The sequence below is a fragment of the Mobula birostris genome, chromosome 9 (assembly GCF_030028105.1).
Source record: "Mobula birostris isolate sMobBir1 chromosome 9, sMobBir1.hap1, whole genome shotgun sequence".
NCBI classification, from domain to species: Eukaryota; Metazoa; Chordata; class Chondrichthyes; order Myliobatiformes; family Myliobatidae; genus Mobula; species Mobula birostris.
Window position 1 is genome coordinate 43,281,189 of NC_092378.1, and position 119,462 is coordinate 43,400,650.

General features: G+C 41.3%; 2 protein-coding genes across 11 annotated transcripts; one reads left to right on the forward strand and one right to left on the reverse strand.

Annotated features, from left to right (window-relative positions):
* Positions 1-7,532: 7,532 nt before the first annotated feature.
* Positions 7,533-59,190, reverse strand: nampt1 (nicotinamide phosphoribosyltransferase 1). The gene is made up of 11 exons (XM_072267927.1): positions 58,882-59,190; positions 49,888-50,041; positions 41,826-41,929; positions 35,829-35,957; positions 35,527-35,685; positions 34,210-34,346; positions 31,226-31,451; positions 26,084-26,203; positions 17,681-17,821; positions 12,432-12,566; positions 7,533-10,724 (listed from the first exon to the last, which is right to left on the reverse strand). Exons 1-11 carry the CDS (start codon positions 58,933-58,935, stop codon positions 10,602-10,604), a joined length of 1,482 nt encoding a protein of 493 aa, XP_072124028.1. The 5' UTR covers positions 58,936-59,190; the 3' UTR covers positions 7,533-10,601.
* On the forward strand, positions 58,863-88,427 carry cdpf1 (cysteine rich DPF motif domain containing 1). 10 transcript variants are annotated; one of them, XM_072267931.1, is made up of 7 exons: positions 58,868-59,308; positions 62,239-62,385; positions 68,037-68,213; positions 76,089-76,145; positions 82,819-82,928; positions 86,751-86,862; positions 88,064-88,427. In XM_072267931.1, exons 4-7 carry the CDS (start codon positions 76,143-76,145, stop codon positions 88,190-88,192), a joined length of 354 nt encoding a protein of 117 aa, XP_072124032.1. In that variant the 5' UTR covers positions 58,868-59,308; positions 62,239-62,385; positions 68,037-68,213; positions 76,089-76,142; the 3' UTR covers positions 88,193-88,427. The 10 variants fall into 10 exon arrangements, with proteins under 10 accessions (XP_072124036.1, XP_072124038.1, XP_072124037.1 ...); XM_072267930.1 differs by lacking the exon at positions 62,239-62,385 and adding an exon at positions 65,534-65,704; XM_072267935.1 differs by lacking the exon at positions 62,239-62,385 and having other exon boundaries at positions 58,863-59,308; positions 76,089-76,171.
* Positions 88,428-119,462: the final 31,035 nt, after the last annotated feature.

Consider the following 119,462-nt stretch of genomic DNA (forward strand, 5'->3'; position numbering starts at 1 on the left):
TGGTAAAAAGAGTTGGCAAAGCCATTGAATGTTAAGAACAGGGGTTTGATTCTCTTGCTGGAGATAGTCACTATCTGGCATTACTGTGGTGAGAAAGTTAACTGTCATTTATTAGTCGATGCCTGGATATTGTCTAGATCCTGTGGATATGAGCTGATTCATTTTCTGAGGAGTTGTAAATGGAATTGAATATTGTGCAATCATTAATCAGATAGGAATTATCCTGGTATTTTTTTAAGATTATGAGGACACTCAGTCCTCGTTTATTGTCATTTAGAAATGCATGCATTAAGAAATGATACAATGTTCCTCCAGAATGATATCACAAGAAAACACAGGACAACCAAGACTAAAACTGACAAAACCACATAATTATAACATATAATTACAACAGTGCAAAGCAATACCATAATTTGATAAAGAGCAGACCATGGACATGGTAAAAAAAAGTCTGAAATTCCTGATAGACTCATCATCTCACGTAGGTGGCAGAAGGGAGAAACTCCTCTGCCATGAACCTCCAAGCGCCGCCAACTTCCCGATGCACCACCATTGGAAGCACCCGACCGCAGCCGACTCTGAGTCCGTCCGAAAACTTTGAATCTCCAACCAGCCCCTCCGATACAACCTCTCCGAGCACCATCCTTTGCCGAGCGCTTTGACCTCGCCCCGGCCGCCGGGCAACAAGCAAAGCTGAGGACTCGGGGCCTTCTCCTCCAGAGATTCTCGACCACACAGTAGCAGTAGCAGCAGCGAAGCAGGCATTTCAGAAGTTTCACCAGATGTTCCTCGGTGCTCTCACGTCCGTCTCCATCAAATCAGGATTGTGCACGGCACCCTACTTGACAGATAACAGTCATCACCACCGGAGTGGCCGCTGCAAGCAATTTGAGAGCATTTCATAACTGGACAATATTCTACATTATAAACAGGAGAAAGTCTACAGATGCTGGAAATCCAAAGCGCACACACTAAATACTGGAGGAACTCCACTAGCAGGTTGAAGCTGATATTAAAAACAATTTGCTAGATGTACAGCTAGTTTTGCAGTGCAGGTTACAAAGTTGTTTGTTCTTATATCTAATAATCTAATAATCTCAATAATTTCTTTGTGTAGCTCGGAGTGAATTACATTGATTCTTTTATTTTATTATCCATTTTCCCCCACAGTTCCAAAAGCTCCATCCAGCTAGACACCACTGCTCACTTCATACAAGTTACAACTTGCAATGATCAATTAACTTCCCAACCCACAAATTTAGGAGCTGTGGAGAAACAAGAACAGCAAAACCTACACAGCTTTACTGGCTGTTATCCTCACCATGTTGCCTCAATATAACAAACCAACTTTGGCTTCACACAAAATGCTGGAGGAACTCAGCAGGCCAAGCATCATCTACAGAAAAAAGTACCGTTGATGTCTCAGGACTGGAGCAAAAAAGATGAGGAGTCAGAATTAGAAGATGGGGGGGGTGGCGGGTGGAAGAAACAGAAGGTGATAGATGAAACTGGGGGGTGGGGAGAGAAGGTGAGTTCCTCTTTCACCAATCAACTTACCAGCTCACAACAGGAATTCTGCAGATGCTGGAAATTCAAGCAACACACATCAAAGTTGCTGGTGAACGCAGTAGGCCAGGCAGCATATCTAGGAACAGGTACAGTCGACGTTTCAGGCCGAGACCCTTCGTCAGGACTAACTGAAGGAACAGTTAGTAAGGGATTTGAAAGTGGGAGGGGGAGGGGGAGATCCAAAATGATAGGAGAAGACGGGAGGGGGAGGGATGGAGCCAAGAGCTGGACAGGTGATTAGCAAAGGGGATATGAGAGGATCATGGGACAGGAGGCCCAGGGAGAAAGACAAGGGGGAGGGACCCAGAGGATGGGCAAGGGGTATAGTCAGAGGGACAGAGGGAGAAAAAGGAGAGTGAGAGAAAGAATGTGTGTATAAAAATAAATAATGGATGGGGTACAAGGGGAAGGTGGGGCATTAGCGGAAGTTAGAGAAGTCAATGTTCATGCCATCAGGTTGGGGGCTACCCAGACGGAATATGTGTTGTTCCTCCAACCTGAGTGTGGCTTCATCTTTACAGTAGAGGAGGCCCTGGATAGACATGTCAGAATGGGAATGGGATGTAGAATTAAAATGTGTGGCCACTGGGAGATCCTGTTTTCTCTGGCGGACCGAGCGTAGGTGTTCAGCAAAGCGGTCTCCCAGTCTGCGTCAGGTCTCGCCAATATATAGAAGGCCACATCGGGAGCACCGGACGCAGTATATCACCCCAGCCGACTCACAGTTGAAGTGTCGCCTCACCTGGAAGGACTGTCTGGGGCCCTGAATGGTGGTAAGGGAGGAAGTGTAAGGGCATGTGTAGCACTTGTTCCGCTTACAAGGATAAGAGCCAGGAGGGAGATCAGTGGGGAGGGATGAGGGGGTGGTGACGAATGGACAAGGGAGTTGCGTAGGGAGCGATCCCTGCGGAATGCAGAGGGGGGGGGAGGGAAAGATGTGTTTAGTGGTGGGATCCCATTGGAGGTGGCGGAAGTTACGGAGAATAATACGTTGGACCCAGAGGCTGGTGGGGTGGTAGGTGAGGACCAGGGGAACCCTATTCCTAGTGGGGTGGCGGGAGGATGGAGTGAGAGCAGATGTGCTTGAAATGGAAGAGATGCGTTTGAGAGCAGAGTGGATCTCCCACCCACTGCTACCAACCTTATAGTTCCCACACCTCGCACTTCCCGTTTCTACCTCCTACCCAAGATCTACAAACCTGCCTGTCCTGGCAGATCTATTGTCTCAGCTTGCTCCTGTCCCATTGAACTCGTTTCTGCATACCTCGACACAGTTTTATCCCCCCCTTGTTCAATCCCTTCCAACCTATGTTCGTGACACTTCTCACGCTCTTAAACTTTTCGATGATTTTAAGTTCCCTGGCCCCCACCACTTTATTTTCACCATGGATGTCCAGTCCCTATATACTTCCATCCCCCATCAGAAAGGTCTCAAAGCTCTACGCTTCTTTTTGGATTCCAGACCTAATTAGTTCCCCTCTACCACCACTCTGCTCCGTCTACCGGAATAAGTCCTCACACTTAATAATTTCTCCTTTGGCTCCTCCCACTTCCTCCAAACTAAAGGTGTAGCTATGGGCACCCGTATGGGTCCTAGCTATGCCTGCCCTTTTGTTGGCTTTGTGGAACAATCTATGTTCCGTACCTATTCTGGTATCTGTCCCTCACTTTTCCTTCGCTACATTGACGACTGTATTGGCGCTGCTTCCTGCACGCATGCTGAGCTCGTTGACTTTATTAACTTTGCCTCCAACTTTCACCCTGCCCTCAAGTTTACCTGGTCCATTTCTGACACCTCCCTCCCCTTTCTTGATCTTTCTGTCTATCTCTGGAGACAGCTTATCTACTGATGTCTACTATAAGCCTACGGACTCTCACAGCTACCTGGACTATTTCTCTTCCCACCCTGTCTCTTGCAAAAATGCCATCCCCTTCTCGCAATTCCTCCGTCTCTGCCGCATCTGCTCTCAGGATGAGGCTTTTCATTCCAGGACGAGGGAGATAACCTTTTTTAAAGAAAGGGGCTTCCCTTCCTCCACCATCAACTCTGCTCTCAAACGCATCTCTCCCACTCCTCCCGCCACCCCACTAGGAATAGGGTTCCCCTGGTCCTCACCTACCACCCCACCAGCCTCCGGGTCCAACATATTATTCTCCGTAACTTCCGTCACCTCCAACGGGATCCCACCACTAAACACATCTTTCCCTTCCCCCCACCCTCTGCATTCCGCAGGGATCGCTCCCTACGCGACTCACTTGTCCATTCGTCCCCCCCCATCCCTCCTCACTGATCTCCCTCCTGGCTCTTATCCTTGTAAGCGGAACAAGCCCTTACACTTCCTCCCTTACCACCATTCAGGGCCCCAGACAGTCCTTCCAGGTGAGGCGACACTTCAACTGAGAGTCGGCTGGGGTGATATGCTGCGTCCGGTGCTCCCGATGTGGTCTTCTATATATTGGCGAGACCTGACGCAGACTGGGAGACCGCTTTGCTGAACACCTACGCTCTGTCTGCCAAAGAAAGCAGGATCTCCCAGTGGCCGTACATTTTAATTCCACATCCCATTCCCATTCTGACATGTCTATCCACGGCCTCCTCTACTGTAAAGATGAAGCCACACTCAGGTTGGAGGAACAACACCTTATATTCTGTCTGGGTAGCCTCCAACCTGATGCCATGAACATTGACTTTACTAACCTCCGTTAATGCCCCATCTCCCCCTCGTACCCCATCCGTTATTTATTTTTATACACACACATTCTTTCTCTCACTCTCCTTTTTCTCCCTCTGTCCCTCTGACTATACCCCTTGCCCATCCTCTGGGTCCCCCCCCCCCTTGTCTTTCTCCCTGGGCCTCCTGTCTCATGATCCTCTCATATCCCCTTTGCCAATCACCTGTCCAGCTCTTGGCTCCATCCCTCCCCCTCCCGTCTTCTCCTATCATTTTGGATCTCCCCCTCCCCCTCCCATTTTCAAATCTCTTACTAACTCTTCCTTCAGTTAGTCCTGATGAAGGGTCTCGGCCTGAAACGTCTACTGTACCTCTTCCTAGAGATGCTGCCTGGCCTGCTGCGTTCACCAGCAACTTTGACGTGTGTAACTTACCAGCTCTCTACTTCACCCTCAACACCCCACCCGCACCACTTCACCTATCACTTTGTGTTTCTTATCCCCTCCCCCACCTTCTAACTCTGACCCATCTTTTTTTCTCCAGTCCTGATGAAGGGTCTTGGCCCAAAACGTCTACGATACTCTTTCCCATAGATGCTACCTGACCTGCTGAGTTCCACCAGCATCTTCTGTCTATAGCTTCAATTTCCAGCATCTACAGATTTTCTCTTGTTTGTGATTGGACAACTTTGGCTTCTGACCAACTCTTGAGAGAAAGCGTGGGAGGGGAAGAAATGAAGTCAAAAATCAAACATTTTGACAATAAGCAAACTCAATATATTGACAAATATTACCAGATGAGTTGTACATCCTGAGAATAACAACTACCCAATTATAGGATTCCTTGTTTTTATTTTTCTTTGCCTCTGATTACATCTTCATGTAATCATTATCCACAAGTTCAAAGCAAACTGGAAGGCAGTTTAGTTTTCTACACTTCAGTGTCCAGAAATTATAGGCGTTAATGTGATACTGGACTATCTCTTAATTAAGGGCTAATTTTAAAATAGAGACACAGACATATATTTTAGATTTTTGATTCAAACAGAATCAAAGGGTAAACACTTTAGGAACTCCTTTGTTAATATTTTAATTTTACATTTGGAAATATAGCAGCATTTCCATACAGACACTATTTCCAAAGGGGGTTTCTTTTGTGACTATAAAACCTATTTGACAGCTTTATAGAGACAAGAATTTACTGTGCATATGTTCCCAATTGTTTAATGGGTGTACACACAAGAATTGTAATTGCTTTCCCAGTAAACTGGCCAGTTCTTCTATGGGGCTATTTAACATCTGAATGAAGTTGCTGTCCAATATTGTGGAGCCAGTAGCAAAATGGATATAATTCACCCATTTTAAAAAAAATTACCACTAGCATTTGAGGTTGAAGGAAATATCTAATAGTGTCTGGAGAACAATTGGCTCTTGCAATTTGATGCAAATGTAGCATCCATTTTCCCCAAGTTCCAATTATTATAAATGAAAGGGTAAACTTAACATTTTCCAAGGGAGTGTTCTTTAAGATGTTCAATTAAGAATGGCAAAACAGAATGTAACACTGCTGGCCTTTATTCAGTTAAGGACATTATCTATTGAAATGTCCTCAGGCCAAACTGCTGCAAATACTGCATGTCAGGCAGCATGTTTGGAATGAGAAATGGAATTAACATTTCAGGTTGAAGACAAGTCATTAAAACTGGAAAAGTATAAAACTAGTTGTAAATTACAGAGTGGGAAAAGGACGAATGGGACAAAATAAATACCTTAATTGGATGAGGCTGGGGATGTTAAGAGTTGAAGTCACGCAGTTGACAGGTTAATGAGGCTGGTTAAAGAGAAAGACTGTGAACAAAAGAAAATAAATCTATGGCAGCAGTGAGAGAAAACAAAACAAGACATAAAAGGTATGAACTACAATGCTGTAGGAAATACACAAAGTCAATGCTAATAATGAGAAAAACTGTACCAATATTGCAAGTGGACTACCTATAGAAGAACTGGGCATTTAAAAAAAAAGTAAGTTACCTTAAGTTGTATGATTATTGAATCCAGCAAGGTGCAAAATGAACTGCTGTTCATAAAGCAAATTGTAATAGTGCAGGAGATCATAAACAGGTGGAAGTGGAATGGACAGTTAAAGTGACAGGCAACAGGGTCACCCTGGAGACAGAACTCAGGTGTTCTGCAATAACCCAATTTCTATTTGAATTCTCCAGTGCAGAGACTATGCATATTATAAGCAATGAATGTAGTACACCAGACTGGAAGTGCAAACTACTGCTTCACCTGGGAAGAAGTAAAAGAACATGTTTTGCCTCTCCTGCAATTGCATAGGAACTTCTTTCCACAGTGATCTTTTCTCATGCAGCAAACTGCTTTCAACTTAGTCCACGTGTATGTTAAACAAGGAAAACCATTAATTACTATTTAATTTGCTGAATACCTCTACAACTTTTGCCATGAAGAAGCTTCAGTGGCAGACATGCAAAGACTTGAAATGCTATCTTGCATCATTTACTAAACCTCACCCTCCAGGTCTGCCCTCTTCTCATTACTACAATAGGGCATAAGATACAGAAGCCTTAGGCTTATCACAAGCAGGTTCAGGAAGTTACTACCTTGAACATCAGGCTCCTGAACCAGTGTGGATAATCTCATTGCTCTGAACTGATTCTATGACCTACAAACTCATTTTCAAGGACTTGTTACAACTCTTGTTCTCTGTATTATTTTTATTTAGTTTTGTCCTCCTTTGCACTTTGGTTGTTTATTAGTCTTGCTCTGTTAACTTTTTTTTGTAAAATTCCTATTGTACAGTATTTTTCCCCTGTAAATACCTGCAGAAAAAGAATCTCAAGGTAGTACTTTGATAATAAATTTACTTTGAAGTTTGAAACAAACCAGAAAGCTTAGGTGGTGCAATAAACTGTAATTGAATTATAATCATACTAATATAATGACTGCCAAGTAATTCCTTTGCTGCTGAAAAATTAACCCACCCTATATAGCCCCAAACCTGTAGAATTTGTTTGAATTTTTTACTGTTGCTTTGATATTACTTGTCCATTATCACCAATTTAGTTTGTTTTCTGTACAAGTTATCTTTGTTATTCACCACAGAATCCAGACCATTAAACCCAATCGGAGATGGGCATATTTAATTATTTTTGGAATTACTGAACAATGCAATAGTGTATAGAAACTTAAGCCAAATTCCACTTTATCAAGGTATGTTTGATATTTTATCTTTTTACAAAAACATTGCTGATAGCAACAAAAGGGATCAAAAGAAACATTTTATTAATAATATTTCAGATAGGTTTCAGGTTTATGGGAAAATATATTTTATAGGAGAAATTGAGAAACAGCAAATGGCATCAAGTTCAGCAAAAGTAAGCAATTATGCAAAATTAGAGATGCAGTAAGATTTTCCAATTGACAAAGTATACATTGTGTAAAACAAAGCCTTATTATTTAAAGTTCATTGATCAGTCAATACACAAGGAAAAAAATTCATTTAAAAAGAGGTATTTAGGATAGCTAACCACCTCAAATTTGTATACAAAATAAGAGATGGCTTTGTAGTCCAGTTTATTACATTTATAAAAGGGTAAGTGCTCAGATTTATTGACAAAACCAGTATCAATAAAATTTAGTTATTCTGAAAACAAGGCTGTCTCAGATACCCACAAAATTTCTGCAGGCATTAGGAAAGAGGAAAATAACATTACTGTTTTAAAGGTGCAAACTACATTGAAAATTGGATTAGCAGCTCTAATTCAGAAACCATCCCTGCCAAGAGATATTCCTTGAAAATAATAGTCTTAATAATTTATTTAAAAGGTGAGAAGTTATAAATTAATACATGATGATAAGGCTTGAATCAAAGGCGCTACACTCAGGCCTACTGGGCCCATTTGAGAGACCAAATTGGGGGGGGGGGGGGGTGGTTAAAGAAAAGTAAATACAAAATTGGGTGGCATTAGTGCTGATTCATCTCCCACAATCTAGGTTTGATCCTAACCTCTAGTGCCAGCTGTGAAGTTTGTCTGTTCTCCTTGACTGCACGAATTTGAGCGAGGTGCCCTGGCTTTCTCCTATCTCAAAATTGAGCTAGCACTTTAGTTACCCCTTGGTGTAGTTTATGGAAAAAGAATCAAATGACAATTGATGGGCATGGGAGACAGAGAAATTGCAGTGCTGAGGAATAATGGGATTGCTCTGCTAGGAGCTGGCATGGATTTGATGGGCCAAGCAGTTACTTTCTGCATTGTAGTAAGCTAGTTTGCTTGATGCATTACTCAATGGGTCACTGTAACAAATGACTGATTTGCAGGTAACTCTCCTTTCAGGCTTTTCAATTCTTAGATACTTGAATTTATAATTGTCACAACCATTCAACCCCAGCTTAACACTACAGTTCATTCATGAACATCTGATAGAAAATTTCTGTATACAGCACAATGGATTCTTTTTGCATCCAGACTGTGCTCTTATGCTGTAGAAGTTTATGCATTGATTGAACCCCCAACAGAAGTTCCTTGCTAGGGTTCTATGTAACATTCACATAACAAATAAATTTTGTGTCAAGTGAGATTGGCATTTTATTCAATGCAAGTTGAACAACCTTTTATTTTAAAGAATGTAAAGTAGGTTGAAAACAGAAATGTTATGAAATGAAAACACCTTGGTGTTGAGTTTAATACTACACAATCATACAGTAAATATTTTAAAATGTTCTAATCATCTGTAACTTTGTTCCCTCTACTTGCTGTTCTGTCTGATCTCAGTTTTGAATAATTGTACAACATTATTCCTGTTTCTTTCCTTGACAGACTATCATCAGTGTGGAATTAATATCAAGAGGAAGCCACACTTCACAGAAATAGCACCAGTCAGTTCAATGAATTATTTAAGGTTATACTTCTTTTAAAAATACAACTAATAACAATTGTACTTCCACTTCATGATTATATGGGTGAACGAAACAAGAAGAGAATCAATTACACCTATAAAGGTGTTTATTTTCAACTTATTCTTAAATTTCTTGTTAAACCATTACATTTTAGATGAATGCAATCAGTATGTGCATGTAAGAAATTTTTTAAAAAATCCAACTGCATAGTCCAAGGCTGTATTTAATATTTAGATTTGTTGCCGTGGTAAAAAAATATAAAATATAACAAGTATAATCTGAAACTGGAGACATCAAACAATCATACAGAAAAAAAATATTACACGCTACTGGTGCGCAAAATTATCTCCAGAAATGATAACTCTAATGGGACACGATCGAATTTACATTCACTCCTATAGATTTACAATATTTAATTACCATTTCCATTTCTTATTCCAATACAGATTGGGTTTACTCCAACTTTCTACAGGGGTGGGGTGGGGTGGGGATGTATATAATACATACCAATTTTCATCTTCCATCCCTATCTTACTTCAGAAACAACTAGTAGTGATTCAGCAAAAAATAAATTGAATTAAAAAGAAATAAAGTGTTCAAGGGAAGTCACCTTCATATCAATTTCAGAAGTTATAAGCTCAAGTGCATGAAAGTCCAATCAAAATTAATCAGTGTATTCGAGGGAGGGAGAGAGAGAGAGAGAGAGAGAGAGAAAGAGAAAGAAAAAAAACACCTTCTGCATTAATTCAGTTCTGACAGTTGCAAAGAGCAACTTTAATTAGAGTGGACACCCTCCATGTTTGCTCTTAAAAAGCCTGCATTTTCAGCACACACAGGTTTAAAAAATAAGTGGACCATTAACTATCCAACCTTTCAAAATCTAATCATGTGTGTGCAAAAAAGGCTTTGTTCAACACAATATCAAACGGTTGTACTTTGGCACAACCCTTTTTTTTTTATTCTGCAAAGTTGCCCTTATTCCAAAACAGGAACAGTGTCTGAAATCCCATTTAAGGAAAAACAAAACATGAAGATAAAAAAAGCTTGGTATATATGTACACTAAAAAAGTTCTTTAAATTATTTCCAACATCGGCCAAATTTTTTACTACTTAAGGTGGAGATCCAGTCCAAATGCATGACAAACATGGGCCAACATTTGTAATATTTTCATAATTCCTAGTAACCACTATTTACCTTACAATTTACATTTAAAAACACAAGTAGCAGCTGTTCAAAGCAATAAATTGTTCATACTGTGTACAGTGTTAAAAATACAAACCATACTGGCTGATCACTGTACACTTGATCGTCATTTGCTGTTTACATGGTACAGCATATAATTATAAATGTTTAGATTTAATAGGCAAATTAAAACCGAATATATACACACATCTGTGCACAGAATCTGCAGCAGACATAGGACATCATTCTGCAGACATTTATTTGAATTCACAGATTTGAGAGCTTCCCATTTTTTTCTTCAGTTGTGCATTTTCCCTCACTTCATCAAAGGTGTAGCTCTTAACAACTATGCCATTCTTGAAAACTGTGTGTAGTAGATCCTGTAAATTGAGAACAAAGTCATGTTCAATTCAAGCAATCTAGAAAATAACAAATCACTACGTATGGATCAACTAAAATTTAGGAACTGAGAGTTAGTTTGTGAATGACTAAATACCTGAAACCTGATGCCTTTCTCAATATCATATCAGCCATTACATGATTGTGTAGGGCAGTTACAAGAACAGTGATGCTTTGATACTGCTGACAGACAACAAATTGTGTATAACTTAAATTGAAAATTAAAATTCAGGTGTTTATAAATCTGAAAAAAGTGAAATAATGAAAATACTGAATCAGTCAGACAGTATTCTGTGTAAGGTGACCCTTAATCAAACTGAAGTGAGAAGATAGGCGTGCTTTAAGTTTGGTGGAGGGTGGTAAGTGTGGAGAGAATGCTAGGATGGACACTAAAATTGTCCAGATGGAAATTACTTTCAGTTATCTAGTTACTATATAAGCAAGGACAGTTAGAGGACAGAAAAGTCCAGAATAGAAATGCTCGTCTATTCCAGCATGTTCTTCTGGTTTTTGTTCTCTCCAATTGCCCTCACTCAAACTAGACAACTCCAAATATGCAAATGCACCTCATTTCCAAATTCAGCTTTTGAACAGAAGTTCTGGTATTTCGACATTTAAATGACAGTAACAATTAGGTAATCAGTGTCATTCAAAAACAGTTCAGGAAAATGACAGGTTCTCCAAAACTGTCAGCATGTTCCAGAGGTGGTATCTTGGCAGTACACTGCCTGAAATCTATTTGTCCTGTGGAGCAGACTTCACCAGTTCCCTCAGCTGTGGAAGATCACTTCACTTGTTCCCCTGCATCCAGAATTATAAATGCTGGCAGGCAGTTAAGAGTCTCTTTCCTCATTGCTACCATCAGGGAGGTGGTATAGAAGCCTGAAGACACACAATGTTTCAGGAACAGCTTTTCTCCCTCTGCCATCAGATTTGTGAATGGACAATTAGCCTGTAAAGACTATCCTTTTTTTGCTTTCTTTTAACTGTATGTGTTTTTATTGAAATTTAGTTTCTTTTAAAATTCTGTTTTGAAATGTATTGCTGTCACAAAACAAATTTCACGACATATGCCAGTGATATTAAACCCAAACCCGATTCTAGTCAGGCTCAGTTTCCTGTGATATATTAATGGGGCCATTAAGAACACAGAAACCGAACACAGTAACATGGGCAAAACAGAAAATGTTCATCTAAAGTAATTTATAAATATTTGCAACTTGAACACAGATTCTTTGAGAACACCATTAGTTAAGAACTGCAAGTTTGAGTTCCCATTCTTTCTCTCTGCTCAGCAAATTTATCTTAGTTTTATATGGTCCAACTTTAACAGTCTCTTGGCAAGAATTCTAATTAAATATCTATGCAAGTCATAGTAACCTCTACAGATATTCCCTACCCTTTACATTAAGAAGCTCTCAATAGCATGCCCAAATATTCAAAAATCCCAGCTGTTAGTGATCAACTAAAAACTAATATTAAAATAATATCCTTTAGTATAAACTCGTGATTTATTGAAGTTGGATACAGGGGACAGCTGATCTATAGTTTCCTGGTTTCCTACCCTCATCTTGTTGAAATAGGCAAGTGAACAGCAATTTTACTATCCAAAGGAATTATTCTTAATCAATACCAAGGCTAATAAGTTTGTTTTGTTTAGTGAAAAACAAAGATACAAAGTCACTTACAGGCCCATTTTGTTCTAGTTCACCTTTACCCTCTTCGAGTGTAACATAATCCCCTGAAACAGTGCAGTGCAAAGACAGACGCCCTTTCTTGGATCGCTTATTTGGATCCATAACTGGATCTTTGAAAACATTTACCTAAATATAAACAAAAACTACATCAATGATAAGCATTGCTTTTAAACTCAATTCATTCAGCAATTAACTATTTCATTAAAATATCCGTAGAAGTAACTTTTTTGACATTAAACCACAAAATCTTTAAGGTTCCAAGTTTATAACTGGAATGCAAGAATCAAATGAATCCAACATCATAAATCCCCATTCACACTTCAGCAAGGATGTAACTGCAAACTTCAAAGGTTTACTGTAGAAGAAAATATTTTGCTACAGACTAGAATAGATTCTATAACAGTATGAAACATCACTTAAAAGCAGCACAATTAATTAGGATTGCTGCAAATATTAAAGCCTTTGTTTAAATTAAAAAAGATTACATTTCCTCCTAACCTCTGTCTTATTATGTAACTACTCAGAGCAATCACTTTCACCTCAAATCAAGTACTCTTTAAAAAAAACTTAAAACATTTCTCCAAATTGGAAACATAACTAAACTGTTACCATTAAAATAATTTGAGTACAGGTATGGCAAGGACATTTATGCTGTTGGATCACCAATCCATAATGCTAAAACAATGATTAAATCCCCAGCACAACAATCGTGGACTTTAAAAATCTGGTTAATTAACAAAAATCATAAGAGCTAGAGTAATAAATAGTCATCATTAAAAACACTAGTCTGTCTCAAAAAAAAACATTGGGTTTACTAACATCTGAGGAAATCTGCCATCATTTTCCAGTTTGAACAGTCCCCAATATAGTAACACAGCCTTGTAAATCAGGAGCAATAAATAAAAGACAAATCAATCTTGAATTTCAAGTTCAAGTGTCATTCAACCACACATGAATACAACTAAATGAAACAGCGTCCCTCCAGTGCCAAGGTGCAAAACAGTTCCCACAGTCATATACAGCACAAGGCACACATAAAATACTGTAAACACAGTCACACAAAAATCAGTCCATGGATGTTGTCGGCAAGAACAAGCCTGCAGCAGTTCAGACAAATGCACCTTTTTTTCCAGCCCTGATGAAGTGTCTCAGTCCAAACGTCGACTGTTTACTCCCAGCACCTGCTGATTTTCTCTGGTTTGTAGTCCAGCTTGTCTTCCACCAAGTGAACACTGAAGGGCGGCACCGATGGGAGGGGCCAGCCCCCAAACCAGTATGGACACCTATGGCAGTTCCGCTCTTGGTCGGCTGCAACAGGCGACATCATGGATGAGGCCTAGTCCACACAACAGAGAACACACTGCTCCCCCGCCGCTGGTCTCTGCGAAATGGACTTGCAGTATTCTACATTACCAATGTCCAACAGGGTCTTGCAATCACAAGAAAAACCATCCCAAGATAATCACTCGCTGTAAGACTGCACACCGCCTTTAGGCACTGATTCCCGACGCCTTTCTGTAGCAACAAAGTCCACACCAAGTCCAGTCCTTCTAGCTCCACCACTAACAAGCAACTTGCTGCTGGGGTGGACCTGCAGAGCCTGAAATTCTTAATGTTCAGCTGAATTTTGTGATAGTTTAAAAAAAAAGGCATTTAAGAAAAAAAAACCTTTGGTTGGCCCTGTAGAGGCTGCTGTGTCCAAGCACGCTGCCATCTTACTGGACGTCCGGTACTTGTACTGGCAGCTTCAGTGGAAGAATAGTTAAGTGTAAACTATTTATTGAACAAGAACGACTCACTGCTTATTAAATCTCTACTATATGGTAACAGAAGATTTTGTGCAGCAGTTACCAATAAGTAATTTAACAGGAAACTGAGAAGTACAAATTAATTTGAACATTGCTTTTCTTCCAGAAAAGGATGCACTGAAGTGTAAGGGTGATAAGCTTCAAATTTCCTTTGAAATTTTGAGATACAATCTTCACAAATATCAGGATGCAGTTAAGGCTGCGAGAGCAAAATACTTTTCTGACCTAATTTCTAACAACTCTCATAATCCCAAGGTATTATTCAGTACCATAAATTCTGTCATTTGTCTCGCGCCCGGTACAGGTGTCCCCTGCTTTTTGAACGTTCGCTTTATGAAACCTCACTGTTACGAAAGGCCTACATTAGTACCATTTTCACTTTCAGAACATGTTTTCACTGTTACAAAAAAAAACGAACCGTTTCATAGGAACGCTCTACCTTCGGATGGAGGGGGAAACCTGTATTAGTTTAGATGTGTCCCCTGCTAAGTGCAAAGTAGTTTTAAAATTCTTCATTAGCAAAGTCGCCCCAACCCGTGACCTAACTGTCTCACTGGTCTGTTCATCTAAACTGGACTGTTTCCAACCCATCACGCTACCCTCCCTTACAAAGGTGGTTTCCACCATGAAACCTGCAACCTGTCCCCTTGACATCGTCCCCACTGCCCTCCTGAAGGATGTCTTTGACACATCCTATTATCAACAGCTCCCTGGCCACTGGTACTGTTCCAACCTGCTTCAAGCACGCCGTGGTCCAGCCCCTCTTGAAAAAACCCAACTTAGACCCTACCTTACCTAGTAACTACAGACCTATTTCTAAACTTCTATTCCTGTCAAAGGTTCTCAAAAAGGTTATTCTTAGTCAATTGCTGCCTACCTACACCAAAACAACATCTTGAAAAGATTTCAGTAAGGTTTTAAGGCTTATCATAGCACACAGTCTGCCCTGCCGAGTGTACAATGATCTCCTTTCAACTGACTCCGGTGACTCTGCCATCCTAATTCTTCTTGACCTCAGCGCAGCATTCGATACTGTGGATCATGCCATTTTAATAGACAGTCTCCAGTGCAGGGTTGGTGGCACTGCCTTGAATTGGTTCACATCCTACCTCAAAACTAGAAGCTTCTCCTTCAATATAGGCAAATTTCCCTCTTTTCCAGCTAGTTTCTAGTTTCTCCTGCAGGGTCCCACGAGTTCCATCCTAGGTCTTATTCTTTTCTCTATATACATGCTACCTCTTGGTCAAATCATTCAAAAACATGACATTTCCTTCCATTGTTATGCTGACGACACACAGCTTTATCTCCCCTTGAAAGGAAATGACCAGTCAAATCTAGTCAGCCTCATGAACTGCCTTGGGGACAAAGTGTTGGATGGCACAAAACGTCCTACAGCTGAATGAAAGCAAGCCTGAAGTTGTCCTGTTTGGCTCCCCCGACTCCATCAAAGTGATTACCAACAGTCATGGTAACCTGTCCACCTTTGTCAAACCCCATGTCAAAAACTTTGGTGTGATATTTGATTCCGCCTTTAAGTTTGAAAAAAGTTAATGCAGTAGTAAAAGCCAGTTTTTTTTCCAGCTTCGTTCTATTGCCAAAATCAAGTTGTTTCTCTCTTTCAAAGATCTCAAGAAAGTCATCCATGCCCTTATATCCTCCCGCTTGGACTACTCCAACTCCCTATATACTGGGATTAGTCAGTCATCCCTGTCCTGGTCCAGAACGCTGCGGCCAGGCTCCTGGAAGAGGGACCATATTTCTTCTATCCTGGCCTCTCTCCACTGGCTACCAGTACAGTTTAGAATTGATTTTAAGGTTCTCCGGTTTGTTTATAAAGCCCTAAATGGGCTGGCCTGCTCCTATATCGCAGACCTTCTAACTCCTTATTCTACATCCGGGTCCCTGAAGTCCGCTGACTTGGGGCTCCTGGCTCTCCCACGATTTAAATTTAAGTTTGGGGTGACCACGCCTTTGCTGTTGTAGTCCCTAGACTGTGGAACAGCATTCCCCTCCCAATCAGATCTGCCCCCTCCACTGACTCTTTTAAGTCCAGGCTCAAAACTTACTTTTATTCACTAGCGTTTCAATCTTCCTGACGTGGCTGATTTTTGGCTTGTGCCTAGGCTCGTGTTGTTTATTTTGTGCCTATAAGCTGTGTGCCTTGTGGCTTATATTTGTGTTTCTTGTATTTGTGATTTTAGCTACCTGTTATGGTTTGTACAACACTTTGGTCAAATGGGTTGTTTTTAAGTGTGCTTTATAAATAAATTTGATGACTTGATTATTATTTTTAATATTTTCAAATTAACTTTTGGCTATGCCTACAATTTTATTACTTGACCAAGTGAACCAGTGATATCTAGTTGCCACAGACAGCTAATTACTGGCAAAGAAAACAAGCTATATTTATCAGTCTTCTAGCTCACGACATCCCAAACAACCAACAGCCAAGTTGTTTTGAGGTCCAGTTACTTTTGCAACAAGCCAACAAATTGACTACCATATTTCACCAAGCTCAAGAGTTCTTAAATTCCTTCAAAAGATATTTAGAAGCTTTGTTTTGAAGAGGTTATTAAATGTCATACAAGAATGATTTTAACTACAATCAAGACTGCATATTTATTTACTTAGAGATACAACATGGAACAGGCCCTTGCAGCTGCACTGCCCCAGGAACCCCCGAGCGACCCTGATTTCACCCTAACCCAATCATGCGACAATTTATAATGACCAATTAATCTACCCAGCATGTTTTTGGAATGTGGGAGGAAACTAGAGCACCTGGGGAAAGCTCACTTATTCCACAGCGAGGGCGTACAGCAATTCCTCAGAGAGAAGGCCGGAACTGAACTTCAAACTCCGACACCCCGAGCTGTAATAGCTTCGTACTAACTGCTTCGCTACACTGGTGTTCATTGGATGCTTCTCAGACATCCTATGATTGCAGTTATACTGTTTTAAGATTGTGCAACATGACTGTAAACTGATTTCCAGTGTTTTATAATGCACTGTTATTAGAAATTAGCAAATGTCATGGACTGTGCAAGTACACATAATGAACATCAATCCTGCATTTAAAAGGTTGTTTATCAAATTTTTCAAAGGTGGTCGTCTAGTGATCTGAAGGTCGCCAGTTCAAGCCTTAGCTGAGGCAAAGTGTTCTGTCCTTGAGCAAGGCACTTAACCACACATTGCTCTATGTCTGTATGAGGAGTGGCGCGCCACACAGTCTTTCGTTCCGCGCCTTGGAAGGAATGAAAAATGCCTGACACTGGCCTCTTAGGCCTGAGTTGACGATCCCCCTTCCTCCCTCCCTCCCCTTATCAAATTTAATTCAGCAGCAGCTTTTTTTTTGGAATCGAGCCAAACTTATCGGATATCAAGCCCAAGTTTCTCCAGTCAAAGAAAAAAATATAACATAACACAACATACCCCGAGACCATTGGTCACCACATAACTGCATTTAAAAGAACAATTCAAAAGATCTCTTGTTATCTTCTGCAGCAAAGCTCCACCCGATCCAAAGGCAATGTTTTCAATGCTCCATTTATGTTCTTTCATTCCTTGTACAATCTGAAAAACAAAACATGCCACTGTTACCCATTTACAGAGGGACAGTACAATATGTGGCTTATTGACTCAGACATACAGGGTAAAAGCTACATCAATTTGGTTTCTTAAAAATTTCTTATATTCTGCTTCCTGATGTAGTATCTCACAAGAAATCCATTCATTAAAATTTCCTCTGAACATAAACATCTCTACAGACATTAAACCCAAGTCTTTCAGCCAACAGTTTCTCTGTCATTTTATAATTTCATCAGATTGTAACCTTCCAATCATCCCTATAAAAATTAGGAGTGATTTAGTCTGCTTGTTTGATGTAGTCCTCTCCTCACTTGATGCAGCACTCAATGGACATTTCCTATACCTTTCCACATGAACAAATTTAAATATCTCATCTTAATGTTTAGTCCATTTAAGATGTTTTCTATGTTTTCCAGAGAACCCTAAGAGGATAATCTTTTACTCCCCCACCCCCCCAAGTAATCTTATTGGTCTGATGCAACTTTATTCAAAAGAATGATCAACAGAATTTACTTTAATTGCATAATTACTGTACAGAGCAAGGGTTAAATAAATCTAGGAATACAGATACTATAATTTACACGTCTGTTCATATGTGATATTTTACATTCAACCTCCAAAGATAAATGCTAGAAAATGAAATAAAAACAGAAAATGCTAGTGATGATCAAGATACCTGATGTTTGAAGCTGCAGAGAAGAGTAGACAGAACAAAGAGAACCTTTTTCGTAAGATAAAGACCAAGGTGGTTAAGTGACAAATGCCAGTGGTGTGAATACGTGTTGCAATATTGTTTATAGGAGATGCACTGCGGGAAAGACAAGCATGGACAAAGGAGAGGAAAACAAGGTGTTGTAATACAGCAGCTGCTGGAGGGTGTGTGTGGGTGGGTGTAGGTAGAGGGAATCCTGCAGATCAGATAGTCTGAGCATTACAGCACAGAAACAGGCCTTTCAGCCCATCTAATCCATACCAAATTATTCTGCCTAGTTGACCTGCACCCAGACCATTGCCCTCCATTCTCCTCCCAGCCATGTATTTATCCAAACTTCTCTTAAAAATGTTGAAATTGAACCCCATCCACCATTCCTACTGGCAGCTCATTCCACACTTGCACCACCCTAAGTGAAGTTACCCCTCAAGTATTTCACCTTTCAAACTTGACTTACGACCTCTAGTTATAGTCTCGCCCAGCCTAAGTTTTGATTGCATCAACTGCACCTATAGGTTCAATTTTGTATAGCTCTATCAAATCTCCCCACTTCATTTTCCTGAACTAACACCAGTTGCCTAATTCCTAAATATTTGAAAATACCCAGCCACTGAATCTCCATAATTCTCCCAAGATAGAGAATTCATTTCTCACTGTGAGAAAATTTTTCTTAACTCCTTCCTGAATAATAAACACCTTACTGGGTGACCTGATTGCAGAACACCTCTGTTCACTCCAGAAGAGTAAACTTGTTGCCATTCACTCTAATAATCTAGCCCTTTAAGAAGAATCTTGTATATTTCAATGAGGTTACCTTTCATCAAGCTTCAAAAAGCTTAGGTCCTGTCTGCTTAATCTCTCTGCTTATAACAAACTCAACATGCCAAGGGCCAATCTTGTAAATATTGTAGATTCCAGTTAATTGGGACAAATCAGGACCAGTACATTGTCTCAATTAAGCAACTGCTCCAATTAGCTGAAGTTTCATGGAAACAGTTTAAAAGGTATAGATACAGAACAAATTAAAACATTTTAATACTAATAACAGTACCATAAAACTGTATTGGTTCCTAATAGTTATTAACAGAGAAATTAATTCAGTGTACACTGCCATTCTTTTGATTAACCGTAAATGAAAACATTCAGCGCAGACATCTAGCACAAATAACGGACCCACCTTTATACAATTGTGACAAAAATACACATAAATTAAGATGTTTGCTGGCCTGGGATAGCACCAGTGGCATCAGCAGTTGGTCTGCCACCTGTCCTCAGGGGAGGGAGAGATAAGGAACAATGAAACAGCATTTGGAGATGTTAATGAAGGAGCCATCAGTCTGGGTATTGTCAAGAGCGGCTCCCCCTTTGAACCCTGAACTGTTTGAAGTGATGGACAGGCGATCTGGAGATGTGTAATGAAGGGACAGGAGAGAGAGCTGTCTAGAGCAGCTCCCCCTTTGAACCTTGAACTGTTTGAAGTGATGGACAGGCGATACCCAGGCAGGGGGATAAAAAGGGACAGGTTCGCTAAGGGAGGACACACACGACACCCGAGGTAACGAGACCCTGGAAGCGGTGCGCATCTCACGAGTCGGTGGGAAGCTCTTGGACGGCTGATTGGGGGGATCAGCCTTAAACGCACAGGGTGGAAAGGTACGATCAGCGGGAACCCGGTGTGTGTCCACCCTCGCTTGGGTGCCGGGTTCACTGCAGAAGGTCGACAGCATCTGGAGGAGGGGTCACAGTCGGTGACCTCAGGTGACATCACAAAGGACCCGCCCGAAAGCTGCTGGTGAGCAATATCACCGGTCTGTGAGTGGAAGCCGTTCTGAATGATCAGTCGTTCTCGTTCTCTCTCTCCCTCCCCCCCACATTGTCCATCGCCACGGCAATGATTACTGCGAACTGAACTAAATTGGACTGAACTTTGTGTCACTTTGAAATTGGTCATTTACCCCTAGACAACGATAGAGCTTGATTGATGCTGTTATCTTAATTCTGTGCACGTGTGTTTATCATTGCTGAACTGTTGCATTTATTATCCTTTCGATTACTGTGTTGCTTGTTTCTTTAATAAAACTTTCTTGGTTCTAGTAATCCAGACTCCAACTGAGTGATCCATTTCTGCTGGTTTGGCAACCCAGTTACAGGGTACGTAACATAAGTGGGGTTCTCGTCCGCGATTTTGAACGCTAAATTTGGGATGGAGTAAATTGACTGGGTTAAAATTCCCGAAAGAAAGAAAAGACAAACAGCAGAAATGGAGGCTGAGGAATTTATAAAGGCGCCGACCTTGGAGGCATTAGAGGATGCCAGGAAATCGGAATTGGTAGCTGTGGCCAAACGGTTGAATCTTGCTAAGGGGAAGTCGACAATGAGGAGAGAGGAGATACACAGAGCTATCGTAGAGCACTATATATCTAAAGGTGTGTTTCCCCAAGGCGAGCTGGGGGTGGTGTCTATTGAAAAAACTGCCGGAGACGCGGTACAGGTGCAGCTTGAAAAACTGAGACTCAAGCACGAGTTCCGGGTACCGCAGTTGGAGCAGGAAGAGAAAGAGAGGAACAGACAGTTGGAGAGAGAGGAGAAACAGAGGGAAAGGGAATTCAAATTGGAGAAGTTAAGGATAAGGGCAGAGCAGGGGCTCGTACCGAACCAAGGTGAAGGGTCTCGGGCGACCCAGGAGGTTAGGCTGGTTCCCCCATTTGACGATACCGACGTGGATCGGTACTTTCTCCACTTCGAAAAAGTGGCTATAAGTCAGGACTGGCCGAGGGATAAGTTGGTTGTTTTGCTTCAGAGTGTACTGAAAGGGAAAGCCCAAGAAGCTTACTCAGCTTTGTCCGCGGAAGATGCCCAGAGGTATGAGGTGGTGAAAGAGGCCATCCTCAGGATTTATGAGTTGGTCCCGGCGGCATACCGGCAGAGGTTCCGGAATGCAAGGAAGCAGTGGGACCGCACGTATTTAGAGTTTGCCCATGAGATGCAGACATATTGTGAGCGTTGGTGCGCCTCGAAGGGGGTAGAGGGGGATTATGACAGACTGCTACAGCTGATCCTGATTGAGCAGTTTAAAGGTTGTGTCCCTGAGGGTATGAGACCCTACCTAGATGAGAAGGAGGTAGCCACGTTAGCCGCAGCTGCTAAGTTAGCGGATGAGTATGCGTTGACGCATAAAATGAAGTTTGCTCCGAGTAAAGGCTACCAGAAGGGTAGTCAGGACGGCGGGGAGAGTCTGCCGGAAAAGTCAGAAAGTAAACCGGGGACTAGTGAGAAGGACAAGGTAGACCGGGAGCAGTCTGGCAGGAAGTCTCCTGGGGTCGTCTGTTATAATTGCGGAAAAGTCGGACACTTTGCGTCCAGGTGCTTTGCCCCAAAGAAGGAGACGGGAAAAGGAAAAACGGTGACTTTGAATGGCTGTATCGAGCTGTTAAGCGAACCGCTAGGGAAGGACAGGTCTGCCAAAGTTCAGGAAGGGCGCGAGAGGTTTACCTCGGCCGGATTGGTGTCAGTGAAGGAGGTTAAAACCAGTTCCAGTGCGGATCTGGAGAGACACGGGAGCGTGTCAGTCACTAATACTGAAGAGTGTATTAGAGTTTGGCTCAGAGACCCAGACTGGGGAGGTAGAGGTCAAAGGTGTTGGGGAAGGGACAGAGTCAGTCCCTTTGCACCAGATACACTTACAAAGCAACCTGGTCTCTGGACTAGTCACGATCGGGGTGAGGTCCGAATTACCGATGAAGGGCGTGGAAATCTTGCTCGGTAATGATGTCACCGGGGGAATCGTGTTCCCAATCATGAGATTGACAGGTCCGCCTGCCAGCAGTGAGGCCCCGCCCATGGACTCACAGGTTCATCATGGGGCTGTGGTAGTGAATTTAGCTGCGGTGGTAAATTTAGCTGAAACGTTTCTGCCAACCTTGTACGAGAAGGGGGTAGAAAATGAAAAGAAGGAGTGTGGTGAGACAAGAGGTAGTGAGGGAGCTGGGACAGACGTAGCAGTAGCCAGGAAAGAATTTGTGCAGACGCGGGAGCGAGACGAGGGGCTGATGGTTTCGGCAGAGACAGCTCTCTCTGACACAGACTTCACAAGGGAACTAGTAGGCTATTGTGCGGAGGAGGAAGTGCTAAGGAAGAAAGGGAAATCAAGTACAGTACCCGCAGATGAGGAATGGGGGGGGGTGGTGCAAAAGAGTTATGAGGATGAGATTTTTAACCTGGCCCACGAGGTACCCCCCGGTGGACATTTTGCGGTGCTGTAGGAAACAGTTGCCCAGGGGGAAGAATGTTATTGATCATGACCGACGCGAACTGAGACAGTCACCGGCTTTTGATATGCTAACAAACCTAGTCGGTGTTAGCGTGGAAATCAATGAAGCTAGGGGCCCCCTGATAAGAGAAAGAAACCATTTTTAAAAGATTAGTATGGGATCGCTCAGATGGGGGACGGCTATTGTTTTGGCCAGGTCTACTGATAAAGTCTCTCCCTTAATCCCCGAACAAAGTGGCTCTTTAGCAGAAGTAATTAAACGACTCGCACCCGTGTGTTTGATTGTCCCAAGGCGATGCAAAGAACTGGGACGTTGGGTGGTGTCTGTTACAATAGACCAGCCTAGTAAACAACATCCATATATAATGAGTAATTCAGTGACTAAAGGGCTGATGAACACAGAGGTGTGTACTGGCAATTTAATACGGCTGTCTGAAGCCAGCTTGATAGTGAACCTTGAAAAAAAATGAATTCGGCCACACAAGGGTCACTTACCTGGGAATTGTGGTGACACAGGGGCAGCTGGCAGCGATGCAAGCTACAGTGCAGGCTATTGCTGACCTCCCAACCCCGACAGACAAGAGGGCCCTCAGAAGGCTCTGGGAGATGGTGGGGTACTGTAGGAAGTTTTGCAATAACTCTGCAGTCACTACCCCTCCCTCTCCTACTAAGCCCTTGCGAGAGAAAACTGAGTCGGAATGGGACGACCCTTGTTATTGTGGTCCAGGACAAAAACCAAATGAGAGGTTACATTGATCGCAATTCATCAGCGTTTTTGGCCACTGTGAAGTTTGCTAAATTGGATCCTGGTCTAAGGGATTATTAATAACACATATAAAAGGAACAGAAAATGTGATGACTGTCTGTCAAGGTGTTGACAACTTCAAACTTGCTGTGTTAGCCAAATAGCTGATAAAGATGTATATTTGTGTGTGTATCAAATAATGTATTCATGTTTGTAATTTTTACCTCCCGGTAAAAATCCTTAAAGGGGGGGGGAAGTGTGACAAGAATACACATAAATTAAGATGTTTGCTGGCCTGGGCTAGCACCAGTGGCATCAGCAGTTGGTCTGCCACCTGTCCACAGGGGAGGGAGAGATAAGGAACAATGAAGCAGCATCTGGAGGTGTTAATGAAGGAGCCATCAGTCTGGGTATTGTCAAGAGCGGCTCCCCCTTTGAACCCTGAACTGTTTGAAGTGATGGACAGGCGATACCCCAGCAGGGGGATAAAAAGGGACAGGTTCGCTAAGGCAGGACACACACGACACTCAAGGTAACGAGACCCTGGAAGTGGTGCGCCTCTCACGAGTCAGTGGGAAGCTCTTGGACGGCTGATCAGCCTTAAATGCACAGGGTGGAAAGGTACGATCAGCGGGAACCCGGTGTGTGTCCACCCTCGCTTGGGTGCCGAGTTCACTGCAGAGGATCGACCGCATCTGGAGGAGGGGTCACAGTCGGTGACCTCAGGTGACATCACAAAGGACCCGCCCAAAACCTGCTTGTGAGCAATATCACCGGTCTGTGACTGGAAGCCGTTCTGAATGATCAGTCGTTCTCGTTCTCTCTCTCCCTCCCCCCCACGTTGTCCATCGCCATGGCAACGATTATTGCGAACTGAACTAAATTGGACTGAACTTTGTGTCACTTTGAAATTGATCATTTACCCCTAGACAACGATAGAGTTTGATTGATCCTGTTATCTTAATTCTGTGCACATGTGTTTATCATTGCTGAACTGTTGCATTTATTATCCTTTCGATTACTGTGTTGCTTTGTTTCTTTAATAAAACTTTCTTAGTTCTAGTAATCCAGACTCCAACTGAGTGATCCATTTCTGCTGGTTTGGCAACCCAGTTACGGGGTACGTAACACAATGCTTTCAACAACTGCATCTACCAAATCTGGCAGTTCTGAAATTGTCTTACTGCTTATTTCTTACCAACTATTAATGACAAATATAACTGCTTTCTGAATACAAAAACATGGAACTGATGCTATTTAAAAACTGTTCATTCTAACCATGGTAAAGTGTCTAACAGCCACAGAAGTGCACATGACTGACAATAGTTAGAAACTGTTCTGCAGAATTCTTCTGTCCCAATTAACCAGAATCTACTGTATAACCTTTCATCATTAGGGAGACTAGACTTTGCTCAAGATTCTTATGTAGTTTCTCCAGGGTTCTGAATAAACGGAGCAACAAGTCTTTACACTTGTACTCACATGCTCTTGCAATGAAGAATAACAAACTTTGTATAATGAACAATTAAAATGGCAATGATACAATGCCATCACATCTGTATCAAAGAAAACAAGTGCAGAATGTTGTCATTAATCTTCAAATATGACCACAGGCTTCCAGTTCTCCGTCACTTCAATTCTCCATCCCAGTCCACCTTGACCTCTGTGCTTTTAGTTTCTACATTACTCCATTAATACCTAATTCAAGCCCGAGGAACAGCACCCTATCTTCTATCTAAGCACATGCATGATTTGGAATAAAATTTTGAATTCAACGATTTCAGACAGAGCCTTTCTTGAATAGGAAAGTGAAAAATGCTTCACTTGTAAAGGATATTAAATAATTTGAGTTGGCAATCGCTATCAGGTCAATTAATTTCTAAATCTGACTTGATTTTTATTTTGCGCAATTCTGGCATTGTGTGCCATTTTGGTCACCCCATTACAGGAAGAATGTGAAAGCTTTGGAAAGGGGGCAGAAGTTGTTTTCTCTAGCGTATTGGAGGTCTAGGGCAGTTCTGATAAAGGTTTATAACATTTTGAAATGCACAGGGTAAAAGAAGTACTAGAAGACAAGCATTAAAGGTGAGAGGAGGAAGTTTGAGAGCAAGTGTCTTTTCTTTAAAAAAAAGAGGGTAGTATATACCTGGAACAGGCTGCCAGAGGTGGTAATGGAAGAAGTTACGACAGTGCGATTTAAAAGGCTGTTAGATGTTGGGGGCTGTTTGCACTTTGGTAGGGGTGGAGGAGAATGGGGTACTTCCGAGTGTCCCACCATCACCAAGTTCAATAATTAGGGGCTAATATTGAACCCAGCAGAGCAGCCAGCACTGAGCAAACTTGCTCATGGAGTCCGTAAAGCTGGTTGGCAGCTGCTCTTCTGTCAGAACTAATTCTGTGATCCTCTCCCACATACTATTTTTGTTCATTTCTGACTTACAAACAGTTCTAGTTACAAACAGCTCTCAGGAAAGAAGAAATAGGTACAAGTGACTACTTTTCTGGACTGACCACTATTACCTCTTGTAAAGTGTTGATATCCACACCATCTCCCTGAATGACCCTCAAGAATGGTGGAAATACTTTATAGCCTTTAGAGTTTTCGATTGGTGGAAATTTCCTCCCAAGAATTTCAAGAACCTGTTGATCAAACAATTAAGATTTTGATAATTCTATAAAAGACAACTATTTAAACAATTTACTTTAAGGGAATTGAGAACATGCATGTGAAAAGCAGATACCAGTATTGAATTACACAAATGCAAACTTCAGGAACAAATCCAGAAGATTCAAACAATTTTCTATTGAGTTCAGAAAGCTCTTGTGGGTTTACAACAAGGCAAAACTATCCCTAATTGCCTCTTACTTCAAGAGTGCATATGACAGTTGATTCTGGAGATTGGAATCCAATTCTCTAGCTCATCAGTTGCTTTCCTAAATTTTAAATAATCTCCTAATACCTGCAAATTTACTTTGATGTAACTCAAAGGAATCCTTGCTGCAGATTTCTGAGTATCATGTTGAATGCAGTCCCCCAGCCAACGTTCTCTTTCTAATCCCTTTCAGTTAATTCTTTAACACCATGATAACTGAGGCTTTAAGCTTGCAAAGAAACTTCTAGTACAAAACTTAATTAGGACTTTATGCACAGAGCACCCAATATCGAATTGTTAAGCCATATCCATTGAATTAATATGCAAAAAAGCAATATAGTACAGCAGAATCTGCTATGCCCATCTGATAAAAATATTAATTTTAATCCTTAATTTTGTTCCCAATAATCAATTCCATTATGCTGCTCATTACAAGTAATTCTGCAGTTTATTCAGTTTGTTTTGTCATCTTTTCTGAAAAAGAATTTTGTTTATTTTAAAAATCAGGAATGAGTAATTGCAATCAGCACTTAATCTTACTCATCTCTGGTCTCGTGTCAATGGAAGGATATAGCTCAAATATCAGTTCAGTTTCCTCTTTAAATAAGTTGGCTATTTCAATATCCGAGTTCTTATAAATCTTAAGTCTCATTCTTACAGTCATACAAGAGGTTGTTATAGCCACACCTGGAGTATTAAATGCAGTTCTGGGCACCCTGCTATAGGAAGCACATCAATAAGTCAGTGCAAAAAAATACACAAGGAGGTTACTAGGTCTAGAGGGCTTAGGATCTTAGCAGAAGCTGGAATGGCTAGAATTTCTCCCTTGAGGCTGGGGAGGGATTAATTTGTAGAAGCTTATAAAACCACAAGACGCAAGAATTGAAGTGGGGGCAGAAATTCACATTTCTGGACCATTGAGACCTCTTCTGGGGCAGGTGTGACCTGTATAAAATTAACAGGTTACACTTGAATCCGATGGGTACCAATATCATTGTGGGCAGGTTTACTAGAGTTATAGCCAAACAGTAGCCAAGCTGTGGGATTGAAATTGCACAGGGAGCTGGAATGGGCATGTACTAAGTGTTACATCACATTTGTAATGGGGCACTTCAATATGCAATGGGATTGGGAAAATCGGTTGGTGTCAGATCGCAACAGGGGGAATTTGTTGAATGCCTACGAGATGGCTTTTTAGAGCAGCTTGTGCTTGAGTCTACTTGGGGAAAAGCCACCTTAGTCTGGATGTTGTGTAATAACCCAGATTTTATTAGGGAGCTTAAGGTAAAAGAACCCTTAGGAGGCAGTGATCATAATATGATTGAATTCATACTGAAATTTGTATCAGTATCGCAATAGAATAAAGGGAATTACAGAGGAGCTCGCCCAGGAGGATTGGAGGGGGATACTAGCAGGGATGATGGCAAAGTGGATGGTGAGTGAAGTTTCTGGGAATAGCTCACAAGGTGCAGGATAGATATGTCCCACAAAAAAAGTTGTTCTCAAATGGCAGGGGAAGGCAATCGTGGCTGACAAGGGAAATTAAGGACTGCATAAAAGCCAAGGAAGGAGCATCTAATGTAGCAAAAGTGGCTGGGAAGTTGGATGATTAGGAAGTTTTTAAAAATCCAACAAAAGATAACTAAAAAAGCCAGAAGAAAGGAAACAATGAAATATGAGGGCAAACTAGCCAATAATATGAAGCAGCATACCAAAAGTTATTTTCAGTTATATGAAGGAGTAAAAGGGAGGCGAGAACTGATATTGGACCACTGGAAAATGATGCTGATGACGTAGTAATGGGGGACAAAGAAACAGTGGTTGAACTTAATAGTACTTTGCATCAGTCTTCACTGTGGAAGACACTAGCAGTGTGCCAAAAGTCTGACAGCGTCAGAGAGCAGTTGTGAATGTCATTGCTATTACAAAGGGGAAAAGTGCAAGGCAAACTGAAAGGTCTTAAGGTGGACAAGTAAGGGGGACCAGATGGACTACATCCCAAAGTTCTGAAAGAGGCTGCTGAGGAGACAGCAGATGCATTGGTTATGATCTTTCAAGAATCACTTGATTCTGGCATGGTCCCAGATGGCTGGAAATTGCAAATGTCACTCCACTCTTAAGATGAAAGGAAGGCAAAGGAAAGGGAAGTATTGGCCTGTTAGCCTAACCTCAGTAGTTGGGAAAGTGTTGGGATCTATTATTAAGGATGAGGTTTCAGAGTACTTGGAGACTAATGACAAAATAAGTCAAAGTCAGCATGGTTTCAGTAAAGGGAAATCTTGCCTGACAAATCTGTTAAGAATTCTTCGAGGAAGTGACAAGCAGGGCGGACAAAGGAGAGGTGGTGGATGTCACTTACCTCGATTTTCAGAAGGTGTTTGATAAGATGCCACATGAGGCTGCTTAACAAGATAAAATCCCATGCCAGTACAGGAAAGATACAGGCATGGGTAGAGGAATGGCTGACAGGCAGGAAACAGTGAGTGGGAATAAAGGGGGCCTTTTCTGATTGGCTGTCAGTGACTAGTGGTGTTCCTCAGGGGTCAGTATTGGGACCACTACTATTCAAATTGTTTGCCAGTGAATTAGATTATGGAAATGATGGCTTTGTGGTAAAGTCTGCAGATGATATGAAGATAGGTGGAGGTAATGCTGAGGAAGAAATGTGATTGCAGAAGGACTTAGATCAGTTGAAAGAATGGGCAAAAAGTGTGGTAAATGTATGATAATTCAGTGTTGGGAAATGTATTATAATGCATTTTAGGTAAAAGGGAAAAAAAAGTGTAATTATTTAAATAGGGAGAAAATTCAAACATCAGAGGTACAGAGGGACTTGGAAGTCCTCGTGCAAGACTCCCAGAAGGTTAATTTAGAGGTGGAGTTTGTGGTAAAGATGACAAATGCAATGTTGACATTTATTTCAAGGGGAATAGAATAAAAACAAGGAAATCATGCTGAACCTTTATAAGACACTAGTCAGGCTGCACTTGGAGAATCGTCAACAGTTTCGGCCACCCATATCTCAGAGAAAGGATGTGTTGGCATTGGAGAGAGTCCAGAGGAGGTTCATGAGGATGGTTCCTGAAATGAAGGTGTCAACATATGAGGAGCACTTGGCAGCTTTGGCCCTGTATTCACTGGAATTTATAAGAATGTGGGGAATCTCACTGAAACCTACTGAATGTTGAAAGGACTAGATAAGGTGATGTGGAGAGGACGTTTCCTGTGGTGGAGGTGTCCAAAATTAGAGGGAACAGCCTCAAAATTGAGAAGTGACCCTTTAGAACAGAGGGAAGGAGGTTTTTTTTTAATCTAGAAAGTTATGATTCTATGGAATGCTCTGCCACAGACAGCTGTGAAGGCCAAGAATGTGGGTATATTTAAAGCAAGAATTGATAGTTTCTTGATTGGTCAGGGCATCAAAGATTATGGCGAAAAGGCAGAGGTACGGAGTTGAGTGGAATCCAGGATCAACCATGATGGAATGGCGGAGCAGGCTCGCCGGGCTGAGTGGCCTAATTCAGCTCTTATGTCTTATGGTCTTACAGAAGATGATAAGACAAAATCTTTAACTCGAGAGCAGGGGAGTCCAAAATTAGAAGCATAGGTTTAAAGCGAGGGGAATGATTTAAGAAAGAACCTGAAGGGAATTTGTTTCCACACAGACAGTAGTGGATATGGGAAATGAGCTGCCAGAGAAAGTAGCAGAGGCAGATACAATGACATTTAAGAGGCATTTGGGAATTACACGGATGCGGAAGATTTAGAGGAATACAGGCCATAAAACAGGCAAAGGGGACTAGATCATTTGTGCAACTTAGTCAGCATGGATGAGTTGATAGAAGGGCCCATTTCCATGCTGTGTAGCTCAAATGTCCCTGTAAATGCAGAATTTGACAGTACAGGAAATCCTTACACAACCAGTCATGATCTAGCTTCACTTTACTTTGAATACTCACACCTTAAACTGAAATGCTTGTGTTAAGAAGCATTTTGTTAGTCAAAAAAAACTGTTTAGTAGATTGAGTTCTGATCTGCTTTCTGTTTCATTTCTAGAGCATACCAAACAGCAGTCTGCTTACAGAAACTTATTTTTAAAAAGCAGTTTCAGGTGCAATTGGAACTAGTCAAACAGCAAGTGGAACCTTGTCAGCTAAAACAACCAAGATTAAATAAAATTCTTATAAAATCAAATATATAAAATTATATTTCTAAAAACAAACAATAAAATTCTAATAGATCTCCCAATAGTCAGAAATTCTCATGATCTGGCATTTGGTTCACTAATTAATACAGAATGTGAGGCAGAGATCTAGAGGGCAAGCAGGGCAGCCAGGATCCAGATAAGCTAGGTGTGAGCCTGAAGCACTAGGAATCATGAACATGGATAGGGTGCCAGTAGAACCACGGTTCAGAGCACTTGTATATTTTGCACTCCCTTTAAGTTACTTGGGATTCACTTTGAAAATTTGTATTACTGTACACCATGCACAAATGACGCAGAAAAAAATTGTTTGCGTATTATTGGGATTAACATCCAATAGTCCTGAAAATATGCCAGTCCAGTAACAAAATCCCAAGGTGCCAGATTATCAGAGTTTTCCATATAAAATGTTTTATTTTACCATTTCAGTTCCCACGTAGATGTATCTAATGTGCCCTTCCCAATTTTTCTTATATATTTCTGATGTATGCTTTGTAATTTTAGTACAATTTTTTTTAGGAGATATTCAAATCATTCAAACACCTCTAAACTAGAAACTATATTCTAAGAAGAGAAACAAGTTACCTGTAAAACTGTATCAAGTGGATTTCCTGAATCTGGCCGAATAATGAGTGGAGCTTCAGGACTCCTTCCTTCTATCAAACCTCTTAAGTCCTCACCCCAGATTTTTTCACAAGCATTATATATATCATAACTGTCACTGACAATTGATACAGGCACAGTAGAAAACTTCTTCATTATGTGTTCAAAGGCATCTTTTTCACAGTCTTTTCCCCATGCTGTAATTGTACTGCTCATAGAAAGGAAATATAGAAACTATTCAAGAAGCAACCCAAATGATAAACAGGTATACAACTGTAAACTGATAACCATAAAACACCTATAACTAAAATAAATTTTATTACATATAAACAAAAACAAAATAGCCTAAATGTAGCCATGGCTTCAGAATACAAATTAAGAAATAATTCCTGAGCACAGCTAATTACTTTTTTGTCAGAATTACTTGTTAGCAAATATGACTTTTACTTCACTTGTTTTTTCCCATTAGGTTAAAAAGGAAATCCTTAAAATGATGACACATGGAACATACAAGGTCTAGGCAACAGCTATTTTCAGTTATGTTTTGATTCAGTTGGTAATAGTTAGCCCGTCAGAATCTAACACATTCAAACTCTACTCCAGAGATTTAACCTCAAGTATCAATACTACCACTGTGTAATGAGGTTGCCTTTTTGATGAGGCATCACATTGATCTCATTCAATTTTATCTAAGGTTGATTATTTTATGCTCTCAAATGAACACAGGAAAAAAAATCATCGGGCACCGTTTATTCCTGTTACCTGGTATTTTTCCCTCGATTCAACGTTACTTGCAGATCATTTGGTCATTATCGCACTACTTTTGGTGGTGCTTACGAGAACTTACTGGGCATAAATTGTCTGCCAAGTTTTCTACATAACAGTTGGGCTGTGATTTAGGAATACTTCATTATTTGGCAAGTGCTTACAGATATTTTAAGTGCAACAAAGGTACCAAAAATTTAGCTCTTCACAACACATGCAGGAAGAGGATGACCCAATAATACAAACAAATTATGTGAAAGCAAGGAACTAAATTATAATCCAAAAGAACTTCATTGGATAAACTGACAAGAGTTTTTAAATAAAGAGCAAGTGATAAAAAAATGATCAAAACATCAATTTCTTAAACAGACTGTTGCTGAGATTGGTACCATAATTGAAGTTTACACAACATGGAGAATATAAAACCTATACAATAATATTCTTAGAAGCTCTCAATGTAAATCTCAAAGGGGAGTAATTACTGTTGCAAGAAAAAGTTTGAGAACCCTTTGCAATTACCTGGCTTTCTGCATTAATTACTCATAAAATATGGCCTAATCTTCACCTAAGTCACATTAATTGACAAACACAATCTGCCTAAACTAATAACATAAAAATTATACTTTTCACGTCTTAATTGAAAACATTGTTTAATCATTCACAGTCCAGGCTGGAAAAAGTATGTAAACCCTTGTATTTAATAACTGGTAGAACCTCCTTTAGCAACAATAGCCTCCACCAAATGTTTCCTGTAGCTGCTGAAAGGATTTGCACAACAGCAAGGAGGAATTTTAAAGACCATTCCTTTCGACAAAACTGTTTCAGTTTTTTCAATATTTCTAGGATACCTTGCATGAATAGCCTTCTTCAGATCATGCAACAGCATCTCAATTGGGTTAAGATCTGGACTCTGACCTGGGCATTCCAAGACACAAATTTTCTTCTTCTTAAACCATTCTGTTAATTTACTCTTGTGTTTCGGATCATTGCCTTGTTGCATCATTCAACTTCAATTAAGCTTCAGGTGATGGACAGCTACCTTCACTTTCTCCTGTAAAATGTCTTGATACAATTTTGAATTCATTGTTCCCTCAATGATGGCAAGCTGCCCAGGCCCTCAGGCAGCAAAGCAGCCCCAAACCACGATGATTCATCCAACATACTTCACAGCTGGGATGAGGTTTTAGTGTAAGTGTACAGTGCCCCTTTTACTCCAAACAAAACGGAGAGCAATTCTGCCAAAAGTTCAACTTTTGTCTCATCTGTCCATAGAACATTGTCCCAGAAGCGTTGTGAAACATCCAAGTGGTCTTTTGCAAACTTGAGATGTGCAGCAATGTTTTTTTGGAGAGCAGTGGTTTCCCCTGTGGTGCCCTTCCATGAAAACTATTCTTGTTCAATGTTTTTCTTATAGCGGACACATGAACGAGACTTTAGCAAGTTCTAGAGATTTCTGCAGGTCTTTTGCTGTTACCGTTGGATTCTTTTTCATCTCTTAAGGTCCTCTGAAAGTTGTTTTCATCAAGGCATTTTGCACATAAACATCTTTCCAAAAGCACGCTCTGTCAGTACCCTGACTTTAATGTGTCTTTTTTATAGGGCAGGGCACCCCTACAACTCACCTAATTGATCGGAACATCTGACTCCAAGCAGCTTTTTTTTTTTTTTTTAAAGAAGGCATTACCCCAGAGGTTCATATACTTTATTGAACTTAGACTGTGATTGTTTACATGGTGTACTGAGTATTGATGAGAATTACAACTGTTTGTGTGCTATTAGTTTAGGCAGATTGTGTTCATCTATTATTGTGACTTAGATGAAGATCAGAACACATTTTATGAGTAATTAATGAAGAAAACCAGGTAACTGCAAAAGGGTCACAAACTTCTTCTTACATCTGTAAGAACACATTTCTACTCTGAGGGATAGGAGTGAGATTTGAAATTTGAACATAAATGAAAATTCAAAATAAATCGAGTTTCAAAACAACTAAATATAACAACTTGGCTAGAGTACAAGTATTGTTTCAAGATTCAAATGATAAAGCGATGTCCACAAATATGAATATTCACTTAGATCAGTAATATATAGATTAATAAGTAATCTTTCCCCACAGAAGTAGTTTCAAAGTCAAATTTCCTTCACAACACATTATAAAACATTTATTGTACAAAAGTAAGTTTAATTATCCAGGTATCTACCTGTGTTCTGCTGCTGGCACTGAAAAGCCTGGCATGGAGTCCTTTGTTCCATAATACTTCTTGATCACTGTGATTCCTGCAACCGTATCAGTTCCTTTGAAGTTTACTAGATGAGCAGATGCCCCTATTCCTGCCGTCTAAAAGGAGAACTTATATTATGAAACCTGGGCGAACATACCGAGGCATACAAAATATAACACTTGCTTTAAACAGTGAGTTGGGAATTTTGATGTTTAAAGAATTCTGTATGTCCTTGTGCAATAATCACATGTGCAACAAATAAAATGGTTATGTTAACCTTTATTGCAAGAAGATTTGAATATAATATCAAAAATGTCTTAATACTCTTATGTTGGTCCTCAGTGTAACAAGCAATTTTGAGCTCCTTATCTAAGGGGATAGTTGTCATTGAGATATTGTAGCATAAGATTCAGAAGACCGGCTCCTGAGATAGTGGGCCTGTCATATGAGGACAGGTAGAATACACTCGGCCTCTACTTTCTAGTATACAGAATCTGCAGCAGCCTCATTGAAATGTCCAGAAATTCTTGGAAGCTCAGAATGGCAGATCCAAGGAGGACATGACCTTTGCCCAGTTATCTTGACTACGGGCCATTGCTTCCAAATAAAGAGTGCATTTAGGTCTGAATCAAGGAAAAATTTCTTCATACAAAGACTCTGAATATTTGTAATTCTTCACCTCAGAGTGAAGAGGTAGTTTAGCATTTAATTGCACTCAATTTTCACCTGATTTAATGATCAAGACATTCCTGGATGTTTTGCGAATCAAGAAATACGGGGACAAGATGTTGGCATGAAGTTCATCATCAGCAATGATCTTTACTGTATGGCAGAGCAGGATCAAATAGTTCTGCTACATAAATTCGTATTTAAAAAGCAATAATATCAGCATAGTTTAACTTTAAATAAATAAATTTAAATTCAATTAATTGAAAGTAATCTGGAGTCTCATGTACCCTGTGTTAACAATCAGCATGAGCAAGGAAGTTAATTTGCCATGAGTCTTATCCTAACTATGTTTCTCCTTAAAATCTTGTGCCCTACTGATATCTTGACCCTTAGAACAAGAATGTGATTCAGTAAAAATGTTTAACCACACTATTCTATCATTCTTGCTTCACACCTACGTAACAATTCCTAAATCCATGGCACCACAATTCACCCTTTGGTAATGAATGCAAAATGGAAATAACTTTAATGAATTTAAAACTTCAAGCAATTTGTTCATCTGGCTGATCTCTTAGCTAGGTCTCTAGTTATTCAGTTCCAATTCTTTTAGAAAAATAAATGTCTTACCTCTTGAGAGGAAACACCTCGATAGCCAAAGTCATGAAGCTTATATTCTAGTCTATCCAAATTACCAGCAGTCTGCATTAAATACTTGGCTAAAATTTTCTTCTGCTCTCTGGAATTAGTAGCTACAGAAATTGGATACCAAGTTTGAACAAGGCAAGTCTAGAAACCAAAAAGAAAATACAAGTTCACTTCACAAAAGAATATTTGGTGTGCAAACTATTAAGGGAATTAAGGGAACATCTACAAAAATCTGGAAGCTGCAAATGTTTTTCAGCCCAAAACAACAAAAACTGCATACATACCTCAACCCAATTAGTTAACCAATAACACTCAGGATCTGTATTTTCAACCGTAAAGAGAACATTTCCCCGTGGAATGACACTTCCTTCAGGTACAGCCTTGATCTCTATTGGAAGGTGACCATCATGTTTCTGTAATGGAAAATCGTAATCAAAAAACAAGATAACAGCATTTTTAATTAAAATCCAAATCTAGTACATTTTAATACACTATGGGAAAAACGATGAAAAATGCTGGCTATATACATTCAAAAGCGAAATACAAACCCCCCACCCCCATCAGCAACATCATTCATTCCATTTACTGACCAAAAAAAGCAACAACCAAAATTAAAACAAAATAGTTTGGAAATTTGCCTGGACACGAGAGGAAAAAGAAAGTTGTGGTTTAAAAACTTTCTCAGCTTCTTCTACTCTAAGTTACCAGATTTGTTAACTGCAGTAAATCCCCAATGATCAAACTTTCTTTCCCATTGCAGACACCAATATTCTCTTTGGACACCAGTGCAATTCAGCTTCCTCAAATACGCATTTTTGCCAAACTTTGCAACACCCCAACCTCCCTCTTCAATGTTATTAAAACATGGTTTCCCCTTTTAAAAATATTTTCCCCAATATCATTGATGATTTAGCAAGTCTCTTATGCAACACAAAATCATCATCTACCAACCACCCTCGAAAGCACTTCTCTATATTGCAAGAATTGTGTTCACTAAAGATTTCAAAAAAAAATCTATTTTGGGAAGCAAAATGATCCAAAGGTGATGGTGCAGCGACACCTAGGTATCAAGCACACAAATCCCTGCAAGTTATAATGCACATACCACAGGCAATTAAAGACAGCAAAACAGTATGTTGCCTTCAGACCAGAGGATGCAAGTACACTGTTTGAGGAAGGAAACACTTGAAACAAGAGTACAGCAATGGTTCACCAGATTGATGATGAGGTTACCACAAACAAGGGATTAGGTAAATTCAGCCTATTTTCTCCAGACTTGCAGGCATAGGTTGGAAAGGTTTATATCAGGGGTTCCAAACCCCTGATCCATGGACCTCTCAGTTAATGGCAGGGATTCATGGCATAAAAAAAGGTTGGGAACTCCCCAGTTTAGAGGGACATGGGCCAACTGCAGGCAAATGGGACAAGGTTAGATGGGCGCCTTGATCAGCATGAATGAGTTGGGCTAAAAGTCTTTTTTCTTTGTAGAATTAAATTACAAAATTTTTATGGAGTTCAAAGTGGCATATGTGAAATGCTATTTCCCCAAGCTGGGGTATCAAGAACCAGTGACCAGTCTCACAATATGGGGACCGGCCATTTAAAACAAAGATGAGAAAAACCCTTCTAACTCAGAAGACAATGAATATTTGGAATTCTCTATCCAAGAAGACATACCATCTGATTGTTGATGTTTTGATATTAAAAGGCAATCAAAGAATTATGGTATTTCAGCAGGAAAGTTGTGATAAACTCATGATTCTGAATGGTGGAGTGCAGAGAAATAGCAGACTACATCTGCTTCTATTACTCATACTCCTTGACGTTAATACATTGTTTACATTCTATGCCTGTGCTAGAAATTCTGTGAAAACAACAATGACGACGGACACTGCATGTAACATCCTAAACGCGTCCATAGCTTTAATGCTATACTGTGTACTTACTTTTAGATTAGATATTGAACTGATGTCCCATCGAATCCCCAAGTTGAACCTAGCAGATGTCAGTACCTGAGGGCTAGGTGTCCTGGCTAATATATATATATCCCTCAAAGAACATCAATAAGATTTTGCAAGCCGCCAAAAGAATAAACAGCTCAAAACTATAATGCACAAGAACGAGTAATTTTAAACCACTTCAGTAAGTTCTTTTCAGCTATCAGTAGTGGCTCAATTCGTAGCACTCTTCCCTAAAGTCAGAAAGGTTGTGTTTCAGAGCTGAGCATAAGATCTAGACTGACAAAATGTTTTTAAATTTATGATTCCATTTGTCCTCACCTGAATAAAAGATCCACATCACCAGCTTAGTAATGCCAGAATCCCGCTGAAAGATGCAAATTGTCTCCAGTTTGTCAGGAGAGAAGAAATTGAAATTTAATCTTGATTATGGGATAACATATTTTAGGAGATGCAACAAAGCTAAAGAATATTCTGCCATTTCTTATATACTGAATGGTGTGAAAGAACCAAGGAACCTTTAACTGTATAGCTGACAATCCTTATAAAAACATAAGAAATAGGAACAGCAGTAGGCCATCTGGCCCATTGAACCTGTTCCATCATTCAATAAGATAATGGCTGATCTGGCCATGGACTCATCTCCACCTACCTGCCTTTTCCCCATAACCCTCAATTCCCCTACTATGCAAAAAGCTAGCCAACCTTGTCTTAAATATATTTACTGAGGTAGCCTCCACTGCTTCATTGGGCAGAGAATTCCACAGATTCACCACTCTCTGGGAAAAGCAGTTCCTCCTCACCTTTGTACTAAATCTACTCTCCTGACTCTTGAGGCTATGTCCTCTAGTTCTAGTTATGGCAGAACAAACAGAATAAAGAAATTAAAGTGACAAATTAATTGCTTATCAGCTGAGAAATTAACACAAGTCAGTTAAGCTAACTAACAGCTTGCGTACCATGCAATTCCAGACTCATTACAGAAGGAATGCAACTACATTGGATGGTGCAGAAGAGAATTAGAAGTTAAAAACAGAAAAGTATATGCTTGAGCTAAAACGGAGACTGAGGAATTTTGGTGAAGATGTATAAATTATGCAAAGGTCAAAACCAGAGGAAATAGGTTTAAAGTATCTAGTAACACTAAGAAGAAATCAAGAATTTTGTTTTTTCACCCAGAAAGAGCATGGCAGAACTGTAACGTTTCTCCCCTCCTCAACCTACATTTAAAAATAATTGGATGTGTACTTGAAGAGCACAGATTTGTAAGACTACAGTGCTTGTGCTGGAAGATAGCATAAGATGGGAAAGTTGTTAGTTGACTGGCACAAACTGTCCACTTTTGTAATATCCCAGTGTCATAAGTTGAAAAATTAGTTAATGAGCATATCTGTTTTTATGACCCAAATACATTTGGAACATTCCAGATCACGAAGCGCAAGTCTTCCTTTTATTGACAAGTAAATCAGTCTTACGTAACTGACAGAGTACATTCTAAGAATCTAATTGCTTCCCCTTTCACCAATTATAACCTAATTCACTTCCCCTTGAACACATTTGTTTCGACAAATTAAGAAATTTCCATGTTAAAGTCCATTCCTTGACACTTGTCTCGGAACAAGAGTAATTTTTTTTTTACCCCTAGCAGGGCAAATTCCAAACATTGGTTGTTGAAGAGATGGTAGAGGTATTAATAGTGATCATTCAAGAATTGCTAGACTCTGAAATGGTTCCAGAGGACTGGAAATTTGCAAATGTCATTGCACTGTATAAGGGCAATAGACCAGTTAGCCCGACTTCATTTCAAAGTACATATATGTCACCATATAAAGCCCTGGGATTCATTTTCTTGCAGGCATTTGCAGTGAATACAAAGAAATACCATGGAATCAATGAATATCTGCACACAAGATAAACAATCAATATGCAAAAGACAGGAGACTGTGCAAATACAAAAAGAAAATACAACATACATACATACATACATAAATAAATAATCAAATCAAATCAAATCAAATCCAGAACACAAGATAAGAGTCCTTGGAAGTGAGTTCATAGGTTGTAGAATCAGTTCAGTGATGGGGTGAGTGGAGCTGAGTGAAGCTATCCCCTGTGGCTCAAGAGCTTGATGGTTGAGGGATAATAACTGTTCCTAAAACCTGGTGGTACTGGTCCTAAGGATCCTGCATCTCTTTCCTGACGGCAGAAGAGCGAAGAGAGCATGAGCCGGATGATGAGGGTACTTGATGATTGATGTTGCCTTCCTATAATACCGATCCTTGTAGATGTGTTCAATGGTGGGGAGGGCTGTACCCATGATGGACTAGGCTATATCCACTACTTGTAGGCTTTTCTGTTCAAGGGTACTCCCTACCAGGTTATGATACAACCAGTCAGTATACTCTTCACTGCATACCTTTAAAAGTTTGTTAAAGTTTTAGATGACATGTCAAATCTTTGCAAACCTCTAAGAAAGTTGAGATGCTGCCATGCTTTCTTTGTAATGGCACTTGCGTGCTTGGCCCAGGACAGATTCTCTGAAATGATAACACCAGGAATTTAAAGTTGCTGATCCTCTCCACCTCTGATCATCTGATGAGGACTGGCTCATGGACCTTTGGTTTCCTCCTCCTGTGGTCAATAATCAGCTTTTTGGCTTTGCTGACATTGAGCGAGCTTGAGTAAGCTTCCTTTCTATATGCTGATTTGTCACCACCTTTAATTCAGCAAATGACAGAGGTGTCATCAGCAAACTTAAATATGGCATTTGTGGTAAGATATTTGAACCAATATTAAGGATGAGGTTTCCAGATACTTGAAAGCACATGATAAAGTAGGCCAAAGTCAGCATGGTTTCCTCAAGGAAAAACTTTACCTGACAAATATGTTGGAATTCTTTGAGGAAATGACATGACAGACCGAGAAGAGTCAGAGAATGATGTTTATTTGGATTTTCAGAAGGCCTTTACAAGCTGCCACACACGAGGCTGCTTAACGAGAAACCATAGTATTACAGGAAAGATACTAGCATGGATAGAAGATTGGCTGACTGGCAGAAAGCAAAGAGTGGGAATAAAGAGGGGGCTTTTTAGATTTTATTGCTGGTGACCATCAGTATTCTGCTGGGATCACTTCTTTTCACTTTTTATGTTAATGACCTGGATGACAAATTGATGGCTTTGTGGCCAAATTTGTGGATGGTATAAAGGTAAGTGGAACAAGCAGTATTGAAAAAGCAGGGAGTCTGCAGAAGGACTTGGGCAGTTTGGGAGAAGGGGCAAAGAAGTGGCATACAGTGCAGGGATGTTTATGGTCACATTCTTTGGTAGAAGGAATAAAGGCAAAGTCTATTTTCTAATTGGGGAGCAAATTCAGAGATCAGAGGTACAAGGGACTTGGGAGCCCAAGTGCAGGATTTCCAAAAAGTTAACTTGAAGGTTGAGTCAGAAGTAAGGAAGGGAAATGTAATGTTAGCATTCATTTTGAGAAGATTAGAATACAAAAACAAGGATGTAAAACTGAGATTTTATAAAGCACTGGTCAGATTACATTTGGGGTACTATTGGGTCACTTATCTAAGAAAGGATGTGCTGGCACTTAATGTACGAGGAGCATTTGATGGTTCTGGGGCCTGTGTTTGCTGGAGTTTAGAAGAATGAGAGTGATCTCATTGAGACCTACCAAATATTGAAATGCCTAAAGATAATGGACACTGAGAGGATGTTTCCACTATAGGGAAAGTATAGGACCAGAGTGCTGTCTAGTCTCAAAATTCAAGGACTGAGAATGGGGTTCATAATAAATTAGCCATGATGGAATGGCACAGCGGACTCAATTGGCCAAATGGCCAAATTCTGCTCCTCTGCCTTATGGTCTCAAAAACAACATCAAGTGCCTATATAAAAGCTGCTGAAAAACAACATGCACAAATATAGTATTTTTATCCATGGAAATCAGCAAAGGCACCAATTCTGGGCACATAACCCATAACTAAATAAAGACAGTAACTGTGACTTCAGCAGCCAATTTAAAAATGTACACAGTATGATGAGCCAAAATATTTAAATACCTTTGAGCCCAACAGCTTTTCAAGAAAGATTATCCAGGAATGGAAGGTAAATGTTTTTAAGTTTAATTTCACCAAAGAGTCCAGGATGTTTACTAAGGCTCGTGTGTAAAATAATGCAACAGCAGAATCCTAGCAATAATTAAATGATTTGAAGTAAAGGTGTGTGTGGTGGGGAAGGTGAAAGTGGAACAGTGAATTAACAGTTGAAAGGTTGCTGAAGCAAAATAGTTTCTTGACATTCTTGAATCACCCACCTCAAGGATATAATTCCAGCCACTCTCATTAAAAACATCATGTTGAAAATGTTCTCTGTAGAGCTCTTTCGCCTCTTGAATTTTTTCCTTAGTTACAACTTTGCCTGTTAAAAATTAGACAACAGCATTTTCATGTACAGATTGATCCAAGTGTGAGATTTCCATTGTACTTATGGTAAAGCTGCTTAGATCAAGCATTCAAAACTACAGCTGTACAAAAACAAACATTCACACCCAGAAGAGATCATTTGCAGTGATTGATTATAGTTATTAGGCCATTTTGTTCCTAGTGCTAAATACTAATTCTTCTGTAATCAACAAGAAATCAAGTAAACAAGATATTAATCATACTTTATCAGAACTATTAATATACAGTTCATCACACTATTCAAAATCAAAATTACATGTGAAATTTGAATCTATTTTCCATCGATCTTTAAGATGCAAGTCATTAAATTCTTTCCAGGAAAATAATCAGAAGGCATAATAAAAGAATCTTAAAACAAGTACTTGGGAAAAATTATAAAGCAATCTGATGGGACTAGAGGCAGAATTAAACAGGGGCAATTTTGAGGGCATGAAAGCAAAGTAAACTAACAGGTAAGTTCAGGACCTGCAAAGAGAGTCAAGATGCAATGACACACTTTTAAGGAGAGTATTTCAAGTAAAAGGGATTTTTGCTGAAGGTAACTATTATAATCAATGCACCATCCTGATTAAAAAAAGTATTAAGTATACTTTTGTACAAGTGTGTACAGGCCAAAAAATTTGTACTGAATAAAAATGGTGATGGCAGAAGACATATTGCAGTTTCCATAATAGAGAATCAAGTAATATTTCAGAAGTTACTTAGAACTGAAAGTGGGATTGGGAAGGAATCAAAAATTTTGCACCATCAGGGAAGTGAACCCAGTGAAGTGTCAATGCAGGACACTGACAATATGTACTTTATCCTTGATTCTTACAAGATGATTGATGTGATGACTTCACACTCTCAATATTATCTTGCTACAGATGGGGCTCCATTAGATTTGGAAATAGCAAATATAACTCCCACCTCCTCCCTCCTTCGAGGAAATAAGGTAGGAAACTACAGGCCAGTTGGTTTCACAGCTGTTGTTAGGAAAATGTTAGAAACTATAATTAAAAACTTGATATCAGGTCACAGAAAGGGAGGAAGCCAGATTAAGGTGTGGGGGGGTGGGCACAAGCTGGCATGTCATAGGTGGAAGAGATAAATGGCAGGAGAAATCTAATAGACAAGGACAAAGGGAAGGAAAACAATCGGAGGGATGTGATGGGCAGATGAAAATATGAGAAAGATTGAAGAGGAACCAAAAAGGGATTAAAAAAAGAGAGAAGGGGGAGGGGAAGTATTTACCAGAAGTTAGAGAAAATGATGTTCATGCCATAAGGTTGGAGGCTACCCAGAGAGAATATGAGGTAATGCTCCTCCAACCTTCTTACTGTGACAGTGGAGATGGCTATGGAGAGACATGTCAGAAGGAGAATGGGAAGTTAAATTGAAACATGTAGCTATGCCTGACGATGTCCCCATTCTGCAGTTTTTTCTTCAGTCCTTTACATCTTCCACCTGTCCACCCTCAGCTTCTTATGACTTACCCTCCCCCCACTCATGCATCTTTCCCTCTCAGCTTCTTATTCTGGCTCCTGTTCCCTTTCAGATGAAGGGACTCAGCCCGAATCACTGATTGTTTATTTCCCTCCATAGATGCTGCCTGACTCGCTGAATCCCTCCAACATTTTGTACGTGTTGCTCAAAATTTCCAGCATCAACAGAATTTCTAGTTTGGAAGTAGTGGAGTCTTTAGTGTATTAAGACAGAGGTAAATTGATACAAGTGGCAAGAGATTTCTGTGGCAGAGAGAAAAAGGGAGATACATAATTAAGTTACAAGCAGGTCAGTAATGGTCAACTTAAGAGAAGGAACAGGCTTTGAGGCAGAATGGGTTACTTCTAATTTGCAAGTCCTCGGAGTATGATGACTTGCTGACTTACGATGCACTGGATAACAGATCTTCCAAAACCACTTGGAGATTCTGTAACCATCTTGGAAAACAATGCAACACCCTGTTCAAGATTGGACCAAGATAAGTAGCAATAAATTATAAACTATTTAGCCAAGCAACTCATTTGTGGAATAGCTGGAGTTCATCATAAAACAAGTCATAACAGTACATTTATAAAATCCAAATAATGAAGCAGGGTCTAAGTGTTTTTTTAATCAAAGGGAAGGAGTTCATGACAAATTAATAAAAACCTTTAAAGATGTTAACAACAAGGTGGGTAAAGATAAAACTACAGATGTGTGCTCAGATTTCCAAAAAGTATTCACTAAAGGACCACAAAAGATTACAGTAGGAAACAAGAGCTTACAACATGGAGCATTGTGTTAACGTGGGCAGAGAATTGGACAAGAAAAATAATGGGCTGCTTTCAGGTTGGCATGATGCAACTAAATTTGCTGAGAAGGTCTGATGGAAAAATAATGGGATATAAATTGCATGAAATAAGTAATTAGTTAACTGAAATATAATGAGAGAAATTTTCAGGCTATCCATATTAAATAACAAGAAAACAAATAAGACTATTGTTTCAGTAAAAAGGTAAACATTGCTGTCCTCAGACACAAGACTGCATGAAAGCAGCATACAAACAAGTAGATCAGTAATTAAGGTGACAAACATAGGAAAGTCTTACAACAGTTGTGAAGACAACCCATAGGGTTGTCCCATCACTTTTACAAAACCGTATTTACACCTGGAAGCAGTTCAGGGGTTGATTCTAACACAGGGGGATGTCTTATGAGGAAGGGTTGAGCAGACGGAAATGAATATAAATTTCTTTTGAGGGCCATTATCATGGAAATTTTCCATGCAAGTCTAAGAACTCTGCATTTTTGTCTATCCACAGGAACATTTCACACCCTGCTTATTAAGAACCCAGTTCCTTCAAAGTATTATTATACCCCCAACAACTTTTCAGGAAGACAGTTTCCAGTACTCTTAATCCTCAGAAAATACAGTCTTATCTATCTTAAGTGGATAACAATTTGGGCAACTCATTTTCAAAATAATGACGCTCATTTCCGCATTCTCTCACAAGAGGAATCATCTTTCCACAGCAAACACACAGGTCAGGTAGCATCTGTGGCATCATCTCTCCACATTCACTTTATCAAGGCCCCTCATGATTCTACATCATTCCACTCTTCTAAATTGCCAACGATACAAATCTAACTGTCCAAACTCCTCTTGGAAATATACCATCCCAGGTATTAGCCTCGTAACTTTTCTTGAACTATTCCTAATACATTAGCATCTTTAACCCAGGAAACCAATTCTGTAAACTATACTCCAGATATGATATGACCAATGCCCCATATAACTGAAAAACAACTTCCCTTCATTTCTACTGCAATAAATGATCACATTGTTACCTTTCTAAATTACTTGCTATCTGCAAATTAACCACTAGCAAATCATTCTGAGGTGTCCGGTTTCTGCTCTAAACCTAAACTTCATGGAACATCCAAATTAGAGTAGCAGTGCACAACCAATCAAACAGACAGGGCTTAATAAAGGAAATATCCATATGGACTAAATGGACGTGTCTGCAGAACATGTAAAAGGTTAAAGACAGCAATTGGAAACAGCATGCACTGAGAACATGCACTGAGAAGAGCATAGATTCTGCATTCTGAAATTTAAGGCAGAAGTGGATAATAAGATGATATTACTCAAATCACCACAGTAGCATGGCATTAGCATAATGCTATTACAGCTTGGGGCGTCAAGAGTTAAATTCCAGCGCCACCTGCAAGTAGTTCATACGTTCTCCCCGTGACTGCACGAGTTTCCTCTGGGTGCTCTGGTTTCCTCCCACAAACCAAAGACCATAAGACACAGGAGCAGAATTAGGCCATTCTGCCCATCAAGTCTGCTCTAACATTCCATCATGGCAGATCTCAGATCCCACTCAACCCCATACGCCTGCCTTCTCGCCATATCCTTTGCTGCCCTGACTGATTAGGAAACTACCAACTTCCGCCTTGAATATACTCACGGACTTGGCCTCCACTGCAATCTGCGGCACAGCATTCCACAGATTCTGGCTTAAAAAATTCCACCTTACCTCTGTTCTAAAAGGGCGCCCCTCAATTTTAAGTCTGTGCCCTCTAGTTGTGGATACCCCCACCACAGGAAACATCCTCTCCACATCCACCCTATCTAGTCCTTTCAACATTCGGTAGGCTTCAATGAAGTCCCCACACATTCTTAAAAATTCCAGTGAGTATCGGCCCAAAGCTGTCAAACATTCTTTACATGTTAACCCCTCGTGAATCATCCTTGTGAACCTCCTCTGGACTCTCTCCAATGTCAACAAATCCTTTCTGAGATAAGGGGCCCAAAACTGTTGATAATACTCCAAGTACGGCCTGACTAGTGTCTTATAAAGCCTCAGCATTATCTCCTTGCTTTCACATTCTATTCCCCTTGAAATAAGTGTCAACATTGCATTTGCCTTCTTTACCACAGACTCAACCTGTAAATTAACCTTCTGGGAGTCTTGCATGAAGACTCCCAAGTTCCTCTGCACCGCTGATGTTTGAACCTTACAAAGGGTAAGGGTAAGGGTCAAGAAAGTATGGAAGGTAAAGAAGACTCCACATTAGAAATGTAGAGCAGAAGGTCATCAGCATAAAGCGACACTTTGTGAGTAATACCCCTCCTTAAAATACCAGTGATATCATCAGGTTCCTAGAAAGCAATAGCTAAAGGTTCTAAGATCAAATCAAAAAGCAAAGGACTCAAAGGACAACCTTGTCTGGTTCCACGTTTAAGTTTAAATGGTTTGGAATTCTGAGAGTTAGAAAGAACTTGAGCAGAGGGAGATAAGTAAAGTAATTTAATTCATTGAATAAAATCGGGCCCAAAGTTAAACTTGTCTAAAGTTTTAAATAAGTAATTCCATTCAACCCAATCAAAGGCTTTCTTAGTACCTAAGGATATCGCACATTCGGATATCTCTTTAGAAGCAGAATAAATAACATTAAATAAACGATGAATATTAAAGTGGGAGTATCGATTTTTGATAAATCCAGTCTGATAATCAGAAATAATAGATGGCAAAATATTTTCAATCCTACGAGCCAAAATTTTAGTATCAACATTAAGTAAGGAAATTGGTCTATAAGAAGAACATTCAGTTGGATCTTTATTCTTTTTAAGAATAAGTGAAATAGAGGCTTCATAAAAAGATTGTGCTAACCTACCTAATTTAAAAGAGTCCAAAAGGGCTGAATATAAGTGAGGAATAAGCAAAGAGGAAAGAGCCGCCTAACTCTCCAGAAAATCCATTAGGACCCGGAGCCTTCCCCGAGTGCAAAGAGTGAACAACCTCGGCAATTTCCTCATAAGAAATGGGTTGATCCAGCAATTTTCGATTATCATCAGAAAGTGTAGGAATGTTTAATCGATCTAAGAAATTATTCATTACAGTATTATCTTTAGGAGGATCAGAACTATAAAGTTTAGAATAGAATTCTCTAAAAGTATCATTTATTTCTAAATGATCAGATGTTTTATCACCATTAGCTTTACAAACCTTTAATTTGGAGTTTAACTATAGAGGTCTTTAATTGGTTAGCCAACAGTTTACCCATTTTATCTCCATGAACATAAAACTGACTTTTATCTTTTTATTCAATTGGGTAAGTTAAAAGCAGATCTAATTTACTGGTTATTGTAAATTGTCCTGTGATTTGGCTAGGGTTAAATAGGTGGGTTACTCGGGGGGGGGGGGGGGGCTCATAGGGCTGCAAGGACCTGTTCCATGTTGTATCTCTAGATAAAGAAATAAAACATACAGGGACTAATGGCAGTGCAAGGAGGACTTATACCAAGCAAATCAGGCAGCAGCTTCCAGTATTTCATACTTCTGTTATGCCTTCAGATCTACAAGTTTAAGTCAAAGATACAGGCTGCAATACAGCCTCACCAACATCAATACTTAAGAGATGGGATTTCTTTCTACAAAAGGAGGTTGAGGGGAGACCTGGTTGAAGTCTAAAAAAATGAAAATAGCTTGGTTAGAGCAGATAGACTGACAATGTTGTTGTTTATAAGAAGACGTACAATACAAGACCATCAAATAGATCAAGAAAATCAGAGGGCCAAGCAGCATTTGTGGAGAAAAGTATTCAATCACCTTTTTGGGTCCAGACTCACAATCTAGACTAGATGACCACAAAATAAATATTGATTGTCCATTTCCCTCTATACACACTTGCCTGCCTGATCTGCTGAATGCCTCCTGCATTTTACTTGTTACTTCAGCATCTGCAGTCTCCTGTGCCTCCACATCAAGAAACAAAACTACAAAAGCTGGAAAACTTAGATAAATAAAACAACAGATTTAAATAAGAACAGAGGAGATTGTTGAGAAGCTAGTAAGTACCATAGCTTAGATAAAACTAAAGAATTGGTGAAATCATAGTTAAGTAAATATGTTCATTGATGTTTCCCACCAAAAATAAAATGTTCTGTTTCTGATAATTTAACTTGCACATGGAATCTTGATTCTTGAAGTAGATGTTGGACAACTGACATGCATCACCCTTAAATATTGTCCTTCTCTCAACTCCCACACATTCTTCTAAATATTACTTTTAATATACTTTCAAATTTGAGCTTCTACATCCAACTTCATACTTGCTGTCATCAAATGAGGCTAACAAGTGGGGTCTGTACTCTGTAAAATGAGGAGGGATCTTACAAGATCTGAAGTGGGTGTGACATGATTGACATCATAATGTTTTCTTGATGAGGGTTAAGTTACTTAAATCCAAACTATGTCAAAATGTCCTCTTCTAAAGGGCGAGGGGAGGGGGTCTCTTGAATTCTCTACTTGTGGAAGTGAGATCAGAGGTATTAAAACTCTGTGAAATACTGGGGAATTGAGAGTAATGGAATCTAGTATAGAGGAGGTGAAGCCTGGAGTTACATCAGTCATGATTATATAGAACTGGGATGAGGAGAGGATGGGGTATAAGAGCAGGCTTGAGTGTACCAGGTGACCTACTCTTGTTCCCATTTTCCCCGGTATTGTGTTCTTGACAATACTTTAATTTAAAATACAAGTCTGATGAGCAGATTTCCCTTATAAATTTTATCTCACAGGATCAGAGGCAAAGGGACAGCAAGCTGCTGCTCCAAAAACTGGAATAGTTTTGATGCTGACTGCAAAAGGCAGGATAAGGCTTGCAAATGACCAACATTAAACAGTACCAATGCACAGAGTTGCATGCACTCCTGCTCAACTGGAAAAAGCCTCAAATGGATTTTTATACAGTACTTGAATACAAATTTAGTGACCGTAAGATCTAGGAACCTTTGACCATATACACAAACAAATTAAACTATCTTTTGGTGTGTGATTTTTGTATTCAATTTACAGAATTAAAGAATCCCAATAATTAATGTTAATAATTTCTGTACAGAATCATACACAGCAACAATAGTACAAATGATTTGAATTAGAGATCTAGTTAGGCCTTATTTGAGTCAGAGACAGAGGCCCATTGACCCATCAAGTCCACACCAACTATCAACCATCCATTTACATTAATTCTTTTTTATTATTATTCTTACATTATCAGTTTCTCATGGATTCCATCATTCACCCACAAACTAGGGGCACTTTACAGTGCTCAATCAACCTACCAACATACACGTCTTAGGGACATAGGAAGAAACCAGAGCATCCAGAGGAAAACCGCAGCATCACAGGGAGAGCATGCAAACTCCACACAGATGGTACTGGAGATCAGGATTAAACCAAGGTTTCTGGTACCATGAAGCATTGGCTCTAACAGCTGTGCTACTGTGCAATCAATTGAAACCTGAAGATTGCTAATCTGACCTAAACAGGAAAATATCAGGCCAAGTAGAATCAGAGCTAGTAGTGGAGGTTCAATATAAATAATATTGTAAATATTTTAAGTACTGATTTATCAAGACCATACTTTAAAAAATCATACCTGCTAGATATTTCTTCAGAATGTACTGCAAACCATAGAACACAGTTTCATCATATTGCACCTTGTTGGATTTATTTTCCGTCCGCTTTTCGCGACATTCAAAGTAAGAATAGACCTTGGTTGTATTGGGTGGATATTGCTGATAATGAGTCACCTTGAAATAGATAAAATGGAAGACAATAAATACAGCTCATCTCCACATGAAACTGATTACTTTTACTGGATTAAAACAAAGTGTGTACAGGCACCTCTGTCTGGTTCAGAACATCTTTGGAAACACAACAGATGCCAAAAAAAAGCAAAGTTCACAATCACCAGCTGCTCCTTCAACTCCGGCCAGGATTTGATTAGAATAATATAACAAGGTAAACCGGTGCCAATTCTATGTACAAACCCATAATGTAGATAATGCTTAATTTGGAGTAAACAAGGAGAATAATGACCAGTTACAGAACTGGTGGTATCAGCAGGTATGAGGCATCAGTGGACAATAGTGGGAGAGTAGAAATGTGGTATTGAGATAGATAATCAACCATGATTATACAGAATGGTGGCAAAGGCTCAAAAAGTTCAAATGGCTAAATCCTGCTTATGTTGAATGAACAATTTGATTAAAATCAGTAGCAGCAATATTCACAATTGTATAAATTTGATTTTAGACACTTAATATTCAGCAAGTCAAACAATGCAACCCTCTCTTTTGTATTGCCATTTTCTTGAATAAATGGTAAATTCTGGGTCTGTTGTCAAGCAGAAGGGATCCATTTGAGCTAATGTGCAATATCAGTACAACATAATTTGCACTGTCACAATTCTGAGAAATATTGTCATTTGACCTAATGAGAATGCTTCGCAAACTATTTCATGTTGAACAGATCCCTTGATTAAAAGACCAGTTTGGTGCAATCATCCAGCAAGTAGCAGGTGACAGATGGAGGATATTCAGCAAATTGCAAAGGCAACACAGAAGCTAAAGTTTCAGAAGGACAATAGTTATAATTTTAGAGAAACCAATGAATGCACATTAGCTCAAATGGTTTCCTTTTGCTTGACAACATAAACTCAGAATTTACCATTTGAAGACTTGTTCTGTTCCTCAACCAGCTATATTTCCTTTCAAAGGAAATAGATCCTTAAAAAAATGAAGTCAGCAGCTTGGATGTAGTGTTAGAAACTTTGAAAGTATAAAGTTAAAAAAGGCTATACTTCGTTCACAACAAACTTGCAGACTTTGCCCGATTTTATAGAAAATTGCAGAGTATTGATGGCTTTTCCTAATGTTGCCTCTTGAAGTTAGGTAGAGGAATCAGAGCCAAAGGTGTAGGTCAGAACTTGCTGCCAGCTCATCAATGACCTACACAGCATGCAAGATGTTACTTTTTCAGGGATCCACCACGTCTGAACTTGCCAACTCCTTAATAGCAAAGTTCTATGCAGTGGCTGGGTCTTGTATGATGCAATTCAGCACATGGAGGGGGCAGGGAGGCAAGAACAAGCCTCATCACCACTGGATTAACCAGCTTTCAAAAGTATCAAATTTGTCAATGCCTATTAAACAATTAAAGAGTGGTAAAATTAACAGAAACACAGATAATTCAAAACATAACTATAATGTCATTAATACTCTTGTTTTGCTTCAGTCAAATTAATGGTCCTAGTCTCGCTAGATCCACTTAAGTACCAGAGACTTAAGTGTGTACTCTGCTGTTGGAATCTTGAACTCACAGAAAAAATGCCCACAATTCCATGTGTAACTACCAGCACTTCTTTTAATTTCAGAATCAACCCATGATCCTTCACTGATGCCCAGTCGAATGTGTGCCCCTCTTGATCTTCATGGGTAGAGACTAAGGAGAGATGGTCATGCCGCTTTACAGCATTCGACTGGGCAATGAGTCATAGCGCAAGCAAGCACGTGTCATGCAAGGGAAATCCTAGAAGCATGGCGTTCCATCAGCAATTCTGTACACAAACATGTAGATCTTGATCCTATTTATGAGTCCATACGAGAAAAATTCCAGACCACGAAGTTCAGCACATAGCCAATCAGCCATGGTACTTCCTCCCCACATCACAATTGAATTTCCAAAATGTAGAATCAGCTGATTGAAAAGTATATAAATGCCAAAAATTCAAAGGACACACCACAATAAACAACGCCACTGATGATAGACATTTCTTATCGACATTAAGAGGATGTGCTGAAGCTTTTAAAAAGCATTAAGTTAGATAAGTCACCGGGACCAGATGAAATAATACCCCAGGCTACTGTGGGAAGCGAGCGAGGAGATTGCTGAGCCTCTTGTGATGATCTTTGCATCATCGATAGGGACGGGAGAAGTACCGGAGAATTGGAGGGTTGCAAATGTTGTTCCCTTGTTCAAGAAAGGGAGTAGAGATAACCCAGGAAACTATAAGACCAGTGAATCTGACTGCAGTGGTGGGCAAGTTGTTGGAGAAGATCCTGACAGGCAGGATTTATGAGCATTTGGAGAGACATAATCTGATCAGGGATAGTCAGCATGGCTTTGTCAAGGGCAGATCGTGCCTTATGAGCCTGATTGAATTTACACTAGATTTCGTGTTGTGCAATGAACCGGATTTGATCAGGGACCTCGAGGCAAAAGAGCCATTAGGAGGTACTGACCATAATATGATAAGTTTTAATCTACAATTTGAGAGGGAGAAGGGAAACTCGGAAGTGTCAGTATTACAGTTGAACAAAGGGAACCATGGTTCTATGAGGGAGGAGCTGGCCAAAGTTCAATGGAACAGTACCCTAGCAGGGATAACAGTGGAACAGCAATGGCAAGTGTTTCAGGGAATAATGTGGAAGGTGCAGGATCAGTTCATTCCAAAGAGGAAGACAGATCCTAAGGGGAGGCCGTGGCTGACAAATGAAGTAATGGACAGTATAAAAATAAAAGAGAAGAAGTATAACATAGCAAAGATGAGTGGGAAGCCAGAGGATTGGGAAATTTTTAAAGAGCAACAGAAGGTAACTAAAAAGGCAATGCGCGGAGAAAAAATGAGGTACGAAGGTAAACTAGCCATGAATATAAAGGAGGATAGTAAAAGCTTCTTTAGGTATGTGAAAAGGAAAAAGATAGTTAAGACCAAACTTGGGCCCTTGAAGACAGAAGAGGGTGAATTTATTATGGGGAACAAGGAAATGGCAGACTTTGGATCTGTCTTCACTAGGGAAGACACAAACAATCTCCCAGATGTAATAGTGGCCAAAGGACCTAGGGTAATGGATGAATTGAAGGAAATTTATATTAGGCAGGAAATGGTGTTGGATAGGCTATTGGGTCTGAAGGCTGATAAGTCCCCGGGACCTGATGGTCTGCATCCCAGGGTACTTAAGGAGGTGGCTTTAGAAATCATGGACGCATTGGTAATCATTTTCCAATGTTCTATAGATTCAGGATCAGTTTCTGTGGATTGGAGGGTGGCTAATGTTGTCCCTCTCTTCAAGAAGGGAGGAAGAGAGAAAACAGGGAATTATAGACCGGTTAGCCTTATGTTGGTGGTGGGAAAGATGCTGGAGTCAATTATAAAAGATGAAATTACAAAACATCTGGATAGCAGAAACAGGATTGGTCCGAGTTAGCATGGATTTACGAAGGGGAAATCAAGCTTGACTAATCTTCTGGAATTTTTTGAGGATGTAACTATGAAAATGAACAAGGGAGAGCGAGTGGATGTAGTGTACCTGGACTTTCAGAAAGCCTTTGATAAAGTCCCACATAGGAGATTAGTGGGCAAAATTAGGGCACATGGTATTGGTGGCAGAGTACTGACATGGACTGAAAATTGGCTGGCCGACAGAAAACAAACAGTAGCGATTAACGGGTTCCTTTCGGAATGGCAGGCGGTGACCAGTGGGGTACCGCAGGGTTTAGTGCTGGGACCGCAGCTGCTTACAATATATATATTAATGATTTAGATGACGGAATTAAAAGTAACATTAGCAAATTTGCTGATGCCACAAAGCTGGGTGGCAGTGTGAAATGTGAGGAGGATGTTATGAGAATGACTTGGACAGGCTGGGTGAGTGGGCAGATGCAGCTTAATGTGGATAAATGTGAGGTTATCCACTTTGGTAGTAAGAACTGGAAGGCAGATTAAATGGAGTCAAGTTAGGAAAGGGGGAAGCATGATGAGATCTAGGTGTTCTTGTACATCAGTCACTGAAAGCAAGCATGCAAGTACAGCAGGCAGTGAAGAAAGCTAATGGCATGCTGGCCTTCATAACAAGGGGAATTGAGTACAAGAGCAAAGAGGTCCTTCTGCAGCTGTACAGGGCCTTGGTGAGAGCACACCTGGAGTACTGTGCACAGTTTTGGTCTCCAAATTTGAGGAAGGACATTCTTGCTATTGAGGGAGTGCAGCATAGGTTCACAAGGTTAATTCCCGGGATGGTGGGACTGTCATGTCGAAAGATTGGAGCGACTGGGCTTGTATACTCTGGAATTTAGAAGGCTGAGAGAGGATCTTACTGAAACATATAAGATTAAGGGATTGGACACGCTGGAGACAGGAAGCATGTTCCCGCTGATGGGTGAGTCCAGAACCAGAGGCCACAGTTTAAGAATAAGGGGTAGGCCATTTAGAACGGAGTTGAGGAAAAACTTTTTCACCCAGAGAGTGGTGGATATATGGAATGCTCTGCCCCAGACAGCTGTGGAGGCCAAGTCTCTGGATGCTTTCAAGAAAGAGATGGATAGAGCTCTTAAAGATAGCGGAATCAAAGGTTACGGGGATAAGGCAGGAACTGGATACTGATTACGGATGATCAGCCATGATCACCGTGAATGGCGGTGCTGGCTTGAAGGGCCGAATGGCCTGCTCCTGCACCTATTGTCTATTGAATTCTTTGAGGATGTAACAAAACACATTTGTGAAGGTAGAACAGTGGATGTAGTGTATATAGATTTCAGTAAGGCATTTGATAAGGTTCCCCATGCAAGGCTCCTTCAGAAGTAAGGAGGAATGCGATCCAAGGAGACCTTGCTTTGCGGATCCAGAATTGACTTGCCCACAAAAGGCAAAGGGTGGTTGTAGATGGTTCGTATTCTGTATGGAGATCGATGACCAGTGGTGTTCCGCAGGGATCTGTTCTGGGACCCTTCCTCTTTGTGATTTTTATAAATGACCTGGATGAAGTAGTACAAGGGTGGGTTAGGAAGTTTGCTGATGACACAAAGTTGGGGGGTGGTGTGGAGGGTTGTCAGAGGTTACAGCAGGACATCGATAGGATGCAGAACTGGGCTGAGACGTGGCAGATGGACTTCAACCCAAATAAATATGGAGTGGTTCATTTTGGTAGATCAAATCTGAAGACAGAATATACAATTAATGGTAAGACTTTTGGCAGTGTGGAGGATCTAAGTGATCTTGGGGTTAGTGCCCATAGAGCACTCAAAGCTGCTGTGCAGGTTGACAGTGTTGTCAAGATAGCATATGGTGTGTTGGCATTCAAGAACTGTGTGATTGAGTTCAAGAGCAGTAGGGTAATGTTACAGCTATACAAGGTCTTGGTCAGACCCCACTTGGAGTAATAGTTCTGGTCACCCCATTGCAGCAAGGATGTGGACACTATAGAGGAAGTGCAGAGGAGATTTACAAGGATGTTGCCTAGATTGGAGGGCATACCTTATGAGAACAGGTTGAATGAACTTTACCTTTTCTCCTTGGAGCGGCGGACGATGAGAGGTGACCTGATAGAGGGTGTGTAAGATGATGAGAGGCATCGATTGGGTTGATAGTCAGAGGCTTTTCTCCCAGGGCTGAAATGGCTAACACGAGGGGAGCACAGTTCTAAGGTGCTTGGAAATAGGTACCGAGGGGATGTTAGGGGCAAGTTTTTCCATACAGAGTGCGTGGAATGCACTGCCGGCGGCGGTGGTGGAAGCAGGTACAATAGAGCCTTTTAGATAGGTACACGGAGCTTAGAAAAATAGAGGGTTATGTGCTAGGGAAATTCTAGGCAGTCTCTAGAGTAGGTTACATGGTTGGCACAACATTGTGGGCCGAAGTGCCTGCATTGTGTTGTAGATTTCTATGTTCTATTATGTCTCCTTGCATGGAGACAAACTATTAGCACGAAATTCCCAAGATCGGAGAACAACTCAACCTAGTATGTTCTTTATATGCCACCAAAATTAACTATCCAGTGAAGAAACAACTTGGGAAACTGCTGGTAACAGTTTAAACCTGTTTTTTGAGCTGTCCTCCTCAGAGTTGAAAATCAAGCAATTATTTTATGTATAAATGCACACCCAGACACTGAACCAAGCTATGAAAATTTAACAATTAACCCTTATGATTAGCTCATATGTACTAGAAGAGTTAGACACTGTTATAGTCAAAGGTGAATCACTCACTGAACCAGTAAGACTAATTCTGAAAATTACTACACTTGTTAGCAATAAGCCTCAAAAACCAGCACCCAGAAAAGTAGGGGGGAAAATCATACCAATATTTTCCAGTGATTAAATGCTAACAATGAATTCTAAGTTTCTTGAATGTTTCTCTTTAACATGTGTGTCTTGATTTAAAACCTAGTTGCAATTATCCAAACAGTAAAGGAACACTGAATACTCTAGCACAGTACAAGCCCTTCAGTCCATGATGCTGTGCTGGCCATTTAACATACTCCAAGATCAATCTAACCCTTCCTTCCTACAGAGAGCCCCCATTTTTCTATCATCCATATTTCTTAAACAGCAATTAGTGATGACTTGGAATCAGTACCCATAGGAAAGGTGGTAAGGGAATCCATTGGATTTTGAAAATGGAAAAATAACTCAGTACACAATGATCAAGAGAAAGGAACTACTTCTGGATATGATACTGTGATTCTGATTTTTTTAAAAACTTCTTAAGCCTCTTCTACAGCAAACATTCAAAGAACATAAGAAAAACCAGGATTGCTTTACTAGTCAGTAAAAATCATTGCCTATTTGATCTTGGCCATAACCCTGAACATTCCTAAGACTAGAAATATCTCTCAGCCTTGAATGAATTATGACTTATAAAGAAAAACATGATAAGTGTTTAGCAGTAGGCTCTGTTGTTTTTGAAGTGAGTTTATATAGAAATTGTGGTATAAATTGGCTTGTCAGCAAAACTTGATAAGCCTGGGTGCCATTCCAGTGACATGTCAAATACTGAGTGTTCCCATCATCTTCTTTGAGTACTTGATATACACTGAACAAAACATGAAAAAAACTTCACCACCACCGACACTTCATATTCAGCTAACACTAGAACCGACCAAACAGAGTTCTGCTTGAATTTGCCGACCTGCAATACTCTGACCTTCTCTGCTGCAAATATTTCATAGAAATTGTTTAATTTGTACAGTTTCCTTGATTCTGAAATGCTTTAGGAGTAAAACACACAGCTTTCTTCCATTTATGGCAATTCCTCTGCCAAGTCTTAACACAAAATAGCAGTCAATACAAAAGAAAACTCTGAAGTATTACGTTCAGCAATAAACAGGATCTTCTGAAAACTATCTCCAAGAACTGTACTTTAATCCTGTTGTAAGTTTATATTGCTTTCATTTAATAGCAAGTATTATAAAACCCCCAAGAGTTATAGGCAGCATCAGAAATCAATCACTGAATCTTCAGGATAGATTAGGGTTGTGAAATAATTTCAACCAAATTATGCTTTCAAACACTGGTCAAGTTTTCCAGCATTTTAAATAAAAAACTGATCTTTACAGAAACTAAGCGATAAGTGAACTTTAGTACTCATGAATTTAGTACATGGTTAAAATATGGAATCTTGTAATACAGATTTTAAAACAACAAATAATGCTCTTCAGAAGGGTTTGAATTGTCAGTGCAGCTCTGAAAGAAAATATTGTGTTTGCCATTGGACTATGATGATATATCACCCATATTAAGCAACTGATGAAAAAGGTACATGAAATTCGCAAAACGCATTATTTTCACAGTTTTATATTTTACTATAGCGAGACTCACAGGTGGTTTTAATTTTTTAATGGCTCATGGAAATCAATAGTATTAACTGAATTAACATTCTTTTTAATGGATTAGAAAAATGTTCTAAATTGTAAAAGATATATTTCAAACCAAACTCAATGCTGTCATAAACTGCACCGATAATAATTAACGATTAGGTCATTTACTTTCGCTATATAAAGCAGAGAAATACTGCCTCCTCATGGTAACTGAATCTTAATTAGTCGACATTGTAGTTCGAATAAAATCTAACACAATCATATACAAAACAAAAATTATCGGAGGATAAAGAGCAATTGAAAAGTTATCATACTTTACATTTCTTTTACTCCAATTCACAAAGACAATGATAAAAAGGGACATCATTTCCAATTACTAATGCAATTACTGGAATTGAGCTCTCAAACCACAAGTTGCCTAATCCATTCCAGCGAAATAGTCCACTCGGCTAAACTTTGTTTTCAGTCATACAATTCGGGACCTCATGTGCTACACATTTGCTCCCACCACCACCCACCTAAAATTGGCAATATCAACGGATACGAGACGCCTTTTTCGGGGGATTGAACATATTCTGTTGTTCGAGATTTTTCAGCATTGGCAAAATCTCTCACGTCGACAGAGGTTTCAGTTTTGATTTCCCAGATCAGGCGAACAGCGGACGTGATGTAACCCGTACACCGAAAAGCTTCAATGAATTCAGGCGGTATTTTGCCGCCGTTCTACTACCATTCTAACTGGGACACCGACAGATACAGGCGGGCAGTTCTCCCCGTGTCTGTCCGTCCCTGGGGCAACGAGGCGAGGCCTAGGTCCTCCGGATACTTGATCTCTCATAAGCAGCGTGTGTATGTGGGGGAGGAGGGCGGGGGGTAGGGAAGCGCCTGACCCATTATGATTTAACCTTTCCGAACGCGGCCTACGGTGAGAGTTCACCGACACACCTGCAGCGCGCCGTCCCCGGAGCCGGTGGGAGCAACCTCTCGGCGCCTACCTTGTACGAATCAGTGGCCAGCAGGATGTTAAAATCGCCGTTCTGGCCGTCCATCTTAAGCCAGGCAGCGAGGCTGTCCGCTCCGCTCGGGTGAAGAACTGGGGAGAGCAGAGCGTGGATGAGCCGACGTCGCCACCACTTCACGCTGCTGCCTCGAGTAGCCCAGCATCGGCTGCGTGCTCCTCCAAGCGAGCCAGGGGCAGAGGGCTGAGAGGCGGGGCCACACGCGAGAGCGTGCCTAATTACCGCGAGATAGCGGTTACCCGATCTCACCAGCCGCGAGACATCACGCTCAACCAGGAACGGCTGTGATGTTACGGGAGAGGGGCGCGTCACCGCGCACCCCAACTCTCGCGAGGGTGTAGGATGACGTGAGGACAAGCAGCGCCGACGGCTTCTGTTCTGTGGTGGTTGTGGCGTGTTGGAGGTAGGATGGTGATCCGGGGGGGGAGAGAGCGGCCGAGTCAACTCTCGTACCGACAGATGCGGGAAGGTCAGGCTGTGTCTGTCGGCTGTCACGTCGAAAGCCCAGCACCCTTTGTGCTTACGATGAGTGAACGGCACTGAAGGGTTAACGGCAGAACCTCCTCCCGGGAGGTGGGAATTTGAATTTCCAGACGGATTGAGAAGTAGGAGTAGATACTTCAACAGTATATTATTTCATAAACTCACTTTCAAGGTTCAAAGTAAAGTTGTCAAAGTACAAAGCTGCAGAAAGTTGTAAAATTAGTCAGCTCCATTAACACCGAAGGCATCTTCAAGGAGGCGTGCCTCAGAAAGGCGATAGCATTATTAAGGACCCCCATCAGTGAGGATATGCCCTCTTCCCATTGTTACCGTCAGGAAGGAGGTACAGAAGTCCACAAGTCAAAACAAAAATGGGAAACGGATCTGAATATTAATATTGATTAAACAAATTGGTCAAGACTGTGTCTTGACAGTATGACAAATACAATAAACCTTCAACTTAGATTAGTACAATATAATTTTTTACACCAATTATATATTACACCGCAAAAAATAAACATTAAATTCAAACTTATCTGATCAATGCTTTCGGTGTAATCAAGAAATTAGTTCTTTCTTACATTCTATTTGGTCTTGTTCCAAAATTCAACCTTTTTGGATAAATTTAAGAGTTTTATTGGAACAAATTACTGGAACGCAACTTCCACATAACCCTATATTATTTCTATTAGGTGATATTGAAGGGATAAAACCGAAACTTAAACTGAATAAATATCAGAAAGAATTTATAAAAATTGCATTGGCATTAGCCAAGAATGTCCATACCGATTCGTTACTCGGTCGGAGAAAACACTCAGAGGCCACGTTTTTGCTCCATCAATTCTTTACCTAATTCGATCCGAGGAGAGGTAACCACCATACGCATCTGGCAATCAACTCTGCCTAGCACGAGTACAAGATTACATTTATATCCAAAAAAAAGTTTCAGTTAGCACCTGTTTCACCTGTCCACGCTTATGGCGGTTTTGTAGTTAGCAATTTCATCATGGTCACAACAGCTTCACGTGCAGAGGTACAGGTCAGTAAACGCTTCTGTTCTAAGAGATGAGCATGCAGTTGCAGTATCCTAACCGTGCCCGGTTCTGTTGTCTGTCTGTATCTTGTTTTACGGCGGTTGGCATCCAGTTTAATAGTTCCCGCCCCTGCTATATTTTCCAGGTCACATACGCCACTTAACCCTTCCTATCCTGTAGTCTAACCCCCTTTTCACTTACACAAGAAGGCTATAGCAGTTACTTGGAAATCGGATTCATATTTAAGTATGGATCGTTGGAATAATGAAATTTCTAGTTGTATTCCACGCAAAAAAATTACTTATAATTTAAGAGATAAATATGATACATTTTTGAACATCTGGCGCCCATATTTACAAAAGATAGGATGGCATATTTAGTTGCTCCGATGATAAAGATGTTGGTCCCTTGGGGAAAGTAATAAATAAATATACTAAATTTATTTTGAATCCCATAGAGATGTGGAAACTTTCCAATATCCAGGCAGTTCTTCTTTCTTTTTTTCCTTTTTTCAGGTAGGCGTATATATGGGGGGGGGGGGAAGGTTAATGGGGCGGAGGATAGATATCATTCTATGTAATCATTTCGAAAACTCAATAAAAATTATATTAAAAAAAAAGAAGCTTGAAGACACACACTCAGTGTTTCAGGAGCAGCTTCTTCCCTTCTGCCATCCTATTTCTAAATGGACATTGGAACCCATAAACTCTACCTCACCTTTTTATTTCTATTTTTGCGCTACTATTCTTAATTTAACTATTTAATGTACATATATGCTTTGATTTATTTTCTATATTTATTATGTATTGCATTATACTGCTTCTGCTAAGTTAACACATTTCACAATATATGCTGGTGATTTTAAAACAAATTCTGATTCATGTAGCTAACCATATACTACCCGTTTTTTCTTGCAAACATTCATAGTAAATAGAAAGAAACACAGTGAAACCCGCACATGATAGACACACAAATAACTAATGTGCAAAAGACAAACTGTAAAAACAATAAGAAAAGAAATAATAAATAAACTATAAATATTGAGAACGTGAGTTGTAGAGTATTTAGAAGTGAATCAATGGTTTGTTGAATCAGTTCAGTGTTGGGTGAGTGAAATTATCCCCTGATTGTTGCGGGGTATTTTGGGTATTTGATCCACCACAATATTCTGCGTGGGAATTTAAACTGGAGGTGGCAGTGTTTTTTTTTTATGAGGTTGAGTTGCGAGCTCAACACGGATGGAGAGCGCGCTCGGGAGTGGTCCGTCACTGGATCGAACGCGGGAATAATTGTATCGAAAGGACAGGCAGGTAGGCAGAGGGTGTGGCATGGCTCTGTCGGTTAAAAACATCAAACCAAATCCTTAGAAAGAGGTGACATAAGACTGGAAGATGTAGAATCCTTGAGTGTAGAGTTAAGAAACTGCAAGGGTAAAAAGATCCTGGTAGTTATATACAGGCCTCTGAACAGCAGCCTGTAATTTGTGGGTTACAAATTACAATGAAAGATAGAAAAGGCTCATCTAAAGGCAATGTTACGATAGTCATCAGGGTTTCAATATGCAGGTAGATTGGGAAAATCAGGTTGGTGCTGGGTCCCAAGAGAGAATTTAGTGCCTACAAGATGGCTTTTTAGAGTAGCTTGTGGTTGGGCCCACTAGGGGATCAGTTATGCTGAATTCGTTGTGAGTCATGAATCAGATTTGATTAGGGAGCTTAAGGTAAAGAAATTGTAAAGAAGCAGTGATCATAATATGGTAGAATTCACCCTGCAGTTTGGGACGGAGAAGCTAAAGACAGATGTGTCTGTATTACAGTGGAATAAAGGGAAACAGAGGCATGAGAGAGGAGCTGGCCAAAGTTGGATGGAATAGGACGCGAGCAAAGCTGAAGGCAGAGCAGCAATGGCTGGCATCATCCCAAAGAAGAAGTAGTATATAGGCAAGATGATGCAACTGTGGCTGGTAAGGGAAGTCAAAGCCAACATAAAAATAAAAGAGAGCACATATAATAGATCATTAATGAGTTGGAAGTTAGGGGATAGGAGACTTAAAAATCACCAGAAGGCAACTAGAAAGCTATAAGGGGGAAAGATGAAATATGAAGGTATGCTAGCCAATAATATCAAAGAGGATACCGAAAGTTTTTCAGATTTATAAAGAGTAAATGAGAGGTGAGAGTAGGTATTGGAGTGCAGAAAATGACGCTGGAAAGGTAGTAATGGGGGTCAAGGAAATGGCGGATGAACTGAATAAGTATTTTGTATTAATCTTCATTGTGGAAGACTAGCAGTATCCCGGAAGTTTGAGTGTGTCAGGGAGCGTAAGTCATAGTCACAGTCATACTTTATTGATCTGGGGGGGGGGGGAATTGGGTTCCGTTACAGTTGCACCATAAGTAATTAAATAGTAATAAACCATAAATAGTTAAATAGTAATATGTAAATTATGCCAGGAAATAAGTCCAGGAGCAGCCTATTGGCTCAGGGTGTCTGACACTCCAAGAGACGAGTTGTAAAGTTTGATGGCCACAGGCAGGAATGACTTCCTATGATGCTCTGTGTTGCATCTCAGTGGAATGAGTCTCTGGCTGAATGTACTCCTGTGCCCAACCAGTACATTATGTAGTGGATGGGAGACATTGTCCAAGATGGCATGCAACTTGGACAGCATCCTCTTTTCAGACACCACCGTCAGAGAGTCCAAATCCATCCCCACAACATCACTGGCCTTATGAATGAGTTTGTTGATTCTGTTGGTGTCTGCTACCCTCAGCCTGCTGCCCCAGCACACAACAGCAAACATGATCGCACTGGCCATCACAGACTCGTAGAACATCCTCAGCATCGTCCGGCAGATGTTAAAGGACCTCAGTCTCCTCAGGAAATAGAGACGGCTCTGACCCTTCTTGTAGACGGCCTCAGTGTTCTTTGACCAGTCCAGTCTATTGTCAATTCGTATCCCCAGGTATTTGTAATCCTCCACCATGTCCACACTGACCCCCTGGATGGAAACAGGGGTCACCGGTACCTTAGCTCTCCTCAGGTCTACCACCAGCTCCTTAGTCTTTTTCACATTAAGCTGCAGATAATTCTGCTCACACCATATGACAAAGTTTCCTACCGTAGCCCTGTATTCGGCATCAGTAAGTGAGTGCTGTTGCTGTTACTAGGGAGAAGATCCTTGGGAGGCTGAAAGGTCTGAAGGTTGGTAAGTCATCTTAACCAGATGGACTACACCCCAGGGTTCTGAAAGAGGTAGCTGAAGAGATTGTGGAAACATTAGTAATGATCTTTCAAGAATCACTAGATTCTGGAATGGTCTGGAGGATTGGAAAATACAAATATCATTCCATTCTTAAGAAAGGAGGGAGGCAGAAGAAAGGAAATTATAGGCTAGTTACCCTGACCTCAGTGGTTGGAAGAGGTTGGAGTCAATTGTTAAGGATGTGGTTTCAGGATACTTGAAGGTACATGATAAAATAGGCCAAAGTCAGCTTGGTTTCTTGAAGGAATTCTTTGAGGAAATAGCAAAGAAGAAACAGTGGGTGCCGTGTACTTGGATTTTCAAAAGGCCTTTCCCAAGGTACCACAAGATAAGAGCCCATTGTATTACAGGAAATATATCAGCATGGATAGAGCGTTGGGAGGAGGCAAAGAGTGGAAATAAAGGAAGCCTTTTCTGATTGGGTGCTGGTGCTTTGTGGTATTCCGCAAGGGTCGGTGTTGGGACCACTTCTTTTTGTGTTGTATGCTAATGAATTGGTTGATGGAATTGATGGCATTGTGGCTGAGATTTTGTGGCCAGGGTGTTGGGACCGGAGGCGAGGGCCAGGCTGGTTCTAGTTTTTAAACTGTTTCTATTGGGTTTCTTCATGGCTCTCTAAGGAGACTAATCTTAAGGTTGTATAAAGTATACTGTACATACTTCGATAATAAATGTACTTTGGACTTTGAAGTTTGCAGACAATATGAAGATGGGTGGCATTGAGGAAGCAGGGAAGCTGCAGAAGGACTTAGACCAGGGGTTCCCAATCTGGGGTAAAAACCCCCCAGTTAATGGTAGGCGTCCATAGCATAAAAATGGTTGGAAACCACAGTCTTAGACGTATTAGGGGAATGGGTAAAGAAGTGGCAAATGGAATATAGAGTCAGGAAGTGTATGGTCATGCACTTTGGTAGAAGGAGTAAATCATAGACTATTTCCTAAACGGGAAGAAAATTCAAATATCCAAGGTGCAATGGGACTTGGGAGTCCTTGTGCAAGATTCCCTGAAGGTTAATTTGCAAATTGAGTATAGAGGTGTGGAAAGCAAATGCAATGTTGGTATTCATTTCAAGAGGACTAGAATGTAAAAGCAAGGATGTAATGGTAAGGCTTTATAAAGCACTAGCAAGGCCTCACTTGGAGTTTTGTGAGCAGTTTTGGGCCCCTTATTTAAGAAAGGATGTGCTGACAGTGGAGAGGGTTCAGACGAGGTTCACGAGAATGATTCTGGAAATGAAAGGTTCATCGTATGAGGAGTGATTGATAGTTTTGGGCTGTTACTTGTTGGAATTTAGAAGAATTGGGGGGGAGGGTAGAATCTCACTGAAACCTATTGAATATTGAAAGGCCTAGTTAGAGTGTTCCAGAGCTGGTGGAGAGCCAATGAACCGGCATCTGCTGATGACCTGTTACAACAGTTGGCAAACTGGAGTGGATCCAAGTCACTCCTCAGTCATGAGTTAGTACGTTTCATTACTAACCTCTCGAAGCACTTCATCACAGTGGATGCAAGTGCTACAAGTGCATTACAACGGCGGTCCCCAACGACCGGGCCGCAAAGCATGTGCTACCGGGCCGCAAGGAAATGATATGATTTGGCGATATGACTCAGCTGCACCCTTCCTCATTCCCTGTCATGCACTATTGAGCTTGAACGCACCTGAGGTCATTACGCACGCGTTATCCATGTCAGCGCGGGAAGAAGATCAACTCCTCGAGCTTGCAAATGACGGCGGGCTGAGAAGTATGTTTGACATTACATCTCTGCCGGCATTCTGCATCAAAGTCAAGGCTAAATATCCTGAGATAGCCACAAAAGCACTGAAAACGTTGCTTTCCTTTCCAGCGTTTTTCTGCGAAGCGGAGTTTTCTGCATTGAATGCGACGAAAACTAAATCGCGGAATAGACTGGACATAAGGAACCCCCTTCGAGAATCGCTGTCTCCCATCACCCCTCGATAGGACCGTCTTGTTGCAGGGAAACAAGCCCAGGGCTCCCACTGATTCAGCGATATTGGTGTGATTTTATATGTTCATATGGAGAAAATATGTGCTGTGTGTTTAATATCCAAATGTTACTTAAAATGTTATGATGCTATTGACTTACTTATATAACCATATAACAATTACAACACGGAAACAGGCCATCTCTGCCCTTCTAGTCCGTGCCGAACGCTACTCTCACTAGTCCCACCAGCCTGCACTCAGCCCATAACCCTCCATTCCTTTCCTGTCCATATACCTATCCAATTTTTCTTTAAATGATAATATCGAACCTGCCTCTACCACTTCTACTGGAAGTTCGTTGAACACTTACTTGAAGCTCCCCTGTCCTCCCATGATAATTGACATCACTATATTCATGCGCGGAAAATATGCGCTGTGTTTAATATTAAATTCGTTAGATAATCCCTTTTAGAAACGAAATTGAGTGTATTAGCCACTTATCACCTATATTCCGGCTGTGATTAACACCCCCCCCCGAACAGAATCACTGAAAATGATTTGTGGGTTTGTGGGGGGGCGGGAATCGGGAATCGGTAGGTCACGCATGTGCACCGGTGCCCGCGCAAGGCTTCATGGTCATTGTAGTCTTTCTCGGGGTAAACTCAACGTATTTGACTGCTACTCTTGTCCGTCGGCAACCCTACCCCCCCCCCCCCCCCGGTCGGCCAGTCTGCAAGAATATTGTCAATATTAAACCGGTCCGCAGTGCGAGAAAGGTTGGGGACCCCTGCATTACAAGACGAAGGCATGCATAAATCAACATACATTATATGTAACTAATGTGCAAAATAAACATTGGTATGGAACATATCTCCTTTACTGTGCAAACATCTATGAATCTGTTTTGAGCACATTGTGATTGAAGTTCTACTATCTGCTAATGTAGGACTGATAAAGGATCTTCACCTTAAACAATGAGTATTCCTTTCCCTCCATAGATGCTGTCTGACTTGCTGATTTCCTCCAGCTCCTTCGTGTGTTGCAAAGAATTCCCTGTGCTTTTTTTTACACCACTTGAATCATGAGTCATACTCCCTCAGGCCTTGCACTCTAAGCTAATTCCTCCGAACCGCTCAGAATCCCCACCTCCATTTATTGAGTATTACTTTGCCTTGTTGTTCACCTACAATGCATAACTTCACAATTCTGTAGTTTGAATTCCTCCTACTACTTCTCTGGACAGACCATCAATACCTTCCTGCATTCCAAAGCTCGCGCTCTCACTGTCAATCATAGCTATTTTTTCTCTCCATAAACTTTTTATCATGCTTCTCATTTATATTTAAACTATTAATATATGCTATTCAAGAAAGGGATTAAATACTGAGCCCTATGAAACACCGTTGAAAACAGTCAACATGTTGAAAAATGGCAATGAACTGTTTCCCTTTGATTTTTGTTCCTGAGATAATTTTGGCTCCAATTTGTCCCTCTTCCTCTTTTCAAATCAGCTTGCTATTTGGACCTAGTCAAAAGGTATGCTACAATCCAGAGACCATATAAAATATATTGCCCTGCAATGTTATCTCCTTAATCCCATCTGGTTGAATTATTTCAAACTGCTTCAAATTGCCCCATTGTTGTCCAGTGGAAACATGAAACCTTCTGGCAGGTGGCACAGTGCTTCATAATCATTAAAGCAAACAAAAAATATTGCATTGTGCAATGACATACACTATAGTCCAGGGATAACAAACCTGACGAAGGGTTCCGACGAAACGTCGAGCGATCTTTTCCACGGATGCTGCCCGACCTGCTGAGTTCCTCCAGCGTGTTGTGAGTGTTGCTTTGACCCCAGCATCTGCAGATTATCTTGTGGTAACAAACCTATGCCTTGTGCACCCAAGATGGCAAGTAAAAATATTTTACTTGCACACATCATGTAGAGCGCTCCTTGATTCTTTAAACCCCATGCATAATAAAAAGATACATGATGATTATCTTTATTGGCAAATGAAGCAGCAAAAGATATTTTACAAACCAAGAACCATGAGATGTTTGGAAGATTAATTTTTGAACCCGTTTTCTAAAATGTTTCCTTTATTTCAGTCTGTCTCTTATATTAATAGTAAAAACAATGAATACATGTAAATAAGCAACAGGATTCATCCTTTTTCTTTAAAAAATGTCCATAATTATTTTACTAATTCATTTAATAATAATCTCTACTCAAAATTACCATGGCTTGCAAGAAAAATTTTAGATTATCGCCAAATTGCAGATAATTCAATCAAAAAGATTCACCACCTCTGCATGAGTCAATCAGCTGGTTCAAAATTGAAAGTAAATTTATTATCAAAATGTGTGTATGACACCACATACTATGATTCATTTTCTTGCAGGCATTCACAGTGGAAGAAGGAGCTATAATAGAATCAATGAAAAACTAGACAGAAAAGTTGACAAACAACCAATTTACAAAAGAATACGAACATTGAAAATAGATAGATAATGCTGAGAACATGTTGGAGAGTCCTTAAAAGTGAGTCCATAGGTTGTGGAATCTGTTCAGCATTGAGGTGAGTGAAGTTCTTCACACTGTTTGAGGAGCCTGATGGTTGAATGGTAATAATTTTTCCTGAACCTGAGTCCTAAGTCTCCTGTACCTCCTTCCCAATGGCAGCAGCACGAAGAGAGTTTGGATGGTGGAGGTCTTTGATGGATGCTGCTTCCTTGTAGATGTGCTCAGTGGTGGGGAGGGTTTTTCCTGCGATGGACTGGGCTATATCCACTACTTTTTATAGGGTTTTCTGTTCTTTGGCATTGGTGTTTCCATACTAGGCCGTGATGCAAGCAGACAGGATTCTCTTCATTATGTATCTATAGAAGTTTACCAAAGTTTTAGGTGAAATGATGAATCTGCATAAACTTCATAGAAAATAGAGGCACTGCCATGCCTCCTTTGCAATGGCATTTACCTGCTGGTCAGTCGTTAGTCAGATGCAACGCTCCCTGAACAGATCTATGCTGCCCAACTAGATGTTTTCCTTCCTCTTGGACAGTCCTTGGGATTGAAGGTGACTTACTTCCACTATGGTTTTCTGGGTTCTGAAAGGGTTAATGACACCAATGTGGGAAACACAAACTTTTCCACACACCAGGCTGAGCAGTTAATTTCTGTGATGGTCTTCTCCTTCTGTAGTAGTGAGAAGGGGGCATGTCCCAGATGGTGAGAGTCCTTAATGATGGATTCTGCTTTCTTGAGGCACTGCCTTTTGAGGAAGGCCTTGATGGTGGGGAGGCTGGTGCCAGTGATGGAGCTGGTTGAGCCTCTGTGTGTTCCTAATGCATGGATTTCAGGTTGTCAAATCATCTTGAATGCTTCTTCTCCATTTTTAATGGTTGTAGGCTTGGGATTTCCAGAAGTCTATGGTTATTTTGTATTTATTTTAGGAGGCTTTGAATTTTTCATGGACGTAGAATTATACACCATATCTAACAAGTTGCTGACTTAGCTAGTCCTATTTGGCTCCTATCACTCTAATCTTTTCCTATCCGTGTGCCTGTTTAAATGCCGCTTCTATGACTTCATCTGGCAGCTTATTGCAATGGATATACACACAATGCCCTGTGTTAAAGGTCCGCTGTAATACTTTCCTCTCATACTTTAAACCTATCCTCTAGTTTTAGACTCTCCAACACTGGGAAAAGACTGTGACTATCCACCCTATCTCTGCTCATCATGGACTTATGAACTTTATCCCATATGTGGCCGATGAGGTTGTAGATTTGTGTCTGAAGCTCTTCACTGCCCAGTTTTAGGATCTTAGTGGAGTACGTATCATCTACACCCAAGGCCCTGTCAGTGTTAATTTGGGACTACATGTATTATATAGCTCACAGATTATGCATAGTGGAAATCTTGAAGCTTAGTTCTTGTTACCACAATTGTTGCAGCACCTGAAGGAATCCAAAGACTGTTAAAATGTGTTACTCAATATGGGATTACTGTAGTGTTCTCTTATCAGTACTTGCACATAACAGTCTCTAATAACTTTTTACTCACCTTCAAAGTAAATCAGAATCAGGTTGGCTATCATTGACGTACTGTATGTCATAAAATTCTTTTGTAGCAATAATTTCATGCAAGCCATAATTACAAAAAGTTACAATGACTAAATAAGTAGTGTGAAAGAAGTATTTCAGTTAGTGTTCATGGACCATTCAGAAATCTGATGGTGGATGGGAAGAAGCTGTTCCTTTGTCATTGAGTATGGGTTTTCACACTGGTATACCTGTGCCCTGAAGGTAGTAATGAAAAGAGGGCATGTCTTGGATGGTGAGTGTCCTTGATGATGGATTCTATCTTCTTCAAGCACCACCTTCTGAAGATCTTCTTGATGGTGGAGTGGCTTGTACCTGTGGGACTGGCTGAGTCTATGACAGTGAAGCTCTTTTGATTCTGTACATTGGAGCCTCCATACAGGTGCTGACGCAACGAATCTCTACCTTGTATCTGTAGAAATTTGCTATAGTCTTTGGTGACATACCAAATCTTCTCAAACTCCTACTGAAGTAGTGGCACTGGAGTGTCTTTGTGATTGCATGAATGTGTTGGGCCCAGGATAGATCTGCTGAGATGCTGATGTCCAGAAATCTGAAGCTACTCACCCTTTCTATCACTGGCTCCTCAATGAGAACTGGTGTGTGTTCCTGACTTCCCATTCCTGAAGTTCACATCAATTCCTTAATCTTGCTGATGTTGAGTGCAAGGTTGGTGGTGTGACTCCACCTAATAAGATAAATCTTTTTCACTCCTGCACATCATCTTGTCATGATCTGAGATTCTGGCAACATGTAAATCAGGAAATTTATGAATGGCGGTTGAGCTGTACCTAGCCACACAGCCATGAGCTTGGAAAGAGTAGAGCAGTGAGCTAAGCATACGTCGTTGACAATCACCTGTGTTGATTTTCAGTGATGGAGGAGATGTTATTTCCAATTTGCATTGACTGTGGTCTCTTAATGCAGAAGTCAAGATTTCAGTTGCGGTGGGAGGTATAGAAGCCCAGGTTTTGAAGCTTCACAGTGCTCAGGACACCATCATGTCCAGAGGGCATGATGGTGTTGATTGCTGAGGTTTAATCGATAAACAACAGCCTGACATGTATATTGCTGTTGTTCAGATGCTCCAAAGCCAAGTGAAGAACCAGTGAGATTGCATCCACTATAGACCTGCTGTGGCAGTAGGCAAATTGCAGTCAGTCCAGGTCCTTGCTCAGGCAAGAATTAATTCTAGCCATGACCAACTTGTCATAGCACTTCATCACAGATGATGTAAGTGCTACTGGGTAATAGCCTTTAAGGCATCTCATCTTGCTCTTCTTGGGCATGTATGATTGAAACCCTTTTGAAACAGATGCAAATCTCAGACTATAGCAGTGAGAGGTTGAACATTCCAGCCATTTGGTCAGCATAGGTTTTCATTACCCTGCCAGGTTTACCATCAGGACCCGACTCCTTGCAAGCGTTCACACTATAGAAGGATGTTCTGACATTGGCCTCCGTAAGTAAGATCACAAAGTCACCAATGTGATAGTTATCATTCATCAAGTTGATTTTTAGCTACTATATCCTGATTAGCCTCACTATCATTTTTATGAAGTACATACAGCTTGGAAGTGAATGTTCTGAGCTACATAAGCCACCTTATTTCATCCTCAATATATTCTTAAATTCATCACACACTAATTCAACATATGTATGTTGGTCTTTTCTGCCAGTTCACTTTTAACCTTATCCTCTTCCACGACCTGTTCTACTTTTAAATGATCACCAGCAAGTCATCTCATTCTCATATAATTTTCTGTCTAAGTGCAGTAGATGCATCTTGAGCTTTTTTACTTCTTCCTGCTGTTCAGGATCTCAAATACTTCATCCAGGTTAAATACAATTACTTACCCATTTAATTTACTCTATGCTTATTATAATTTAGTTTCCTGTAAATTGGTGAGTCTAAACTTGCATTGTCTGTTTGCTTTGGGGAAAACCTCCATTCAGTCACAGGCATGATCCAGCGTTTTCCAACAAGTGTTTCTCAGCTTGTCATTTTACTTCCCTCTGCCCATTCTTGCTTCTCCATTTTAAATATCCTGTGCTTTTATTTTAGTTATTTTAGTGTAATCTGGAGGAATATTTTGATCAAGCTTCTTGCAGCCCTTTGAACTTGTATCTGAATTAGACCTACAATTTCTTATTTTTCTAGTTGGTATTGATTCAGTTAGTTCTATGTATCCCTCGTCTAAGCAGCACTCTTGCTTTTTAGTGTGCCATTTACCCTACTTTGCACTATCATATCTTTCGATATTTAATTTCTCTTGTCTTTCACTGCTTTACAAACCTGGCCTTTTGTTCTTCCTTATTCAAAATCTATTAAATCTATTTTTTTTCCACTCTGCAGAAAGTCATTATTCTGGAGTTGCCATTTGTTTTTTTTTCCCCTCAAATTGTGCCTCTCCGGTAGAGTATTTCAAACAACTTTTGTTTTATATACAGTGGCATGCAAAAGTTTGGGCACCCCGGTCAAAATTTCTGTTACTGTGAATAGCTAAGTGAGTAAAAGATGACCTGATTTCCAAAAGGCATAGAAACATAGAAAATAGGTGCAGGAGTGGGCCATTCGGCCCTTCGAGTCTGCACCGCCATTCAGTATGATCATGGCTGATCATCCAACTCAGAACCCTGTACCTGCTTTCTCTCCATACCCGCTGATCCCTTTAGCCACAAGGGCCATATCTAACTCCCTCTTAAATATAGCCAATGAACTGGCCTCAACTGTTTCCTGTGGCAGAGAATTCCACAGATTCATTGCTCTCTGTATGAAGAAGTTGTTCCTCATCTTGGTCCTAAAAGGCTTACCCTTTATCCTTAAACTGTGACCCCTCATTCTGGACTTCCCCAACATCGGGAACAATCTTCCTGCATCTAGCCTGTCCAATCCCTTTAGAATTTTATATGTTTCAATAAGATCCCCCCTCAATCTTCTAAATTCCAGCGAGTATAAGCCTAGTCGATCCAGTCTTTCATCATATGAAAGTCCTGCCATCCCAGGAATCAATCTGGTGAACCTTCTTTGTACTCCCTCTATGGCAAGAATGTCCTTCCTCAGGTTAGGGGACCAAAACTGCACACAATACTCCAGGTGTGGTCTCACCAAGGCCTTGTACAACTGCAGTAGAACCTCCCTGCTCCTGTACTCGAATCCTCTTGCTATGAATGCTAACATACCATTCGCCTTTTTCACCGCCTGCTGTACCTGCATGCCCACCATCAATGACTGGTATACAATGACACCCAGGTCTCGTTGCATCTCCCCTTTTCCTAATCAGCCACCATTCAGATAATAATCTGTTTTCCTGTTCTTGCCACCAAAGTGGATAACCTCACATTTATCCACATTAAATTGCATCTGCCATGAATTTGCCCACTCACCTAACCTATCTGTGAATAGCACGTTCAGTGAGTTGGACACACCGCAGGTAAAGGCCACACAGGCAGAAAGGGAATGGGTGGCAACTAGACAGCGTAGCAGCAGGCAGGTAGTGCAGGAGTCCCCTGAGGTCATCTCTCTCCTAAACAGATATACTGTTGGGGGAGATGTCTCATCGGGGAAGGCAGCAGCAGCCGAGTTCATGGCACCATGGGTGGCTCTGCGGCACGGGAGGGAAGGAAAAGGAGTGGGAGAGCTATAGTGATAGGGGATTCAATTGTAAGGGGGATAGATAGGCATTTCTGCGGCTGCAAACAAGACTGCAGGAGGGTATGTTGCCTCCCTGGTGCAAGGGTCAAGGGTGTCTCTGAGTGGCTGCAGGACATTCTGGAGTGGGAGGGTGAACAGCCAGTGGTCGTGGTGCACATACGTACCAACGATATAGGTAAAAAATGGATGAGGTCCTACAAGGTGGATTTAGGGGGTTAGGAGATAAACTAAAAAGTAGGACCACAAAGGTAATAATCTCTGGATTACTACCAGTGCCACGTGCTAGTCAGGGTAGAAATAGGAGGATATATCAGATGAATATGTGGCTTGAAAAATGGTGCAAGGGGGACGGATTCAAATTTCTGGGGCAGTGGAACCAGTTCTGGAGGAGGTAGGACCGGTACAAACAGGACAGTCTGCACCTGGGCTGGACTGGAACCAATGTCCAAGGGGGAGCGTTTGCTACTGTTGTTCAGGAGGATTTAAACTAATGTGGCAGAGGGATGGGAACAAGTGCAGAGAGACAGAAGGGTGCAAAATGAGGGTAGAAGCAAGAAGTAGTAAGGTGAAAAGTAAAAGTGGCAGGCAGGCAAATCCAGGGCAAAAATCAAAAAGGGCCACTTTTCAACATAATTGTATAAGGGCTAGGAGTGTTGTAAAAACAAGCCTGAAGGCTTTGTGTGTCAATGCAAGGAGCATTCGTAACAAGGTGGATGAATTGAAAGTGCAGATAGTTATTAATGAATATGATATAGTTGGGATCACAGAGACATGGCTCCAGGGTGACCAAGGATGGGAGCTCAACATTCATGGATATTCAATATTCAGGAGAGATAGACATGAAGGAAAAGGAGGTGGGGTACCATTGCTGGTTAGAGAGGAGATTAACGCAATAGAAAGGAAGGACATTAGCTAGGAGGATAAGGAATCGATATGGGTAGAGCTGCATAACACTAAGGGGCAGAAAACGCTGGTGGGAGTTGTGTACAGGCCACTTAACAGTAGTAGTGAGGTTGGGGATGGCATTAAACAGGAAATTAGAAATGCGTGCAATAAAGGAACAGCAGTTATAATGGGTGACTTCAATCTACATATAGATTGGGTGAACCAAATTGGTAAGGGTGCTGAGGAAGAGGATTTCTTCGTGTCATCCGCAAACTTGGAGATGCTGCATTTAATTCCCTCACCTAAATCTTTTAATATATAGTGTAAACAACTGGGGTCCCAGCACTGAGCCTTGCGGTACCCACTAGTCACTGCCTGCCATTCTGAAAAGGTCCCATTTATTCCCACCCTTTGATTCCTGTCTGCCAACCAATTCTCTATCCACATCAATACCATACCCCCAATACTATGTTCTTTAAGTTTGCACACTAATCTCCTGTGTGGGACCTTGTCAAGAGCCTTCTGAAAATTCAAATATACCGCATCCACTGGTTCTCCCCATCCACTCTACTAGTTACATCCTCAAAAAATTAAGATTCATCAGACATGATTTTCCTTTCACAAATCCATGCTGACTTTGTCCAATGATTTCACCACTTTCCAGATGTGCTGTTATCACATCTTTGATAACTGACTCTGGCATTTTCCTCACCACCAATGTCAGGCTAACCGGTCTATAATTCCCCGGTTTCTCTCTCGCTCCTTTTTCAAAAAGCGGGGTTACATTAGCCACCCTCCAATCCTCAGGAACTAATCCAGAATCTAAAGAGTTTTGAAAAATTATCACTAATGCATCCACTATTTCTTGGGCTACTTCCTTAAGCACTCTGGGATGCAGACCATCTGGCCCTGGGGATTTATCTGCCTTTAATCCCTTCAATTTACCTAACACCACTTGCCTACTAACATGTATTTCCCTCAGTTCCTCCATCTCACTAGACCCTCGGTCCCCTACTATTTCTGGAAGATCATTCATGTCCACTTTAGTGAAGACAGAACCAAAGTAGTTATTCAATTGGTCTGCCATGTCCTTGTTCCCCATGATCAATTCACCTGTTTCTGACTGTAAGGGACCTACATTTGTCTTAACCAATCTTTTTCTTTTCACATATCTATAAAAGCTTTTGCAGTCAGTTTTTATATTCCCTGCCAGCTTTCTCTCATAATCTTTTTTCCCTTTCCTAATTAAGCCTCTGCTAGACTCTGAATTTCTCCCAGTCCTCAGGTGTGCCACTTTTTCTGGCTAATATGTATGTTTCGTCTTTGGAATTGATACTATCCCTAATTTCCCTTGTCAGCCACGGGTGCACTACATTCCCTGGTTTATTCTTTTGCCAAACTGGGATGAGCAATTGTTGTAGTTCATCCATGCGATCTTTAAATGCTTGCCATTGCATATCCACCATCAACCCTTTAAGTATCATTTGCCAGTCTATCTTAGCTAATTCACGTCCCATACCTTCAAAGTTACCCTTCTTTAAGTTTAGAACCTTTGTTTCTGAATTAACTATGTCACTCTCCATCTTAATGAAGAATTCCACTGTATTATGGTCACTCTTACCCAAGGGGCCTCACGCGACAAGATTGCTAGCTAACCCTTCCTCATTGCTCAATACTCAGTCCAGAATGGCCTGCTTTCTAGTTGGTTCCTCGACATGTTGGTTCAGAAAACTATCCCGCATATATTTAAAGATGACACATTTCTTTAATATTTTAAGCAAGATTACTTTTTTATTTCCATCTTTTCCAGTTTCCAAATAACAAGAAAGAAAAAGAGCCGGAAGCAAAAGTTTGGACACCCTGCATGGTCAGTACTTAGTAACACCCCCTTTGGCAAGTATCACAGCTTGTAAACGCTTTCTGTAGCCAGCTAAAAGTCTTTCAATTCTTGTTTGGGGGATTTTCGCCCATTCTTCCTTGCAAAAGGCTTCTAGTTCTGTGAGATTCTTGGGCCATCTTGCATGCACTGCTCTTTTGAGGTCTATCCACAGATTTTCAATAACGTTTAGGTCGGGGGACTGTGAGGGCCATGGCAAAACCTTCAGCTTGTGCCTCTTGAGGTAGTCCTTTGTGGATTTTGAGGTGTGTTTAGGATCATTATCCTGTTGTAGAAGCCATCTTCTTTTCACCTTCAGCTTTTTTACAGACAGTGGGATGTTTGCTTCCAGAATTTGCTGGTATTTAATTGCATTCATTCTTTCCTCTACCAGTGAAATGTTCCCTGTGCCACTGGCTGCAACACAAACCCAAAGCATGATCGATCCAACCCCATGCTTAACAGTTGGAGAGGAGTTCTTTTCATGAAGTTTTGCACTCTTTTTTCTCCAAACATACCTTTGCTCATTGTGGCCAAAAAGTTCAATTTTAACTTCCATCAGTCCACAGGACTTGTTTCCAAAGTGCATCAGGCTTGTTTAGATGTTCCTTTGCAAACTTCTGACGCTGAATTTTGTTGTGAGGATGCAGGAAAGGTTTTCTTCTGATGATTCTTCCATGAAGGTCATATTTGTGCAGATGCCGCTACATAGTAGAACAGTGCACCGCCACTCCAGAGTCTGCTAAATCTTCCTGAAGGTCTTTTACAGTCAAACGGGGTTTTGATTTGCCTTACTAGCAATCCTACGAGCAGTTCTCTCAGAAAGTTTTCTTGGTCTTCCAGACCTCAACTTGACCTCCACCGTTCCTGTTAACTGCCATTCCTTAATTATGTTACGAACTGAGGAAACGGCTACCTGAAAACGCTTTGCTATCTTCTTATAGCCTTCTCCTGCTTTGTGGGCATCATTTGTTTTAATTTTCAGAGTGCTAGGCAGCTGCTTAGAGGAGCCCATGGCTGCTAATTGTTGGGACAAGGTTTGAAGTGTCAGGGTATTTATAAAACTTTGAAATTTGCATCATCTGACCTTTCCTAACAATGAATGTGAACAAGCCATAGCCCTAACAAGCTAATTAAGGTCTGAGACCTTGGTAAAAGTTATCTGAGAGCTCAAATCTCTTGGGATGCCCAAACTTTTGCTTGATGCTCCTTTCCTTTTTTCACGCTAAAATTGTACAAAACAAAAATAATACACTAATCTTGCTTAAAATGTTAAAAAGAATGTTTCATCTTTAACTTTATGACTTTTGGAGATCAGTTGTTCTTGTACTCACTTAACTATTCACAGTAACAGAAATTTTGACCGGGGTGCTCAAACTTTTGCATGCCACTGTACTTTATGCTCTTCACCTCATTACTATTTGTGGAAAGTTTCACATTCTAACCAACTTTTAATTTCCTCCTAGTTCTGGTCTTGACTGCAAGCAGAAATGCATTTCAATAATTCTATCCTGTTATAATCTTTAAACTATTTCTCATTCAGCCATTCTAGTTTTTCAAGTGCATCCAAGTAGGGTGGAACAAGAAGTAGAATTATTAAAACCTAAAGTCTAATTTGAACCAGATAAAAAAGTTGCTTATAATCTAAACTTGCATCTCATCCCTACTGTATATTTTCTTGATTTGTCTACTTTTTTGGGATGTGTCAGGAATCCCGTGAGAAGAAAGAGATTATTTTGGCTCAGAGATTACTATTTCCAGATTATGACAGAGTGAATGCAGGGAAGATGTTCCCATGATATTGAGTCTACAACAAGGAGTCGTCGTATGGACTGAGTTTAAAAGAAAATTTCTTTAGTCAAGTAGTGCAAATTTTCAGAATTTTCCAACTAAGAAGGTTATGAGGGTTCAGTCACTGAGTCTGATCAAGGCAGAGATTGACAGATTTTTAGATATTGAGATCAAAGTATTGGGATTTAATGCAGGAAAGTAGTGCTGAGGTAAAAGTCAGCTACAATCTAAGCGAATGATAGAGTAGGCCTGAGGGAACAATTGATCCATTCCTGTGGTTCCTTATGTTTGTACTATGGATCTATTTTCCTCCCATGTTGGTGAGCAAATATTTTTAATATACGCCTTCCAAATTCAGAAGAGCAAAAAAATCTTTCAAGTAGACAGCCTTATTTAATAAAGGAGGGAAAGAAAAAAATATGGAACAATGGTCTATTAATATAATTGTTCAAAGCTGGAATCCATCATTAAGGGCATGACACATCGTTTGAGTATGATTTGACAGCCATGGTGTTTAAAAATGTTTAGAAAAATTTAATAAAATCTTTTTCAGAGTGTAACTTGCAGAGTTGACAGAAAACCACTGGAAGTCATCTGTCTAAATTTTCCAAAGACTTTTGGTAAAGCATCATAAAAATGTTGTAACATAAAATAAGGGCAAGCACTTTTGCATGGAATTTGCATGGAAGGAAGATTGGCTGAAGGGAAAAAAAAGACGATAAAAATAAACAAGCTATTTTCCCCTTGCAGTGTTATTAATTTGTCTGATGGGCTGGCCCTCAGCTATTCCTGATTTATATTACTGCACAAATATAAAGATATTTTCAAGATGAAACACATACCATCTTGAAAATAAAATGGAAATGCAGTTAATAAAGTTGATCTATGTACTATATACAGGTATGAGATAACCACCTACTTTGAATTTTACTGATCTTTGTTACAGTGCCAATGGAATTGTAGCCTATTCTCCCAATTGTACATTTCTGAAATCATTTACTATTAGAGATCTTGCTACAAGTCTTCAAATGAATCACCTTGAACATTGTCAGGACATGTCCTCCACAGCTTACAAATGCTTGGCTTATGTTCAGTTCATGCAGGAATTGGGAACTCAGGACCTGGTCTCATCGCCGACCTATGAGCTGTTCAGATGGCTAGCAATTCACAGAAATAGAACCTTTCTGAAACTTGGAGAGGACCTGTCTTTATCATTAGCAAATTACAACTTTGACACATCAAATGTAGCATCTGCACTCAAAATGAATTATAAATGAACTACTTAAAATAGATTAAACCAATTACTATTTAAATGCTTGCCTCTAATCTCAGTTTAAAACATAGAACATAGAATAGTACAGCACAGTACAGGCCCTGCCTCCCATATAACCCCCCACCTTAAGTTCCTCCATATACCTGTCTCTTAGTCTCTGGTAGTTTATTCCCATACTTACAATCTTCGTTTCATTCCGTGGCCTATGTCTCTCTGGTATCAAAAGGTTTTGTTGTAATGATGTTTCTTGTTGGACCAAACATCCATGTCGTGGATAAAATACAACATTAAGATATTGATCTAATCCTTGAAACACATTGTATTAATCATGGTGTGGGACCTGCTCAGAGCCAATCAGCTCAAAAAATTCAGCTTGGTATTTCCATTCCAAATTTTTGCTTTGTTTAGTGTATCAGATTGTACCAATAATTGCTGCAGGCAACAAGGTGGCATAGAAGTTAGTGCTACTTTAGGAATCCAAAATTTGCCCTCAACTGTAAGTGCCACATGTGTGGAATTTGCATGTCCTTTCTGCGATTGCATTATTTTTCTTCCATGTCTTAAAGCCGTATTGATAAGTCAACTGATTCCTATAAATTAAAGGATCAAAGGGTAATTGAAAGGAATATGTGAGAGAGTCTAAGCTGCTGGAATACAGACAAATGAGAGGGAACATGATTGCTTCCCTGAGAGCTGGCATAGATATAACAAGTCAAATGGCTACTTCATGTGTCACTGCAGGATCAAGAAACAAAGGAATTGTATCCTACATAAAACGTAGATGTCTTTTGTCAGCACAAATGATCTTAAATGAGAATCCAAGAAGAAAGAGACAAGATAAAATACAAAAGAGCAAACATGAACAAATTACCATACTATTACCATTCCCTAATAAGTTCAGGGAATTACACTATCGAAGAACATTGGAGAACTGTTGTGTGTCCCAAATTTCCTTTGCCTCACCAATGCTTTGGTAATTTAGGCCCCCAGATCTGGAATAGCATCAGTTGTTGTGTGAGAACAGTTCTCTGAATCATCTTGGGACATTTTTTCCCCCGAGCTGAAGAGAATTTGTTGTTGAAAATCCCAAATGAGAAATCTTTTACTGATGTGTTGATGAAATTAGTTTCCAGTTGGTTCTCAGATAATGCCTGTACAATATGAGCAAGTGGGCGACAGAACAAGAATAATTACTAATTTTGTTTTGACGTATGATGTAGAAAACCACATCCAATGTATGGAACTGGGTACAATTTTCCACTTTGTTCTAGACAGTAACAAGGAGGTTTTCAGAAAATTGCTGGTTTGACCCTTTCTTACAGCTTACAATATGGTAGACATGATCATGTTTGCATGATCATCTTAGTCCTGACGAAGGGTCTCGGCCTGAAACGTCGACTGCACCTCTTCCTACAGATGCTGCTTGGCCTGCTGCGTTCACCAGCAACTTTGATGTGTGTTGCTTGAATTTCCAGCATCTGCAGAATTCCTGTTGTTTTTGTTCATGTTTGCAATGTTGGCTTGTGCTTGTTCAATGCCAAACCTCTCATCAGATGCAATATATATTTGGTAATATATATTTGGTTGGGTGAGCTTGGCATTATTGATATCACAGGTGACTTTTGCTGTTTTAAAGCTGTTTAACGTTTAAATATTAAAGAGCTTTACCATTTCTTCTTCCATTGAAAAATAATCCCATTCAGAAGATAAAGATTTGTATGTTGCCTGATTAGCAGTAAGAAGTCTCACATACTTTATTGGAGGCCAGAGAGTCAGTGGTATTCAACATTTGGGAAACAAATCCTTTTCAAGTAAACTTTTTACTGGCTTCAAGCCGGGTACAGGAATTAATTATAACCAATGATTCAATGACAAACCCTGCTATCTTCTTCAGGGATGATGTCTGGACATGTCTAGTCTAATGGTATTTATATTCCTGTAATCCGTCCTTCCTAATTGGTTTGTCCTCATTCAGTCAATACAGTTGAATTCCAGCTGTTGATTGGAGTGAGACCTTCATTTTTGTTAACATTCTACATTGGCGGAGCAGAGCAAGCTATCCAAAAACTACCACTGGAAACTGCGGAGGAGGCAAGGATAGAGGTCTGAATGGCCCTAAAACAAGTCATTTTGTCAAAACCGAACATTACAAAAGGACAGTGCATGGCCCTCCAGGCATTATGGTGAAACCCAGCCATCATGATTTTACCAGTGGACAAAGGAAATGCACTGGCCCTGCTGTCCTCCAAGGAAAATCATAGGAGAGTCCAACAGATTCTGGATGACCCCTCTAGAGAGTTCTACAACAGGATTCCACGGATTCGCTTGTCAGGATGACCTCTGCTTTACTGAAGAAATCCGGACTGCCAGCAGACATATGCAGGACACTTCTGCCTCAGGTGCCAGTACTACCAAGACTTTATAGGCTCCCTAAGGTACACAAGCGGGGCTGCTCCTGAGGCCTAACATCAGTCTGACTTATTATCTCACTGAGCATTTAACGACCATGCTGTCTTCCTTTGCTGAGGGCTGTGAGAATTACATCACAAATTCAAATGACTTCAGTGAAACAATAATCAACATCCAGCTGAAACCAGAATACATAATGGTCAGTTTCATCATGGTGTCCGTGTTCATGAGAGTTCCCAGATTGGTTCTCCTGTGGTAAAGGTTTGATAAGGATACCATTGACCTTTTTGAACAGACCCTTGCGTCAACATACTTCCTCTATAAGGGGAACTACAATGAACAAATAGGCAGAGTGGCCACAGGATTCCCCTTGTCGCCAGCTATTGCTGATTTCTCCATGGAGGACTTTGAGGAGAGGGCTCTGAGTTCATCACCCTTACACCCCAAATGTTGCTTCAAATATGTCGATGACACCTTCATAGTGTGGTCTCATGGACTTTGGGATGGCTTTTGGGATCACCTGTTAAAGGAAGCCATTGAGATAAAACTAGAGGAAAACAAAGACCAAAGTCTCACTCTAAGTAAGAACAGGAATTCTGTTGTAAACAAGGTGGGAGGGCGGAAACCTGATTGGATAAGAACTAACCAATCAGGAGGTATAAATACCACTGGACTAGACTTGCCCTGGCATCATCCCTGAAGAAGGTGGCAGTTTGTCATTGAAATTTCTGTTGTAATCAATACCTCTTCCTGGCTTGAAGCCTGAGAAGAGTTTATTCGTCATATATGCTGGGAAAACACCAAATCCTTTTCACTTTCCTACCCCATTCCTTCACTTCCACAGAAATATGTTTCCAAAAGATCAATTGAAAACTTAGACCCATAATCTGTTTTCTTTAATCATAGATTGGAATGGTACACCAAGTGTTAAATAGTTCAGCAAAGGTCAGATAGCAGCACAAACATTTTGTTATGAATGCAGGTGAAATAACTTAAATTTACTCATGTTAGTCAATTACAGTAATTAAAATTGAAGTTAAATTCTAAGATGTTACTACTCATTTCTAGGCGTTTAAGATATTAAACCTTTATACTTAATGTGTATGTAAATAGAAGTCAGTTATCTTAAGTGAAATGATTCTTGATGAAATGAAGAATGAAATGAAATGATTCTTGATACCTTTGTTTCAGATGAAATGCGTTGAAGAGCCAGAGCCGGGAGTATTTGAATGTAGTTTATGTGGACTCAGAGCACCGTTTAACTACCATGGACAAAAGCCACCAAATGCACGTTCTATTGTGTGAGTGACTTTTGACATTTAGTCATAGAGTCTTACAGCATGGAAACAGGCCCTTCTAGAGCCCAGTTTGAACTAAAGCCTGTATAATTTCCTAACATATATGCAAAGCATATAGTTACTCTTTAAGCATCACATATACAGAATTGGATTGGGTGCATTCATTATTTAGGTGCCATCTAAAAAGGATGTTTAAAAAAGGATCGAAAAGTAATCCGGGAAATTATAGGCCGGTGAGTTTAACGTCAGTAGTAGGTAAGTTATTGGAGGGAGTACTAAGAGACAGAATCTACAAGCATTTGGATAGACAGGGGCTTATTAGAGAGAGTCAACATGACTTTGTACGTGGTAGGTCATGTTTGACCAATCTGTTGGAGTTTTTCGAGGAGGTTACCAGGAAAGTGGATGAAGGGAAGGCAGTGGATATTGTCTACATGGACTTCAGTAAGGCCTTTGACAAGGTCCCGCATGGGAGGTTAGTTAGGAAAATTCAGTCGCTAGGTATACATGGAGAGATGGTAAATTGGATTAGGCATTGGCTTGATGGAAGAAGCCAGAGAGTGGTGGTAGAGAATTGCTTCTCTGAGTGGAGGCCTGTGACTAGTGGTGTGCCACAGGGATCAGTACTGGGTCCATTGTTATTTGTCATCTATGTCAATGATCTGGATGATAATTTGGTAAATTGGATCAGCAAGTTTGCTGATGATACAAAGATTGGAGGTGTAGTAGACAGTGAGGGTTTTCAGAGCCTGCAGAGGGACTTGGACCATCTGGAAAAATGGGCTGAAAAATGGCAGATGGAGTTTAATACTGACAAGTGTGAGGTATTGCATGTTAGAAGGACAAACCAACGTAGAACATACAGGGTTAATGGTAAGGCACTGAGGAGTGCAGTGGAACAGAGGGCTCTGGGAATACAGATACAAAATTCCCTAAAAGTGGCGTCACAGGTAGATAGGGTGGTAAAGAGAGCTTTTGGTACATTGGCCTTTATTAATCAAAGTATTGAGTATAAGAGCTGGAATGTTATGATGAGGTTGTATTGGTGAGGCCGAATCTGGAGTATTGTGTTCAGTTTTGGTCACCAAATTACAGGAAGGATATAAATAAGGTTGAAAGAGTGCAGAGAAGGTTTACAAGGATGTTGCCGGGACTTGAGAAACTCAGTTACAGAGATAGGTTGAATAGGTTAGGACTTTATTCCCTGGAGCGTAGAAGAATGAGGGGAGATTTGATAGAGGTATATAAAATTATGATGGGTATAGATAGAGTGGATGCAAGCAGGCTTTTTCCACTGAGGCAAGGGGAGAAAAAAACCAGAGGACATGGGTTAAGGGTGAGGGGGGAAAAGTTCAAAGGGAACATTAGGGGGAGGCTTCTTCACACAGAGAGTGGTGGGAGTATGGAATGAGCTGCCAGACGAGGTGGTAAATGCGGGTTCTTTTTTAACATTTAAGAATAAATTGGACAGATACATGGATGGGAGGTGTATGGAGGGATATGGTCCGTGTGCAGGTCAGTGGGACTAGGCAGAAAATGGTTTGGCACAGCCAAGAAGGGCCAAAGGGCCTGTTTCTGTGCTGTAGTTTCTATGGTTCTGTGGTTCTATCTAGGTATGAAAATGGCCTTCACACCGTGGGTGAAGTCGGTCAGAGTGTTTCATGGTAAAATTGACTGGACACATAATGCATTTGTGAAAATTGTAGATTGACTCCACACTTAACCGAAAGAGATTTCTGATCCTCACTATTTACATGCATGTAGCCATTGATGCTTTTTCATTTCAGTCGTTTCAACAAGTTGATCTGCTAAAAAGGCAGAGTTGTATTCCTAAGAAACCTTGCCTTATAGAAGGTTGCATTATAAATACAATTCTGACTACTGTGGGGATCACAAAACCACCTGTACCTGGTATTACAGATGGTGCCTTCATTTTACAGCAGTTTGCTATACCAGCTGACTTGAGCTCCCTGAAATGATGTCTCTGCCTTCTGTATACTCTAGAAGAGCATTGCAGTTTTCCAGCAGAGCAGATTTCATAACCATCGAAAGGACAGCTATGTGGCATGCAGCAGAGTAATTGGAAATGGGTGAAAGCAAGACTAAACAACTACTTCCCACCTAGATTGTCTGTGAAGAATGTCAGTGTTCAGTTGCACTAAGTCTGGAGTGAAACCGTAGTGACAGCTAGTAGAGCTGTTGCCTTACAATCCTGACCTGTGCTGCTGTCTGTGTAGACGGTGTATGTTCTCCCTATGGCCGTATGGGTTTTCTCCAGGTGCTTTTGGCTTCCTTCCACACCTCTAAATTGTTGGCAGGTTAATTGGGCATTGTAAATTGTCCTTAGTTACTATATTAGTGGTAAAGTTCAGGAGGGGGTGATGACAATGTGAGGAGAATAGAACAGATTAAATGGGCACTTGATGATTGACATGGATTTGATGGGCTAAAGAGCGTTATTTCTGTACTATGCTGTATGAACTCCAATTACCCCATTCACTGACAGTCATATGTCTTAACCTTCCTCTGACCATCAGTATATCTCAGAATCAGTATATCTCAGAGGGATATTGGATACATTATCACACTCAGGTCAATTGTTCAGTAATTTCTCACCATTCTAGAGAATGGAAATTGCAGAGACTGCTTAGAGAAGAGTGGAATGAGTAAGGAACCTGTTGGAGGATGGGTGGGAGGTGGGGAAAAGAAGAGCAGGATTGGAGATGAGGGAATAGGTTTGGATATCAAAGGAGGGAAACTGCTGAAATGATTTGTGGCAGGGAAGAAGTTACAATCGCTCTATTCTTGGAAGGAGAAATATAAGCAGTAGAATGAGGTAGGTCAAAGAATCAGATAAAAGGTGGTCATACTGGATAAAATATGGCACTGAATGAGAAAATGTCAAGGAGCCTGGAAGACAGCAGGGAATAGAGGTGCAGGAAAAAAGTCAGGGATCATTATGAATACAGAAATGAAAAAGGAACATCGATCAAAGAAAATTAATGCCTTAGAACCGTAGATAGAGCCCCAGGTGATGACAGAACTTTTAGATAAAACTGGAGCAAGTCTCAATCTTCTCGTTGTGACCAGTGACCTCAGTGAAAATAGGCATCATATGCACACAACATTCAGAAACAATGCAGAACATTCACAAATAATCTTCTGTGGGCATTTACTTAAAATTAAAATTTCAAAACATGGAGCAATTGAAAATGTTGTGCTGTGCTAGACCCTGTTATATTTGGATTTCTGACTGCCAATTAAGATTCGTACTCTGGATACCTGATTGTTACATCATTTTTTTTATTCCTTGGTCTTCTGAAACAGGAATCCATTGCATTCCACGAGTTTCTACTATTCCATACAGAACTAAAGAGAGTGGAAAATGTCACATGGGATCCACACAAGTCCATACGTGTTGCTGCCTCACATGTCTTGTAACAACTTGGCCTGTCTTCAAATCTGAGCAGAAATTATTTTGAAACTTCTCAATAAACCTATAAATTTGTTTCATGAAGAAGCATTTAATCATGAATGACATTGTTCAACATGATGAATCTCACTCCGTAGTTGATAAATATTTTTATTGTCTTTATTGGTATTTCGGTGTTATTTATGTGCAGGGTAATGCTAGATGATGAGTTAGGTATAAAGACAAAGGTTAAAAATAATGGACCGAGTAGCATGAGCTTGATGCTACAAGCTGAACCAACATTGAAAATTAACATTGATAACAAAAATAATATGATTTCTGCTGAATTGGAACAAAAAATTTACTCAGCCATTCGACATTTTGTACAAATAATATTTTTTTTGATTGCATAGACTGCTAGAGGAGTGCTACACCATGAATGATCCATTCACATCTCAAAAGGACAGATTTCTTATTATTGGATCTCACTGTAGTCTTTGCAACAGCATTGTATGTGTTGGACAAGTAAGTGTATCACAATTTCTTCCTCATCAGTGGTTGCATAACCACTTGGTTCATACTGAACAGAATATATTTTTGAAAGTGCATTGTGACTCTTACATCTCCCTCTTGTTGGTATATTTAACTAGCAACTTCAGTTTTAAGTCTTCCCTTTTCACTATTTCTCTTTGCCCTCTTTTGCAGAACCTGTCTTGGTCATTTAAATAAACTTGCATGAACGTCTCTTTTTCTTTTGAATCTCATAAATTGACCTTGCTTTGTGTTATTCTAATAGGCATTTGCTGCCCTTGCAACTGGTAAGGTCTTCTTGAGGGTTGATTGGTATTCTGTTTTCCTTCCTTATCTATTTAACCTTTTCTATACTTTAGAGTATTAGATTGTACACAGGCTTAACTGCATCTGTGCTGTTCATTGACCTTATGCTAACTTTATTTGGCTGCTTTCCCCCTCTTCCCACCCATTCCATCCAGCATCCTTTTTGACTTTCTACCATCAGGCAGGAGACTCCGATGCAGAAAAACAAGAATGGTCAGGATGGGAAATGGTTTCTTCCACAGGCTATTAGGCTTCTGATCTCCCTGCCACATGGCATTTGAAGTGTCACTGGTTAATCAGTTCTGTACCTGATAATATTTAATATGCACTTTGTTTATTTATGCATAATTCATCTGTAGATTTTATCCTTAACTTACCTAAGTTATTTTGTGTTATGTGTGCTACTGTGCTTTACACCCTGGCTTGGAAAAACTTCATCTCATTTGACAGTATACATGTATATAGTTAAATGACAATAAACTTGATTTAACTTGACTTCAGATGGCTTTATCAGAGTCTTCATTGAATTTGACCTTTGCTTTCTGTCCATGAAACCAGCTATTTGACTAGTGCACCATGACATCCATTCAAAAAGCCCTAATTCCTCAAAATCATATTTTTGACAAGTTTTGTATGATGCTTTGCAAAATGAAAATCACAGTTTGAACAATGCATTTGTCATAGCACTAAAGACATTTGCATTAAAATCTTAGAAAAGGTGAATATCTTGAATGGATGGAGTCATTAGACTTAGATATGCGTGTATTGGTACGATAGAAAACTGGGGATAGGAGCTGTGTGTTGCTGGGAGGGGTACAAAATCATATTTGCACTTCAGCAAAGCATTTTTGCCAGTTACTGATTTTCTCCCCTTTAATAATCTTTTTAGGAATGTAGCCTCTTCTACACAAAGCGCTTCTGTATCCCCTGTGTTAAGAAGCACATGGAACTGTTCCCTGAAGAGATTCAGTTGGATCTACAGAAGAAGCAGCAGCAAAAGCCTCATTCCTCAGGTTAAACACAGCAAGAGATTTCCTTTAATGAGAAAACCTGGGAGTTGATCCTTTATACCAAAATACATCCAATCAGGAGCTTCTTCCGATGTGAATAAAAAGACAAAGCATTATCACACTACTTTTGAAAACTTTTTCTATAAAGAAGTCCAGCAAAACTACTCTATTTCATTTGCAGAAAGATTGTAATAAATGATTTCAATTATATTGGAAAAGTAAATGAATAAACAGCCATTTTTCCTTTAATATAAGTAGCTTTATATTGGTTACTTCTAATGAATAGGCATAATTGGATTAAAGCATATAAATAGAGCCCCACAGTCCAGTATTAATAGAGGAAATGCTTATGTTTATCTGCAACACATGATTTACAGAATTATTCCACATAATCCTTTCGTGCTTTTTACTCATGCCTGGAGTGCGTGAGAAAATTCAATTCACTGATCTCCGTGTTTATTATGATGGAAAATATATGGCAAAATTGATGAGGTCAAAAGATCCATTTATAGGAACCTGATTATTAGAGCATAAGATGTAGGAGCAGAATTAGGCTATTCAGCCCATCGAGTCTGCTCTGCCATTCCATCGTGGCTGATCCTGGATCCCAATCAACCCCATACACCTGCCTTCTCACCATATCCTTTGATGCCCTGACCAATCAGGAAACTATCATTTTTTTGCCTTAAATATACTCACGGACTTGGTCTCAACCACAGGCTGTGGCAGAGCATTCCACAGATTCAGTGCTCTCTGGCTAAAAAAATTCCTCCTTTCCTCTGTTCTAAAGGGTCGCCCCTCAGTTTTAAAGCTGTGCCCTCTAGTTCTGGATGCCCCCACCAGAGGAAACATCCTCTCTACCTCTACCCTATCTAGTCCTTTCAACATTGGTAAGTTTCAATGAGATCCTTCTGCATTCTTCTAATTTCCAGTGAGTACAGGTCCAAAGCTGCTAAACGCTCCTCATATGTTAATCCCTTCATTCCTAGAATTATCCTCATGAACCTTGTCTGAACTCTCTCCAGTGACAACACATCTGAGATATGGAGCCCAAAACTGATGACAATACTCCAAGTGCAGCCTGACTAGTTTCTTATAAAGCTTCAACATTATCTCCTTCAACATATTCTATTCCCCTTAAAATAAATGGCAACATTGCATTTGCCTTCTTTACTACAGACTCAAACTGTAAATTAACTTTCTGGGAGTCTTGCGTGAGGACTCCTAAGTCCTCTGCACCTCTGATGTTTGAACCTTCTCCCCATTTAGATAATAGTCTGCACTATTGTTCCTTTTACCAAAATGCATGATCATACAATTCCCAACACTGTATTCCATCTGCCACATTTTTGCTCATTCCTCCAATTTGTCCAAGTCCCACTCAAACGCCTTGCTTCCTCAGCACTACTGATCTTTTCACCTATCTTCGTATCATCTGCAATCTTTGCCACAAAGCCATCAATTCCATTATCTAAATCATTGGCAAACAATGTGAAAAGCAGTGGTCTCAATGCTGACCCCTGAGGAACACCACTGGTCACCGCCAGCCGACCAGAAAAGGCTCCTTTTATTCCCACTTGCTGCCTCCTGCCTGTCGGCCATCCTGCCATTCATGCCAGTATCTTTCCTGTAACACCGTAGGATTTTATCTTGAAGAGTGGAGTGACATTTGCCATCTTCCAGTCTTCCAGGACCGTGTCAGAACCATGTGATCCTTGAAAGATTATGACCAGTGCATCTATTATCTCTTCAGCAACATCTCTCGGGACTGTGGGATGTAGTCCATCTGGTCTGGATGAGTTATCCACCTTAAGACCTTTGAGTTTGCCTAGCACTTTTTCCCTTGTAATAGCAATGGCACTCACTCAACTCCCTGACATTCACAGACTTCTGGCGCACTGCTAGTGTCTTTCACAGTGAAGACAGATGCAAAATACCCATTAAGTTCATCTGTCATTTCTTTGTCCCCCATTACTACCTCAGCAGTATCATTTTCCAGCGGTCCAATATCAACTCTCACCACCCTTTTACTCTTTATATAACTAAAAAAAAACTTCTGGTATCCTGCTTTATATTATTGCCTAGTCTGCCCTCATATTTCAACTTTTTCCTTCTTACAGCATTTTTAGTTGCCTTCTGTTGGAATTTAAAAGTTTCCCAATCATCCAATTTTCCACTCACTTTTCCTCTGTGGGACATATCTATCCTGTGCCTTGGGAACTATTCCCAGAAAATTCAGCCATTTCTGCTCTGCTGTCCTCCCTGCCAGTATCCTCCTCCAATCCAGCTGGGAAAGCACCTCTCCTCTCTCCTGCCTCTGTAATTCCCATTGTGATACAGATACATGTGAGTTATGGTTCTTTCTCTCAAACTGCAGTATGAACTCAATCATGATCACTGCCTCCTCAAGGTTCCTTTACATTAAGCTCCCTAATAAGATCTGGGTTATTACACAACATCCAATCTAAGATAGCTTTTCCCTGAGTATAGGCTCAAGCATGCACTGCTCTAAAAAGCCATCTCATAGGCATTCAACAAATACCCTGCCTTGCGATCTGACACCAATGACAATTGTGTCATTTCCCTAATTACATGCCTTTTCCAGCTCCCTTTGCAATCTCAACCCCACATCTTGGCTACTACTTGGAGGACTATATATGATTCCCATAATTTTTTTTACCCTTGCAGTTTCTTAACTCCACCCACAAAGATTTGACACTCTCTGACCCTATGTCGCCTCTTTCTAATGATGTAATTCCATCTGTTACCAACAGAGCCACACCACTGCCTATGCCTTCTTGCCTGTCCTTTCCATACAAAGTATACTGTTTGATGTTAAGCTCCCAACTATGGCCTTCTTTCAGCCACAATTCAGTGATGCCCACAGCGTCATACCGACCAATCTCCAGTTGCGCTACGAGTTCGTCCACCTTATTCTGAATGCTACGCGCATCTGAATGCAACTCCATGAACACTGTTCTGGGAAAAGCATATTGGAATCTCAGTAAAACTTTTTTTTTACATGGGTGCAGCACCAGTAGTAAAATTTCTTTATTATCATAGGAATACATTGTCAGTATAGACAGGTATCAGATTGGTAAAAACATAAAGATATCTTGTACCATTGATAATGTAATTCTTTAGTAATAAAGAGATTTTGGTAGCTAAAGATGTCTGTAACCACACAACATAAGAGATACCAAATATATAATTTTTCAGCAGCTTCATACCTTATAGTACTTCACAGTTTATTATTCCCCTTATACTTTAGTAAGTATAGGAGAAGGATAAGCTCTTAACTTCTAAGTGTATTGACATTATAAACAACTCATCTGGTCAGTATCGCTGATAGATTTATTTTAACATAGTAATACGTTTCAAACTAAAGACCTTTGGTTCATTAAGCCCACTATCCACAATGTTTTTATTTAGTTTAGCTGTATCAGGCAAGGCAATGGAAGAAGATGGAGTAATCCACCACGAAGGAGGTTACTTCACTGAAATACTTTGGCCAGTGCTGGTTTAGTGAGTAAAAAGTAGACATGAACACGTGATCCTGAAAGTGAGGTAGATGTGAGTTGATACACAATGTGAAAGTAAGTGCAAGTTTGGGGCACCACAGTAGCGAAGCAGTTAGTGCGATGGTACTACAGCTTGGAGTTTGGAGTTCAAGTCTAGCGCCGTTTGTACGTTCTCCTCATGACAACGTGGGTTTCTTCTGGGTGCTCCAGTTTTTTCCCATAGTCCAAAGACAGTAGATTAATTGGTCATTATTAATTATCCTGTGATTAGGCTAGGGGTAAATAGATGGGTTGCTGGCTGGCATGGCTCGATGGGCCGTAAGGGCTGGATCTCTAAATAAATAATAAATTAAACACGAATACAGTCAGACACAGCATGATCAAATCTGTTGGAATACCTCCCAGCGTACCTGCTAAAGCTATTATGAAAATTGATGTCCGAAGTAATTTGGTAGCTCTTGTATTCAACTGTTATCTTTTTCTCAACTGCATAATTTTATTTGGTCAATTTGGAAGGAATATTTCCTTGCACAATTCTATCTTACCTCACATTACCATCCCTCTCTCTCCAAGATGCTACTGCCACAACTTAGGAAACCTTCTGATAAGAACTTTGTAAGCTGAATTGTGAATAGTTTGTTGATAAGTGCAACGAGGCAATGTCAATGCAAAAAGGGGGAGAAAGCTGCCTCTCTGCTTCTTTTATACATGGTTGGCTATAAAGGTGACACAACCATTTTAGATTATTATATACTATAAGGCAAAGCAATGAGGCAGTTAAGGAGAGAAAAGAAAAAAAGCAAAGTCAAAAATAACATGAATAATTTTAGGGAAACAACACCCTCTCGCTCATCAGTAATGTTAAAGAGCTGCTTGTTGACTTCAGGAAAGAGAAGGAAGGCGAGTATGCAGCAGTCTATGTTGGGAAATTGGCAATAGAGAGAACAACTTTAAACTCACGGGCCCACCACTTAGATGCAATCATAAGGAAAGTGCACCAGTGTCTTTCTTAGGAGCTTAAGGAGATGATTCATGTGTCAATGTTTCAAAGGCCCAACATATTGATACCATCATAAAGAAAGCACGCCAGCAGCTACACCTCCTTAGAGGTTTGAGGAGATTTGGTATGTCAAATTTCTACAGATGTATTGTGGAGAGCATTCTGACTGGTTGCATACCCAACTGGTATGAAGGGTCCAGTGCACAGGATCAAAAAAAAGCTGCAGAGGTGCATAGATTCAGCCAGCATCATCGCAGGCTCCCCACTATCGAGGACATATTCAAAAGGTGATGCCTCAAGTACGCAGTATCCATTATTAAGGATCTCACCATCCCTCTTCTCATTACTACTTTCAGGGAGAAAGTACAGGAGCCTGAAGACACACACTCAATGTTTTAGGAATAGCTTCTTCTCCTCTACTATCAGATTTCAGAATAGTCCATGAACCCGTGAACACTACCTCATTATTTGCTCTTTCTTTGCACTATTTATTTACTTCTTTATATAGCTCTTACTGTATTACTGCTTTCGCAAAATAACAAATTTCACAGGGATAGGTCAGTGATAATAAATGTGATTCTGAAGTCTTTTGTTGCCCCTGTGCATACACATACTTGTACATATGACAATAAACTTGACTTTGATGTGGCACAGTGTGACAGAGCAGTGAAACATAAATTTGTGCCCATTAGACCCCACAGCTTCAACCCAGCTGAACATCAATATTTTAAATGAGAGAATTACTCATCTCTGAACTTGTGTACTGAGAAACAGGAAGCAACTTAAAAGGAGAGAAGAACTTTAAAAATTAATTTTGATTCATTAACAAATTATTTGACAGGTTTGTTTTTAACTTGATAATAGACTGGACAGTGTATTTAAGACCGTTTTGCTGAACACCTACGCTCTGTCCACCAGAGAAAGCAGAATCTCCCAGTGGCCACACATTTTAATTCCACGTCCCATTCCCATTCTGATATGTTTATCCACGGCCTCCTCTATTGTCAAGATGAAGTCACACTCAGGTTGGAGGAACAACACCTTATATTCCGTCTGGGTAGCCTCCAACCTGATGGCATGAACATTGACTTCTCTAACTTCCATTAATGCCCCTCCTCCCCCTCGTACCCCATCTGTTATTTATTTATTATTATTATATTTTAAAAAATTTTTTTCTCTCTCTCTTTTTCTCTGTCCCTCTCACTATACTCCTTGCCCATCCTCTGGGATTCCCACCTCCCTCTTTCTTTCTCCCTAGGCCTCCCATCCCATGATCTTTTCATATCCCTTTTGCCAATCAACTTCCCAGCTCTTGGCTTCATCCCTCCCCCTCCGGTCTTCTCCTATCATATTGGATCTCCCCCCTCCCCCTCCCACTTTCAAATCTCTTACTATCTCTTCTTTCAGTTAGTCCTGAAGAAGGGTCTCGGCCCAAAATGTGGACTGTACCTCTTCCTAGAGATGCTGCCTGGCCTCACCAGCAACTTTTAAGTGTGTTGCAGTGTATTTAAAGTTTTTGCACATTAACACCAGTAGGTGGCAGCAAAGCTTCAACATTTTTTGTGATCTGATTTTTCCTTCTTCCATGGACACAATCACTGAGTGATATTGTGCTGGATCAGGCCTGCTGTCCATTTGTACACCCTGGGATTAATGTGCAAGTGAAGCCTTGTTGGGTTTCTGAATTGTGGAGACACTGCTGAGATGCTGTGAGAATATAGTTGACCTGAGGTGGTGTAATTCAGTAGAGGTGCTGCCTAGAAAGCCCTGACAAGTGGACCTAGGAGAAAACTTAAGGCCATAGTTCAGCTTTGTGTCCTAACAACCAAATATTCTAATAGTCTTAGTATTTCCCTGATAGGCCATTAACATTCAACCCATTGTGTTCCTGCTAAACCCTCTTCCAATGCTGGTTATGTAGCTCTGTGGATCTTGGATACAAATCTGAGTACCTTATAAATGAGAGTTCCTGTCACCCTGTCTGGCAACAAGTTTTATTTTACTATCATTATCTGGGTGGACCATGTTCACTTAGTCTCCCTTCCAAAGCCTCTAGCAATGATTTTAAATTTATGTCCTTGCTTTTTGACCTTTGTTTAAGTTTAAATAGGTCCTTTCAAGTTACTCAATCAAGGCCCTGAAAATTTTGTGTACCTCAATTATCTCCCATCTCAATAGCCTTGTATTCCGAAGAAAACAATCCCTCACAATGTTTCCATTTGGTTACAGTTTTCCAATACTGTACTGATGGCATTCTTTCAAATCTCCTCCAGTGCAACCACATCTGTAGTGTAATCTGGCGACCAGAAGGGTGCGCTGTTCTCAAGCTCTGGCCTAAGTAGTTTTGGATACAATAATAAAACAATACTGCACAGTTCAGGCCCTTTGGTCCACAACGTTGTGCTGATGTCTAATCCACTCCAAGATCAATCTAACATTTCCCTTCCACATGGCTTTCCATTTTTCTTTCATCCATGTGCCAATCCAAGAGTCTATTAAGTGTCCCTACCATCATCTGTGGCAATGTGTTCCTTGCACATGTCACGTACCCCGTGACGGGGATTAAGAAACCAGCAGAAATAGAAAACACTTTGGAGTCTCGTATTGCTATAAACTACTAATATTTATTAGTAACTACGCAATACAGTAATATAAATGTAGATAAATCAAACAGGTTAGCAATGATTATATATAAAAGTAAGTGTGGAATATATACATATGTATGAAAACCAAGCTTCTTTTAGTCTAGGGGTAAAAAGATAGTCTTACGATGTTGAGTAAAGTTCAGTTCAGTTCAGTTTGTGGTATTTAGTTGAGTAGTGATGGAGAGAGAAAGAGGGAGAGAGAGTGAGTTGAGTCTTCAGGTGAGCTGATGCCGTCGATCTTCTCGTCGTCCTCCGAAATCCTTTACAAATCACCGACTGTGACCTTAACCAGGGGGACCGGTCTTCTGTGGTGGAGCTATCACCCAGGCGAGGGTGGACACATAGACAACTCCCCACCAGTCAACCCCTTCTTCACCAATGGAATAACAATTTGGATCGATCCGCCTGATCGATCCTTCAAAACCCACTTTCTCTGCGGGCACAACAATGCTCATTCAGTGTCCAGATCATGTGTCTGAGGTCTGTATCATCTGACCTCTCATTTATTTCTCTGTGCTGAGCATCACCTGTCATTCAAAGAGTCCCTCCTTCCTTTGTCTGTGAAGAAATGTACAAGCAGGCGAACTGTCCTTGAAGAAATATCAACAACCTGCTGAAAATCACAACATCAAGTGTCCATTAAATGACACTGCCTTCGGTCACCATAGCAACTTACGAGCTGCTCGGTACTGTCTCCAACTCCAAACTCAGTAGAAATCCAAAGTTACTTCCAATGCCTTAAAGTGACAGTCCAACCGTTAATCTTCGTCTCTCTCTCTCTCTCTTTTCAAAAGCAACATATCGGTAGTAAATAACTCTGTCTCTCTCTCCTTTCCAAACAAACCATCAATGATGAATGTCTCTCTCTGTCTCTCTTCAAACAGTTAATAGGGGCACTCCTGGATCCCCTCACACACATAATTCTCTGTATTTTAAAAAATCCCTATTTCTGGCATAATCCCCTATACTTTCCTCCAGTCACCTTCAAATTATGCCCCTTATATTAGGCATTTCCACCTTTGGGAAAAGGTGCTGCCTGTTCACTCTATAAATGCCTCCTAGTACATCTCTGCACCATCCGTAAACCTTCCACATCATTCTTATAATGAGGCAACCAGGACTGAACGCGCTGCTCCAAGTGTGACCTAACCAGAGTTTTATTGAGCTACAACATTACATAGCAGCTCATGAACTTAATTTCCTGACTGATAAATGCCAATACACATATCCTTTCTGAACCACCCTATCAACTTAGATTGCAACTTTGAGGGGTCTATGGACATGACCCCAAGATCCCTGTATTCCTCCACACTGCCACAAATCCTGCTGTTAACCCTGTACTCTGCCTTCAAGTTCAAAAGTTCACACTTTTCTGGATTGAACTTCATCTGCCACTTCTCAGCACAGGTCTGCATCCTATCAATGTCCTGTTGTAACCTGTGACAACCTTCTACACTATCCACAACTCTACCAACCTTCATGTCATCTGCAAATCTACAAACTCACCCTTCAACTTCCCTCATCCAATTCTATCAAAACTTTCCTGTTTTTATATTGTAAGCCTCAACTATAAAGCAGACAATCTCAATTTATTTTTAACTATCTTATTGATGTGTTCTACAATTTGTATGGACCTATGAACTTACACTCTTACATTTATTTTTGTTTAACTCTCCCGTTATGTGTTTAAAAGCCTTCCAAAAGGATTTTTGCTCACTGCCACTTACGTGTGGGAGGGGGGAGCTGGCGGGGGGAGGACTTTGGGATTCTCACGTTTAACTGTCGTTCATTCTCTGGGGCACTTCTCTGTTTTCATGGATGTTTGTGAAGAAAAAGCATTTCAGGATGTATATTGTATACATTTCTCTGACATTAAATTGGACCTTTGAACCTTTGAATATTGATAGCGATTACATCAAAAACATTACCTCATGGAGTTTTCTTCTTACTCACTCAAAAAATTTTATTCATTTAGCAAACATCACCATCCCTTAAAAATACATAATACCTCAATTAACCTGTTATATTGTCTCAGACTTGATTCTGTTAACTTCTTTGCAACAAAAAATAAACCTGTGTTCTTAGTTATTTTATTTATCCTCTTTTTTAAAGCAACAATAATAGTTTAAGCATCATTTATCCTGAAGAAACATTCTTGTCAACTAACTCTATTGTGGATTTGCACCTGAAGATACAGATATGAAAATAATTATATTATTGCATTAATTATTCCTTGGATCTGATGGTAAACACTATAGATTTACTGTTCTAATTTACATCCATTTGTTTCTCCATCTCATTTGCAAAAGTCTGATAAGACCATCAAATTCAGATGTAGGGATTGTTCATGCTCATGGCAATAATACTGCCCTTAATACTGCTGAGCAACTGTGTGGAGTTCCCGGTGCATTTTTAATCTGAGTCTCAGCCTGGAAAGGGTGCCAGCTGAGTGGAAGAACATCATGTGTGCTCACAGTACCTAAGAAGAGCCAACCAAAAGTCTTGAATGACTACCGTTCAGTAGCCCTGACTCACACATCATGAAGATCCTAGAGAGGCTGGTCCTGGCTCATCTCCGATCCCTGGTCAGATCAGCTGTTGATCCCCTCCAGTCTGCCTACCAGGAGCACATTGGAGTCGACAATGCTGTCATCTACCTGCTGAGCAGAGCCTACTCCCAACTGGATAAGCAGGACAATACTGTGAGGATCATGTTTTTTGATTTTTCAAGTGCCTTCAACACCATACAGCCCTCATTACCGGGGGTGGGGGGAGCTCTGTTCAATGCAGGTTAGCACTTCCACTGTATCCTGGATAAGGAACTACCTGACTGGCAGACCACAGTTGGTGCGGCTTCAGAGCGGTGGGTCAGAGATTGCTATAAGTAGCACTGGGGCCCCACAAGGGACTGCATTGTCTCCCTTCCTGTTTACCATAAGACCATAAGACAAAGGAGCAGAAGTTGGCTATTCAGCCCATTGAGTCTGCTCCGCCATTCCATCATGAGCTGAGCCATTCTCCTATTTAGTCCCACTCCCCCACCCTCTCACCATAACCTTTGATACCCTGGCTACTCAGATACCTATCAATCTCTGCCTTCAATACACCCAATGACTTGGCCTCTACTGCTGCCCGTGGCAACAAATTCCATAGATTCACCACCCTCTGGCTAAAAGGTATACCCTGTATACCTTGGATTTTAGATACAACACTGAGTCATGTCACCTGTGGGTAGGTGTGATAGGCAGGTAAGGAGAAGGGAAGAGTTAAGAGGGGAGCTAGAGTGGGGAATAAAGGAAAGAGGAAGGGGAAATTTACTGTAAATTAGAAAAATCAATATCCATGCAATCAGGTTGGAGGCTAACCAGATGGAATACAAGTTGCTTCTCCTGCAACCTGAGGTTGGCTTCATCATGGCACAAGAGGAGGTCATGGACCGACATGTCAGAATGGGAATGGGGATTGGATTTAATATGGTTGGCCACTGGTAAACTTTGCCTTTTGCAGATGGAACCAAGGCGCTCAATAATATTCCAATAGCTTTACGATACTTCATGGCAGTATTTCACTGGTACCAGATTTGTATGCCAATATTTGCTTGTTAATGAGATAATTATGAAATGTAGTCACTACCTTATGTGCAATGCCCATTTTGTGTACAGAAAATTCCTATTTAAAAAAAAGTTGCAATGGCCAGATAACATTTCTATATCATTTTAACTGAGGGATAATTAAAAGCCAGTACTTTTGGTATATTGAATTGAATTGACCTTATTTCTTACATCCTTCATATACATGAGTGAAAATCTTTATGTTTCATCTCCATCTAAATGTGCAATTTATAATTTATAGTAATTTATAATAAATAGTATGTACAACAGAACAGTCAATATAATATAGAAATACAATTGTATCAGCATGAATTAATCAGTCTGATGGCCTGGTAGAAGAAGCTGTCCCGGAGCCTGTTGGTCCTGGCTTTTATGCTGCGATACCACTTCCTGGATAGTAGCAACTGGACCAGTTTGTGGTTGGGATGACTCGGGTCCCCAATGATTCTTCGAGCCCTTTTTACACACCTGAATAGTGGGAAGTTCATATCTATGGATGTTCTGGGCTGTCCGTACCACTCTCTGCAGAGTCCTGCGATTAAGGGAGTACAGTTCCCATACCAGGCATTGATGCAGCCAGTCAGGATGCTCTCAATTGTGCCCCTGTAGAAAGTTTTTAGGATTTGGGAGCCCCTACCAAACTTCCTCAACTGTCTGAGGTGAAAGAGGTGCTGCTGTGCCTTATTCACCAAGCAGCCAATATGTACAGACCATGTGAGATGTTTATGCCATGGAATTTAAAGCTGTTTACCCTCTCAACCCCAGATCCATTGATGTCTATAGGAATTAGCCTGTCTCCATTTCTCCTATAGTCCACAACCAGCTCCTTTGTTTTTGTCACATGGAGGGACAGGTTGTTTTCTTGACACCACTATGTCATGTGATGACTTCTCTGTAGGCTGCCTCATTATTATTTGAAATTAGGTCAATCAGTGTAGTGTTGTCAGCAAATTTAATTAGCAGCTTGGAGCTGTGGGTGGCAACACAGTCATGGGTATACAGAGAGTAAAGGAGGGGGTTTAGAACACAGCCGCGAGGGGCACCTGTGTTGAGGGTCAGAGGGGCAAAGGTGAGGGAGCCCACTCATACCACCTGCTTGCGATCTGACAGGAAGTCCAGGATCCAGCTACACAAGGCAGGGTGAAGGCCAAGGTCTCTGAGCTTCTTGTCGAGCCTGGATGGAATTATGATGTTGAATGCTGAACTGTAGTCCAAGAACAGCATTCTCACATAAGCATCCTTCTTCTCTAGATGTGTAAGAACAGTATGTAGAGTAGTGGCTATTGCATCATCAATCGATCGGTTGTGTCGGTAGGTGAATTGTAGCAGGTAGCAAGCTGCAGATGTGGTCCTTGACCAGCCTCTCAAAACATTTACTTATTATTGAGCTGAGTGTGACAGGATGCCATCATTCAGACATGTTACCTTGGTCTGTTTAGAACAAATACTGAACCAGATTCAACAGACCAACAACAGTAACGGAGTCTATCTGGCCTATCAAATGTTCACCAACTCTTGATGTACTCCATTAATCTCAGTCCTTTGTTTATTTACCTGTTACCCATTCTCTCACACATTGCCCATTTACCCCTGCCCTCAATTTCCCCCATCATCCACCAGACCAAAGAGGAAATTATAGTAGCAGTTCAACCTACTGACCAGCACATTTTCGTGATTTGAGAGGAATTCTGAGCACCCAGAAGAAACCCATGTAGTCACAGGGTGAATGTGTAAACTCTGCATGGACAGCACAAAGATCAGACTGAAGCACAGGTGTCTGGAGCTGTGAAAAAGCCACACTGTTTTCACTTTGTTATAATGATAAGTGGAATATTTACAGCACTAATTATGAATGGGCATTGATTATTATTTTTGAATGCCTGCATTGACATTCAAATTTGCCCTCACATCTAAAGTTGCTCACATAACTCTGCCCAGGGTAGACATCCAAAATGCTATCCACAATAACACCAAGAATATTAGAATTATTTATCTCCTATCGTGCTTTCAAAGATGTTCTTCTGCACATCACTGTTGTAACCCATGATTATTTGAGTTACTGCAGCCTTTCTGTCAGCTTGAACCAACCTAGCCATTCTCCTTTGACCTCTCCCATTATTGAGGCATTTTCACCGAGTATCGCCGTTCACTGGATTTTTTTTGTTTGTTTTTTTACACCATTCTGCAAAATCTAGAGCAAGGGTTCCCAACCTGGGGTCCACAGACCCCTCAGTTAATGGTAGGAGTCCATGGCATAAAAAGGTTGGGAACCCTTGCATTAGAAATTGTTGTTTGTGAAAATCCCTGGAGATCAGCCGTTTCTGAGATACCCAAACCACCCCATTTGGCATCAACAATCATTCCGTGCATGACCTTCTATCACATTTCTTCCCTGTTCTGATGTTTGGTCTGAATAACAGCTGAACCTCTTGACCACGTCTGCATGCTGCCACATGATTGACTGATTAGATATTTGCATTAACAAGCAGGTGTACTAAGTGTATAAAGTGACATTATAACATAGGAAGAAATCATATCAAAAGAACCAGATGGCTTTTATTCTTCTATTTACTGTTTGGATATTGGTTTAATATCTCACTCAAAAGAAGCTGTTGAATAATGCATATAAATACCATTTAGGCTTCAGGGCAGTGGCTCAAACTCACAATACAAGGCCTGCTTTTCCAAATGCTGACGGATTGTCCTAAGTACCCTTGGAAAAGGAAATGCATGAAAAATTTATGAAAGAGGACACTTCTCCCTAATAAAAGAGAGACAGAATGACCCCACACTGTCACAGGTCTACATGGCAACACAAAATAACTGGAATGTGCAGCAGAAATCCCAAATTCCCTATTTTTACTGGCACCAGGATGAATTTGCCCTTGACGGGGCTTGCCTCATGTGGAGATAGAGTTTTACCATCCAAGCTGGTCTTCTAGGCCTGGTCAAAATGAAGGTGTCAGCTCTGGTGGCCCAGGAAAGATCTGCAGATCAAGCAGCTTGCCATGCCCTGTTCAGGATGACAGCACATCCAGAAGAAAGGTGTTCAGAGCTATCAGAACCACTTCCTGCAGCCCCTGGATCAACTCCTACAATCACCACAGAGGAGGTCCTGGAAACTGAGATTGTTTCACAGCCACAAGTCTCACCTGTCAAGCAGGGTGACTTCCCTTGTCATCCCCCAAGAGTGAGAAATCATCCAGAGCGATTAAATCTTTGGGCCTGAGTGGGATAATTAAAAACTTACTATGCTGTGGACCTCTGTATAGTAGTTGTATTATTATAGTGTACCGTGTGTAGGTACACATATATGTGAGCTTATGTATGTATATATCTTCTTAGGTTGTTGATCAAAATCCGATGACGACGTCCACTCCTTTAACGGTGAGATCTTTGATGACTATACAGTCCTATCCTGAACCCACAAGCTCTATTGCAGGTGGGACATGTATATGTGGGAGTGGTGGCAACCATGGCTGCATTTCTCCTGTCTCTCTTCTGTTGTCTTCTGGTTGTTCTTTCCATCTCCAGAATACGAACCCCATCCAGGTCCTCGGGTCTGATCTTGCAATTCCTTAAAGCATTCTTCATCTGATCCTTATAGCGCTTCTTCGGCCCTCCAGCTGAGCGTTGACTATGATGTAGCTGGCCGTATAACACTCTGCGGGGTAGCTGACATGGGGGCATCCTTATCACGTGTCCCAGCCGCTGCAGCTGACACTGGGTGATCATGGCCTCAATACTCCGGCAGTTGGTCTTTACAAGTATTTCAGTGTGAGGCACCGGCTCACGCCAGGTAATTCCCAGGATGCGCTGGAGGCAGCTCATGTGGAAGCGCTCCAAGGACTTGATGTGACAGCTGTAGGTTACCCAAGCTTCACAGCTAGAAAGGAGGAGGGTGGTGACACAGACTGCTTGGTATATGGCGACCTTTGTGGAGGGATGAAGGCTCCTGTTCTGAAAGACTCTACGCCGAAGTCTCCCAAAGGCAGCTGATGCCTGTTTAACGCGGCTCTGGATGTCATTGTCAATGCCGCTATCCTCAGAGAGAATGCTGCCCAGATATTTGAAAGATGGCACTACTGACAGCTTTTCATCACCAACAGTGAAGGCACGTAGAGTGGGTGGGACACTGGTACTCCATTGGCAAACCACTTCTGTCTTGGTGGTATTAACAGTCAGCCCCATCCTGCTGTACGCTCTCAACACCACGGCAAGGACAGTCTGAAGATCCTCCGGTGTATGGGCCACAAGAGCACAGTCGTCTGCATACTGCAGCTCCAGGACCTGCTCTCTACGGAATTTGGTGGTTGCATAGAGCCTCCTGATGTCAAAGAGGTTGCCATCTAATCTGACGTCCACTACCACACCGCTGCTGTCTTCAATCTTGTTGTGGAGAAGCTTGCTAACACACAAGGAAGATGTTAAAGAGCACTGGTGCTAGAACACACCCCTGCCTCACCCCTGTGCGTACAAGGAAGGGCTCGGACTCTTGTCCTCCTATGGTCACCCAAGCAGTCATCCCATCGTGGAACTGGTGGAGGATGTTAACAAATTTATTGGGACAGCCAAACCTGAGGAGGACATCCCATAACAGCATCTTTGCAAAGTGTTGAATGCTTCGGAGAGGTTGGCAAAGGCCAGAAGCAGGTCCTGATATTGCTCCCGACACTTTTCCTGAAGCTGCCGGGCTGTAAAGATCATGTCGATCGTGCTCCTGTTCTTCCTAAATCCGCACTGTGATTCAGGCAGCAGTGACTCAGTGATGTTACTGATGAGTCTCTGAAGCACCACCTTAGCCAGGACCCTTCCAGCAACAGAAAGGAGTGATATGCCCCTGCTATTTCCGCAGATGGCCTTGTCACCGTTGTTCTTATAAATGACAATGATGTTTGCATTTCTCCATTGCTGTGGGATGTTCTCATCAGTCCAGGCTTTGGTGATGTACTGGTAGAGGGTGTGCATACACATGTACCCTCGACTGACCACCAAGCTCCATATGAAACTGCGACCCCCTTGCGGCTGCAAAAACCCAATAAAAAGCGGCTAAATTGCAACCGCCTGAGAAACACAGAAGCAAGAAGTGATTTTCGACGCATCCTAGCTGAGAAACTAAGGGAGCTGGAACCTTGTCTGGGCTCAGAAAATACCATGGAACAACAGTGAACCTATATCAGCTCTATGCTCTATGAGGCAGCAGCCCAATCCATCGGCCATAAGAGTAGGAACCACCGGGACTGGTTTGACGATAACTCAGACACCATCCACAACTTGCTTAAGGATATGCACAAAGCACACCAGGCAACTTTAGACAACCCTTCGTCCACCAGCATCAGGCAGCTCAGAGGAAAGTGCAAAAGGCAATAGGGGCCATACAAAATGAGTGGTGGACTGAAAAGGCACATGAAATCCACCCTTTGCCGGTAATAATGACAAGCATAATTTTTACAATGCCAGCAAAACCATCTACAGCCCAATAAATCGATGCGTTACTCCCCTGAAAACAGCAGATGGTCTAACACTTCTGAGGAATCAGAATACCATTCTGCTGAGGTGGGCTGAGCATTTTAACACCCTGCTTAATCAGGCTCTGATGCAGACCCCACCATCCTGGACGAACTGCCTGAACTTCCTGCTATCCACGACTTCAGTCTACCACCAACCTTCCAGGAGGTTTCTATCAGCTGTCCATTCCCTTAACAACAAGTCCCCTGACACTGACAATATCTCTGCTGAGTATGTATATATATTGAATAGATGACAAAGCGTTACTTATTTGAGTTGCTTATAGCTAAGCATGGAGGAGTGTTGTGTATTTAATATTTCAGTAATATTTAACTAATATTGTAAATATAGTTTTGATTAAGCATTCTTTGTTTAAATAATTCATTATGGGTTATATGTACAAAGTATGTCGATGGCATACATTATTATGTCATAATTGTGCACCTCATTTAGAGTAAAAACAAGGCCAAGACACATTGTAAACACAAAATACTCTGCAGATGCTGGGGTCAAAGCAACACTCACAACACGCTGGAGGAACTCAGCAGGTCGGGCAGCATCCATGGAAACGATCAGTCAACGTTGCGGTCCGGAACCCTTCGTCAGGACTGAAGAGGAAAGGGGCACAGGCCCTGTAAAGAAGGTGGGAAGGAGAAGGCTGGTAGGTTCCAGGTGAAAAACCAGTAAGGGGAAAGATAAAAGGGTGGGGGAGGGGAGGCAGGGAGGTGATAGGCAGGAAAGGTGAAGAAGGAATATGGGAAAACACAATGGGTAGTAGAAGGAGGCGGAACTATGAGGGAGGTTATAGGCAGCTGGGGGAGGGGCAGAGTGACATAGGGATAGGGGAAGGGAGGGGAAGGGAATTACCGGAAGTTGGAGAATTCTATGTTCATGCCAAGGGGCTGGAGACTACCTAGACAGTATATGAGGTGTTGCTCCTCCAACCTGAGTTTAGCCTCATCATGGCAGTAGAGGAGGCCATGCATGGACATATCCGAATGGGAATGGAGAGTTGAAGTGGGTGGCTACCGGCAGATCCTGTCTGTTGTGGAGGACGGAGCGGAGGTGCTCGACGAAGCGACCCCCCCCAATCTACGCCAGATTTCACCGATGTAGAGGAGGCCGCACCAGGAGCACCAGATGCAATAGATGACCCCAACAGACTCACAAATGAAGTGTTGCCTCACCTGGAAGGACTGTTTAGAACATAGAACATAGAATAGTACAGCATAGTACAGGCCCTTCAGCCCACAATGTTGTGCTGACCCTCAAACCCTGCCTCCCATGTAACCCACCTTAAATTCCTCCATATACCTGTCTAGTAGTCTCTTAAACTTTACTAGTGTATCTGCCTCCACCACTGACTCAGGCAGTGCATTCCACACACCAACCACTCTCTGAGTAAAAAACCTCCCTCTAATATCCCCCTTGAACTTCCCACCCCTTACCTTAAAGCCATGTCCTCTTGTATTGAGCAGTGGTGCCCTGGGGAAGAGGCGCTGGCTATCCACTCTATCTATTCCTCTTATTATCTTGTACACCTCTATCATGTCTCCTCTTACCCTCCTTCTCTCCAAAGAGTAAAGCCCGAGCTCCCTTAAGCTCTGATCATAATGCATACTCTCTAAACCAGGCAGCATCCTGGTAAATCTCCTCTGTACCCTTTCCAATGCTTCCACATCCTTCCTGTAGTGAGGTGACCAGAACTGGACACAGTACTCCAAGTGAGGCCTAACCAGAGTTTTATAGAGCTGCATCATCGCCTCACGACTCTTAAACTCTATCCCTTGACTTATGCAAGCTAACACCCCATAAGCTTTCTTAACTACCCTACCTATCTATGAGGCAACTTTCAGGGATCTGTGGACATGTACCCCCGAGATTCCTCTGCTCCTCCACACTACCAAGTATCCTGCCATTTACTTTTTAGTTCTCTAAACATCGACCACATGTCCGTAGTAAGTTTCCCTGCAAAAACATCATTCCAATTCACACCCTCAAGTTCTAGCCTTATAGCCTCATAATTTGCCCTTCCCAATTAAAAATTTTCCTGTCCTCTCTGATTCTATCCTTTTCCATGATAATGCTAAAGGCCAGGGAGCAGTGGTCACTGTCCCCCAGATGCTCACCCACTGAGAGATCTGTGACCTGACCCAGTTCATTACCTAGTACTAGATCTAGTATGCATTCCCCCTAGTCGGCCTGTCCACATACTGTGACAGGAATCCATTTGGAGCCCTGAATGATGGCAAGAGAGGAGGTGTAGGGACAGGTGTAGCACTTACGCTTACAGGGATAAGTGCTGGGTGGGAGATCCGTGGGGAGGGACGTGTGGATCAGGGAGTCGCAGAGGGACCGATCCCTCCGGAAAGTGGAGAGGGAAAGATGTGCTCAGTGGTGGGGTCCTGTTGAAGGTGGCAGAAGTTGCGGAGGATAATGCACTGGATTCAGAGGCTGGTGGGGTGGTAGGTGAGGACAAGGGGAACTCTGTCCCTGTGGTGGTGGCGGGAGGATGGGGTGAGGACCGAAGTGCAGGGAATGGAGGAGATGCGGGTGAGGGCATCATTGATGACGACAGAAGGGAAACCACGATCCTTAAAGGAGAATGACATTTGAGATGTCCTGGAATGGAAAGCCTCATCCTGGGAGCAGATGCAGCGGAGATGGAGGAACTGGGAATAGGGAATGGCATTTTTGCATGTGGCGGGGTGGGAAGAGGTATAGTTGAAGTAGTTATGAGAGTCAGTGGGCTTGTAGAAGATGTAAGTGTACAGTCTGTTTCCAGAGATGGAGACCGAGAGATCGAGAAAGGGGAGAGCAGTGTCCGAGATAGACCAAGTGAATTTGAGGGCTGGGTGAAAGTTTGAAGTAAAGTTGATGAAATTGATGAGCTCAGCATGGGTGCAGGAAGCAGCACCAATGTAGTCATCAATGTAGCTGAGGAAAAGTTGGGGAGCAGTACCAGAATAGGTTTGAACACAGACTGTTCCACATAACCAATGAAGAGGCAGGCATAGCTGGGGCCCATGCGAGTTCCCATAGCTACACCCTTAGTCTGAAGAAAGTGGGAAGAGCCAAAAGAGAAGTTATTAAGTGTGAGTACCAGTTCCGCCAACTTCAGGAGGGTAATGGTGGTGGGGAACTGGTGAAGTCTATTGTCCAGAAAGTAGCGAAAGGCTTTGAGGCCTTCTTGATGGGGAATGCAGGTGTATAAGGATTGCTTTGACCCCTCCTCCTCCTCCTGGACACCTTGCCCGGGCCTTCTACCTGCACTCGATCTTTTCATCGCCAACTGTCGTCGAGACGTCAACTGTCTCAACTTCACCACCCCTCTCTCCAGTTCCAACCTCACTCCCTCTGAACGCACAGCCCTCCACTCTCTCCGTACTAATCCCAACCTCACCATCAAACCCGCTGACAGAGGTGGTGCCGTAGTAATCTGGCGGACAGACCTCTATCTCACTGAGGCCAAACAGCAGCTCTCTGACACCTCTTCTTACTTACCCCTGGAACAGGACTCCACCAGAAAACATCAACCCATTGTCTCCCGTACCATCACCGCCCTTATCAACTCCGGAGACCTTCCATCCTCAGCCGCTAAACTCATAATTCCCACACCCCATACCACTTGGTTTTACCTCCTCCCCAAGATCCACAAGCCTGACTGTCCCGGTAGACCCATAATTTCTGCCTGCTCCTGTCCCACCGAACTTGTATCTGCCTACTTGGACTCCATTTTGTCACCCATAGTTCAGTCCCTCCTCACCTACATCTGGGATACATCCCATGCCCTCCACCTCTTCAATAACTTCCAGTTCCCCGGTCCTGACCACTTCATTTTCACTATGGATGTCCAATCCTTATACACCTCCATTCCCCATCAAGAAGGCCTCAAAGCCCTCCACTACTTTCTGGACAATAGACCTCACCAGTTCCCAACCACCACTACCCTCCTCCAGTTGGTGGAACTGGTACTCACACTTAATAATTCTCTTTTGGCTCTTCCCACTTTCTTCAGACTAAGGATGTAGCTATGGGAACTCGCATGGGCCCCAGCCATGCCTGCCTCTTCGTTGGTTATGTGGAACAGTCTGTGCTCCAAACCTATTCTGGTACTGCTCCCCAACTTTTCCTTCGGTACATTGACGACTACATTGGTGCTGTTTCCCGCACCCACGCTGAGCTCATCAATTTCATCGACTTCCACCCAGCCCTCAAATTCACTTGGTCTATCTCAGACACTTCTCTCCCCTTTCTTGATCTCTCGGTCTCCATCTGTGGAGACAGACTGTCCACTGACATCTTCTACAAGCCCACTGACTCTCATAACTACCTCGACTATACCTCTTCCCACCCCGCCACATGCAAAAATGCCATTCCCTATTCCCAGTTCCTCCGTCTCTGCTACATCTGCTCCCAGGATGAGGCTTTCCATTCCAGCACATCTCAAATGTCCTTTCTTTAAGGATCGTGATTTCCCTTGTGCCGTCATCAATGATGCCCTCACCCGCATCTCCTCCATTTCCTGCACTTCAGCCCTCACCCCATCCTCCTGCCACCACAACAGGGACAGAGTTCCCCTTGTCCTCACCTACCACCCCACCAGCCTCCGGATCCAGTGCATTATCCTCCGCAACTTCTGCCACCTTCAACAGGACCCCACCACTAAGCACATCTTTCCCTCTCCACCCCTCTCCGCTTTCAGCAGGGATCGGTCCCTCTGCGACTCCCTGATCCACACGTCCCTCCCCACGGATCTCCCATCCAGCACTTATCCCTGTGAGCGTAAGTACTACACCTGTCCCTACACCTCCTCTCTTACCACCATTCAGGACCCCAAACAGTCCTTCCAGGTGAGGCAACACTTCACTTGTGAATCTGTTGGGGTCATCTATTTCATCCAGTGCTCCCGGTGTGGCCTCCTCTACATCGGTGAAACCCAACACAGATTGGGGGATCACTTCGTCAAGCACCTCTGCTCCGTCCGCCACAACAGACAGGATCTGCCAGTAGCCACCCACTTCAACTCTCCATTCTCATTCGGATATGTCCATACATGGCCTCCTCTACTGCCATGATGAGGCTAAACTCGGTTTGGAGGAGCAACACCTCATATGCCGTCTGGGTAGTCTCCAGCCCCTTGGTATGAACATAGAATTCTCCAACTTCTGGTAATTCTCTTCCCCTATCTCCATTTCACTCTGCCCCCTCCCCCAGCTGCCGATCACCTCCTTCACGGTTCTGCCTCCTTCTACTACCCATTGTGTTTTCCCCTATCCTTCTTCACCTTTCCTGCCTATCACCTCCCTGCTTCCCCTCCTCCAGCCCTTTATCTTTCCCCTTACTGGTTTTTCACCTGGAACCTACTAGCCTTCTCCTTCCCACCCTTCCCCCACCTTCTTTATAGGGCCTCTGCCCCTTCCCTCTCCAGTCCTGACGAAGGGTTCCGGCCCGAAACGTTGACGGATTATTTCCACGGATGCTGCCGGACCTGCTGAGTTCCTCCAGCGTGTTGTGAGTGTTGCCAAGACACATTGTTCCTGGCTCCATGTTTTTCTTTCAAATAGTTTTGTGTTTTGGAGTTACAAAATAAAATACTGTCAATGAATGCATCCTTTAAATTTTCATTGCAACATTTCTGATGATTATCACTACATTCAAATTCTTTGTAATGTTTAACTTGAAGTTTGTTTGTTCATTCATTATGTGCTGCATCACATGATGTGGCCGATCATGGTCTGTCCACGATTGTTCTTGGTAAATTTTTGTACAGATCTGGTTTGCCATTGCTGCCTTCTGGGCAGGTCTTTACAAGAGGGGTGACCCCAGCCATTATCAATTCCTTTCAGAAATTGCCTAGCATTGTTGGTCACGTAACCAGGACTTGTGGCCAGTTGCTTAATGATCATCCACCACCTGCTCCCATGGCTTCATGTGACCCTAACTGGGGGTGGGGGGGGGCGGTCAGGCAGGTGCTACACCTTGTCCAAGGGTGACCTGCAGACTCATGGAGGGAAGGTAGAGATACATTTCTATCCCGTCACCCAAAGTAGAGAAATCATTTTATTTTTCACTCCCAGCCATTTTTGGCATCTCCAAACCTGAATGCTTGAAACTGCAGCCAGCAAAACAGTTCGGAATTGTCTTACTGCTTCTTTCTTACCAACTATCAGTGGCAAAAAGCGGTGCCATTTGAACACAAACACATGCAATTGATGCTATTTAAAAACTGTTTGCTTGAAGCACGGAGTTATGTCTAATGACTATGGAAGTGCACACGAATAACACTTGTTAGAAACTGTTTAGCAGCAGTCTCCTGGCCCAATTAAGTGGCATAGTGTCCCAAATAAATGAAGGGAATCCTGGCTATTTTCTTGTTTAGATTTTGTTCTTTAAGAGTTATTCTAAATAAGCAGCTGCCCTGATTAACTGGTGGCCCAATTTAACCAGAATCCACTGTACTCCCATCTTCATCTATGGTCAAGACCAGCATGGAGATGTCTTAAGAAAGGTTGCAATATTTGCAAACATTTTTAACTAGATGTGCTGTACAGACCATCCACCTCAGCTTTTTGGTATCTTTGAAGCCACTCTTTAGTATACTTTTTGTGTTGCATGATGTCAAGAAATGACTGTACATTTTGTATACCTAAGACCACAGGAGCAGAATTAGGCCATTTGGCCCATTGAGTCTGCTCCATCATTTCATCATGGCTGATCAATCCATTTTCCCTTTCAGCACCAATCTCCTGCTGTCTCCCCATATCCTTTCATGCTTTGACTAATCAAGCATCTATCAAACTCCGCCTTAAATATACCCAATGACTTGGCTTCCACAGTAACCTGTGGCAATGAATTCCACATATTCACAACTCTCTGGCTGAAGAAATTCCTCCTCAACTATGTTCTAAAGGACATCCCTCTATTCTGAGGCTGTGTCTTCTAGTTCCAGACTCCACCACCATAGGAAACATCCTCTCCCTGTCCACTCTATCAAGACCCTTCAACATCTGATGGGTTTCAATGAGGTCACCCCCATTCTTCTGAATTCCAGTGAGTACAGGCCCAGAGCCATCAAGCGCTCTTCATATGACAAGCCTTTCAACCTTGAAATCATTTTCGTGAACCTTCTTTGAACTCTCTGCAATAGTCTACTCTTTTATTTCTTCTACCAAAGTGCATGATCATACATTTTCTGACACTGTATTCCTTCTTCCACATCTTTGACCATTAAATTGAGTGACATATGCAGCTTTCCAGTCCTCCGATTGCAGATATATTTCTAAATACATGATCAAGAAATAGTTACAATTCTGATTAACCTTTTGAGGATAGTTACAGCACCCAGGCTCATGAGACAATGTGAAAAATTCCCCAGCTGTCTCATGCACTTTAAGCAAGATAAATTTAGTCTGAGCAGTTATTGCCTTGTGAGTGCACACTGAAAGCTAAGCAAAACAATGGATGTAGTCAGTGCAACAGAACAATATTTTGCATCAAGTGATAACTTTTCAAAGGTTCAAGTCTTGAAACTTTTCGGGTAGGGGGCTGTATCATTCAAATAGAGTATGTATAAATTCCACGACTCCAGGTATGTAGACTCCAATTGAGATCTAAATTAAAATATATTCTTGCAACTGGTTAGGGTGATGTGGAGTTAATAATAAATTTCTCAAATAGCCTGTTAACTTTCATAAATCATCTGAGATCCAAGAAGTTTATAGGTCTTCTCTCCACTAATCTGCACTGTTGATCACTTTGCTTTCCAGTACTGTGACTGGTTTCCAGATATTAAACCTTTGAATCAAACTCAAGCAAAGAGCAGCATGCCTCAGGAGATTAAACTCAGAAATATGCCGACTAGATCCAGTAGGTTTTTCATTGTTACAAGAGCATGACGGATATTTAACTTGACCCCACAGACAACACAGACTTTGCAGGTTTTTGTGAAATAATATAGGGAATCTCTTGGTTCTTAACTTTACAAAGAAATCTGAAATAGGTTTAAAATGATGTACAAACCAGAGGTTTAAAATTTATTTCTGGGAACCTCCCTGCACAGCTGAGGAGGCCTCACATTCGAGGAGCATGTCAACTCCTCAGACTCCCGGTGCATGTGGCGTGGCATACAGGTAATTACAGACTTCAAACCACCTAGTACTGTGCCCCCTTCCAGCTCTGCTTGCCTCCCTGATGAGCTCAATTACGTCTACTCTTGCTTTGACCAAGAGAACAAGGTCACCCTCAAAGCGGATCTCCCACCTGGTGAACTGCCCCTCTCACTTTCCACCTCTGATGTTTGCGCCACCCTGAGCAGGGTGAATGTACGGAAGGCAGCAGGTCCGGATGGAATACTTGGCCATGTGCTCAGAGTCTGTGCAGGGCCGTTGGCCGGAGTCTTCATGGACATTTAAAATCTGTCCCTGGCCCAGGCAGTTGTCCCCACAGCTTTGAGATCACCACCATCATGCCAGTGCCAAAGCATTCCACTGGCATGGGCCTGAATTATGAACATACCCCCATCATTGCAAAGTGCTTTGAGAGAATGGTTCTATCACATCTGAAATCCTGTCTGCCCACTACCCTGGACCCCCATCAATTTGCCTATCGCACCAACGGGTCAACAGAGGATGCCATCTCCGTGGCACTTCACTCTGCCCTGACCCACCTGGACAGCCCCAACTCATATGTCAGAATGCTGTTCATTGACTTTAGTTCAGCATTCAGTACTGTGATCCCCTCCAAGCTGATCGCCAAACTTCACCAGCTTGGTATCAGCTCATCCCTCTGCAACTGGACCTTGGACTTTCTGACTAACAGACCCCAATCAGTTAAGTTAGACAACCTCTCCTCCTCCACTCTCACTCTGAATGCTGACGTGCCTCAAGGCTGTGTGCTGAGCCCTTTTCTGTACTCCCTTTTCAGCTATGACTGCGTTCCTGTACATGGTTCTAACTCCATAATCAAGTTCGTAGATAACACCACGGTGGTCGGCCTGATCAGAAAGGATGACGAGACGGCCTACAGGGATGAGGTCCAGCACCTGGCCATGTGGTGTGCCGATAACAACCTGGCCCTTAACACGCAGAAGACCAAGGAGATCATTGTGGACTTCAGGCATGCTAGGAGCCACACTCATGTCCCCATCTACATCAACAGAGCTGTAGTGGAGCGTGTATCAAGCTTCAAATTCTTTGGTGTCCACAAATAACAGCGAATAAAAAGTGCTACAGCACACAAATATAAAAGTACTGAGACAGTACAATATGGGTGCAATACTGCTTAGCGCTGTGATGTGAGGTTCAGCAGGGTCACAGCCTCAGGGAAGAAGCTCTTCCTGTGCCTGCTGGTGCGAGAGCGGAGCTCCTGTAGCACCTACCAGATGGGAGGAGAGAAAAAGTCCAGGGTTAGGGTGAGATGCATCCTTGATAATGCTTTTCGCCCTGCCCAGGCAGCATCCTCACAGACAGGACCCAGGCTGTAAAATAGGGGACAAGCTCTCCTCTGCAATCACTCTGAGCACCGGTGCCCACAAGGCTGTGTACTCAGCTCCCTGCTGTACTCACTGTACACCCATGATTGTGTAGCCAAGTTTCCATCGAACTCAATGTATAAATTTGCTGGTGACACAACAATTGTAGGCCGTATCTTGGGTAATGATGAGTTTGAGTACAGAGAGGAAATTAAGAACCTGGTGGCATGGTGCGAAGACAATAACCTATCCCTCAACGTCAGCAAGATGAAGGAATTGGTTGTTGACTTCAGAAGGAGTAGCGGACCGCACGACCCAATTTACATCGGTGGTGCGCAAGTCGAACAGGTCAAAAGCTTTAAGTTCCTCGGGGCCAATATCACAAATGACCTGACTTTGATCAACCAAGCAGAGTCCACTGCCAAGAAGGCCCACCAACACATTTCCTTCCTGAGAAAACTAAAGAAATTTGACCTGTCCCCTAAAACCCTCACTAATTTTTATAGATGCACCGTAGAAAGCATTCTTCTAGGGTGCATCACAACCTGGTATGGAAGTTGTCCTGTCCAAGACTGGAAGAAGCTGCAGAAGATCGTGAACACGGCGTAGCACATCACACAAACCCATCTTCCGTCCTTGGACTCACTTTACACCGCACACTGTCGGAGCAGTGCTGCCAGGATAATCAAGGACATGACCCACCCAGCCAACACATTTTTCGTCCCTCTTCCCTCCGGGAGAAGGCTCAGGAGCTTGAAGACTCATACGGCCAGATTTGGGAACAGCTTCTTTCCAACTGTGATAAGACTGCTGAACAGATCCTGACCCGGATCTGGGCCATACCCTCCAAATATCCGGACCTGCCTCTCGGTTTTTTTTGCACTGCCTTACTTTCCATTTTCTATTTATGATTTATAATTTAAATTTTTAATATTTGCTATCGATTTGTACTCCAGGGAGTGGGAAGCGCAGAATCAAATATTGCTGTGATGATTGTACATTCTAGTATCAATTGTTTGGCGACAATAAAGTATAAAGTTTATGGTAGATGTTCTCAATAGTGGGCAATTGGGTGCCAATAATCCGCTGGCCTCAAGATTAACCCAAAAGCAGGTTATGAATGGGATTGAAGGCCATTGTGTGAAATTTGAAATTAATTAATAAGCCTACACATCTGGTTTCAACTTGCTGATGTAATAAAATTTTACCTTCTGGTTTTGTAACTCAAAATCCTGATAATGGGCATAATGCACACCATTAAGACACAATCCCAATGACTATTTGGTCAGCTAATTTGAGAGATTGGAGCTGCTTGATGTTATGTGGAGGAGACATTAGAGGTAACATAAGAACACACGAATCAAGAATGGAAGGTTGGCTTTATAGCACTTCAAGCCTGATGTAAATGCAATATTGGGTTGACCTTTTCATCCCTGCCCTTTATACCATAAACCTCTCCCTGTTACCATTCCCTTAAGGCTTAAAGCTCCATCTCCTTTACATTGAAAAGTTATGTTTAGAAAGTAAATAACATAGAAGAAATTTATCCTTACCTCAGTCCCAAAAGACCAATCCATTTTTACAGAATATGTGATCCATAGTTTAACAACCTCCTGTCAGGAAAACAGCAACCTAGCCTCATCAATTTTAACAGAATCATTATTCTTCCACACACATATGAACATAGTTGTACATCATAGAACTTGGACCTGCAGACCACACTAGCAAAGGTGAGCATCCAAGCAATTCCCGTTGGGTCGTATCCCTCCAAACCTTTCCAATCTATGAAAGTGTAAAAGTATCTTTTAAATGTTATTATACCTGATGCAACCACTTCTTCTGTCAGCTCGTTCCATATATCCTCCACCTTTTACATAAAGTCGTTGTTCCACAGGTCCCTTTTACAGCTTTCCCCTCATACCTTAAATCTAGGCCTCCAGTTTTTGTCCCTTTCCTCAAAGAAAAACACTATGAATTCACACTGTCTTTGCCTTTCATGGGTTTATATACCATAGTGAGGTCACTCCTTGATCCCTATGTTCCAAGGAATATTGCCAATAAAGGCTATACTTGTCAGTATATCAGATAGCTTTGATGTATGATTGAGTAAATTATGTGTGTATTCCTTCAGAATACACAAAATTCTTATGGGGCTCAACTTGGTGGATACAAGAAGGATGTTTACTTTGCTTAAGCAATCAGGAACTGTAAGTCACTGATCCAGATTAAACGTCTGAATAGAAACCTCTTCACTCAGGTGGTAAATCTTTGGAATGATCTACACCAGAATGCTGTGCAAATTCAGTCACTGAGTCCATTTGAAATATTAAGAGCGTTAAGGGATAGTGCAGTAAAATGGAATAGAGATCCTAATGAATGGTTCAGAAAACTTATAGGTCTACAGCTGCTTCTAATTATTTTGTTCCATCTACAAAATCTTTTACCATAGAAATGTCAATCTAGTGGACTTTCATCTTAATTACAATGAGTCACATGTAAGTATGCACTGAGTCAAACAAATTTGAGTTAAATACATGCTCAGAGAACTGTGTAGGAGAGAGGGGTTTCAATTCAGTACTGCAGAAAGAGGGAGTGGTTCCTTTGGGATGGACTTCTAAATAGATGAATTAAGACCATAAAACAAAGGAGCAGAAGTCAGCCATTCAGCCCATTGAGTCTGCTCCGCCATTTTATCATGAGCTGATCCATTCTCCCATTTAATCCCACTCCCCCGCCTTCTCACCATAACCTTTGATGCCCTGGCTACTCAGATACCTATCAATCTCTGTCTTAAATACACCCAATGACTTGGCCTCCACTGCTGCCAGTGGCAACAAATTCCATAGATTCACCACCCTCTGACTAAAAAAATTTCTTCGCATTTCTGTTCTGAATGGGCGCCCTTCAATCCTTAAGTCATGCCCTCTCGTACTAGACTCCCCCATCATGGGAAACAACTTTGCCACATCCACTCTGTCCATGCCTTTCAACATTCGAAATGTTTCTATGAGGTCTCCCCTCATTCTTCTAAACTCCAAGGAATACAGTCCAAGAGCGGACAAACGTTCCTCATATGTTAACCCTCTCATTCCTGGAATCATTCTAGTGAATCTTCTCTGTACCCTCTCCAACGTCAGCACATCCTTTCTTAAATAAGGAGACCAAAACTGCCTACAGTACTCCAAGTGAGGTCTCACCAGCGCCTTATAGAGCCTCAACATCACATCCCTGCTCCTATACTCTATTCCTCTAGAAATGAATGCCAACATTGCATTCGCCTTCTTCACTACCGACTCAACCTGGAGGTTAACCTTAAGGGTATCCTGTACGAGGACTCCCAAGTCCCGTTGCATCTCAGAGCTTTGAATTCTTTCCCCATTTAAATAATAGTCTGCCCGTTTATTTCTTCTGCCGAAGTGCATAACTATACACTTTCCAGCATTGTATTTCATTTGCCACTTCTTTGCCCATTCTCCCAATATATCCAAGTCTCTCTGCAGACTCTCCCTTTCCTCAGCACTACCGGCCCCTCCACCTATCTTCGTATCATCAGCAAACTTAGCCACAAAGCCATCTATTCCATAATCCAAATCGTTGATGTACAATGTAAAAAGAAGCGGCCCCAACACAGACCCCTGTGGAACACCACTGGTAACTGGCAGCCAACCAGAATAGGATCCCTTTATTCCCACTCTCTGTTTCCTGCCAATCAGCCAATGCTCTATCCACGTATGTAACTTTCCCATAATTCCATGGGCTCTTATCTTGTTAAGTAGCCTCATGTGTGGCACCTTGTCAAAGGCCTTCTGAAAATCCAAATATACAACATCCACTGCATCTCCCTTGTCTAGCCTACTTGTAATTTCCTCAAAAAATTGTAATAGGTTTGTCAGGCAGGATTTTCCTTTAAGGAATCCATGCTGAGTTCTGCCTATCTTGTCATATGCCTCCACGTACTCTGTAACCTCAACCTTGACAATCAACTCCAACAACTTCCCAACCACCGATGTCAAGCTATCAGGTCTATAATTTCCTTTTTGCTTCCTTGCCCCCTTCTTAAATAGCAGAGTGACATTTGCAATCTTCCAGTCCTCCGGAACCATACCAGAATCTATCGACTTTTGAAAGATCATCGCTAATGCCTCCGCAATCTCCACAGCTACTTCCTTCAGAACACACGGGTGCATTCCATCTGGTCCGGGAGATTTATCTACCTTTAGACTATTCAGCTTCCTGAGTACTTTCTCTTTCGTAATTGTGACTGCGCACACTTCTCTTCCCTGCCACCCTTGAGTGTCTGGTATACTGCTGATGTCTTCCTCAGTGAAGACTGATGCAAAATACTCGTTCAGTTCCTCTGCCATCTCCTTATCTCCCATTACAATTTCTCCGGCATCATTTTCTATCAGTCCTATATCTACTCTCACTTGTCTTTTACTCTTTATATACTTGAAAAAGCTTTTAGTATCCTCTTTGATATTATTTGCTAGCTTCCTTTCATAGTTAATCTTTTCCCTCTTAATGACCTTCTTGGTTTCCTTTTGTAAGCTTTTAAAAACTTCCCAATCCTCTGTCTTCCCACTAATTTTCGCTTCCTTGTATGCCCTCTCCTTTGCTTTAAATTTGGCTTTGACTTCTCTTGTCAACCACGGTTGCATCCTTTTTCCATTCAAAAATTTCTTTTTTGGAATATACCTGTCTTGCACCTTCCTCACTTCTCGGATAAACTCCAGCCACTGCTGCTCTGCCGGCTTTCCCGCCAGTGTCCCTTTCCAGTCAACTTTGGCCAGTTCCTCTCTCATGCCACTGTAATTTCCTTTACTCCACTGAAATACTGACACATCAGATTTCGGCTTCTCTATTTCAAATTTCACAGTGAACTCAGTCATGTTATGATCACTGCCTCCTAAGGGTTCCTTCACCTCAATCTCTCTAATCACCTCCGGTTTATCACACGAGGTGTCCCCAACCTTTTTTGCATTGTGGACCGGTTTCATATTGACAATATTCTTGCGGACCGGCCAACCCGGGGGGGGTAGGGTTGCCAACAGATAAGAGTGGCAGTCAAATACGTTGTTTACCCCGAGAAAGACTACAATAACCACGAAGCCTTGCACGGGCACCAGTGCGCATGCGTGTACGTGCCGATCTTCAAATCGTTTCTGGCGATTCTGTTCGGGGGGGGGTTAATCACTACGGGAATATAGGTGATACGTGGCTAATACACTCAATTTTGTTTCTAAAAGGTTTATCTGATGAATTTAATATTAAACACAGCGCATATTTTCCTTGCATGAATATAGTGATAAGTCAATTATCAGCGGAGCTTGAAGTAAGTGTTGAACAAACTTCCAGTAGAAGTGGTAGAGGCAGGTTCGATATTATCATTTAAATGAAAATTGGATCGGTATATGGACAGGAAAGGAATGGAGGGTTATGGGCTGAGTGCAGGTCGGTGGGACTAGGTGAGAGTAGCGTTCGGCACGGACTAGAAGGGCAGAGATGGCCTGCTTCCGTGCTG

Excerpts from the sequence above, each read along its gene's own strand:
- nampt1 (XM_072267927.1), bottom strand. The coding sequence starts at position 58,935 with ATGGACGGCCAGAACGGCGATTTTAACATCCTGCTGGCCACTGATTCG. Across the intron at positions 35,958-41,825 it reads GCTGGAATTATATCCTTGAG|AAACATGATGGTCACCTTCC; the intron begins GTGGGTGATTCA and ends TTTCCATTACAG. Across the intron at positions 35,686-35,828 it reads GGTTAACTAATTGGGTTGAG|ACTTGCCTTGTTCAAACTTG; the intron begins GTATGTATGCAG and ends TTTGGTTTCTAG.
- cdpf1 (XM_072267928.1), top strand. The coding sequence starts at position 60,395 with ATGGTCACAACAGCTTCACGTGCAGAGGTACAG. Across the intron at positions 60,428-76,088 it reads CTTCACGTGCAGAGGTACAG|TTTCCAAATAACAAGAAAGA; the intron begins GTCAGTAAACGC and ends CATCTTTTCCAG. Across the intron at positions 76,146-82,818 it reads AAGTTTGGACACCCTGCATG|ATGAAATGCGTTGAAGAGCC; the intron begins GTCAGTACTTAG and ends CCTTTGTTTCAG.